Source organism: Crocodylus siamensis, chromosome 4 (assembly GCF_052110815.1).
Source record: "Crocodylus siamensis isolate JL-2025a chromosome 4, ASM5211081v1, whole genome shotgun sequence".
Lineage (NCBI taxonomy): Eukaryota > Metazoa > Chordata > Crocodylia > Crocodylidae > Crocodylus > Crocodylus siamensis.
In genome coordinates this window covers 62,859,674-63,003,852 of record NC_143398.1, presented here as the reverse complement: position 1 = coordinate 63,003,852, position 144,179 = coordinate 62,859,674, and the positions used below count along the sequence as shown (strand labels likewise).

The 144,179-nt window shown below is 40.7% G+C and overlaps 2 protein-coding genes across 6 annotated transcripts in view; both read right to left on the bottom strand.

The window, feature by feature from the left end:
- The window catches only part of LOC149865776 (protein MON2 homolog), a 39,499-nt gene extending 29,934 nt beyond the window's left edge, over positions 1-9,565 (bottom strand). Inside the window, exon 1 of the mRNA XM_090042427.1 lies at positions 9,323-9,565. Within this exon, the coding sequence (XP_089898553.1) occupies positions 9,323-9,433 (111 nt within the window). The 5' untranslated portion in view covers positions 9,434-9,565. The remainder of the gene's footprint in view (positions 1-9,322) is intronic.
- Positions 9,566-38,068: 28,503 nt separating this feature from the next.
- Positions 38,069-139,397, bottom strand: USP15 (ubiquitin specific peptidase 15). 5 transcript variants are annotated; one of them, XM_090042421.1, is made up of 22 exons: positions 139,234-139,397; positions 114,798-114,925; positions 112,384-112,514; positions 107,778-107,904; positions 97,733-97,878; positions 95,824-95,885; positions 80,254-80,334; positions 71,500-71,644; positions 57,174-57,347; positions 55,589-55,747; positions 54,657-54,881; positions 54,157-54,240; positions 53,969-54,063; positions 53,587-53,778; positions 52,632-52,747; positions 51,419-51,694; positions 50,956-51,026; positions 50,456-50,571; positions 46,583-46,732; positions 45,840-45,943; positions 44,833-44,921; positions 38,069-39,971 (listed from the first exon to the last, which is right to left on the bottom strand). In XM_090042421.1, exons 1-22 carry the CDS (start codon positions 139,320-139,322, stop codon positions 39,786-39,788), a joined length of 2,946 nt encoding a protein of 981 aa, XP_089898547.1. In that variant the 5' UTR covers positions 139,323-139,397; the 3' UTR covers positions 38,069-39,785. The 5 variants fall into 5 exon arrangements, with proteins under 5 accessions (XP_089898547.1, XP_089898548.1, XP_089898549.1 ...); XM_090042422.1 differs by lacking the exon at positions 80,254-80,334; XM_090042423.1 differs by lacking the exons at positions 112,384-112,514; positions 114,798-114,925; positions 139,234-139,397 and adding an exon at positions 110,248-110,370.
- Between the last annotated feature and the right edge of the window lie 4,782 nt (positions 139,398-144,179).

Below are 144,179 nucleotides of genomic sequence, written 5' to 3'. Positions count from 1 at the left end.
ACTCCTGGGGCTGGTCTGCATGGAAACCCTGGCCCAATGCTTTCACTGTGCCACTACTGCTGGGGTCTGCAGCAGCAACATGGCAAGGGCTGCTTGGGGACCAAACTCTAGCTTCCTGGGGGGCCAACCTTTAGAATCAGCAGACCCCTGATTCCCCCGCCCTCCGCAAGTGCAGCTCCAATCTCTTCCCCACCCTCAAATGCTACTCTGATCCCCTCCTTGAGTGCCATTCCAACAGCCAATGCAAGTACCTCTGTAACTTGGCACCAAGGGCTCATTTGTCAAATACACTGCCTGCCCATGTGACAGGTTGGCCACTGCCATCTTAGACAGTCCTAAAATTGTGGGGAAAGGAACAAAGAAAAGAGCAAGAAGCTGAACAAGATTTTCATTTAAAAATATTAAACATGCAACAACGCAATGAACAGAGATTCCCATACTACAAAATCATATTAAAAGTGTTATACTAACACTTTTTTCAGTTAGTTAAGTGGACAAATTTTATATAAAACTAATGAAAACAGAATATGCAACAGTTAAGAAACACAGGTGCAGTTGAGCAATTAAAATGTACTGTCAGCAGCACTAGGAACTGCTCGTTTCAAAACATCCATTACTGGTCAGAGTCTATGGGATAACTGCCAGTCATTCACAGAAGGCTCAAACCTAACTAAGTAGCATCTCTCTCACTGTAAGAATATAAACTTGTACATGTATAGCTCATATTTTGCAACTTGAAAGAAACTTCTAACCTAGCAGTTAAAAGTATATCAATAACATAGCACACATCCCCAGAAGAGGCATGGGGGGGAAACATGTGCCCCCCCAGATTTGTGCTTGGGACAGAGGCAGGCTGCCTGCTGCAGGCCTGGGACCAGGGGCTGTGCCAGCTTCTTCCTGGCAGGGAAGCTGGGCTGGGGTTGTGCTCTGAGCAGGTGGGAGTGGGGCACGAGGTATCAGCAGGGCCAAGGTGAATTTTGGGGTGGCTATAACCCCCCAAGTCTTCCCCTAGTGCTGCCCCTGCTTAGGGCTCTCCACTCTGCTGCCTTTCCCTTGGGAGCCCTAGTTGCAGGGTGGGCAAGAAGCACATGACTCCAGAGGGAAAGGCAGTAAAGCAGAGAGCCCTGAGCAGGGGCAGCACTTGGGGGGGGGGAGGGGGGGGGGGACATGACAGACTTGTGGGGCTATAACCACCCCAAAATTCCCCCTCCCAGCACCATCACCCAGTGACAAAAGCACCCCCTCCCAACACCGCCACCGCCTGCTCCACACAGCTGAGCACACTCCCACCCAGCCCCTATCAGTAGGAGGAAGCTGGTACAGCCCCTGGCCCCAAGCCCATAGCAGGCAACCACCCACAGCTGTCCCACACAGTGCCCCACGGTCCCATTCGCTGCCCTCGTCCAGCTCCCTCCCTCCCTCCCTAACCACAGGGACCTCGATCTGCCCTCCCACCTCCCACAGGCTTACCAGCACAACACTGCTCTCCAAGCTGGTGGGCTGCATTTCTGACCATGTGCATGCATGCAGCATTTATCAGTGACATTATCAGCTACACTGGCCAAAAAAAGCCAATAATATTAATTTTCCTTTTACCAGCGCCAATCCAATGTGCAACCAATATATATCAGTGCACCTCTACTTAAAAAAAGTGATCTGAAAAAGAGAAGTTACTAAAAATGTATGGTTTTTTTGACATGTATTAAGAATCCTGTGAGCATCCTTTGAAAACATTCCTACACAATTTAGTGAGTGGGAAGGATTTTGAATTGCTGCACTATTTCTGCCTAAAGAAATACTAGAAAATGGCAATAGGTAACTGCCTATCTGGCACACAGACTCATTCATGTAGGATCCTGAATGGGTCTTTTCTGTAAGTTATCACATTCAAATTGCACAGGAAGTATTTTTATTATTCCTGCAAACTTCCACCTGAATGGTACAGGTCCCATTTACATTTGTTAAAATTTCAGTAAAATTACTGCAACAAGCTTGGCATAGGGTTATCCTGGAAAACTACACAGAAGCCACACTTAAGGTAGAATATGATCACCTGTCATCACCACATCAGCTGCAGAAAGCTAATTTAGGTTTATTTAAACGTGCTTTCCATGCTTAGTGCATTGTGGCAGTATTTCCAGGTGTTAGCCCTGGTCTATCAAGCATGTTATACATCAGTAAAACATAAAGGATCTGGAAATCACTATATGTTCCATTTATAATCATGTCTGAATAATATTTGGAGTTCTCAAACCAACAAAGATCAGGAATCTTCTCAATAAGAGGTGGACGTTAAATTTAAGCATGCCAGCTAGGACAGGGTTGACAGGTGGAAGATGACATGGTTTAGAAGCATTAGCATTTGGAGTCAAAAGTCATGAATTCTAAAAGGTGGCTCAGCATGGCCTTGGCAAAGTCTACTTTTCTAACTGTTTCTCATCTGTATAATGGAGATTATGGCAACACAATACATTTAGAAGAGCTATTAAAAAGGGATGTTGTAAACCTATTCTGTATTCATACTTGTTTCAGAGTACTCTTAATTTCTTGTTGAGAACCACACAGAGACCACTCAAACAGCTCACCAAACTGTGCGACTTTGTACAGCAGAACCATATTCTTACTTCTAGAATAAAACTTAATATTGTTTTGCATTTCCTCTCTTGGCTCCATAGGTTCACTTCAGGCACTGATTCTTCAACCTGTGCTTAAAGTACTCAATAAGACTATTCATTTGTTTGTCAGGAGTGTCAAACTCTGGCATGCAGCATCCCCCGCCATTCCCTGGACCAACCTGTGGGGAGAGAGGGGTGCCACATGCAGCACAGATCCAAAACTAGCTGCAAGAGGTTCTGTATATGGCATGCATCCAGAACCTGTGCACAAAGCTGGTTCAGCACACTTTGTGCGGTGTGTGGCTCACCTCAGACCCAGGGACGGCACCAAAAGCCAGCTGATAGGGCTCTGTGGGCTGTGTCTTTGATGCCCCAATATATGTACATTAAAAGATTTATGTACATGGGAAAAAACGGCCCTAACCCTCTCTCAGACAGGTAGCAATTCACACAGCAACATGTGTTCCAAAGCCATATTTTAGCGTGTCAGACCCCTAAAAACCTCAAAGAAACTGCTGAATGAAAGCAAGGATGGCCATTTCTGCTCCATTCTAAAAAAAATAAAAAGAAGAGAGGAACAATTAAGGGATTAAACAAAAAATGTTTTTCAAGCTTCTCTAGAAGATATTTCAGTTGATTGTGAGCAGAAATTAATTCAAAGCTATCATCATTTAAAAAAAAAAAAAAAGATAGAAGCATGCAGAGGGCTAATTCATGAATGAAGATTTCTGGGCCTGTCATGACCTTTTTCCTGCTACCCTGCAGAATTTCCTTTCATAAAAATGTGCCTGTGCTCCTTCATAGTGGCTTTTTCTCCTTGGCAATAAAATGGATGTACTCCAAAACTTCTGTAGATAAATACAACTGCTGAATCAGCTAGGAAAGTGCTACTTTCCAGAATGCCAGTTTAGCTGGGGGACAGAAGTTGAACAAGAAAATGTGAACCGTAACTCATTCCCAGATGTTTGTTGTTCCAGTTACTTCAGCAGCAAACATTCCAAAACATGATGAAGATGCTAATAGCATTTATTTTAATTACTACTAGAGTGAGAGTAAAAGTGTTTTCTCACTAGAAACAAACTGTCTGCCCCCAGTCACAATGTCCATGCTCCTAGATCAAATCTCACTTTTTTGTAAACAGTAGGAGGCTAGAGTGAATCTGGAGTGTAAACTCAATATTTAAGCCAGTCATTCTTTAAAATCCCTGTTGATTTTAAATATCTGTCTATTACTCTAGGAAGGCAAAATTGATAAATCACATTTCTCACAGAACAGTATTTTCAATCGATATGTAAAAGACAAAAGTTATGCTAAATTAATAAAGCAGCTATTGATAACAATTTAACACTCCTAATTCCCTGTGCTTGCTAATACAAATAAGTAATTGTTGTTTAAGATTAACTCCAGAGTCATAGGAGCAAACCTACCAAATTATTTGCTGCTTAATCATTTGGGCTGAAGGTACAAGCTTAATTAAAAGCAGAGTCCTTAATTCATTTTGCACTAGCATCCAGCATTAGGATATTCAAATCACAGGCACTAGTGAATTAAAATACCTCATTGTGCTCTGTGTTATTAGTACCATACATATCAATCTAGATCTAGAAGTTAAGCACTTCCTGCTACTAAGAAATAAAAAAGACAAAGCCCAGTAGGTTAAAAACAAAATAATCAGTATGGCAAGTGATATAACTATAATCAGAAATACTTTCATCTCTTTAATGTGCTATGAACAGTAACAGAAATGGTCAAATACCATTCATTTCCTTAAAACCTCCCTAAAGTAGTTTAATCTTGTATCACATCACAGGTAGAGGACAATTTCTATTGCAAATAAATTAAATCCCAAATCATCTGGAGTATATTCTCCAGCAGTATCATTATTTGGAAATCAACCAATAACATCTGATCTAAAATTTCACAGATTCATGACCATCAAATCACACATTGGCCACGAGTGTATATTTCATTTTTAGTACACTTGGTGTTGAATAGTATGGGACTTATGTACCAATCATAAAACAGAAGCAGAAAAAGACTCCCCTTTCCCCAAACAAAACAAAACAAATCCACACACAATTAGATGTGCTGCAAATGTCAGCTCCTGTAACAAACAAACCTTTTCTCCAGTAAGTTACAACTAGCACAACACAACAGCTATGCCCAAAACACTGTCAGCAACGTACACTCAAAAACATAAAAGTCCCTTTTACAGCACCCATACCCAATGCCAAATGTATTTTAAGTGACACCACCTAGAATACCCTAGGCTGTTCCACCTCCATTGGTCTTCTACTATAATAAATACAATGCAGGCTGGTGTTTTGGGCTCCAAGAATAGGGACAGAGGTTATCAAGTCTGAGGCAACCATAAAGAAGCAAGTTTTAGGATTTCTCTCATCTTACAGCTAACTACTTCCCTCCTACCACAGCTTTTCTACTTCAAGGTTTTCAATATCACAGACTACCGGAAAAATCCAGTTACTTTGCTGTAAGCCTCCAGTAACTAGATTCTGGAGTGCATAAGTAGAAGGACTTAAAATGCACTGGCATAAGTGACCTAACTTAGGGACCACAAGTTGACCATTTTGATAATTAGACACAAGAAAATTCTGTAACAGGAACTAAGAATTTGAAAACATTTGAAAATTTTGTCCCTTAAGTGCCTAAGAGACTGAAGAGTCCAAAGGCAAGTTTACACCAACCCAATCACACACCAGGGAGCGCTGTAGTGGGACACATTATGGCTGCTTCTTACATATTACCTCCCAAATAAAACAGTATAGATAGGTGCACATCAATAAGATCTCCTGAGAGGAGAAGCTTGTTGGCACAGGCCTAACACCACACTAAGCCAGCTGCATTTTCCTGGTTCACAACACAGTTTATATTGAGTGCATCCAGTACAACTAACAGCAGGTTTTTCTAGTGCCATCATGGGATGGTGTACAAACCTGTCCCACTTTCAAATGGCTTCAATATGCTCAAATCTCAAAGTCCCATTGTCTTTCAGTGTCACTGTGGCAGGATGCAAGCTCCTGACCAAACAATGTCTAAGGAAGGTTCTGCATCTGGCCTACCGACCTGCTTGTGCAGATGATTCACCTCTATTGTTTCTTTCTGTCTGTGAAGGAATGCAATGCCAATTTTATATGTGGACACAAAAAAGAAAAACTCTAAAGAGCCTAAATTTATCTCACAGTCTATTCCTTTAACATTCTGATTTCCACTTTTATACTTTTAAGTCTCTGTACCTTTCATACTTCTTATTCAACTAAAAGAAAGAGGAACATCCTTCTATCACTGTGGTTAAATCATTCTGATTGTGAACTAATGTAGTGCCATTTCTGTACAAAGAACAAAAAAAGCAATGTTTTTGATGTACAAGCAGCTGGGCAGGTCATATACAGGACCCTACCAAGTAGTTGGTAGCCAAGGAAGTACAGGAATGGGCTCAGAAATTCTGTCACTACATCAATTCCTATGCTTAAGCTATAGGTGACAGGAAGCACTAAAGTCTCAGTTACTGCCAAAATTCAGGAGCTTTACAGCAAGCAAGACCTTCTATCTCCTGACTTAATACAAAAACCTATTTACTTAAGCTAAACAAAACCGTTTATTTGACTGTAAAAAGGTGCAATTATCACCAGTGGTTTCACTGGTGTTTTAGTTGTGGTTTATAATGCTATCGATTATGGCTTTTCATGCAAAACTACTATGGAAGACACTGGTGTGATAAGGCACCAAGGTGGTCTACAAGGGATACACCCTGAACTGGAAGTACTGTCACACATAGCATGCTGCAGTGTCACACAGTAGGGCTAATTACTGATTAGCTCACCTGCAGCACCACAAAAATCAGAGACTGTCATTCAGGAAGTGACAGTGTACTCAACATGTTTACTTACAAAACAAGAGTATATATTTTTGCCCTCGGTAATCAGGTGAAGAGCCAACAGAACTGAGGGCTCTATGACTTTCTTCATCAAAGAGCCAAGTTATCAGCTAAACTTAATACGGAACTTTCATTAGTGGTATCACTGTAAGAGCCCAAAACACCACAAGCTGAATTCGTAAAAAGAATGAATGTCAATAAATACCTTTTGATTTGTCAATATCCGCAACAAACTTACAAGCTCAGTGGTTCTACGCTAGCTAGCACTACATCCAAAAGGGACATGGGGGTCATAATTGACCATAAAATGAATATGAGCCACCAGTATGATGCAACAATATGCTGCCATGCATCAACCGATGCATCTCAAGCAAAACTAAACTAAGGAAGTTATTCTCCTGCTCTAGTCAGCATTGGTGAGGCCGTAGCTGGAGTACTGTATCCAGTGATGGGCACCCACACTTCAAAAAGGATGCAGAGAAGCTTGAGAGAGTCCAGAGAATAGCCACTTGCATGATTAGAGGCCTGAAGAGCAAGCCATATGAGGGAACGCTGACAGATATGGGACTGTTCAGCCTAGAAAAGAAGACTCTGTGTGGAATTTGGGGGCAGTTTCCAAATATATCAGGGGAGACCATCAGGGGCTAGGTGAACAAGTATTCAGAGCACCCCAGTAGAAAACCAGGAGCAATGGTCATAAACTCCTAGAAGGTTTCACACTGGATGCAAGGAAAAACTTCTTCACAGTTCATGTGACCAGACTCTGGAATAGACTCCCAGCTCCAGGGTAGGTGCCTGCACCACCCCAGATCTTCAAAAAGACTGGACACATACCTTGCTGGCATTATTTGACCCCAGCAGTCTTTCCTGCCCAGAGTAGGAGAGCTGGACCTGATGATCTCACAAGGTCCCTTCCAACCCTAAATGTCTGTGAATCTGTGTAAACTGAGCCAAACTGTCACATGAAAACTTTTCCGCATACAGAAGACAAAAGATTATGAGGACATAGAAGAGAAGAGAGAAGACAAATATCTGCTTTTAGCAGAGGGTAGCTAAAAGCCAGAGTTGTGAACATTTCAGATTTCTTCAGGAACTCTGAAGATTATTAGAATATCTGTGTTCAGTGCTATGTACTATAATAAGACTCAGAGCTATTAATTTTGAAATAAGTGATTTTATAGTCTGTCACAACATGTCCTAGTATCAGTTTGCATTGATTCCATCTGGATAAAAGCATAAAATTCTCCGGACACAACTGGTGGAAATGTGAACAGTTTAATTATACCATAAGCACACTGTAAAACTCAAGCAAGCAGCAAACATCTTTAAACAGATTGCCATGTTTAAATGAGGTTCATAAAGGTCAACATTTTGCTCTTACTCCAGATCCAGATTAGCAAGTGGAAAAGGCAGTTCCCCAAATCACATTATCCAAATTTATACTACTCAAATATCATTCTGTAGTAGCTTCTGCATGACAGAAGGATATGCAAGCAACCTGATGTAAAGTAAAAAAAGAGAGAGAGCCCCTGAACTCAGGAAATACCTATTTCCCCACAAGATCTTGTCTTGTGTTTAAAGTCATGCAGATTTCAGATGGAGATGAGACATCCACCCCCAGTTCAGGCAACTTCAACCAGGGATCTCACATTCAGTGCAGAAAACAAAATCCTCCTTTCTTCACACACATACATTTCCACCTGTTTATCACTGCAATGGGCCCATACCCACTGCATACAGCTTACCCAGACCAACAGACTCCAAATAACATCATTCAAAGTGTTTTATAAAGGTTGCCTAGGTGTCAAGAAGAAAAGATTTAAGCTTACAAACTGGAATCTGTAGATTTCAAAGAACTTTACAAAATAGGTAACCATTAGCCACACGGAAAAGTGGGTGCAGAGGAGCTCAGCAACTCTGTCACTCAGTAAGACACGGGAATATCCCGAAAAAGAATCCAGGCCTCTTGAACCTGTGCACCGTACACTGCCCAACCGATCCTAATGATTTCATTACACCTAACAGAAAATATAATTTTTTGTGCAGTGTAGATCCACACATGTGTACTCAACATGTTTACTTTTGGTTTGTCAAAAGTACACGTTTTATTATGCTGTATCCTGCAAGCAAATTCCCTTTTACAGAAAGGTGTGGCAATTTGTTCTACTTCGTTCACTAATTTTTACAGACATGTTTGAGATGTGATGTCCTGTCTAATGGCATAGCTATGTCGCATTTCCCGTGCAAAATGATGCAGGACTTCACAGGTCAATGTCAAATCTACTCAGTTAAAAAAAAGAAAATAAGAGGGCAAGTAAGCACAGTTTCAAGTGCTACAGGCACTTCCAGTGTCAGCCCCATGGCAATCGCTTTCAGGCTTTGAGGTGTTTTCCTCTTCTGAGAGGTTATGTTAACAAAACAAACAAACTGACACCAGGGTGGAAAAAGACAGGGAAGAAATATAAGAAGCAGAAAAGGGTGTATGCAAAACACCGAAGGCACAGAGGGAATCAACAGGAGCCAATCTATTGCCGTGACAGTCATCTTAGGCGTTACTTTTAAGAACAGAAAGATCCTTCAAAACGAGGACTGGGGCAGCAGCGACCCAAGCCCGAGCCGAGCCTCGGCCCTCACCCCCGGGGCCGAACCGCTCGCACCTGACACGCAAGGCCCCCCGCGCAGACCGTGCCCAAGACGAGCGGGAGCGGGAGCGCGGAGCCGCCGCGGTCCTCTGGCCGCAGCAGCCGCTTCGCCTCCACGTCTCCCAAGTCGGCCAAGTTCCTCGCGCGACGCTCCCCAGGCCCGGCCTCACCTCCTTGACGGGCGGGAATTTCTTGCGGCACTCGAGGCTGAGGCCGCGCAGGTCACCCTGCATGTTTTCCAGCAGCTTCTTCACCGCCTCAGGGCTGCTGGTGCCGGACATGGCGGCGGCAGCGCCGCCGACCCCAGCCGAGTAGGGGGCAGCGCCTGACTCCGCGGGCCCGGCCGTACACGTCTGCGCGGCGCCGCCAGAAACCTCCAGCCCCGCCTCGCCGGCCCGCCCCGCCTTCTCCCGTTCCCACAATGCCCCGCGCCGCCGCCGCCTCACGTCAGCCTCGCTTCCGCGCGCGCGGCCCAGGGGCGGGGCTCATGGTTGGCCGTCACGCGCCGCGTGTGAGGGCGGGGTCTGAAGGGGGGTGGGGAGCAGCAACCGTCGCTGCACAACGGGAGAGGAGAGGGGCGTAGCCGTAGCTGTAGCCGCGACGTACACGGTTTCCGGTATCACTTCGTGTCTTAAAGGCACTGCTGGTGCGGGGCAGGCGGACACCAGGCCAACAACGACTTCCCGCAATCCAGCTCCGTTGGCCTTCGGCGGTGTGTACTTGCATACTAAGTCGACTTAAAATAAGCCACATTTGAGAGTACATACGTGCAGCTTCGTGACAGTGACAGCCAATTTGGGAGCTGAGTTGACTTTAATAAACTGAAGATAAGACATCTGGGAGGTGTATTGTCTTGCACAGCATTTAAGTCGACTGTGCTCCTATGGTGTATGCTCTGGCAGTTAAGTCAACTTAAGAAAGTGAAGTTGGCTTAACCAGTTGAAAGTGAATACATGTGCCCACACTATGAGTGTCTTTTCTCCAGTCCTCAGAGAGGGACAAGCCCATAGCCCCACCATAAAGCACCTAGGAAAGCCCCTGGGTTCCCCTGCCTCAAACCCCTACAGGAGGGTGCAGAGAAGCTACAGCCACAGAGGCAGGACTAGGAGTCACAACACCCCCTGCAGCAAGGGGAAGTTGAGGCTGGAGGTCACAAGGACCTTTGTGACTGAGGGGGTCAGGCACTGGAGCAGGCTTCCTGGAGAAGCTGTGAGATATCTAGCCCTGGAAGCTTTCAAAAGCAGGTGGTAGATACTTAGGTTGGCGGGGATGTTAGTCAGGGATGAGCCTGCCTTGAGCAGTGGCCTGGGCTAGATGACTTGATCCCTTCAGCCCTACTTTCCTCTGACCCTGGGCCTCAGAATAGCAGCAGCTGATCAGACTTCATTTCTACTCGCGCAAAAAAATATGAAATTGATCACACTGAGGTAGAAAGCTGGGAGGAGTGCGCCAAATCCTGTCAGATCTGGAGGGAGCATCTGGCACTAGGTGCAGCACAGTGAAGCAGCTTTGATCCAGAGGAGGGAAGCAAAGTGAGAAAGAAGAAAGCAGCATGCTCTAAATTTGAACTCCAACTCACAAAACACATGGATCTGTGAAACTTGTCACAAGTTGTGTCGCTCTCATGTTCGGCTTGCCAGCCACAAATGGATTCATCAGGCATCTGACTAGACCTCTTATGTGTACATCATGATCCAGGCCTGATATATGTTTACCGAAACAACTGCTATACTCCCAACTCAGCCAAAGACAAACATGCAGGGGCCACAGGCAGCACTTCAAGGACACTCTCAAGGCAAACATTAAGAAGTGTGTGGGGCATTGACATCACAAATGGGAAAAAAACTAGCCCAGGACAGGGCTACAGGGCGATGCCTTGCAAGAGAAGGTACATCTTACCTTGAGGAAAGCCATCTCACCCTAGAAGCAGAAAAAACAACAGAAATGAAAGAAAAGGAAACAAGACCGAGAAATCCGATTCGACCCTCCCTTTAACCACTACCTATATTATCTGCCAGAGTCTGCAGCTCTAGGATGGCCTTCTTAGCCATCAACAGACTCATCTACAACCCTTTACTTGACCCCTGGGAGGGATCATCACCGCTGATGCCGCCATGATCCAGAGGATCAGCGGTTGTCTATTTTCTATTTACACCCCATGTGTGTAAATAACATGCCGCCTCTGGATGCAAGTCATATCACAGCCCCAATGGGGCCACCGTAAACTGGCTGCCTGTTTTATAGCTATGCATAAGAAAGTTTATGCATTAGTCCCATGGCACCCAGCCTTCAGTCCGTGGGATGAATCCAATCCACGAGGGGATATCAGCAGCTTGTGGGGCTCTCTACAGGTCTGGAAATTTGGCAGCTGGAGAGTAGTTGCAGCATTAATTGCCCCAATTTCCAGTGCCACCACCACCCCCCTGCTACCAAATTTCCTAACCTATGGGGAGCCCTGAGGACTGAATGACAGAGCTGGCATGCAAAGCAAAGCCATAGCACACAGGGCTGGGTTGGACCAGATTTGGTACACGGAGCTGGAGTTGTACTTGTAGCTGGATCTGGTGCGCAAGACTGGGCCAGCATGCAGGGTTGCAACCAGAGACCAACCCCACACCAGATCCAGCCTGCAGAATCTGGCTCATGAACCATCCCTGTGCCTTTCATCCACACCACAGGACTGGAAAGTTGAGTACCACTGCATTAGGCTTACAGTGCACCTCTCCCTCTACTTGAGGTCACATGCAAATAGCTAACTGGGCAACAATAAAAAGTAGAAGTGCTTTTTATACTAATTTGAGAAGATCCAAGATGAGGAACTTGAATGTTTCACAGTAAATAATGGTATTGACATCATAGGTATCTCAGAAATATGGTGGAAAGAGGAAAACCAATAGAATGCTGTAAAACCGGGATAGAAATTATACAGGAAAGACAGAATTGGTCTTACTAGTTGGGGAATGGCACTTTACTTCAAAAACTGCAATCAAATCAAATAGGGTAGATTTTTCAAGTACAAAGAGAGGTACCATAGAGTTTCTGTGGATAGAAACTGTGTTTCAGTAGAAAAAAAAGTACATCTAGAGATATACTATTGACCAGGACAGCAGCAGCAAACTACAAATGCTATGGGAGTTGGGAGAGGCTATGAAAGCAGAAAACACAGTAATAATGAGTAATTTCAACTATCCACAAGTAGACTGGCTCAATCTAACACTGGGCTAGGCTGCAGAGACCAAATTTCTTGACAGTATAAAATACGTTTTCTGGAGCAGTTAGCCCTGAAACCTAGAAGAGGAAAAGCCATTCTTGACATAGTCCTAAGTAATGCATAGGTTCTGGTGCAAAGGGTGTTTGCAATAAAAACACAGTTGCGCTGTAGTCAGACATCCATGTAGGAGGGGAGATAAGGAAAATATCTACCACAGTAGCCTTTAACTTAAAAAATGAAGACGCTACCACAATGAAGTTTGTTAGACAGAAGTTCCAGGGGGTTCCTTTAAGGAGATAAAGAACTTACAAACTTGTTTAAGAATACCATATTGAAGGTACAGAGCAAATGCATACTGCAAATCAAAAAAATGGAAAGTGGACCAAAAGAAAGCCAGCATGGTATAAAGGCAGAGTTGCAGAGGCAATAAACAGAAAAAAAGGCTTCGTTCAAAGGAGAAGTCAAATCCTAACGAGGAAAATAAAAAAGAGCATAAACTTGGGCAAATCAAATATAAAATGGTAATAAGACAAGCTAAAAAAGGATTTGAGGAGAAACTTGCTAGAGCCGCAGACGGTAACAATACATTTTTTAAAGTGCATTAGAAGCTGAAGGCCTGGCAGGGAGTCGGTTAAGGCTTCAGATAATCAGGATGTAAAAAGGGTGCTAATGGATGCCAGGGGCATTGCCAAGAAACTAAATGTTTTCTTTGTATCTGTCTTTACTGTGGAAGGTGTTAGGAAGATTCCCTCACCAGATTCATAGCTCCCTAAGGACAAGTCAATGGAGTGGACCCAAACTGAGGTTTCAATAGATGGGGTCATAGAGGAACTTGATAAACTAAACAGTAGCAAATTGCTAGGACCTGATGGCATTGACCCTGGGATCCTGAAGATGAGATGTGGGGTGGAAAATTCTCCAGTGCTTTATTTTTCCATGGGGAATTTTCCATTTCTAAAAATTAATTGTTTCATAAAATTCATGAGTAACAATGGATGGATGCCAATACAGTATTAGGCAAACTTGGCAGTTTCAAAATTGTAATTAATGTTTTTCAGGTGATTATCTCTAGAAAGTGTTTGAGAGAGTACAGATATGTTTTACTGATTTGTAAACAGAAGAGTAAACACACTCACATAATAATCCAAACCAAAATCAAGTTATGAAATCACCTAATTGGCTGTACCAGTCAAATCAAGACGAAAGCTAAAACTGTGATTAATTTTTGTTTCACTTCCAGTTCTTTTCTTGAGGTGGGGAAGTTGGGAGTGTTTGCATAAGATCTGTTAGTTTTTTAGTGCTTTTGGTTTCAGGTAGTCATAATAATACCTACTCAGAAAAAAAATGAGTGTGCGGCATCATTATAGCAAAGTTCAGTCACTGAAGAAAGGAAAGAAGTCAGTAGATGTAAATATTGCAGGCAGAACATGAATGAAGAAACATTTAATAACATGTAAGAACTATCCTGGAAGAGTATAAGCCATATACAGAAAGCCGATACAACAAAGTGGTGGAACAACATCATCTGAGAAGAGTCTACTTCAGGAATGCTATGTAGGTAAACAAATTAATATGTTAAACACCACAGTATAGACTAGCATTTGTATCATTTTAAAACATCATCATTTTAAGTTGTTAATGCAACTCTGGACCATTATTTATTTAAAGTATTTGTATCCTGCTTTTCTGCTTGCACTAAGCACCCCAAGTGGCTTTGACTTAACAATATATTTGTTTTAAATTACATAATAGATAAATAGTTAACTATTTCAGCCCAGCAGAGTGAGCTTAGTCCTCTGGCCAATGGCAGAGACCAGACTATACTTCCCCTTGGCTCTGCAGTCCCAGGGCAATTGAGCAGCAGGGTGTTCTTTCTGGCAGGGAGGGGGAAAGCAAGCTACTTGCCGCTTCTCCTTCTGATGGATGAGGCTAGACCAGAATAGGCTAAAATAAAAAAAAAATCCCCCCTTTTGTTGGAGGAACTTGGTAGCTCAAGTGAAATTGCAGATTTGTGAAAAATGGAAATTGAAAATGTTGAGCTGCCAGGTCTGGGGGAAGCAGCAGCAGGATCCTCACTTTCACCAGATCATTGTCACCAGATATGCAATCCACCATGAGTAGCTGTTCAAGACAGTCAAGCTTTTTATCAAATTTTGTGGACAAAAGTCAAAATAAGATCAAGAAAAACCAGAGTCATTAGCTCAAGTTATATATACAAGTGGTACACCTCTTTCCATAATTGAAAATCAATACTGGAAGGAACATTACAAACTAGTTTGCCCATCATATAAAAGTTACCATCATGTCATTGCTTATCACATTCTCTCTTAGATAGAGAGTATGACAGAGTTCAAACAATGGTTATTCAAAGGATTGGTCAAGCAGAATCACTGACTGATTTTAAATGGATGGACTGATATACAAGGAAATACTTTATTGAACATTATGTTAGGAATACCTGAACCAATAGCTACCAAATCTTCTAGTCATACAGGTGAATACATAGCCAAATTACTGAGTGAAGAGATTGAAAGTGCAGGTCCCTCCAGGGTACAAATCCTTGCAACTAATAATGCAAGTACCATTAATATTTGCCATGCAGCATTCAAGGCAAAGTATCCTCATTTAATAGTATTTGGTTGTCTTGCTCATAGGTTGAATCTTCTGGCAAAAGACATAGTACATGTGAATACAATGAAGACAATATTGGCAAACTGCAAAGCAATTGTGAAGGTATTCAACAATCATCATGTTGCTAATCAGATTTTGAAGAAATTACAGAAAGAGAAGCAGGGGAAGGAAAGTGCACTTTTATTGCCAGGAGAAACTAGATGGGGCTCAGCTACAAAGTGTTTATGTAGTTTGCTGTGCACAAAGAACTGTTTGCAGTGTGCTTCAATAGATGACACAGTATCCCAGATTATTCCCACAAACATCTGGAAGCAGATTCTTGACAAATGTGTGTTCTGGTTTGGACTTCAAGGAGCATTCACTTTGCTATTACCAGTTTCAGTGGCTATCAAGAAACTTGAAGGAGATACACACCAAGCTTTTGAAATATTCCAGAGATATTCAGACAACTGAATGAAAATCTAAATGAGCTTTTTCTCCTTCACCTCTATCCAAAAAAGAAGAAATACAGTAAAAGCTCTGCTATCCGGCGTCCCCCAGGAATGGGAGATGACAGATAACAAAATATGCTGGTTAATTGAGCAGCCCTGGTTGCCACTTCTCCCGCTGCATCAGGGGTGTCCCTCCGCCTCTCCCGCAGGCCCTGCAGGGCCCATGGGACAGGGAGGCAGGCCCTGCACAGCCCTATGCAACTTGTTATGCTCCTAGGCCATGGGGGCTCGGCAGCACAGGCTGCTTTGCCCTGGGCCACGGGGGCTCAGAGAAACCGGAAGTGCCACGGTGGGCACTTCCAGTTTCACTTTATCTTACAAGCCAGTATGCCAGTTAGTGGAGCATGCTGGCTTGTAGGATGCGGGATAGCGCAGCTTTTACTGTAGTAGTAAAACAAATGTTTACTAAGAGAACTGAGTTTTGTGCTCATCCAGTTCATCTCGCAGCAAACCTTTTAGATCCTCAACACATAGGACATTTATCAGAAGATAAATTATTTACTGTTCTCGATACAATTATGGAAGTAGCTAAGAATGTCCCCAACACTGATGAAATAACTGTGATGACAGACATTGTCAAGTACTGTGCAAAATAAACAAATTGGAGCAAAGACATCATTTGGCGGGCAGCAGAGAATATGTCTCCTCTCACATGGTGGAAGGGATACTGTAACACCCAACTGTTGTCCAGGATTGCTCTTAGGATCCCAAGCATTCCACCAACGGCAGCTTCTTGTGAACAGAACTGGGAGACTTTCAGCTCAATCAGGACAAAACAGAGGAATAGACCAACAAATGAACGCACTGCTAAGTTTGTTTCTATTTCTCAAAATCTCTTGTTTCTGGAGAATCAGTCAAAAGCACAATTAGTGAAGAAGATGCAGTTTGAGGATAAGCTGCCCGTACTCATTGACTCATTGGTGAAACCATTCCTTAGCAAAAAAGAACGTGGTTCAAATAGTTCCAAATCAGATTTGCCTCAATCTGATTCTGAAATGGAATTAGTAAGTAGTGCAAGTGATTCTATAGATAGTGACAGTGAAACTGGAGGTGCCGCAATGACCTCAGTGGAAAAGAATTAACTCTGCTGAAGTAGATGAGTGGGCAACCATGGCATATCATATACAGTTCTTTGGGTGTGCTAAAATTAGCGTCTCAATAGTTTTCAGTGCCTTTGTTTTTTTTCTTAAACTGAAATGAACAATGTAAGAGAAGTACATGCTATTGTGTATTGTCTTTACATTTTTACAAATATTCCAATACAAATAATTTCTTTCCACATAAAGCTTTGAATTTGTTTGAATATAACATTTAAACCACATTAAGTGTGCTAAATTTAATTTTTTTCTAATCAAATGTTTCAGTTCAAATACTTGTGGCTACTGGGACATAAAATTAACATGGGGGTATGTTTTTTAGTTTTGTTTACTAAAAATAAGAAAAACATGCTAAATCAGATCACACTCTATTTAGGGCATTGGAAAATTTTCCAGAAAATCCACATCTCTGTCCTGAAGGAGCGCAGATTGGAAATTGGTGAACTCCTAACTGTAGTATGCAACATATCACTAAAAACTAAGGCAGTTGTGTAGTCATTGTATTACAGGGAAAGTCCACTCATGGATTAGAAACTGGTTTAATGATAGAAAACAAGAAGTGAGTATACCTGGTCAGTTTTCAGGAAGGAAAGCAGTAAACAGCAGCCTTCCCCTCCCCCCCTCAAGGTCTGTTGGGACTAGTGTTGTTTAGTATATTCATAAATGATCTAAAAAGGGGGCTTAGTAAGGTGGCCAAAGTTGCACTATTGAGCAAATGGCAAGTGAAATTCAACTTGGACAAGTGTAAAGTGATTCACATGGGCAAAAATAACCCAAATTATGCCTACACTACAATGGGCTCTACATCAGCTGTTATCACACAGAAAAGAGATCTGGGAGGCACTGTGGACAGTTAACTGAAAACACTAACGCAAAGCTCAGCAGCCATCAAGAAGGGATAATTAAGAAATTTGTAAACAAAACAGAAAGTGTCATTACGCCCCTTTATAAATTCATGGTGCACTTAGACCTTGAACTGCCCGGTTGCAGTCCCTACAGCTCAAAAAGAATGTAGATGAACTAGGAAAGGGCAAATAGAGGTGCACCAGTACATCAGTCCATATTGTATCGGCACTGATAAAAGGAAAATTAACATTAAATCAGCAATCAGCTTTTTTTGGCTGATGTGGCTGATAATACTGCATGCATGCATGCAGCCACAGCATGCACGCACCCAGGAGTGCAGCCCAGCAGCGTAGAGAGCAGCATCTGGCTGGTAAATCTGTGGGGGAAAAGGGCATGGGGGGGGAGGGGAAGATCAAGGCAGCCACAGTTAGGGAGGGAGTGGGGCAGGGGGAGGTGGAGGCATTGGTCAGCCAGGGTGGTGCAGGGCACAAATGGAGCCATGAGTGGCTTGTGTAGGGGGTGGGGAGGCTCCCATTGTTGCATGCATCCCCCGGGAGGCAAGGGGGGCATATACCCCCTGGTGAGGGTGGGCTGCTACTGCATGCTAGGGGCTGGGAGTGGCCACAGGCTCTTCCTAGTGGGAGGCACCGAAGCAGGGCTGTGCTTGGGGCAGGTGGCAGCAATGCTGGGAGAAGGATTACGGGGAGGGGGCTACAGCAAACTTTGGGGTGGCCATAGCCCCCTGCCCTGAGCACAGCCCCAACCCAGGCCTCCCACCGGGAAGAGCCTGGTGCCACTCAGCCCCTGAGCAGGCAGCGCCAGCCTGCCACCACCCCATGCACAGATCTAGGGGGCATATGTGCCCCATAGTTTCATAGTTTGTAGGGTCGGAAGGGACCTGAGCAGTTCATCGAGTCTGACCCCCTGCCATGGCAGGAAAGAGTACTGGGGTCAAACGACCCCAGCAAGGTGTACATCGAGCCTCCTCTTAAAGACCCCCAGGGTAGGAGCCAGCACCACTTATCTTGGAAGTTGGTTCCAGATCCTAGCCGCCCTGACCATGAAGTAGCGCCTCCTAGTAACTAGCCTGAATCTACCCTCTGCCAGCTTGTGACCATTATTCCTAGTCACTCCTGGTAGTGCATGGGAACAGGGACTCCCCCAGTGCCTGCTGGTCCCCTCTGACTAGTTTGTAACAGGCCACTAGATCCCCCCTCAGCCTTCTCTTGTGGAGGCTGAACAGGTTCAGGTCCCATAGCCTCTCCTCATAGGGCCTGCCCTGCTGCCCCCCATCATGCGAGTGGCCCTCCTCTGGACCCTCTCCATGTTGTCCACATCCTTCTTGAAGTGCAGCACCCAGAACTGGATGCAGTACTCCAACTGCAGCCTGACCAGTGCTGCATAGAGGGGGAAGACTACCTCCATGCATCTGCTTGAGATGCATCTGTGGATGCATGACAAGGTATGGTTGGCCTTCCTAACTGCATACCCACACGGGCAGCCCATGTTCATCTTGGCATCAATGACAACTCCAAGGTCTTTTCTGCCTCTGTACTGACAAGAAGGGAGTTCCCCAGCCTGTAGGTATGGTGCTGGTTCTTCCTTCCCAGGTGCAGCACCTTGCACTTGTCAGTGTTCAATCCCATCCTATTCTCATCCGCCCACCCCTGTAACCTGTCTAGGTCTGATTGTAGCCTATTCCTCCCTTCTAGCATACCCACATCCCCCCATATCTTAGTGTCATCAGCAAATTTGAACAGGGTGCTTTTTACCCCCTTGTCCAAGTCACCAATGAAGATGTTGAACAGTGCGGGCCCAAGGACTGAGCCCTGCAAAACCTCACTGCCCACATCCCTCCAGGTCAAAAATGACCCATCCACTACCCAGTTGGTGACCCATTTGACTGTGTGGGTGTCACCACCACAGTCCCCCAGTTTCTTAATGAGCATGGGGTGAGAGACAGTGTCAAAGGCCTTCTGAAAGTCCAGAAAGACTATGTCCACTGCTACCCCTGCATCTAAGGATTTGGTGACCTGGTCATAGAAGGCCACCAGGTTGGTCTGACAGGACCTGCCTCTAATGAACCCGTGTTGCTTGCCCCTAAGCATAATCTCCCGTGCTGGCTCCTCGTGGACATGTGCCAGAATAATTCTCTCAAAAAGCTTACCCAGGATTGAGGTAAAACTAACTGGCCTATAGTTTCCTGGGCCCTCCTTCCTCCCCTTTTTGAAGATGGGAACCACAATGGCCCTTTTCCAGTTCTCTGGCACCACACCAGAGTACCACGAGTGCTCGTAAAGCTGTGCCAGGGGTCCCACAATGACCTCAGCCAATTCCCTCAGCACTCTGGGGTGGAGATCATCTGGACCAGGTGATTTGAATACATCCAGTCCCTCCTAGTTTCCTAACTAGTTCTTCACTAACCCTTGGCCTAAGTGCACCTCCCCTGAGGTCTAAGGGGGGCCCAGAGGGAGGGTGGCTGTTCCGGCCCCTGCTCAGGAAAATGGAGGCAAAGAAATCGTTAAATATGTTAGCTTTGTTGTCTGGTGTGACAACCAAATTTCCTAGCATGTCCTGCAGGGGCTTCACGTCACCCAGAACCTTCTTTTTGCCCCCCCTGTATTTAAAAAAGGACTTCTTGTTGTCCTTGATCTGGGAAGCTAGTCCCAGTTCCATCTCTTTCTTGGCTTTCCTGACTGCCCCCCTGCAGCCCCAAGCAACCACAGTATAGTCCCCCCTGGTGATGGCGCCTCCCTTCAATTGGGTGTACACCTCCCTTTTAGCTAGGAGATACTCCCAGATGCTTTTGGTGAGCCATGGGGGCTTTTGCACCCTTCTTTCCCCTTTGATCCATGTTGGGATTACCTCCCTTTGAGTTTGCAGGATCATCTCCTTAAGGAGCGACCACCTCTTCTTGGACAATGGCTCCCCCCCCCCGGGACCTCAGCGCTTCCCCGACTATTCTCCTTAGCTCATTGAAGTCTGCCCTGCTGAAATCCAGGGCTGCTGCCTTGCTGTAGGCCTTTGCCACCATGTCTCCCTTGAGGATGTGTGCAGCAGCAGGAGCCACCTCCCTCCTACACCCCCAGATGAGCCGCTCGCAGCTTCATCCCCTTCCCTCACTGTGGGGGCCTCAATCTGCCCCGCCCCATACCCCTTCTCTCCTACAGAGTTACCAGCCAGACACTGCTCACCAAGATGCCAGGCTGCATTTTGGCAATTGGATTGGTATTGGCTGATATGGCTTGTTAATAATTGGTATCAGCGCAAAAAATCTTTATCAGTGCACCCCTAGTAACAAGGGTGATTAGTGGTATGGAGGGGCTTCCATATAACAACATACTGAAGACGGTAGGCAAATTCAGTTTAGAAAAGAGATGCTTGAGGGTTTACAAGACACTAAATGGTGAAGAGAAAGTAAATAGGGATTTATTATTTACTCTCTTGCATTATACAAAAACTAGGGGTCATAAAAGAAAAAAAGCAAGGAGGTAGTTTAAAACTGACAAAAGGAAGTACTTTTTCAGACAGGGTTCCATTAGAAACTGTAGAGCTCATTCCCACCTGATATTGGAAGTTTAACTAGTTTCTAAAAAAAAGCATTAGAGAAATTCTTGAAGGGAAGGTGCATTAGTAGCTATTGAACATGGGAGCTAGGGGTCCAGCCTCTGAATCAGAACTTCGTAGACCTTAAATGCTGGATATTGCAAGTGAGAGAGGAACAGTGGAAAAAACCCTGGCTGTACCCAGTTCACTCTCCCTTTCAGCATCCACTTTCTGCCACTGTGTGACATGGGATACTGGACAAGACCTATGGTCTGACCTAGTAAATAGCAGTTCTCATGTTCTTGTGTACCCTGTCTTCTGCATGTTTCCCCACTGTAAAGTTCCCAGCTTCTTACTGAGCCAAGTCTCCAACACATTAATACCAAAGGGAAGAACCTATGAGAATGTCAGTACCAACTCTGCTTTGAATGTACCTTTTTGTGAAAATGGGGCATCTCTACACACGCTTAAGGTGATGCATCTACATGTGTGCCCAGGACCACAGCACGTTAAGCAGTCAGAGCAACCCTGGCTGGCAGGGGGCTAGCCCAGGGCTGCTCTGACCCAGCTAGACATGCAGCAGAGGAGCTGGCTGGGGCACAAGGGTGCTCTAGTGTAGGGCTAACCAGCAAGCAGCCCCCATACTGAAGCATCCTTGTGCCCCAGCCAGCCTTATTAGTATCTACACATGTGATGCTGCCAAATAGAAAACAAGTACTACCCTGCTGCACAGTTAATTAGTATTAGGAAATACAAGTACTACCCTGCTGCAGAGTTAGTTTCCTTCAGCCTAATAGGACCACACGTGTCTAGGTGAGATGTTTACTGTTGAGCTAATTAGTTTACTCTGCAGTAAACATCTTGTGTAGACGCACCCACAAAGTATTTGTGAAACTTCCTAGTCAGTTCAGTAGAGTTAGAGTGATATTATAGCCCCAATAGTCCTGCCCCGAAATAGATTTGAAAGGTGATAGCTTTTATTGAACCAGTTAATCTAACATCTTTCCCAAACATTCAGTAGGTACAATAAAAGACACCACTATAAAATGTTTTCCTCCAGGCAGTTTATTTTAGAAGTAACTGCTGCTCCTTCTTCAGCAGAACACAGACACCACAACACCAGACTTCATCTTCTCTACTGCATCACACTTTGGTTTTAGATGGAAGGTATCTTCCTGGGAGTATGTAACAATAGGCAGCATTTTAACAGTTAAAATGTTCTCCTGTGTGTTCAGCAGTCCCAATTTCATAAACCAAATGGTTCTTTTTCCTATGCAAACTGTGAAACATTTTCCTTCCTTTTGCAACTGAAAGTTCATGTCCTCTGCAAAATGTCATAAATTTTAGTAGTCTTCATTAGGTAACTATTGTACATGTGAAATCTGTCAAGTAACCCTTCTACCAGGCACTGGTCAGCAGCACAAAGGCTGGGTTCACATTTTCAGGTCTCTCATAAATTTATTCCTGTGGCTTGGGCCCCCACCCAGAAATCTGGGAACACTAAATTAATTACTAGGCTGTCCTACATAAACAATCCCCCCTCCCCCCTTGCAAGCAGTGTAACAAAAAAAACCAAACAAACCCAACAGATTTAATACAAAAATCAGGAAAAAGCACCAAATGCAATGTGAAACACTACTAACTACACAACATAGTCTATAGGTTGTGCTGTGCCAGTGGGAAGCTGCTTGAGAGCACCAGTCCTTCAGTGGTGTAAGGGGCCCCTCGGTGCTGTCAGAGGGATAGTGGCAAAAACTGCGGGAAAACTCAAACCCCACCCCCCCAGGTTGATTAATGCTTACAGCCAGTCCAAAACTGGCAGGATTAAAAACACCTAGGTTCCAACCCTGTTTAAGCTGCCAGGCCTAAATCCTGTCCAGATACCCCAAGGAACCAATACTCTTTCCTCAGTATTAATTCCTTAAAACCTCAAAAAAGAAAAAAAAGGGAAGAAAAGGTAGAGAGCAGTCCCTAAACACTGGAACAATTCCCTACCCCCTTCTCCTCTACCTGAGCTTCCCTTTTCACTATCTGCTGCTAGCTGCTTCTCCTCCCCCAAAACCAGTCTTCTTCTCTTTTTGACACTGATGAAGTGCCTCAGATCAGGGATGGGCAATTATTTGGGCCCATGGGCCACATAGGGAGTTTTGATGAGCTGTTGCATACTAGATCAGAACCATTCCCTTCTCTCCCCCACCCAACACTTCACCAAAACTCCCTAAGACCAGCAGCTGGGATGGGGCTGCAGATGGGCAGGGAGCTCCATCCAGGGGTGGGATGGGTGGGCAGGGCTGGAATCATAGGGCAGTGACAACACAAGACTGGGGCCCAGAGCAGAGCCATGATTTGCTACCTGCATGCTCCTGTGAATGAATTGTAGCTCTGCCCTGGGCCCCAGCCCCACTTAGTCACTGCCCAACAATCCTGGGGTCTCCATGGAGGTCAGCTGGGACCTGCATGAGCAGGGCGTGCAGCCAAGAGGACAGGATGCGGCCACAGACAGACAGGCAGCTGTGTCTGGGCCTGGTCCAAGATCTTGGGATGGTGACAGTCATCGCCATTACTTTGAATGGCGGGGCTGGGACATAGGGCAGGGCTGCGATCTGCTCCCAGTACGCTCCTGCCCATGGAACCTGCACCCATTGCTGTCACTGCCCTAAGATCCTGGCCTCATCTGCTCATCCCACTCCCAAAAATTGCTCCCCAACCACCCACCTGTGTAGCCCCATCCCATCTTCCCGGCCATGCATCCTGCAGACGGAAGCAGCCACCACCAGGAAGTGGATCTGACTGCGTGCACCCAGGGGCAATGGGACTGGGTGCCACCTCTGTGCCTGGGCTAGGCAGGACTGAGGGACCTGCCACAGACCAGACAAAATTCCTCAACAGGTCAGATTCGACCCTTGGGCCATATTTTGCACACCCCTGCCTCAGGCAGAGTACTGTGTCCAGTTTGGGGCACTGCACTTCAAGAAATAGGAGACAAGTTAGTAAGAATCCAGTGGTAAATGATAAATATGATCAGAAGTCCAGAAGAAAGGCTGAAATAATAAAGATTATTTAGTTTGGAGAAGACTGAGGGGAGATTTGATAATAGTTTTCAAATACCTGAAAGGTTGGATATATGAAGGATGGAGATAGACTGTTCTCTTTGGCTACAAGGGACAGGACAAGGAGCAATAGTCTTAAATTGCAACAAGAGAAATTTAAGAGGAATATTAGGAAGAACTTTTTCACTATGAGTGTCGTTAAGCACTGGAAAAGACTACCTAGTGAGGTTGTAGAAATGGACATTTCTAAGAGCAGGTTAGACAAATGCTTGACTGGGATGGTTTAGTCTGCCTTGATCAGAGAGTTGGACTAGACTTCCTGGGGTCATGGAGTCTATGATTCTATCAGGAATTTCATTCCATCCATTGATTTTCTATAATATTATGGCTCTAAGTTTTTTTCCTCTGTTCCCTCTAAATAGTATCATATACCAACAAGGATCTTGTGCAACCCCATGGTTTTTAGATTATATCTTTAATTACACCTGCGAGTCCTCATTGCTTTAAAATGGGGCTGGCAGAGGTGTAACATACTGAAATTTAATAAATAACTGGTTGCACAAGAAGGAATACAATCCAGCACATTCTTCCACAACTTAGCTGGTTCTGCAGTATGAACAGCAGTTTAAAAAAAAAAAGCATACTTTTTTCATAAGGGTTTGTAGATACAATTCTAAACATACAGCAAGAATGGAACTGTTGAATAAGGGCTTGTCTGCACATGCATTAGATTTAGATCTGAATTAACCTACATCAGGAAGAGATGCTTTTATTTTGGAATAATTGAGTCCATACTGGCATTTTTTCCAAAACACTTTTTCTCCTTTACATTCATACCTAACTTATTCCATAATAACCTTTCTGTGTAGACAGTCCTTAAAAAATGCTATTATTTGTAGAAAATATTACCTGCAGGAATTCTAAGACTGAACTTACTTTGTCTGAAGTGCTCTATAGATTAAAAAAAACTCCAAAGCACATAAATATTGCATAATAAAACAGTCCAAAGCAATAAACAAATGCATGATAGAGGGGATTAAAATCTAAATAGAAAAACACCCAAGGATTACTATTCTAATTTTACAGGATGATCTTCTGTAATTTTACAGATGATGAACTGAGCATGCCCAAAGTTACACAGAGAATGTGACAGATGGCAATTAAGTTCAGAATTCCTGAATCTTGGGCCTGTTCCTTAAATCACAAGATCAGCCTTCTCCTTTGTTTGACATAAGCTTTATATAAAAGAAGTTGTACCAGCTTAAGTTTAAATCTGTGTTGTCAGAAACAAGTTCCTATAAGATAGGTTGTGAATTTACAGAGTATTAGCTATTCTTTAGTAGCTATTTGTGTGTATGCTCTTATAAACATCTGACTTGGAACAAAAAATGTCCAGATAATCTGACCCAAGACTGGTTTGGTGCTTCCTCTGGCTTGCTTCTTAGCTTCACTCTCTGATCTCCTAGCTTCTTGACTTGCCTTATCCCTGGACTTTGCCCTCTGTTTGATCTCCTGACCTCTTAACTAGCCTTTCTTTCCCCAGGACTTTACTCCTGGATTCTCCTGACCTGATTTAACCTCAAATTTTGCTCATCTATCCAAGCCCTAGTCAGTGCTTGATTCCCCAAGTGACCCCACACCTGGCCACCCATATCCCTGGTGTGACAAGTATTTACACAAGCACAGTTATGTCAGGATACTCTTAAGTTATTTTAGGTCTTCACTGTGTCTTGGTTTTAGTTAATTGAAACCTATTCCTAAAGGTTTCAGATTAAGCTGAAATGAGCTTGGTTTAAAATGAAATTAGCATAGCCAACCCCACCTATTGACTTGGTTTCACTAAACCAGTTTAAAATAATATCTTAAATTAACAGAACATTCTTGTGTATGCAAGCCCCTGGTCACATTTTAAGAGTGAAATCACCCACTGGACTCATTTAGAAGATGCATGTAGCTTTGGGAATGTATTAGTTATTGTTATTATTGTTTGGCATATTATTACATTACAGACTGTTCTGTGTCAAATAGTAAATGATTGAAATCACTCGCTGTTGCTTCATGGCCCTTATTGTCAGCAAAACTGCTTGAGACCTGTTAAGATTTGATAAGTAGCCTCTGGGAACCATTATACTTGCATATTCCAAGCATAGATTCATAAAAAATTAGGGTTGGAGTCCATCTAGTTCAATCCCCTGCTCAAAGCAGGACCGTCCCCAACTATATCATCCCAGCCAAGGCTTTGTTCACTGGGTCTTGAAAACCTCCAAGGATGGAGATTCCACAATCTATCTGGGTAACCTCTTCAGCTTCCCCCTGAGCTCCCCCATAATTTGAACCCTGCCTATGACTTTCCCCTAGCTTGGTGTAATTTTGCAAATTGAGTGTACTCCATCCCATCTTCCAGACTGCTGATGAAGATCATTGAACAAAACCAGCCCCAGAACCAACCCCTGACGCGCTCTACTTGATACTGATTCCCAACTAGACATCAAGCCATTGATTACTACCCTTCTAAGCCTAATGATCCAGCCAGTTTTGTATTTACCTTATAGTCCACTCATCCAACTTAGACTTCCTTAGCTTGCTGGCAAGAATGTTGTGGGGGACTATCAAAAGCCTTGCTGAAGTCAAGGTATATCATATCCACTGCTGTCCCTGCATCCACAGCCAGTCACTTCCTCATAGAAGGCAATCAGGTTGGTCATTCATGACCTGCCCTTGGTGAATCCAAGCTGCCTGTTTCTAATTACCTTCTTTTCCTCCACATGCTTAGAAATAGATTCCTTGAGAACATGGCTCCATGATTTTGCTAGGGACTGAGTTGAGGCTGACCACTGTAGTTTCCTGGATCCTCCTTCTCTTTCTTAAACATGGGAACTATATTTGCCCTTCTCCGAAAATCTGGGACAAGATCGCCACAAGTTTTCAAAGATAATGACCAGCGGCTCTGCAATTACATTAGCCAACTCCCTCAGCACATTTGGGTGCATTGTGTTCAGCCCCCATGGATTTGTACACATCCAGCTTTTCTAAATAGTCCCTAACCTTTCCTAAATAGCTCTGTCACCACTGGCTGCTTACCTCCTCCCCAAACTGTGCTACCAGGCGTAGGAGTCTGGGAGCTGACCTTGCCTGTGAAGACTGAGGTACTGAAGGTATTGAGTATTTCAGCCTTTTATGCATCATGTCACAAGGTTCCCTGTAAGCCTGAGCAATACTCTTATACTCCTCTCTAGTCATATATCAACTCATATCAGTCCTTTTTTATTGCATTAAAGGTAGTATGGCAGTATTCATTCTAGTTTTCTGTTTCTACTTCTCAGCTCTCCTAATGAATATATGTTTAGCCCTGGCATTTGAAGACTCAGTCCTACTGTCACCAAAAGTAATGGCAAAACTATTAGTGGCAGTGACACCAAACCTTTATGCTGATTGATAATCCTAATTTACTTTCCATTAGCCATAGCATAGATACTCCTCCAACCCTTCCTTTCAAACATTTTACTAATATTTCAGTATATATGTTTTTTATATACATACATAGATACAGTACACATCACATTTGAGCAATATTTTATCCAAAATGTGTAGCATGGTAAATGATTTGTGGAAAGGTATCCACTTTAGAAGAATGTAAACTCACCAAGGAGAGGATTTTGTTCCATAACTTGTTGTACATAAAAGCAAGTACAGTACTAAGAGACAAAACTGAAAATGTATATTTAAACTAGAAAAGGACAGGGATGTATTAACAGTCATTTTGCAAAGTCTGTAAGTCTGTGTCACTGCTTTAATCTATGTAAGTACTTACAAGATCACTACGATATTGTGCTTCCCAATCAGTAATGGACTTTATCCTCAATACCCCTGAAAAGGAATTCATCACCATCTTCATATCTAAGGGCTATGTCAAATTTGACCCCTTTATTCATGTACCCATAAAAGGAATAGACTTTACTTCCTTGCTTCTCAAAGTTGAATTTCTTGATTCTCCCTTTAGACTAAGCCAGTGGGCTTGGTCCCATGACATTCATTTGGCCTACCTTTTAATCCTGTGGACTAGATAAATGTCATGGGGCTGGTCCAATGGGCCCCATGCCACCCCTGGCCCAGATGTGTAGGGTCACATTATCTGGTCTGTGGGGCTCCCCAAATGTCCAAACATTTGGCAGCAGGGGAATGGTGCTACTGCTCCCCATTGCCACATTTTCAGACCAAGGGGGAGCCCCTGGTGGCTGAATGACATGATGCCAGGGTCTGAATCTGGCCTGCAGGCTAGGGGTTGATCACCTCTGGACTGGGCCTCAAGTACAGCAATCAACTGGGTACTACTACCTCCAAGTCTTCCCTTGGTAGCCTTGGCCATAAGTGAACAAACAACAACTGTTAAAACAAAGTAGTGCTTAACCACAACAGGAGAACAAATCATAGCACAGTTCATAGACTTAGGGTGTTAAGTATTATCTTAAATATGTTTAAGGGCTCTTAAAACAGAAGTGTCCACACATTAGGGCAAGAAAACAAAAGGGCCTTTTGAGTGTCTCAGAGATAAACCTCTTCCAGCAAGGGTTCTCTCTAAGTGGTTTTGGACAACTCAGGTTGCACTCATAAGCAACTGCTCCACGACCAGTTCAGCATCTCCGATCCTGAAGTCTTTTTCAGAATCATAACTTCTTCTGATAGTCACCTACCCTGTGATTGGCTTATTTTCTTCGTTCCCAGATTTCTGACAAAATTTACGTATGCCAATAATGCATTTTTTACCTGCACCCAGCTTACCAAGCCACCTAGTGCACGATATATCAGTAACCTCAGTTATCTGTTATGCCCCATCTCAGCTACAAATTCTCTCAGCAGCAATTTTGTGTTCTTTCAGGTCGCTGACAAAACTGTAAGACCAAGAAGTGGCCCCTATGTCATCCTGTTAGACATCCAGTCACTCAGTGATTCCTCATTTACAGTTAAAGTTAAATTACCATAAAAATTTACAAACATCTCTCTCAACTAAAGGGTGGGGGAAACCCATCTTATTCCAGACCTTTTAACGTCAAGGGAAAGTCTGCTTCCAAGTAGTCCCTGTTTAGGGAGCATGTCTCTTTATAACTGATGAAATGCTTTACCATCTTCAGTGGCACTTGAACATCATCAAAATAGTTTGAAAACTTTCCAGGAGATCAGAGAGAGTTAAAAGCAGATTTTCTGCACAGTCCAGTTACTGATGCTTAAATAGATAATCTGGTTAATTTATTTCCCAAGGAAATACACTAACTCAGCTTGAACAAACCTCTTGCAATCCTACAGCAGACAATACAAAAATGAACAAACAGATGGAGATATAATATTTATGGAATATTATACACAGCTCTCATGTCCTTCACATTTACTTTACAAATAAGAATGAGTGGGGGAAAAGAGAAAAAAATACCCAGTGTTCACACTCCCCACTAGAAAAAAATATGCAACAAAAGGCAATTTTTCCATAAATCTCCAACAATACCATATTGGAGAGTGAAATACCAAGGTACAGGGTTAGAATCATAGTAAATACAACTAGCATCTTCCTTAATGCAATGTAAATCCAGTGTAGTAGCATTGTTAGCTGTCATACAGATGTTGGGCTTTACCCTGAAGGTGGTCCCATTTGCATTGTTGGTTCTCTGGTCCTTTTCTTTCACTTTGTATGGACACTGTGTGTAGGCCCTGAGCCATGTGGACACAGCCTCAGTGGCTACAGTGGGACTCCATGCAGTCATAAGGATCCTAATGGGTGGAGTAGAGCACAAGATGAGGGTCACCGTTTACAAACTATTCAGAAAGGTGTGGTGTAAAAGGCTTATGTTTAATTTTATGTTTACATTTAACGCACCCCAGGAAGCCAAGACCTATCAAGCCAGATGTGTGGCTCACAGAAGTTGCCATTTCATTTTTGAAAAGGATAAACGCTAAAATATGGAAATTTAAAAACTTGCAGCTCTATTGCTCAGCAACAATGGGAAAACTATATATAGTACCTGACATTCTCAAATCTGAATTTGGAGGTGTAGGGCTGGAAGTGTTTGGATATTGGAGAAACACTTGGATTAGCTATATGAGTAATGCGATTTACATTCACTGCATCTACAAACCTCCCATTTGCCCCATCTGTTTTCTATAAGAAAAAGTATCCACTAAACAACATACAGTTGGCTGGCATGAGATAAATTCTCTTAGTAAATACAGATCACAAATTATAATCCCAGGGGTACTTAAACATACCTGTCCAAGATGAGAAGACAATGCATGCAGACTGCAATACATTTTACAGAATAGGCAGTATATAAAAGGAAAAACCACTAACCCAAAGATGACAGTAACTCATCTGAATTTCCATCTTTCCCCTATACTTTTTCAATGGGTCCTTGGCCAATAATCCCTGCAGGAAAGGCTCACTTCTCAGGCTGCCCTGTTGTCATTTAGCATCAGTCATCTCCCCAGATTATCAACATTTACCATTTTGTGTATACCTCTGCTTATTACACTAAGCTGGTGATTTTAAACCAGGGTACCACAGCACCCTAGAATGCCTAAAGATCCTTTTAGGGGTGCCATGGGATTCCACACAATATTAGGTGTGCAAACATAATTCACAGGATTAACTTGATTTCAAATAAGAATCTAGTGCAAAAAAAAAATTGACCTGTTGTGATCTGAGTTCTTTGCAACAGCAAAATTGCTATATTATTTTTCCATAGTAAAATACATGAGTAAAAACTAAGAGCTGCTGTTTTCTGACACACTTTTTTTTGCCTAACAAGGAGTGTCTTGAGTCTAAAAAAGTTGGAGAACTGCACAGAATGCTTCCCAAGAACATGAGTAAAGTACTTTCAAATGGCAGTATCTAGAGAAACATATGTATTGGACTCATCACTGAGAACCAGAGTGCCTTTACCAAACTTTGGGAATGAAATGCTCAGAGATTTATAGATGCTACGGTTGGAAGGACCTCAATGGATCATCAAATCTGACCCCCTGCTGGCCCCCATGACAGGACAAAGTGCTAGGGTCATGTGACCCCAGCTCTGCTTGTTCAATCTCTTCTCGAAGGCTCCCAAGGTAGGGGGGAGCACTACCTCCCTTGGAAGCCTATTCCAGATTCTGGCAACCCTAACCCTGAAGTTCTTTCTGATGTCCAACCTAAATCTAGTTTGTCAGCTTGTGGCTGTTGTTCCTTGTTATTTCAAGGGGTGCCCTGGTAAACAGAGCATCCCCTAGTCCCTGCTGCTCCCCCCCAGTGAATTTGTATACTGCCACAAGATCCCCCTTCAGCCTTCTCTTGCAGAGGCTGAAAAGGTGCAGGTCCCTCAGCCTCTCCTCATAGGCCCTAAGCCTTCCCTGCAGGCCTCTAACCATATGAGTGGCCTTCCTCTGGACCAGGGGTGGGCAATTATTTTGGGTGGAGGGCCGCTTGCTGAGCTTGGCAAGCCATCGAGGGCTGCATGACAGGAAGCCGGGGCAGGTTAAAATAGATTAATTTTCCAAATTTTGTAGGGGCCCCATGGGCCAGATAGAATTGCCACCCCTGCTCTGGACCCTCTTAAGGTTGTCCACATCCCTCTTGAACTGCAGCACCCAGAATTGGATGCAGTACTCCAACTGTGGCCTGACCAGTGCCACATAGAGGGGAAGCATTATGTCCCTGGACCTGTTCGGGATGCACCTACTAATGCATGACAAAGTGAGGTTAGTTCTGGTAATTACTTTGTCACGTTGAAGACACATATTCATCTTGGAGTTAACAACGACTCCAAGATTTCTTTCCGCTGCTGTGCTGCTGAAGTTATCCCCCAGACTATAGGTGTGCTGGTGATTCTCTCTCCCTAGGTGCAGCACCTTGCACTTGTCCTTGTTGAACTGCATCCTGTTGTTCTCTGCCAACTTCTTCAACCTGTCCATGTCCACCTGGATTCAGTTTCTTCCCATCAGCATGTTTACTTCGCCCCATAGTTTTGTGTCATCTGCAAATTTGGACAGAGTGCTTTCCATGCCTTCATCCAGGTCACTGATGAAGATATTGAACAGTACTGGCCAAAGGACCAAGCCTTGGGGGACCCCGCTGTCCACATCTTTCCAGGTCAATACTGACCCGTCCACCACCAGTCTCTGGGCACAACCCTTAAGCCAATTTGCCACACGATTGTGTAACCATTTATGGCACAGCCATTCAATTAGTTTTTGAGACTAGGATGGGATACTGTGTCAAAGGCCTTCTCGAAGTCCAAGTAGATAACATCTACTTTGACTCCTGCATCTAAGCATCTAGTAACTTGGTCATAGAAAGAAACAAGGTTAGTCAGGCAGGATCTACCTGCTATGAACCTGTGCTGGCTGCCCTTCAGCATTATATTACCTGCTGGACTTGTATAAATGTGATCCTTGATAATTTTTTCAAGGTTTCTCCCCAAGGATAGAGGTGAGACTAACCAGTTTATACTTACGCAGATCCTCCTTCTTCCACTTCTTGAAAACAGGGACCACAGTGGCCCTTTTCCAGTCCTATGGGACCTCACCTGAGCACCCATGAGTGCTCAAACAGCCCTGCAGTGGCTCTGCTATGGCACTAGCTAATTCTTTCAGCACCCTTGGATGGAGCTCATCCAGTCCTGCCGACTTAAACATATCCAGTCCCAATAAGTGTCTGTTTACTAGATCAGCGCTGACAGTAGGTGGGTGGGTGTTCCTTCTGCTTCTATCTGTAATGCATTTGGGAGTCAGTGAAAGCTCTGCTAGAATCAGTAGAACTAGGATTTCAGTCCATACCTTCCCTAATGGGCAAAAATTGAAGCTCTTCCAGGTCACTCTTCATAGATCCAGGGCTCCAGAACTTTCTCTACTTCCCTCCTTTTCTTGGCCTTGGCTATGATGCAGCTACAGTAAAAGTACCACCATGGGCAACTGGTGCCACCTTAGTTGGAGGGGCTCATGGCCCTCCAGTGACCGGGGGGGGGGGTCCCCGCAGCCAATCTCACCAATGAAGTGGGGGTACCCCTGTGGCCAATTGTGAAGCAGCTGTGGTGCTCATGGTAGTGGCCATGGCTGCTTTCAGGAGCACCACGGGGATCCCACTCCCCAGCAAGCACTTGCAGGGGGGGCACTGGCACTCCCGCCTGCCCCCCCGCCCACTGCCTGAATGGTGAGCGCAGCTGGTCAGGGGGTGCACCAGCATTCTCAGGGGGTGCTCATGCACCCCCTACGTGTCGCCACTGAGTACTACTGCAGTCTACAAGAAAAACTGCACAAACCAGAAGTGTTTGAGTGACGCTTTAGCCATGATGGGCCAGGAAACATACAAGAAATAAGGATTTTTGTGGATGGTATCTTTACTGGACAAACTGCATCCAACTTAGCCCAGCATTTGAGAGATGACATTCAATTCTTCTAAATATAGGGGAGCCATGTTTGTTTCTTTTCATACCCTTGTATACAGCATGGACTCTCTGTAGCTTTGTATGAAATCAAGACAACTGCTAGCAAGAAAGGAAGCGTCACATCTTGATTAGTTAACTGAGAAGAGTTATTACGTTTAGATATTAAACTCACATATCTGAATTTAATATCACTATGCTATACTGCAGAAAATTTCATGTTATTTAAAAAGAGACAGAGAGAAAATGTTCATGGTCTCTTTCAGAGAAGCAAAAGGATTGATAGCAGAAATCTGAGCAGTAGCTGTAAAAGACTTCGGTAAGCAGTTTAAATTTCTTTCAGCCTAACTCCCAATATTAAAAAGGGCTTGCTTTTTTAGTAACAAAGTATTACTTGTTATATCCTATACCCAGAGAACACACACTTCATGCAGGATTTTGACTCTGCTTCACAAGTTTTGAAAGTGATCAGAACAAAATAAAACTAAGGAGGTAAAAAAAGTATAATTTACCAATTGATCTTAACATTTTACCTGAGCTGTTACTAGTGACAGTTTCATGGTTCACCACATACTTTTTCTTGCCATCAATTCCATTGATAGTTTTCATTTTCATTATCTTGGGAAAATGGTATTTATTCATGTTATGTTACTTGTAAGTATGTAACCCCTGCTTCTCCAATTAAAGATCAAAACTCAAATTATAGAGGTCCTTACTCTCTGAAGCCCAGATACAAAACAAGAACATACCTCATTGATTTATACACAAGATCCACCCAGAAGCATTTCTAAGTTAACCAAAATTACCATCAAGTCATATCTTATTGTTTTCCTAATTCTTAAGGAAGGACCTATTCTTTTCAATACACAGATCAATTTTACAACTTTTCATTACACATGAATAAAGCTCTGCATAGGTTAGCCTATGTGCACTTAGCATTACAAAGACAAACAGAATGAAAGGAGAGGAAGACATTTTACTTTGCTTATTTCCTGTTAGTTTGAGGAAATGATTGCAAATCCAAGAGGTCATTTAAAATGGATTGAAGTATGTGATTTCAGGGATATGCAGTGCAAAAAGTTAATAAACATTGTGCAGAAGGAAAATCATTTGCTTTTATAGCCTAAAAAAGGATAGCTTTTTAAAAATTCAAATTCTAACATGTGGCTTTTGACAGAATTAAAGCAATAAGTCTCTAAAATCAGTTAAATATATGCTTCCATGCTTTAAGTACATGTTTAAATCTCTTGACCTCACTGGGAAGTAATTATGTACTTGGGGTTTCTCTTTAGTAAAGCACTTAATGCACCTAGTAAATGGCATCACTTTGATCAAAATGTGGTTGTAGGCAAATCTGGCACAAAGGAACACTCCCCTCTCAAGCAAATGCAATATTTAGTCACAGATTTTTAATTTAGAAAGGAGCATCTAATCACTCTGGTGGTCCCAGACGATAACATTTTACATAGTCATTTCTGTATAGAGCCCAAGTATTTGTGTTTGGCTAAAACATCTTCTGGAAAGACATCACCCTAATTTGAAAACAGTAAGAACTGTAGAATTCTCAACAACCCAATGTTACTTGTTCCAATCACACCCTTTTTAATACTAAGGTTCTTATTTCTAGTATTTCTTATTTCTAATGTTAATTTGTATTGTTTCAACTTTTAGGTCTTATGTTTTTCTCCACTAGGAGGCAATCAGCACCCTGACTTTTCTTTCTGCAAAGGGTAATCAAGCCATTCGTCAGGCTTCTTGCTAAACCAGCTACACTGATCTAAGTTTCTTACTGGAATGCAGTTTCTCCAGTCTTGCAGCTTTGTTTCTGTACTCACTCTAATTTTCTTCATCACCTTTTTAAAACCATCAAAGCTCCAAACATGTTTGACAAGATCCATTATCCATGAAACCATGGATATATTACTATTCTTTAAATTTCTTCCTACAGCCTACATCAGCTTTTCCATTATTTTGGTTGGAACTGAAGTTAATTTAATAGGTCTCTAATAATCTACATCCTATCTGCCTAGAATAGTGGCACAACATAGGACTCTTCCTAGGACTTCTGGAATTTCCCCAGTACTCCAGGAATTATTACATATAAAATTACAATTACAGAAGTTAATTATTTAGTATTCACTCCAGCTTCCAATACATGCTTGTTTTCTTTAAACTATGAGTTAGACCTCATTTAAGAGAAGAATTCTCTGGTACTATGCGAAGGAAGATTGGTTGGTAATAACTGTGCCAGCATTAACACACTGCATAATAAGTAGCTTAAAACAGCCTAGTCTTTGCTTTGGAAAAGACTCAAGAAGATTCCCAATTGTATCCCCCACAGACAAAAGGCTGGAAGACTGTAACATCAACAAGGAATGTTGCATTAAAAATATATTTTCCTTGTTACATTGCAATTGTGGTTTAATGTAAGTTCACTGTATTTCAGTGGCATTTACTGATACTTTTTATTGTAGAAGTAGTTTTTTTGTAATCTCAGAGTGCAGGTTACCACTCTGCTATTAAATCTTAGCTCAACAGTAAGGTCTTCTCTCCACATGTAGGTAAAGGTGCGATTGGATCTAATGCATGATCCACACAATCATGCCATCTACCATGCCACAAGTGCATGGCAGGAGGTGCGACTGTGAAATCACACATTAGATCCAACAGAGTGTCCTCTTGTACTGGCAAAAAGCAGGATCCCATGGCTGGGAGCCCCCTTTGCTGAGGGGACTCCCAGCTGTGGAGGCCACGTGGAACCAGAAGTGAGGGATGGGTGACTACACCAGGCCTGCCTCTACCGGAGTGGAAGCTACTTTCTTTGAAGTGGAAGAGGTGGATTTGAACCCTCAGGTCAAGCACATTTTACTAAGCAAGTATTCCAACACTGAAGAATTTTCTAGAGGACAATACCATCACCTCAGGTATCTAAGTCCAGGAGAGGGTTTAGGGCCTTAAGCTCTAGATTCTAGAAGAAGCTGAGGTTTAAAATGTCCGCTTAACTAAAGCATTTTCTAATGGCTGGTTCAGGCATTCTCCTTACACTGCTCCAAACAGTGGCGGTTGTGTATCTACTCTAAGGTACCCAACTGTCTCCATGTTTTGCATGTGAAATTTAGCCTCTTAGACCCATTGTGTATCAAGGTTTAAGTATGAACAATAGTTATGGTGGCTCTCTTAATTTTACCTTGAAAGCAAAAGAGGCTGCCTTTAAAATGATGACAGCTATACTGCCTGAGGAACATGAAAAAAAATCACAAGAACACTGCTAACCAGTAGTCATGTTAGGACTATTACAAACTTAATATTTACAACAATGTTTACATTAGACATAGACACTGAAAATCCTCAGCTGGAGGTAGATAACTATGGTTTATTTCAATAACAAAATTTCAACTTAAAATTACCAACTCATGATATTGGTATGATTTTAAGTGTTTAAATCATTGAAGGATTGGTATTGATGGAAAATATGACCTGAATATTTACTGTGACCAGTGTCTTCTACTCAGACCTCAGGCCTTTTCTATGATCATGCCATGCCTACTTGCCAAAGTTGTGTTTAGCTCTTAAAAAGTCATTTTACATGCGATGCTTAAAACTCCAGGAGAGATCCTGAATTGCAGAGCGCTAAGTACTGATACAGGGGAAATAGCATTTCCTAATATACTTTCAAGATAAGGGAAAATGTAGTACCCCAGTCAGTCACGGCTTGAGAAATACAAGACCTAAAATCATGTCTGTTCACTACCACCTTTGAAAACATTCTGAATATTTTCAGTGCCAGTACACTAACATGTAGCCCAGATAAAGCTCTATAGCAAATGGCCACACAGACTAAAGAGCTATGGTGCACTGAATAACTACCAGGCATCATGTCAACCTATACTGTGAATAAATAAATATTTAAAACACTAGAACAGAAGTTTGTATTTAGAATTTTTATTTTATACCTGAAAGCCCCTTCCCTTGCTCAAGCTACTGATGTTATGAGGTAAAGTTGTGTGTGTGCATGTGTGTGTGTCTGTGGTTTTTTTGTTTTTAATTATCCTGGGTGATGTTCAGGAAAGTTGCAGAAAATACCTTTCTTCTTCAGAGGATGAAATTTGCCACAGGCTGAAAAAAATGGATGGAATAAGAGTAGGCCACACATTAAGTTCTTCTTATAAGCCTGAAGTACAGAAGTGAAGATTTTAAGTATCATTTATATGAAATACAACAGCCTTAGTTCCCAAACAGTACAATTTTGAAACAAGCCTCTCCTCTACGTTCAGAATCAGAGCCACGCATTCTAGTTCTCAAGCAGATGTCAACCTTAGTACATCTAATTTTTCTGTACTTAATATTCATAGTTACATCTGTAAGGATAACCTTTACAGTTAGATAATTCAATCTTGTCTTTTATGTTCTAAGACATTAACTTGATATTTATCTTACTGCTGCCTTTTCAATGCCTTGGATCCAAACTACTAAAAAAAAGTAATACAATTCACAAATTCTACCCATCTTCTTGAAACAACATACACCTTTTGAGTTTAGTCATTAAATTACCATTTGTAACCAGTGATAATATATGTTTGATGATCTACTAATTAAATAAAGGCTTTTGGGAAAATATTTTTGTAAGAAACTGAAAGACTAAATAAGGCCTTGAATAGCTTTATTGAAATCTGTATAAATAAACATGCGCATTTCAAATGTAAACCCAAGTGAACTCAAGTGCAGACAAAATTTTAACCTCTGTCATGCAGGAGGTTAGTTTACATTTAAAAAAAACTCAAAGCAGCTTTAAAATACCAGGATGAAACACCAGCTTTAATATCAAGGTATAAAGCAAAGCCATGTCCAACATACCTCATTTATATCCTGGTCAATGCAATTTTTTTAAACTTTTTAATGCTAACATAAATAAATAATTTACCAAAATGTGCACTCACAGAGTGAACTTTTATTTACAATACACAATTTATAACCTATTGTATTTGATTAGTTCAAGTGAAGAACATCATACTTTTTGCTTTTATAACAGTGGGACACAAAGCAATTCTTCAGGTAGTAGATATGTGAAGTGTGCCCCTGCACTTAAATGCTCCTATCAAAGGCAGTATTGTATACAAATCAACAATACATTCTTCCAACTAGATCAAAGGGAAAGCAGCAAATTAAAAATGTTTCAAACTGTCACACTTATTTTTGGCATCCTGGACCCTTGAACATGGTTAACTAAAGTCCAATTCAAGGTTTGTATGCTTTATATACTGTACAGGTTCTGACTTGAACATGCAAATGCCAATTTTCCTATAACGTTACCTTTTGAGATGAGCTGTAAGGCTATGGTGAATTCCATCAGGAACACACAAAGAAAATTAAACAGACCTACCTTTAAAATCAATTGTTCATTAACAATTTAAAGGCAAGGTACATGGGAAAAACCTCTCTCATTTAAGCCTGATGCACAGTCATTACTATGGATACAGAATACTATTAAATCTGACCCTATTACAAAGTAGTTTGAAAGCTGCCAAACTACCAAAAATGGGGGAAACTTACAGCACAATTTTAAATTTTGGACTGACACCAGATTAAAGTTATGCACATCTTAGAAGCAAGGTAACAGGACTTATAATGTCTACAGAGTAGATCCAACAAGCAACAAGGGATACTTACATTTAATTGAGAAACTTTTGTTAATGCAGCATGAAATCCAGAACCTGTTCCACAGCAGCAGTAAGATGAACATAATATTCTGGATGTGTAACTATACCACAAAAGGTTAAAACACCTTTCCAAGCTATTTTCTTTTATCATGATTGAATTTAAGGGAAATAATAAAAAAACCAAAACATTCAATGTTAATTTCCAGGGATAAACTTAAAATTTGGTATTCCAAGAAAACTACTGCTCCTATTTTTGCCACATTTACTACTAGTAGTATGTGTGAGTCTAATATACATGAATAGGAAACTATCCAAGAAACTAGACTCTGCAGTAGCATTCTTGTAATGCTAAGAAAATAAATGACCAAAATCCACAAATTTAACATTTTAGTTATTAACTCACATCCAAAAACCAAAAGAAAACATAATTCGTCAGAACAGCAGCAGAAAACTTAAAAGGGGTTTATTTGTGTTTTCCTATATATAGCTTGTGAATACAAGACTAAATGTATTAGAGACAATTTCTGTTAAAGTTTTATTGTTTCACTTCAAGTACTTCACATGTTAAAATGTAATAAATGATTTACATTCTGTTATCTGAAACTCCCCATCTCAGATTTTATTTTTAATTTGGTGGGCAATTTCACTTTTTCAATAGGTATCTCCAATAAGAAAGTCTCTTTTATGGCTTCTAGATCTTCCATTAGTTAGTATGCATACAATTTTCATTTTCTATATCATTGTCATTTTCATTGCTGTCTTCATCACTCTCTAATGGGATGCCTGTGGCAGCTGAAGCACCTTGTTTAGTTTCCCGGTCAAGAGGGAAAAAGCCAGTTCCACTGATAGTGTCCTGTCTCTGGTAGAAGAGCACATATGCTGCTTTGGACTGTCAAACAAGCAAAAAAAAACAAAACAAAAAAGCAAACTTAATATGTTATGATCATCCAAACTGAAAGCTTTCACCATGTGGTTTATCCATTTTTTCCCCTTCCTAATGTATTCCATAGAAATACACAGCACACAACCTTTCAATAGCTCTTTCTTGTGACATGCTCATGTCATGTTTGAGCTTAGACTTCTTCCGACTTACATGAAGCAAGGGGCAAGATTCAGTTTGTGGGAAAAGTGGTCAAAATCATGTGTACGGAAGGATTATAAATCAAGAGCTCAGTGCTGGTAAGGAAAGTAAAACAAAAAAACCTGAACAAAGAGTTCTTATGTTAAGCAATATGATTCAACCCATAGCAGAAGAAGCTGTTTAAATACAAAAGTGAAATGTAACAAGGCACTCTCACTGTGTAGTTAATATCTATAGCAATACAGAAAAGTTACAAAACATACACCAGGCAGAAGTATTATTTCAGGGATGACTTGTTGGGTTCTTACAGTATCACAATAAAAGCCTTACACTAAATACTAAATCAAAGCCTTGCACTAAATTCTGGTATTTCACAGTACTGTAGCACTTCCAAGCATTCGTCACAGTTCTCATTGTTGCTGCTGTTTGCCCATGAGAAGATGTTCCTGTATTCTCACCCACTGGACTCAAGCTCCCTGGGTGAGCCATTATCCTGAAGTAGAAGTTGTCCACTGCCCTGATCTATCCCTAGCATCTTAAAAATAACACGTCTGAAAGATACAGTAAACGCTCCAAAACTACTGCTTTTATCAGTCTCTGCAGGTATGATTTAGGGGCCCAGTAAGCATCAGGCACAATTGAACAGTGATGTTAGCTTGTATAAACCTTTCCTTGTTTATTATTTACATGTTGATGTTTCAGGAATAATATGCACTCATAGCCCAGGAAATCTGGAGTTCAGACGTAATATACACACCACTTCCCCATAAAGAACTGATTTTTGTCCGTATCATCAAATGCTCTGTACTACTGCAGTTGGTCATGATTCACTTCTGTTTGCTAATGACAGGCTGTATTCTCTCTAGGTGGGCAGCAGCAAACAAAGCATCTCTGCAAGATTAAATCTAACATGACAAATGAAGAATTACCAGGCTAGGCAGAAAGGAACAACATGCATTTAATTCATTAAACTATCCCCCCTCAGCATGCACAGCACAGATTCTCTCCCATTCTTCAGTGTCTTTACAACTTCCAATGAGCTTGGTATTTCCACAAGCAATTCTTAATTATTGTACCTCAAACAAGGACAAAAATTATTAAGAGACATTCAACTTTAGAAAAAACATTGGGGGAAAATAATCTCCAACTCGGATTTAATTCCTGGTACTTCAAAGTCAGCACTCACTGGTTTACATTGACAAAAACTTGAGAAGCCTTACAAACAAATATGGTTGCATGACTGTATTTGTAAATGTATTCCCTATTAATGAATATTTGCATACTTTTGTATGCGATTTATTTCTCGCAGTCAAATTTATCTTCTCACTTGGGTCCTGAAGAGAATAATAAAGGATCTGCCACAGAAGTCTACTTGATCAAAAAATGACTGGTCTCACAAATTCAACCCTTATAGTCACATTTGTAGGCCTAAACTGCATGAGGATGAGGTGTGCATGGAAGAATCTTAATCAACATAGTAACATAACACTGCTTGTTCAAATATGTTTAAGGTAAAGTTATTGACTATAGTGTATATTTAAATAAAATATAATAGTTTTTTCCCCAAGGTCTCTGTTTTTTCTTTAATCATTTTCTTAGCTGTTTGCCAACAAGAGCTAAGAATCTGCCTAGGATATATTGATTAAACAATTAAAAAAAATACAGGAAGTCAAAATGTGATGATCCGGGGTTACAGGAAAACATTTCCTGACATTTTATGACAAGCAAATTACTGCTTTTATGCTTAAAATATACTATATTTACTCAAATACAAGACAAATGTCACCATCAGAATGTGGGGGGGGGAAAGGCCACTTGTCTTATATTCACATACATGGAAATCTCATTAAATATAGTGTCTAAATTGTTGCCAAAACCAGCATTTGCTCAGTAATGGAATGCAACTATAAATCTGATTAAATGCAGCCAACACTGAGCATGACTATAAAATACACTGCCCATCTTGGAAAAAAAATATTGATGGGAAACTCCCTCCACTCTTTTTTTTTTTTTTTTTTTTTAGGGGCCAAAAAGGGTGGGTGTTTCCTCTGCAGGAAACAGGCATGGGGGCTGGGAGGTACTGCAACACTAGGCCAGCACTAGGAGGGCCAGAACCAGCCCCAATACCTTTCCTTGGTGACAAAAATGCTACATTTGAAATGGTGATGAGAACCTACCACAAGGCTAGGTTAGCACAGACCATATGAATATGATATATGGTACTACCCATTGTATGCAGTCCCCCTTAGTGCTGACTCTCTTTCAGGTCATGGTGAGTCACTACCCTGAATACATTTTGACTTCCTCTTCACTACCACAGTTGAGCTGTGCCTTTCTTTCCCATTTTCAATTATTCCTATTTCTTCACCAGTCTTACATTTCTGGCAAACATCACCAAATGAGTTCACCTGAATCTCTTGGTCACCCCCCTCCCTGAGTCTGTTGCATACGATTAGTGTGGCCCTGCATTCCATAAGGTAGAGGCCGACATGGCTGAGAAAAAAATAGCAGTGTAACAAATCATCCAGTAAAGGACATGTTTTAATAACTAGAGGAGGGGCCTTTTAATCATTGGCTATAGCAAAGTTCAAAATCAGAGTTCAAGATTTACCATCTTATTAACTAGATGCTCTTGTAGCATATAAACAACTTGCTGCTTTTGGGGAAAGAATATTACGTTCAATGCACTCTAAGTAAACTCTCTGAATATACATTTCTGGACAACCTCAAGACTCATGGAACCACTGGGTGTTTTTGTCAGTGATGAGTGGGGAGCTACTAACCACTTAAATCCTTTGGCGGGGGGTATCTGGAGCACACACACACATACACACACACACAGAGCAGTGCTGAGCTGTGGGGTCACCATGGCTTGAAATGCTGTTGACTCAGCTGGGGCCTAGCCCAGTGAACTATATGGTAAATCACACCCTTTTGGTTTGGGACTAATTTCACGCACAATTTATACAATATACAAGTAGGTGTCAAAGTGCTACTTAAAAGTGTGTTTATGGAGTTTTAGCACAGGTACATGGAGCCATTTCAGAAAAAGGTAACCCGCATCAATTCTGGATAAACTAAATCCACGGGTATCTCTAATATAAAGCTATGAAAAATATAGCTTATGGGCTGAAACCAACCCACTGAGGGATTTTGTTCAGCTCATGGCAGTTCCCTGGGCTCCGCCCAGTCCACAGGGCAGTCTGGGCCAGTCCCGCTGTCCCTGGGTGTATTGTGGGGCTGCGGTGGCATGGTGGCTGAACTCCATTTTCCAGGAGCCCCAGGTCCATCGGTTACTGCAGCCACTGGATCCAACCTCACTGGCTGGGCACCCTGACCCATATGAATTGCACCCACCACTGGCGGTGGGACCCATGCAGGCGGGGCACTAGGCCTAGGAACTGGGACGGGGCTGCAGGCCAGTGGGGAGCAATGTCCAAGACTGAGACAGGTAGGTGAGGCTAGGGAGACCCTGGGATCTCAGGGCAGTGACAATGTGGGGCTGGGGCCCAGGGCAAAGCCATGCTCAGCTGCCTGCATGCCCTTGTGAGAAGCATCATTGGTTCCACAGGCAGGTATGTGGGGGGAGTGGATTGCAGGTCTGCCCTGGCCCCAGTCCCAGGCTGTCACTGCCACAACAACCTGGCCCTAGTCCTGGCTGCAGCTCCCTGCCTGCCCTGATGAGCACTCTGTTTGTGCAGTTCTTGGTCAGTCTCCATGGAGACTCCAGGATCGCAAAGCAGTGACAGCACAGGGACAGGATGCATAGGCAGCAAACTATGGCTCTGCCCTGGCCCCATGCTGTCACCACCCCACGATCCCAGGGTCTCCATGAAGACTGGCCAGGAGCCATGTGGGCAGGGTGCATGGCTATGCAGACAAGCTGGAGCTGCTAGCAGGCAGGAAGCTGTGTCCAGGGCCAGGTCTGGGATCTTGGGGTGGTGACAGCATGAGGCTCCTGACTGTGGAATCTGCACCCATCGCAGGGGTGTGTGTAGATCATGCCTCTTGGGCCCCAACCCCATGCTGTCATCACAGCTCAGTAAACTTCCCTATGTGGCTTGTGGGCCCAAATAATTGCCCACTGCTCTAATAGTTTACCTATAGGCAAATTACTACACAAATGTTTATTTCAAGGTCAGTGACTTCAAATTTGCCCCTCGCTTCCATGTGCTCAGGAAGAGTAGGGTCTGACAGCAAGGAGGGAGCAAGGGGGTGGGGAGGGGAAGAGGGCAAGGTGGCTACCTGACCCTCCTCAGATTTATTTCTCTTGCTTTATCAATGGGAGGGGGACAAATTCAAGGCAAACCTGAAATTAGGTTTTACACCAGGAAATTTATAATAAATTTAGAAACCAATTATTGGGGATTCTCATATTCAGGATCATCTTATATTTGAGTAAATATGGTATCAACAATAATACACCTACAGTTTGCTGAATTTTCTTTTTGCAATGCAAAGCCTTCCAAGGGTGATATTTTTATTGGACTAACTATGTAGTTGAGATAAAGTTACACAAGCTTTTGAATGCAAAATATTCTTCCTCACTGTTCTGCATCCATACTATTCCTTAAAACATGGCAGATTACTAAAAAGTTACAAATTAACCATACATCAGGAAAACCTAAAAGTTATCTTAATATTTCTTATAAGGAAAAAAAATACTTGCCACTATTTGGTCCTCAGATGCAGTTGACACACTACTATCATCGAAGTAGTACCATTTTCCATCATCCTTATTTTTTGCAAAAGCAGTATCTACAATAAAGCAAGTCACCCAAGTCTTTAGTGATTGTGTTCTGACCCCAAAACTAAAGAAGTCATCAAAGCTGGTCTCAGGCAAACATTTGGTTTTTTTGAATATTATCGCTGGATCATAGTTCTAAGATCCATCCTTTCAACCAGCCTTTCCTTTGTAGCTTGGGGAACAAAATATTCCAGATTTAGGTTTTTATCATATTAACTGCAAGGGAACACCTGCCAAATTAACTTCCTCCTTCTCAAGGGTGTACAATCAAGAAAAGAACTATAGGTCAAAATAAAGGTCCAAAGGGGCTTTAAACCACATCTTTTTTTCCTGTCTCTTATGAGACACGAGACATACAAGTGCATAAATATGAAGATTAGGAAGGCAAGGCAAGTTGCTTAAAGCCCTGAGAGGACAACATACTTTTTGTCTGAATCTGTATCCTAGAAAAAGTTATGTGCAACATTATGTAAATTTTTTCTTGAAATCCCATTTTAAATCAGTACTGTTGCTAAGGGGGATGAGAACAGGCCTCTTCTACATGTTACAAATAAATTAATTACATTGTTCCTCCTCGGCCATTAAAAAACTCCCCTGAAGTTGATGAAGAGCTCATATCAGTGTGTGCATGAGTGTGCGCACACACACAGAGGACGCGTCTACATGAGATGCTAACGTCACAGTACAGTAATTCTGCTGTGCATTAGAGTGGCTGGCAAGAAGAGTGCTAATGTGCAGTAGAATTAAACCACTTTGCATTGGCATCACATAAAAACCGGCTGCGCTAATGCACAGTAGCTCTGATTACAGTGCATTAAGTTAGTGCCTGTCATTACCAGTACTAAGCATAATGCGTTGTAATTACAGCACATTAATGAATGTGTAAATGCACCCACAGCGCAACATGATGGTAGTCAAAATTAACTTACAATGCCCTCCTCCCATTCCTCCATAGTGGTTGGACACAGCAATCAAATTATAGCGGCAAGGCCCTGCATTTGGATTAATAAGGAATTCTGACATATCCAAGTCACTGTTTAAAAAAAAAATATATATATATCAGCATTATAATGTTTTTCCTTAGCTGCTGCTTAACATTTTAGTTCCTTTGGGCTCTTTGGACTTTATTTTAACACATATCAGAGCCAGTGGTACAAAGGTTCATATGGAGCAAAAACTGCACTTTCACAATTTGATACAATTTTGCTATGCATTTCCTCACAGTAAGAGCTGATATGGGAACACTCTGAACACGTGCACATATACAACCCTTTTTCTTCACATTTATATAAAAAGAATAATATAAAATATCCACCTGAACTGGATAGCTACAGAAGTCACACACTTTGCAAAACCGTTTGCCAATACAATAAGGGAATTTACTTTTCATACCTACATGTCAGCATCTTGCCTGTCATTTTTGTATACAAATAATTTGAACAATTACAGTAACTTTGCACCTGTGAAATAGAGTATGTATCAGCATCTCACTTATTACACACTACTTGGTCTCCCGCCCACAGTCTGCACTGAGCTGTTTCCTGGATCTATAAATGGAACCAACATATTTACAAATGAAGCAGAAACCCATTCTATATAACTATGAATTTAAATGCATATTTTAGACATGTTAGGAAAGCAAAAGCTAGAAGTGAAGTAATTATTTTCTTACTTTATAGGAAAATCAACCAACGTATCCAACTTGTCCCTCATGTATCTGCTGTAAGAAAAGCGCTTTAGATGCACTACCAGAACTGGAGGCAACGACCACAAATCTAACTTTTTGGTTGCTTGTTGATGTTCTTTACAATTTGGACAATACCTAAAAGACAGACATTCACTTTAAGACCTACACTCTTTATGCATGCTAATGTATACAAACACTCCAGTTTAGAAGTGAATATTTAAAGGTTTACCCATATAAAACCAAACATTTCTCTTTAAGTATATTCCCATGGCTGCCTTAACATTTAATTTTACCCCGACTGATCCTTCCCCAGGTCAAGCAGAGAGGGCTGCACTTAAAATATTTTAAAGGAAGAAAATGAGTCAAATTGTAAAGACTATATGTAATTTCTGTGCTATTGAACTCTTAATTCGAGAGAAGTTAAAGGTATATGGAAAATTTCAGTAAATTAGATTAACTGAAAGAGAAGATACTTGGGGCTTGTAGAGAGGCCAGAGCTCACCACCAAAATCTGGGGCACAGAGCCCTGTTGGCAGTGTGTGTCAACAGCCGGGTAGGGAAGCAACCGCCATGTTAATCCTCATGGCCACTGCAGGTGTGGTGTCTGGTTCTTGTTTGGGTGGGGAAGAAGGGGGTTAAGCTTGACACCCATGTTTTAGACAACACTGTTACAAGGAAGACAAGGCAGGCAGATGAAGTGCAAAATAAATTCTTCTTCAGCTGCACATGGCCTCTGGATATTTCTCGTGTGAAACTAGGAATACAAGTTTTTGGCAAGAAGGTCTAATACTAATTTAAAAAGTACTGCTGAACTCCTGTTCCCAAGAAAGTACCAGACAAGATGAATGGTCCCACTTAAACACAATTCTACCATAAAAGTGTTATTTAGTAACATTATTGCAGCAGGTCATTGATCTTTAATTCTTCCAATCAGTTCAAAGGTTTTCAGATACAGATACATACACACAGTGACAACAAAACTGAGTTCAAAAAGAGAGAGCTGGTGGCAATGCTCACCTCTCAGTTAACAAACAGTTAAGATCACATGTCCAGAAGGGGGAAAACCTGGCTTTTAGCCTTCTTATGCTTGAAGAGACTGAAACTCACATTTCCAAGAGAGTACCCTAGCTGTTAGACTATAGAGGTTAGCATGGATGGGAGCTCCTTCCACTCCTCCTGCTTAGCTGAACCACTAGCAGCCAAGAGTGGAAGAATCATGGGGCCAGAAAAAGATGCAAAAGGAATCCTGCCTCAGTAGCCCAGCAATGGTAGTACTGCCTAGGGAATAAGGTGACCTGGGCTCTGGGACTGTTTATCCATTTTGCATTAGACATTTATTGGCTGGAAAAAAAAACAGAAAAAAGTGAAATAACTACAGGAACAGTAACTATAACCCATATTTTCCTCCTTGACAGGTGAGTGTCCTCATCACACGAGTACAGAGTCAGATGCAGGTTATAATCTTCTCAAGATAACAAGAAATTATAACTTAAAGTTCCCCACTTCCTAGGCAAGGGTTTTAGCCTATTAGGAACAAAGTAGACATCACAACCATCACTCCCTACAGGTTTTTAGTGTACTCTGGTGGCATATCACAATGTATTCAGTGGCCACGTAGGATTTCTGGTTTTAAGACAGGCTTCAAGTACCTCCTGGCACTGACCTAAATCACAACATAGCTTAAGTGGCTGATCTGGACCAGTTTCAAGTGACTTAAGTGGCTAGAACCAATCAAAGTCTTCTTTAAGCCTCTATGAAAAAAAAAAGATCTGGATTTGGTGCCAAGTGCCTTTGATCTACATCTAACAAAAAACCCCAAGCACAACTTGCTCACCAAAAAGGGACAAGAGGAAAACTACATAGCTACAACACACGGGTCATTCAAGTAATGATGCTCAGCCTTTCACTGACTTCCAAAAGTACTGACTTTTTGGGGGGGCTCATCTATCCAATCAGAAAGCCTTCTTAATAGCTAGGGCTCACTACTGAAGTGAAAACGATTTATAAAGAAAGTGGTATATGAAATGGTCTGGTTTAGATGGAGATCATGAATTTTGCATACAAATAATTTGAACAATCACAAGTCAGTCACTCTACTTGAAGCTGTAATTTTGATTAAGGATATCGTCTTTAACCAGTTAAATGGATACAGATTTTCAGTGTACAATAGATGGGCAGATCCATCCAAAGATTGCAGATAGGTAACTTCAGATGCATGACAATAAGATATTTTAGATATAATAAATTGGGTTCTTTTTATAGATTAAATACAGACACAGTATGGAGATACGCTGTTATCTGGTACTAAAGAGAAAACTTTCTCTGTTTTTAGGTATAACATTTCAGTATGGACATTTTGCTGGAGTGCAGCAAGGTATTCTACACACTGGTCAAATATCCCATGATCTAAACCAGCAGTCTGCAAGTTTTTCCCAGCAGTGGGTAAGAATGACCTAACTTGGGTCTTAGGTGGGCCAGTGCTAGGACCTGAATGCCACTGTAACTTCTCCTTGCTGCCTGGTTGAGGCACAGCAGAAAGCTCCTGGTCACTTGGTTGCAGCTGCAGTGTGGGCAAAGCAGCTGAATGCTATTGAAGTCCTCTGGCACTTGGCTAGATCCGTCTTATGAGCTGTAGATTACCAGCCCCTGAGCTAAATAGAAAATTAAGAGATTTAAACTAGAATGGAGACCAAACTAGCTATCTCAGTTCATGTCCAAGAGAACCATGAACAGTACTGACCTAGACCTGTAGGGGCAGCACTGGCCAGTCTTTTCTGGGAGGAAAAAAAACCAAAACAACGCTAGATGATCAAATTAAAGCTATCCCAGCACTCACTAAGATGCATGGAGCCCGACTTCTAATTGTTGCAGGAATTCTGGAATGGAATCTAGTGTCCTTACAACTTGAAACTTAAACTAGATAAAGGCTTGTTCATGACTTCACAAAGGGCCATGACAGCTCTGAGTAAAAAGGTTAACTTGCATGGCCTAAATTATAAGAAAGTGGTAAATGCCTGTCCTGGGTCAGAGTTGAAAAAATCCTGGCACGTGAAGCAACAAACTAGTTGTAGCACGTTTTTCGTGTAAGAAATATATGTATAATATTAGTCTAGGGGGGTTTCTGGGCATGAAATACATTGTTTAAAAATAGGCTTTTGTACTAGTCTGCATTATTTGGACAGGACACCCTGAAACAGAGATTGCCTGAGGTTTCTACATTGTACAGTTTGAACTATCTGCACACCACAACACCACACAGGTGACAATATTCAGATGTTATCTTGTAGCAGAATTGGGGTTGAAATACACACAGCCTGTATGTAAATTGTAAATTCAATATACAGCCAGAACATTTAAGAGCTGCACAGATTTGAAAGATTCTATCCATTCTGGAGACAGCTTTTTAAGTGCACCTACTTTTCATATAGGAATGCATAAGCATGAATACAAATGAACCTGGCATTTGTGTACAAAGAAATTATTAAATGATGAGAGTTTTCTTATCAGCAGGAACACACTCATTTTAGCATTTTCAAAGTAAAAGAAGCAGTTTTCCAACTTGCTCTAAGGCTGAAATCAGATTCACAGGTAACAGCTTCTTTTGGAACAGATGCCTGCCTATTCCTGAATGCAGGGACCCTAAGCTCACCCCTCCCCATCCACAATCATAAAATTTCAGTAGCAATTACAGCAACTATTCATGTAGTAAGAAAACATTTAGGTATTTTTTCATGCAAGGTAGTAGGTGGAAAAACAGTAAGTGACCAATTAGCTGTCCGAGGTACTCCAGGGATTACAGTTTTGAAGTCACTGAACACAAAGCTAATTCATCATATCAATTTTCATTTTTGCCCTTACCATGGATCTTCAGCACCTAGTTTTTCCTTTGTTGTGAACAGTTCAATGCAATCTTTTAATTTCACATAGGGTTTTTTCGGAGGTTTATATTCCACACTTTCATGTTTTTCAAAGTCCTAAAGAGAAGTATTTCTTGAGTTAAGAGAACAAATGAAACAAAACTCATTTTAGTGATATCGTCTTACTATGAACAGTAACTACAAGCTCCTAAATATGGAAAGTTCTCAAACATGTTGAAGTGAAAATTAATTTTAGAACCTCCAGACTTATTTTACTAAATTAGGGAGCCTTAAGTATCCTTGCTAGATGCAAAAAGTTTCTCATGTGGAGACATATTTAGTCTGAACATACGATTTAATAAAAACCATGCTGTATCTTAATGTTTTCTTTAAATGTTTCTACAGAAGTACACTTCATACAGTAATTGGTTAATCCCAAATATGCCTGGCATGCTAAAAGCTTGGTAATGGTGAAAAGACTGAGGAACATAAATGGCTTACCTCAGCTGCATTATCATCAAAGTATCTTTTTTTCAATTCAGGATCCCAATCCAAAGCAAGGAAAGATCTTTCTAAGATGAAAAAACATATTTCCTGCTTAAAACTACAAATTATTTCTTCATCAGCATATGCTTAATTTAGATGAAATATTAATCAAAATGAGTTGAAGTAACTATTATCAAAATTTTAAAAAAGGGACAAAAAAAACTTAGCTTTAATTTAAATACTTGGAAGTTTTGTGTTTGAGATTAACAGCTTTCAACTGTCAAGATAAATATTCTTTGGCAGTAATTAGACATGATTTACGCTGTCTTCAAGAAAATATCCAAGCACATTGGTGTATATATCTGCACTGAGAGGGGAACACTTGTAACAGATGAAAAGAACAAAGTTGCTTACAGCAAGTGGCATCAGAAAAAGACAACACAATCAAATTTAGCCAGTGTACTCCCCACTTACTTACCATCAAGCCTAGATTGCCTGTCCTCAAATCTAATGTGCCTGGTATCATCTTTGATATAATTGATGTCAGTATTGCCTAAATTATTGAACTGGAATGTAAACAATCTTTTTTTGTGCCCCGTGAGTGGTTGTCCTTTGCAAGTGTCCTCAGTACATAATCCATTTTCAGAATCATTGTCGCCTCCAACTGAGTCTTCTGACTGGCTGTTTTCATTCTCTGAAGGAAGTTCCTGATCCTGGCTGGATTCATCATCTTGTTCATCTGTCTCCATTTCACCTGAGAAAAATACAACTGTCATGAAAAAACCTGACAACAACTCACCCATTTCCATACTATTTAAAATGCCTTATTTATTTACATGAATTTGAATCATCACAAATTAGAGTCAGTAAGACTTAATCTGAAAGTAATGTATTTGTTTGCCTCAACAGGACTTTCATGGCATTTCAGCTTCCTGTTAAGTTCTTCATACAATCTCTGGTTATACAGTTGTATACAATTACTCACAGACTGGAGAGGACTCCCTCCATATTTTTAGCTTTCATTTCCCTGCTCAGGAAATATTTTCTCAGCTCCCCAAACCCTGTGAAGACTTGAACTTTTAAAGAAAGTCAAGACAAAAGTAATATTTTCGTTTTTCAAACCCAGGCTTCCAAAAAACAACTAGATGTCCAATTGGCAAAAGGGAATCTAATGCCAAGATAAGTTTAATTCCAAGGAAACAGGTCAAACTCCTGTTCTATTTCTAGTAAGTTTCTTATAACAAATGTCAATTGACAAACTATTTTACTGTCAGAGTTAAAAGGAAAAAAAACCCCACTCCTGTTGAGTTTAGTATAATTATCTGCCTGAAGCCCTTACCCAATTGAAAAGAAAGTTCAACTGTCAAAGCTTTTTAAAAATAAAACAAACAAAAAAATCCACCTTAATACTTAAATTGGGGTCAGTTAAATAGCATGACATTTTACTGCCACCTTGGGAGACAAATTTAGCCGAGTAAAAACTAGAAGTACTTCAATGAGTGACCCTCATCAGTCTGTGGCTTGTACACTAGCTGGCAGTGATGCTGTCAGACCCTGGAGGGGGTGGGATATGTCAAGCCAGTCTGGGCTACAAAGAAGGCTGTCAAAGTAAGTTGCTTTTTAAATTGTGAATGTTTGAAACCAAATGCAAAATATTAAACCAGGGACACAGACACACGCACGCGCCTTACTTGGGGATCCTTCTTCATGTATCCCATTTGGGCCATTACCATTGATACCATGGTCCTTACAGCAGTGTAGGGATCCATCAGTGTCTTCACTTTCAGTACCTGTTTTTACGTATCGGCTAAAAACAAACAAAAATAAGTGCTCTTATCAATGGGGTTTTTGATTAACATTTGGATAGTTTAATTATAAACAGTGAAAATCAGCAGGCACTAGAAATATTACTACATACTGTACTCTGATAGCACTTCACTAACTATTCTAAAGTACATTCACTTTAGAATTTACTGCTGTAAGATTTAGAGAGATTCTTCAACTCATTTCTTTTGTTCTTTTCTGGCAAAATCATCTGATTATGTCTAGCTTGTTTTGCTCTATGCTGGTTTATGTTTAATGAGATAGCAAACACATTTTTATTGTGTCACCCATAAACATATACATGAAACTGAGCTGTTTTTCTAGGCTAGTCTATTATACTAATATCAGGGTATTGTATGAATTCAAACTTATGGTTATAACAGCATAATTACCAGTGTGGGCACTTTTTTTAGTCAAGTTATGCTGCTCAGAAGTGAATTAAATAATAACCAAAAGTGCTCTTACTTTTATTTTATAATTACAGTGTTTAACCATACTGGTAAAACTGGTGAAACTTTCCTATGTGGCTACACCATAATATACCATTAGTTTAATCAAAATGCCAACCTTCCTGCTCACCACACGCCCAAAACCTGGGACACTTTTTTGATAGTATTATGTCAACAAAAACTAACTGAATCACAAACTAGTTTAGATCAAGAGGTTACAACACGAGAAGTAAAATAACTATGCTTACTTTCTGTAAAATAACTGTTGAAAGTCTAATCAGTTCATTAGCAAAACATATTAATAACAGCCATACACAGAATCTGGTTGTTCATACTGATGACATTCAACTTTTTCTTTAAGCAATATTCTTACCACATTCTTAACAGCAGAAGGTTGTACAGTTTATCTTCAGTATTGTTTCTAGGCACTGCTATAAGAAAAGGTTGACCAAACAGTGAAGAACCACTATGGTGGCTATAACCAGTGTGTCTGTACTTTTCCCTTAAACAAACTGGAATTATTACTTGCTCAGTATCCTCTGTTCTGTTGATGGCAATTTCAAACCTAAAATAGTAGAAAAACAGAAATAAAGGGCATTTAGAAAATCACGACAAAACCAAGATCTCTCTATTACATGTTCCTACTGTGCCAGGAAGTGGCTTAGCTCAAACTAATGCCAACAGCACACAACTATATAGTTAATAGAAAGGTATTTCTTGACTAGTCACCACAAAAATATATTACTTGCACTTACACATAGATGTCATCGCGTTCCATAATACTACTCAGATTTTCATCCATGGCAAATATTCGGTGGAACCTATGATTGTATATGTCAGTAACTATCATCTATAAGAAAATAAAATTTAAATTACTATTAAATTTAACATTGAAAGTACTTATACACCGCCCAATATTAAGCAAAGAACTCCAAGGTCTTACCTTATCTGCAGCAACACCAGACAAAGCTGACAGGGCTGTGCAAAGGTCCGTTATATTTCCAATTTTTGGAACAACTACTTTGTACTAAAAATAAAATATAACAACTTATCATCTGTAAAGTATTGGAGATGTATGTATGAAATAACTTGTCATATATTCAGCTTCTACATAGATTCTCACTGTCTGCAGTATTTACAGCATTTAGTTCCATGTGAAAGTCAATAAGACTTAACATTAAAAATTACTAAAAACCTAGTCACAAAACATATCAATATCTTTGAAACTGACTAGCTTTAATGTAGAATGTTTAAGTAGAATTTTTTTAACAAAATTCCTTCATTAATCAGGTAACTATAGTTGAGTGCCAAAACCTATATAATTCAAACAATTAAAATTTGCCAAGATTGTTTTAGTATTGGAAAGAGCACATAAAGAATACAAACAATTCTTTTAACACCACAGAAATCAACAACGTAAAGAGAGAAAAATAAATCACGTACCTGCATAGGTTTAGCAAGTGGATCCATTCTAACTAAATAAACTTCCAAAGTGCGCTCTTTTTTCATGGGTAATGGAAGTGTCAGGTAACAAAAGGGATCAAAGGTTACTGAAATCTTAGCACATTCAGGACAAACTAGAGTGGATTTAAAAAGGCCATGAAATATATCTACAATGATGGAATCATTTCTTTTTAGATGGTTTTCCCAGGCTTCTTCAGCAACCACCTAAAAGTGAAGCAAAACCTAGGTTATAGTTGCATTACAAAAACTGCATTACAAGAGCCGAATCAGAAAAAAAAAAAGTCAAAACAACTGATAGCAGCAACTCACACTTGGACACACCTGAATGTTAAACACCAAAACACAAACACTAAAAACACAAACTCTGAGAATCCAGTTCCTGTATATGTAACTTATAATTTAACTTGTCCAAGATGCTTTGTATGGTTGAGTAAATGGATAAAAGGAGGTATAATATCTCAAACCACAGTGGAAATAGTATAGAGAACTACAATCTACATGCATGTAACTTATCTGGGGAAATTCTTCAGTCCTAAGTATATTGGGAGTAGCTGGACAAGTATAGTAAAAAACACAAACAAACCCCAAGTAGAAGATCAAGTGGGTCAGGAAGAGTTGCTTCCCCAGCTGATCAACCAAAGGTATCTCAAGCAGGTATGCTGAAAGTAGTATTATTTGCAAATAGTCCTCATGGAGTCCTGGACATGTTATCTCTTTTCACAGTAAATAGGAATTATGCAAGTTAAAGACAGACTAGAAAATATCCTGAATTTCTGTATCCCTAAGTTTTCTTCCACAGAATAAGTAATCCCCTAAGCAGCACTAAAAGGATGAATGCCTTAATAGTGTCTTACAACTTACCGTAGTAATAAACTAAAACTAAAAAACCTCCCAAACACCAAGTCTCTTACCTTGTCTGGCCTCCCATCTGCATCCTTTAATTGAATATAAGGCTTTTTCCTAATTCGATTCAAATCCTCATGTAAACCATCTAAGAGAAAAGCTAAGAGTTCTTGACAATCCTGTTGCTGATATCCAGAAAACTGAGGTGCAAATCGTCCTACTTGTGTCTAGAAAGAACAAATAATAATTCTGTTTTGGAAATTTAACACATTTGATTTCAAGTAAACTAACATATAGCATAGAAATTAATGCTCTAAATTTGTATGTTTCCTTTTATAGCTACTACTTGGATGCTGCAGCAGAAAAGCTACGAAGGTGAACACAGACAGAGAGAAACTTCTGCAGAGGGTATCTTTTAGTTAACCTGAGCATCTTGTTCTATTCTCAGTTCTTCCACAGAACTCCTGTAAAATTTTGGACTACTCACCTAACTTCTCTCACCTCTCTCTGGTTTCTCAGAAACAGACTTAAAGATCATTAAACTAGATGAAGAATGAGAAAGTAATAAGTGCAAGGTCTGTATAGATATTGTATTTCCAAAGTGTTGTTCTGAGGCTGGCAATCAGACCTCCATACTTCTGCTTGGGGCCGCAATTCCACCCAAGTGTAGGAAAAAACCGGGGTGCTGGCTAGGGATGGGAAGGCAGAGATAGTGTAAAACACATCCTACTCCACACCTGCTTCCCTCATCAGAAAGGACAATGATGGAGCTCTGGCAACAATTTAAAGTTTCTTTAATTTGTAAAAACATTTGTTACTTGTGAGGCTAGATCACTTCAAGACAGAAGTGCCCTACTGTTGTTCAGACTGATGGTGTCAGTGTCAGAACCAAGTAAGTCCAATAAAAAGAAACAATCCCCATACCTATAATCCAAAACATAAACGGACTATAAATGAGACACAAAACGCAAGAAAGAAAATGTTTTTAGAAGGAGTTGCAAAAAAACAAAAAACAAAAACAAAAAACAAACAACCCCCCCCAACACCCCATTAAAAACATAAAAGGGAATATAAGGTACAAAAGAATTAACCAAAAGGAAGTGGGGATTAACCCCCCCAGTATATTTACTAACAGTAACCAAAAAATAAAATACAGCACTAATTTTAAAGAAAGAAAAAAAAACCTTATAAAATGACTCCTTTGTACAGAGTTGTTCCTCATTTCAAGTACTATGAACAGTTTAGATTATTTTAAAGAGAACTACACATGCAGTAAACAGATCATTAAGCCCAAATAACAAATTCCTCAAACAAATTAAAGAAAAATGTTTAATTATGACAGGACAGAACTTAAAATTCTGATTTGATAAAATTTGTTTAGAGTATGTCAAACAAAACATCACAATGTCCCAATATGAAATTAGGCATCTGAACATTGGGGGGAAGGAGAAAAAATTTGAAGATGATCAAATTAAGGACATGAGAACAGCCATACTGGGTCCAGCATCTTGTCTTTTACTATGGCAAGCAGCAAATATGTTAGAGGAGTGGAATGCCTAAATTTCAAATTCCTATTATACTAAATTGTTGCATATTTCCTACACTTAAACTGTGAAAAACTGACTGGCGTTCAGATTATGCTTAAATACTAACCTTAAATGCCCTTGGTGTGACATAGCTGTATTTTCCTGACCACATTTGCTTGATGAGTTCTGCATAAGATTTTGCAATTTCACCTCTCATTCCTAAAGGATTGTCAAAGTTCAGTTCTTCCTGATACTTATCATTGAGGAAGTATTCTGTAAGTGGAGGGGTGTTGCTCAGACACTGTGAATGGAAACATTATATTACTTAAGATACAACCAAAGAGTTATTTTAACAAGTTATGTAAAAATGCTCAATCTTTAAAGCAACCATTTTTCTGTAAGTTAAATACAAATATTTTATTGTTGAATTTGACTGAATTGTAATATCTGCAGGAAATAGTACAGCATACTGTTAACATAACTACAATCCCTACACAGACAAATCATAGTTTAAAATCAATACCAGTTGCTCTAGTGGCAGTTGTCATCACAAATACTAAGAATGGGCTTTGAAAAGTTTCACATTTAGAATATAGGAAACAACCTGTATGTTCCAAGAACAAGCCTAACTAAAGCTTAAGTACTGCTGTCAACCAATCCCAGAAAAACATTGCAAAATGTTTATCTATAAGCTCATATTAAAAAAAAAATGAAAAGGCCAATACTAACTAGCTTATTTACACCAAAGAATTAAGGCTATTTTGACATGACCATTAATACAGGTAAGAATTTTGTCATTACTTCTCTAGGTTTTAGATGGGTATTTAGGCAAATTATATTTGGACTTGAATATAATTTGGCTCCAGGGGCCCAACATTATGGCCAATGGTTTTATTCAAAATGAAAAGAAAATCTGCCCAAATATCCACTGAAAAAACAGAGACATGGCTGCCCTCTGTACTTCTCATTGGATGTTTATTGTCCTTCCTTTAATCAGTTTGCTTCAACGTGCTAGCCTTTGATTTATATCCACTGTGCCATTTAAGCCCTGGTCATTAAATGTAAACATTTCTGGTGCTTTACAAAACCCAGTTTATTTCAATGGGGTTTGAATCAGATTTTAATTCTAACCTGGAATCCCCTGTAGATTACATAAACAGCTCACAAAATACTCAAAGACTTTATATGATGTCACATGTTCAGTGATCAAGTACGAATTAATTCCTCTACCACCAATTATAGAGATAGCAGAACATAATCGCTGAGACACCATTTATAAACTCCTTAGCATTCAGTTTTTTCCTTCAGCTGGCTCAGTACCATCTTTACACTCTGTTTTCATATATTTAATCTCCATACCACTTTAAGACTTCTGCCTTGTCAGCTCAAAGATGACCCACATATCACATCATTCCACTTCCCAGACCAAAAGAAAAGGAGTAATATTATCTCCTTTATTCTGTAACAGTTTTTCTGTATTCCCCTTATAAGCAACAAGAAAGGGTGCCATAAACAATCAAGGATGATGAGAAGGGCAGAAGGGGAGAAGTACACTATTACAGAAGAACACTAAAAAGGAAAGGTGGAGAAACAAATCCAGTCCAACAACTGTTCTCTCTCCTTTCATGCTTATTCTAATTTGAGACATACCAGAAAATTGTTGGAAGTTTCCTATGTGCATTCTTAGATTAACAAAGCATGCCATTTTTTTCTTTTCTCCACCTAATTTTGTAGCTACAAGTTTTGAATTAGCAAAAAGAGTTCCTATTAAAATTATTATGAAAAATATATATATTTAAATTATTCAATTTAACTAGCCAAAAGTTTCCTATTTAGCTTGGTCCTTAAGTAATTACAATTTCACAATAGGATTTGATAAACATATGCTTCTTAAAGTGATTAGAAACTGAAGTCTACCTAAACTTAATATTACCATGAAAAAAAAGATGGTTGTATACTGCAGCAAACTGAGAAGGAAGTCTACATTCTGCATTTGCTCCCTTATTAGTATGTTAACAGCAGAGCAGTACCTGGGTCTCCAATAAAAGCTAGAATGCATATTATAATATAATTATAATTAGGGCAAAATAAGAACAGAGGTAAATTCTATAAAAGCAGCAGATGTTAGCTGAAGTAGCTAAATAAAAATAGGCACCTAGTTACAAATAAAAGCTAAGAAAATAGTTTCATTAGACTTACAGATACTCCCATTCCTCCGCACCCCCGCCAAAAAAAAAAAAAGGCTCAGGGCAACTTACAATAAGAAAGAAAAACAATTGTAGGAACAGAATAAAATATTAAAATGAAAAAACAAAACACTTTTCCCTCCCACACTGGGGGGAGGTGAGGGAAGAAAAAGTAAACATATAAATAAGAAACAACCAACAAACCAAAAATAACAAACATAAAAGAAATCCAGCCCCCATCCAACTTCTGCCTCTGATCAAAGAAACCATATCTACTCCGCCGAACTCAAACTTGCTTCCCAAACCCTATTAAATACCTCCATAAAAGAAAACAAGAATTTCCCCATGTCTACCCACTTCCATGTAGGGTTATAACTACTAGTCTCCAGACCAAGGAAAAGAAACCATGTATACAATACTTAAAGAGCAGAGTCTGAAAATGATAAGGGGCTACCTACCTACCCACATATAAAATGATTAAATGACAAAGGCACAATGCGTAGTGAAATTTTTTTTCCTTATTAAAGACCTTATTTCTTGGAAGAGTTAGTTATAGATTATATGGGGGGGAAAAAGCTTAATTTAGTCTTAATTTACCACAGAACCTAATTCAGGAAGTGAATAGTGCCTTCCATTAAAGGTATGACGGGATCTGATCTCGGACCCCAATGATCACACTTCCTGCCATGCTACATGTGCATAGCAAGAGGTGGGATTGGGGATCAGATCCAAATTGTGCCTTCCTGCCAGTGCAGGTGCCTTCCTGCCAGCGTAGGAGCCCGGCAGGGAGCAAACTGGGCGGCCCAGCTTGAAGCGTCAGTCAGCACCTGGCCTGGCCACACATTCAATTTAAGGTGCAATAGGAACCAGCCACAAAGTTATCACAATATTTTAAGTTATAACTTCGTGGCTTTTCCCTATTTTATCACACCATTAATTGCATTGCTGGGTTACTACCAAAGATATGATTAAACGGTTAATCATGTTTTAAGTGTAATGTCTGCCAGAGGCCTAAAGTGAAGGATCAAGTATCAATTAGTGATACTAAGCTTTAGAAAAAGATATTTCAGTATAAAAGGTTAATTAAAAAGAACCTACAAGTTCAAAAGGAAACAGAAACCTTAGACAAAACAGATTAAATTTAAAGAATATGTAATGACAAAACAAGAAAAAAAATAGAAAGGCAAATATAAAACCAAAATGCTTAAATGGCATAACTTACAAGGTTATTCAAGCCAACCAGAAATCCCTCAAAATTTGCTAACAACAGAACAGAATAGCCAGATGATGGTAAGTGTGAGCTATAATGTAATTTAGAATTCCAAGAGGACCCTGAAAAAATTCTTGTACAGACACTGAGTAGTTAGGGAAGAGGCTAAATAGTATAATGAATCAAATACTGGCTACAGAGAAAGCAAGGAAACTGGATTAACTGGTCAATTCTCAAGGCAAAATGTTACCCATGGGGTGATTCAAGGTTTGGGATTAGGTTCCATGTGTTTCATTGTATTACTTAAAAAAGGGACAAGTACTGAGGTAGCAGAGTCTGCATACAATCATTATTTAGGTTAATCGGGACCAAAAATCATGAAGACCTTCTGAAAAAATGACAAGAAAGGTGAATGGGCAACATGTTGGCCAACAGTATTGCTGTCTCATTATACTAATGTATACTTGTTAAACTTATACATGTTTAAACTAATCACACACCTTAAATGATTCCAAGTTAAGGGTAACAACTCAAGAAAGTGATCTGGGCATTACCACAAGCAGCTCAATGAAGATCTCTATTCAATATGCAACTGCAGTCAAGGAAGCAGGCAAGACATTTATTTAGCTGCACAAGGGACTGAATGCTGAATACAGATAGTTATAATACCCTTCTATAAAAATCAGTGCTGCAGCCTTATCTGGAATAATTTGTCGAGTACCATCATAGCATTCTGAACATGAAAAGGGGGAAAATATGATCAAATGAATGGTATGGAGAAGGTAGTACAAGCACTAGTGATGTTGTAGCCATGCTACTCCAGAACTTGTGTGACAGCTAAGGATTTCTTAGAGTGATCTCTTTTATTGGACCAACTCTGTAGTTGGGAAAAAGTTAGACAACCTTTCAAATACAAGACATTCATAAGAATGGAGAAGATAGGGATTAGAGATTTTTCAAGGAGAACAACAAAAAAGAGGAAATACGGTTTTGTAAGTTTCTGTATGTAATTGATCCACATAACTTGGAAGTCAAGGTTTTGCAGTGGCATGCCAGATCAACCTGGCTTGGTTCTGTCTGAGGCAGGCTGGTGCTTCTTGACCTTTGATCCTGCTGCTACTTCCCCCTGACACCCAATTTTGCAAAGCCTGCTTCTCCTGCGGCTGCATGGTACAGGTGGCTGCAGGGAGGTTTCATCTTTGTCACACGGCTGGGCAGCAAGGGGAAGCAGTGGCAGGAAGCAGCCTGGCTGGAAGCTCTGTGGACCAGATCCAAGGCTTTCATAGGCTGTGTGGTACCAACTCCTGACCTTACTCCATGTCATAATGAACAGGACCAAGAAGTTGAGACTGAAAAAGGGGGTGAATAATTCTAATAGTATAAAAGCCTTAGTCTGTCTGTCTGCAACACTTTATTCCCACTCTAATCACAATGTTTACTGAAACAACCAATCAGAGTGCTCTTCACAGACAGAAGTGCCACCATGACAGTGGGGACTGAGGGGCTGGAGCAGGGGAGTGATGCTGTGCCCCCCCAGTCTCCGCTGTCATGGCAGTGCCATCCCCCAGCAACGGGGAAGTGGGGGGAGGCAAAACAGTGGTGCTGGCCTTGCCCTCCCCGCTGTCCCCCTCTGCCTCCAAAGACCAGGGTCACAGTTGGGGTGGGGGGGGGACAAGTCCAGCACCACTGGCCTCACCACCACTGTTCCAGCTGCTCAGTCCCCGCTGTCATGGCAGCGCTGTCCCCACCATTCCCCAGCAGGGCTGGAGCAGGCAGGTGAGGGCAGCAGCACTGGCCTCGTCCCCCTTCTGGGCCCTGCTCCTTGGGGACAGAATGGGATGAAGAGGAGGGGAATGGGGCTGGACGAGAAGCGGGGGGCAGGGGGGAGGAGGGGCCCACCAAGGGGCCAGATGCAGGGGTGGGGTAGGGGGGAGGCACGGGGCCAGAGGCAGAGTAGTGGCAGTGCAGGATGTTGGGTGCCCCAGCTCAACCCCCTGCTTCCCCCAGTTCTTCTTGATGGGCAATTGGCTAGTATAGGAATAAAGAATATCCAGAGCTGTCATTCTGAAGGGATGCTCAACTTCATGGTTCAGGGTTAAAGGAAATCTCTATTTATTACAGATCAAAAAGAGGCCTTAATTTCTCTGCATTTGCCTACTATAGTCTCTTAAGCATCTAGTGCTGGCTACAATCAGAAACAGGGGCTGCTTGCAGACATTAAAAAACCCTGTGCTTTACTAGAAGAAGCAGTGCGTTACTTTGACCCAGTTCTATAGCATCTGTATAGATTGGATACTTCAGCAAGGTGCAGCTTTTTGGCACTTATCTAAAACTAATTCAATCAGCCCGTTAGATAAAAGCACCGAAAAAGATCCACTAAAGCTCCTAATCGATGCACACACTGGGCAAGCTGGGTCCAACTAACACAATGCCTCTTTTGGGCATGTGCTGGGCTTGTTGTGGGAGCGCACAAAGTTTAAAGTAAAGGGCTTTTTTGTTTTTAAAACATCTGCATGCACCCAGAATGTAGCTAGACCTCAGGTTGCTAGACCTCAGGTTAGATACAGATACGGCAATTCCATTATTCCGATCTCAAATCGTGTGCTGCTTAAGCATTTGTTTTATAGTCACTGAAAACCTTAATGAACTTAAAAAAATCCCAAGGAGTGTGCAAAAGCAGTTACAAGTAGCTGTACAAGGGTCATTAATAGACCTGGTCAGGACTTGACAAAATTTGTCTTTTAGATTGCAAAGTCTACCTGGCAAACTTCAATTTTTTTTTCACAACACACTGACTGACTGATCCATTTCATTCAACTGACTCACGAATATTTGGTATTTTAACTTTTTGATTTGAGACCTCGATATTTTTTCTAAGTTTTCACAGAACCATTCCCTACGCAGCTGATGTCCTTCTACCAAAGGATTAGAGTAATACCCAGATAAGATCTATAGGTGGCAGCACAATGTTACTTAAGCCTGTACCAAACTCTGTAAATGATCAATTCCCTCTTTCTAATTTTACAGATGAAGGCTTACTTGATTTCACTGTGTGTACACAAGTGAATGGGACTGAAACATTTACTGTTAAATGCTCTCTTCATTTGCAATTCGTTTGTGTGATATTATTATACATTTTTTTCAAGTTTGCAAGTTACCCTGTATTAACCTCTCTCTATACTCAATTACAGAAGTGACATTTAGCTCTTTAAAGTAGATCTTACTCTGATAATTGCACAAATTGATGTCATTGCATAAAATAGCTCTTTCGAAAAAAAGTTGAAAAAATGTAAAAACAGGGAAGGAAGGGAGGATTATTAGCATTACAGCTTAAGAAACTGCTGGACTAAATAAAAGAATAACTAGAAAAGTAAAATGGTTTGGAAATGTATGAGTAGGTAACCACCTCAATCATGATGGAAGTGTGCTGCACAGTAGCATCTTGGTATTTTTCTTTTTTAATTCCCAACCCCACTCCACTGTTGTAATTGGTTGAGGATGGGCCATGACAGCTCTGCTGTTTGCTCCTGATCAGTCAGGAGGCAAAGCTGTAGTTTTAAATATGCTGCTGTTTTTGTCTCCTGAGCGATCAGCAGCAAGTGGCAGGGCCACCAGGACCCCTCAGCCAAGGGAGGCAACAACTGCAATATATTTAAACCCACAGTTTTTGTCTCCCACAGATCAGAAGCAAGCAGAGAGGCAGAGCTGTTGGGGCCTCTATGCAAATCAGCTGGGGGATGTGGGGAGAACGACACAACACGTGGCAAAAGGAGCAAGATTAAAGGAGCCAGTGTGCAGCGCACTTCCAGTACAATTTAGGTAGATCCCTATTTATGAGGAATCAGAAGCCAGGGTCTCTTGCTAAAGTCTCAACTCTCTCCTATTCTCATTGTTGTAATCCAAAGGATGAAGCCCTACTACAGACATTCTTTATATATGGAAGTGAAAGTCAAAACATTTTTAGCGAAGGAGCTATAAATGCACATGCAACAGTTACTTTCAGAAAAGGCCAGTATTATCATCCTTTATGTTTAATAAAGGTTACTGAATACAGAGGATGCTATTAATTCTGTCAGTCTATTTTAATACAGAAAGCCTGGAAGTCCTTACCAGGAATAACTCACTGCATGCAATAACTGATAATAGACTGATGATCATGTTAATGCCAGGACTACTTTTTCATGTTCCTTCTAAATAATGTGCCCTCAGGAAAATAAACAGATTTTTTCATTAGGATTTTTTTTAAAGGAGAAAAGAAAACAAGCTACATAAATGAGTACGGGGGCAGCAGGGGGCGGGGGGAGAGAGGAGGAGCTAGTGCTTGTATCAGTGTTTTGGAGACAATTATAGGGTGGGTGACCAGTGGCCAATGGTGTTTTGATTATTCTCTTTGCCCTTCTCTCCTAAACATGAGTTTAATAAATTTTATTAAATTGCAACTGACAGATGTTGGCAGTACACTTGCCTGACCTGAGGTGGTTGTGGGGTGGTAAAGACCCATGCTTTTGGCATGTTGGAAAGGAAAAAAACAAAACTGCTTTCACAGTTGCCACTGATAAAAACCCCTATCATTTATTGGGTCAAACCATACGTGCATCTTGCCTAATAACAAGTCACATACATAGTGGTAGAGAGCAGATGCGGAAAGGCAGACTGAAAAACTGGATATGACCAGAGGGTTTTCCACTGTTCCTCTCTAACTTGCAGCCTCCAGCATTCAGAAGTCTAGGGTGTTCCAGTTGAGAGGCTATATCCCTAACTCCCACGTTTAATTGCCACAGATGCTCCTTTCCTCCAAGAATCTGTCAAATCCCTTTTTGGAATCTAGTTAAACTGTCAGCTTCCACATCTATCTGGTGGCAACGAGTTCCACACTTTACTTACATGTTGTGTAAAAAAGCGTCTGTTAGTTTTAAACTTGCTACCTACTTGTTTTATTTATGACCCCTAGTTCATGTACTGTAAAGAGACAGTAAATCATAAACCCCTACTGACTTTCTCTTCACCATTTAGTATTTTGTAAACCTTTATCGTATCCCACCTCAAGCATCCTTTTTTCCAAAATGAATAGGCCTAGCCTTTTTAGTCTCTCCTCACACAGAAGCCCCTTCACACCACTAATCATCCTTATTACTCTTCTCAGTATTTTCTTTAGTTCTTTTATATCCTTTTTGAGCGGGGCCTAGAACTGGGCACAGTATTCAATGTGTGCCAGATCCTTCTATAGTTCCTCACAGTCTGCCTTGGTCTTTACCACTTTGAATAATTTTGGCATTGACAAATTTGGCCACCTCACTACTCACCAGCTTTTCCAGATCTTTTATGACTATGTTAAGCCGCGCTAGTCTTGACACAGATCCCTGGGAGACCCTGCTGTTTACTTATTTCCATCCTGAAATCTGACCATTTATACTCACCATTAGAAATAGGTGTAAACATAGAAAACAAATTTATGAGTGGACCTTCCCTGTAGTCCTTTCTTAAGACCCTCTGATGGGGAACCTTGTCAAAAGCTTTCTGGAAGTCTAGAAATACTAGGTCAACTAGATCACCCCGATCCACTTGCTTACTGACACCTTCAAAGAACTGTAATAGGTTGGTGAGGCATGATTTTCCTTTAACAAAACCATGTTGATTTCTCCCCAGCAAGTCATGCATGTCTATGTGCTGAACAATTTTTTTTTATTATTATTGTTTCTATCAGTTTTCCAGGAACAAAAGTTAGATTCACTGGCCTGTAGTTCTGTGTTCCCTCTACAGCCTTTTTTTAAAATATGAGTCACACTGGCAAGCCTCAAGTTCTCTGCTACCAAGGCTGTTTTTACTGATAGATTGCATACTAGTTAGTAGTCTTGCAATTTTTGATCTGAGCTCCTTTAGGACCTAGGGTGAATGCTCTCAAATCCTGGTGATTTGCTACTGCTTAATTTATCAATTTCCTCTATGAGTTCATCTTTTGAGACTTCAAATTAGGTCAACTCCACTGACTTGTCCCTAGAGAATAGTGAATCTGGTGAGGGAACCTTTCTAACATCTTTCATAGGGAAGACAGATGCAAAGAATGCATTTAGCTTCTTAGCAATGGGCCACTCATTTTTTAGCACCCCTTTTACATCCTGATCATTTGAAGGCCTGACTCACTCCCCTGGCAGGTCTTTGAATTTTTTATTATTATTTGAAGATAATAAAAAATTATCATCTTCTGTGTCTCTAGCAAGTTTCTCCTCTAAATGCTTTCCTAGCTTGTCTTATTACATATTCAAAGGACCTGGGAAAATTATCTGGGGTTTGTTCTCCTGGTAGAAAGCCTTAGCAGGAGGTGCCTAAACAGAGGTCTGATGTGCACTTGAATGATGAACCCTTGAAGAAGAGAGAGCTTCAGTACTGATGCTATACAGCCAGAGGGGCCCTGTGCACACTTCTTAGCATGCTCTACAGACTCCCTCAAGTCTGCATGGAAATAAGATAGCAGCAGTGAATAGCGTAGCCCTGATTGGCTGACAAACTGCTCAGTCAGCCTGTCACCCAGCAACATAATTTGGCAGTGTGAAGTGGGCGTGTTCTGTTCCCTGTTCAGCTTGGGCGGTAGAATCTGGCTCGAGCGACACACCGTCTTGGGGGAGGGGAAGGAAGGGCTGTCTAGCACACCCTGGGATGCTGGCGGATTATGCTCTGGCTTCTCTCAAAAGAGTAAGCTGTACTGGCGTTTGCTCTCCTAGGGGAAGCTCTCCCAAGATTGATCTAACCCTGGCTGTTTCCATGTTATTTTTCTCTTGGAAAAGCCATTTTTGTTCTGGAAAAAAAAAATCCTGAACATCTATAAACTCATGGCTTCTCCTGGGAGAGCAGCAACTCTCCCAGGAGAAAGTGAATGTCTATACTTGACTAATATAACTAGTAACAGAAGGCCTGTGTTTTTATATCTTTGACAGAACTTAAGTCCTGGACGTATTCTGCAGAATACATAGGACTTTGATTACAGACAGCATTTGTTAATCAGCTTCCATAAAGCTTAGCCTCCTTGGGTCCTGGGCATGAAGAACTTCAGCAAATACTGGATGAGGAAAGAACAAACGCATGGAACTGTGTTGAGACCTCAACAACACCGACTTCACAAGACCATGCAGAATCCTCCACAGATACAGAAATAACATTAAATCCCAAGTTTGCTCCCCATGTGAGCTTAATGCTGGTCCTTGTTTCAAGGTATTCTGGGGTCACCTCACATTAGGCAGAGTAGATCAGGATCACTGTTCAATATCACTTCTAGAATAGGTCCACTAGTATGGGCATTTATTGTAGCCACTGGGCCATTTTTCTTCTCTGATATAAAAATTTCTCCTAAAGGAAAAAATTCAGGTAGTGTGATGTAATGAACTAAATGGCACACTGCCACTAAATTAAAAAATCACCATGGCATATCACCGTGATGAAAAACAAATATGGCACAAAGCTTCAAAATTACAATTTGAATAGAGAAAAAACGCCACCAATCCAGTTAGTCAACAGTTTACTGATGTAGAAAGACAGCAAACAAAGGGAAGATGTGTTCTGAAATCAGTTAATAATGCTGCAAGTCTGAACAAACTACAAGAGTAGTCATCCACACAAAACCTCCATTAAACAAGTCAGAAAGGAAGCTTTCAGAATCCATTTATTTTTATTTCACTATGAAGCAGGATGCAAGATCCAATGAAAAATAAATGACTTAATACAATTTTTGTCCAATTTGGAAAGAATTCCTTTCCAGAAATGTTCTATTCTTCTCACTTTTACTGTTAGATTTTTATGTTTTAATTCAATATAAAAAATGTGCTTATCCTATTGGAATTAGGATGCTATTTTTAACAGTTCTCTTGCCTATTAATCTAAGAAATGGAAGCAATGCTTACTCACTTTTATAAACTGTTTTGAGACTGCAGCTACAAAAAGGTGGTGTAATGTTACGTATGTACTAACTAAAAAGCAAAAAGTTTAAAATTACACTATTCCAGCTACCTTTGAGCTTCATCTCCCAAATTTAAAATAGTGTTCCTATCAGTAGTGTTGGGGAAGAGGTGGGGTTGTACGCACGGAGGGGGCTGGGGGCAACCAGGGCAGCAGCAGTAGTCACCACCTTTGTGAGGGCAGGCAAAAAAATAGCCACTGCAATGCCTGGCATGGCAACAGTTGCTGTGACCCTGGCTTCCCTGGGAGAGAACTGCACTGCTATGCCTCTGGTTCTTATCTAATAGCTTTAGATATACACACTCTTACATAAATGTGTTAATGAAAACTGACCCAAATAAGACAAACTAAAACTATTTATCCCACACAATCAGCATACTTCACCCTACCCATCAGGAAAAACTAAACCTGGTAAAATTTGCCCCATCAATCTCTGACTATACCAGATGATATCTTCTCTTTTAAAATATTATTTTAGTGTGTGAGGACAGGGTTGTGTCTAGAAAGATATTAGGAAAAAAACCCAAAAAGTAAGAGCAAAGTCTGTATTTTCATTTAAAAAATAATAATAAATCAGGATTCCTTAAATTTCACCAGTTGTCTGAGAACGAATTTCTTCTGTCCAATACTGCTTTGAAGTGGTCAGAAGAACAATATTCACATAGAGTACTCTGGAATAATTTCACTGACAGCAACTAATAGCACAACTCCCTAGTGAAAAAAGTAACAGGTATGAGAAAATGTCTTCATAGGTTTACAGATATAGTAATATTTAGGTTTATTTTTACCACAATCAATGGCTAACTAAATTTGTAATTACTTTTCATAATGTAGGTTACTGCTGCTCAAGGTGAATAATATCTTCAAGGGTTCCTGACAAATTAACCTATCTACTTACATGGTACAGGATAGCCAGTTAAAAAGGAAGAAAAGGTAAAAAATCCATTGACTATCACTTCATTTTTGGCATCTAAAAATGTGTTCAGTCTTGTTCGAAAGAACAAAAAAATGAAGTGTTATACTAGACTATTAGGAGAAATTCACCAGATATTTCACACTGTATGTATACTGACTCTACATTACCTTTTATAGTGAAACTGTTCAACTCATGTCACAACTTTAACAGGCCAAAAATAAATGCTTTTGTGAGGCAACATAAAAATATTGTTGTTAAAGGGTCCCCAAGGGATAGAATGCACTGTATTGCTAGAAAGGATATCTGGGTTATATTTCCAGTAAATTGATCTCTGGCCCATCAGAAGGCGTATTCATCATGAAAGCAACATGCTCACCTCCTGGGAGTGGAGGGCTGTGGCTGACATTGCTTAATCACTTTTCACATCTGATTATAATGAAGCACTGACAGGCTATGCAGAGTTCCATCTAGTTCTCTTCAGGAAGGACGACTAAGAAGTAGGACTGAGGGAAAATCCTTTGGGTTCTTGTACAGGAACAAAGGTGTCCTCCACCCATCCCCCAAGAAAAGAAATAAAATGAAACAAGTACACTATAAAAATTAGAAGATAGATGTATTTTGCACTAACATATAAAACAGAGGTTCCCAAAGTTTTGTTTACGGAGAGCCATTTGAGTGGGACATTGTGATAGGGGCCATATAACATAATTAACCTGTAATAAAATACCTTTATGTCCAATAGGATGCAACACTGTTGGCCACCTTTAAAAAGGGTCCCTTCCTAGGCCATAAGACTTTGTTCATAGACTGCACTTTGGGAACCTCTGATATCAAGTATTATCTTATAATAAATGGAAATGGATATTATAAACTTTGATTTACAGATAAATTCATACCAGTCACCTGAAACACACAAATGAATTTTGGAACAAAAAAGCCACTCCAGATGCTCGCATTTTATATTGTTCTTGAAATACAGTTTATAAGGAAGGCTACTCTAATTCCACTTCCTAGTCTTCCATAAAAAGAGTAAAAAATTCAGGAAAATGGCAGTTAAGTGCAAGGTATTTTTGAGTAATAAGATCTCATCTTTGGTATGTATGTCAACATTTTAATTACTTCTGGTTTACTTAATTCCAAGATTAAGTCACGGCACTTCCTTCCCATCCAGGATTTCAGTGGCAAGTGGACTGCAAAAATGTACCCTGAAATATCTACATAGTTCTGCTTTATGTAGAAGTAGGGAAAAGTGATTAATTTGGTCTGGGCATTTCTAAATTTTTAAAGGGAAAGAAAGCATGCAGACCAGCTCTTCCCAGCTGTTTATTCAATAAAAATGTTATAATGGTTATCAGAATGAACAAATACATTCATTATGTTTATGAGAATAGCAGAACAGATTCTCAGCAGAAAACTGGCAATCAAATCACAAACATACTGATGACATCTTTGGACAAATAATTTAATCTATGCCTCAGTTTCTTCCACTGAAAAAGTCAGGTAAGACAATGCCTGCCTAACTCAGAAGCATGTTAAAGACTGTGCGCTGCACACCTCAGAAACTAAAGATGTGCTCCAAGAGTCATGCGTTTTGTTATAAATGTCATTATTATCATCTAGTCAGTGGACCTACAATATACAGCATGGTTATACTGATATAAACTTTTCTTTCATAACTGTTAGTGGGGAGTGTAGAAAAAGGAGAAATGATGTGGGTCACATCTTTTTCCTTCCCTTTCAGTTTATATGTCTTGCAGCATCTCTACATTTTTTGTTCTCCTCTTATGTGCAAAATCCTTATGAAGTCATGCTATGGTTGATGAGGTAAAAGAGTATAAACATGCATATGTGTTTGATAAAGGAATAATTTTCTCAAATTAGAATGGTTTCCTTTCATGTCTAACATTTTTCATAAAGTGCCAAATAGAGAAAAGATTAGAACCTTGTTCAAAGGATCACTTAGGTTCTTAGGCAAAAATTTCTTTTGCAAGTGGCTCCATGTATGGAGTGTAATTTTAGGGAAAGAGTGAAAGCAGATATGAAAAAGTCAATTTTTCCTAATATCCACAAGCAGACCTGTTATTTTCCAAGTTTCCATAGCGTCCTTCCGTAAACGTATCACAATGCAAATCAACCCCCCATTACTTATTTTTTTATGGAACAAGCCAAGTTGACTCTACTCTGAAGCACCTACCTGTATTGCAGAGTTCATGAAACATGTATTTCCCAAGTTACTTAGGCCACAAAGCCCAGGTTGCTCATTGTGTCTTCCTGGCTCTGAGTAATCATAGTTCTTATAAGCAGTGTATGAAGGGAGGCAATAATTGGAATTTTTCACACTAGAAGAAAAAAACAAATGTTTTTTACAATGTAGTCACACAATCTGTATACAAATTATATAGTACTGTATACAAATTATGAAGTGATTTAAAAGTTAGAAATTACTACTAACTAGATATATTCTGTATGTAGCTATAGCAATTCAGCTTCTCAGCAAACCCGCCCCCACAAACGCAAATCACTCTTCACCCTGCAAACTCAATACTTTAGTATACTGCAATGAGCAAAAACAGACTACTACTGTATCTTTCTACCCTTGTTCAATAGGAGCAGCTTCACAGCTCACTCCATTCTTCATTGCTCCATCAAATTTAACACACTCAGACTTTAGACACCACCAGCAGCAATAGATCATTTCATTTATGTCCCTTCTGCATCCTGCTACTGTAAGAGTGAGGACAGTAGAAATGGGAATGAAGAGTTGTGCTTCAGTTACAGGTGAGATCTGAGATTTCCAAGGCCACAGTGACATCACTGCCCTGGTGCATTGGAGGTTCTATTTATAGCTTCAATGCTAAGACAGCATAATCCGGCATGCAAATGCAGGGGAAAAGCCTGGAGTGATAAAGGAATGCACAAAATGCCTACCAGCTACTTCTTTATAAAGCTCTATTATGTACCTACTTGGTGAGACTGAAGAAAAAACAAACTGTAATAGGTAGTACTGGCTAAATGCAAAGTAATTTATTTTTCTGATAAAACACAAATACTAAACACGGAAAATAGTAAAATAAGCACTTCTGAAAGGACTAGGAGGGCAAAAGGATCCAGTAAGACGGAATGCTTTATCATCTTACATACAGTATAAAAAAAGGTTAAATTCTCTCTCAAATTGTTCCAGTTACCAATTATATGAAATATTCATGATAGCAGCTCTGGATAAGATTCAAGAGCATTTCTGCAATCTTTAAACATCATTTCACTTTAGAATAAACCTGAAAATGATTTTGAAGGTCACTTGCTCAGAGTTAAGTCTTACAAGGAAAGAATAAACAGTACCAATGAATTTATCTGGATAAACAAAAAATAAAACACACACCTGGGCCCTATAATCTTAAACGTACAAGTGGATGGGAGAGTGGCTTATGGGGACCCTCATCACACTGTTCCAGTCTTATACTCTATATACTCAACTGAAATAACAGGGAGATTCCACTTCAATTCCTTGCAAGTATTATCTATTTTAATATATTAACAACTGTTCTGCTGGGTTAATCTAAAGAATTGTCTTTAATACTGAAATGTCTCTTTTAAAAACAGGCTGCTTTTTTGAATATGACAAAACAAAACCCCCATTTTTCTTCTTTCCCAACAACAAACACATTCAAGAATCTAGCAAACTGCATAGTTCTGGAAAAGTGCTCTCAGTTCCTTGGAGAGGAACACTACAAGCCAGTGAATACACCTTGCACCTGAGACACACCACATACAAACTAAACATGCATTAAGTCTGGCTTGCCCTAAAATTCATACCATGAAGTGCATTTGTGCCTGAAAGCTTGCAATTAAAGAATTTTTTTTTGCAAAAGTCTTGTTGGTCTAATAAGAGATATCATCTCTACTACGAGTCCCTATTACTGTGTCCAGAAGAATTTAGGCAAGTATTTGCGCAGACTAAACATATAAATAATTTTCAAAGGATTATCATGATATTCTACAGTTTGTTTGTTTTTTTAATAAATCAAGTAATTGTCATCAGATTAAGATAAACCTGATTTTAACGTGTCAGATAAATCACGGAGGCGACAATCGTAGCCATTGATGTTCTATAATGCCTTCTATCAAAGTTATGTAGTAAATATAATATTCCTGCAGCAGTGGAAAATGAAAGGAAAGAAACACATGTCCACAAACATTCACGCAACTGGTGCAATGCTTGTGCTGCTTGACTTAAACATTCTAGTATGTGATTCTCAGCCAGGATGCCCAGGCACACTGAAGTGTTGTCAGATACTTTGGGGAGTGCTGCGAGCTGCGAGGAGATATGCAGATTTTAAGTAGATACGCCAGGCTCAGGCTTGTCCTTACTTAAATGATCCCTGACCCCTACTGCCCAGTCACTGTAAGCACTGTAATATATACATTAGTTTTTAAATTTGGCTGCTACTCAATTCACAAAACTTATGGAGAGATGCCTTGAGTCTAAAAGGGTTGAGAACCACTTCTCTCGTAACAGGTGTGAGGAACTATTACAAGCATTATTGTCACTAGGGAGCTGCAGCAGGCACCCTGCAGAATCGCACAACAGTGAATCCTGTCACTCCTTGAGCTAAATGCCCTGTGCACATGGGAATCATGAAGTTTTTTTGTGATATCTGCTTTGCCACATGAAATCTCAGCAGAGTACAATATACAGCATATTTACAGGGGTCTACTAGGCTGATGTAGGGTCTGTAGGTTTAAGGGTAAAGACTCACTGCCAGTAGAGCATAATCCAGTATGCAAATTGAAGGGAATAAGCTCGTTTCAGCCGTCAGCCTGCCATTAAGGGCAAAATGTCTGTGAAAAGTGTGTGCAAGTGCTGCCTACTCCCCAATTTACAAATTCCAGGTTATCTGGAGAGTGCCATTTGTCTTTTCACTCTTTCCTTTCACACAGTATCTTTACTGGGTTTTTGTATGCGCTACAGTCCCTTCCCACTAACAGAGGGGCAACTATAGGAATCTGATGAAGTAAGCTGCTGCTTATAAAAGCTTATGCATTTCTCATTTAGTTAATCCAGTTGTTTTCAACACACACCCTGGAAAATGCCAGTGCTTAGATTAACACTTGTTTTTAGACTACAGAAAAAATAAGCAATTTATCTGATGCAGACTCAGAAAGCTACAACTAATCAGAATATTTTTAACACTGTGGATTCTTATTTGAAATCTCTGGCCGCAACTAGATGAGTGGAGAAGTTTGGTTCCGTGGGGACAACTAGCAGTGGGACATTTTGTGCCACTGCTAATTGTCCCCGGGGAAACCCCATGCCATGCATCCTCTGGTGTGCGGCAGGTTACCTCAGGTGGGGTAGGGGAGGCTGGGCCAGCACAGTTGCCTTATTTGTGGTCTTGGGAGCTAGGGAACCTGAAGCTGCTTTGCTCTTGCAGCTTGGAGCCTGGCCAGCAGCTGGAGTGTGGCTCTGCTGGCCAGGCTCTGATTTTGGGCAGCACACACTGCCCCCACATGCACTGCGCTGCTTTTTTTCTGCGTTTTTTTTTTTTGGCCCTTGAATCTCTAGGGGTCAACCCCGCTCCCCTGCCCCGTGCCGCAAGTTAGCAGCACGGGAAACATCTATATGTGTGATGCCGCAGATGAGTCTGTGGGCCACATACCACATGACTGCACTCATTTGGATGTGGCCTTTGGGTTTATCTTGTGAACTGCATGTAGGTGTTTACATATCTAACATTACTAATGTTATATGGAACACTAAGAAGGATCTCGCAGCACCCTGGCTGCAAATAAAAATAGGTTAAAACAATGGGACACCTGGAGCCTCAGAAAACTAGTTATTCTAGTCTGGACTTCAAACGCTCCATAACCAAGCAATTAAATCACCCTACAAAGAACCAGAAGCTGCTGCTGGAACATCACTTGAGAGAAGGAGCTAGAACTCTTAGTAATAGACATGGTCTGCCTTAACAATGGCTGTCTTACCAATTGGAACAAAAAGGCAGGATTGTTGTAAGAGAATAAGTGTACTGAGTCCCTGAAAGTACAGACCAAAACCCAAAAGGAGCTCTTGGGCACTGGATAACAACCAAGAGAGAAATTAGCACACAATCTTGTGAGATTTTACACCTATACACCTCTTGAACTCTGCATTTTTAAACCAGCCATTCTGCTAAAGTCCATGATCCTCGCTTTAGCTGGTTTAATCTGAAGGATAAAAACAGTAATATTAATGTTCACAGCTTTGTTGGAACTCTTGTGGAGTGTGCAGTTCCTACTGATGTGGTTTGGAAGGGCCAGTACTAAGATATGGGACCTCAACCTTTACAGCAAAGAGTCTGGTATTTTAATAAGTGATGCTAAGTGTTCTGTATACCAAGAATATGTTCAGAAGCCCCTAATTTTGAGGCAGACTGGACTGTATTCAGACCCAGCCAACCTAGGAACATGAGAGACCTTAGGCTATTACCACATCCTGGGAAGATGCAAAACCAAAAGGGGGAACTCAGCAAAGTTTACATAAGAACATCTCTCCTTACTCATGTTTTAGCACCTAGATTGTAAGAGACCAGAATGTTTTAAAGAAATCTAAAGCTTGGTTGACAGCAAGAGAAATTGAAAATGTCCGTATACCTTCACAAAAGTTATTTTCTCTTCACTATAAGCACTGTACATGTGCCTCCAATCTAACCTGGCAGAACCATTTCTACAGGTGAAAAGTTAATTATTATATTCTGTCCTCCTTGGTGTTTCTACTGAAGCTATGCTACCAGTCTTCTGTAAAGATCTGACCAACAGAAAGTGATACAGGACTGACTGTTGTCAAATGAAGAAGACTTTTCAGTTTGGACCTGAAAGACTCTATGCAATTTTTTACTTGCAATCACTGATCCTCTATGGTATAAATTCTGGTTTTACTCCTGAAAAGTTTCAAAAACACCTTCTGCCAAAAAATGTATAGAACATATTCAATAGTTCATATTACAGCTTAATAGAAATGATAAAGAAAATACAACCTAAATAGGGCCTTTCTTCTTTTCTGCAATTACCACTAGAGTAAAATATACTACTACCCTGTTAATGATACCCTTTCAAACTTACTTGTTAACCAGAGAGTACATTTAATATAATATTGAGAACCTTAATATAATATTCTATTGCATTCATGACTGACTAAATTAATTATTAAATACACTAATTTGCAAACAAAGGCTTTGGTCCTTCAAACACTTATTAAATACTAACTACTAACATATAAAAATGTGTTTAAGTTTTTGCAAGACTTGAACCTTAGTCCAAGCCTCTCTCAGAACATTTACCAGGCTAGCCAAATCTTCTAGAGATGTGTGTCAAAACAAAGAACTATAAAATATTTTGTAGTTTTGGCCTTCTATTTTTAATCTTTTTCAGAACAAACCTTATGTTATATTCTCATACAAGGAAAAATATTTAATCATTACTACCCATCTCATCTGATCCAGATTTTGGGGTTAAAAGATATGGTTCTACTAGACAGAGTAAAACAGTCATAACATGATTGTGCTTGGGTGCCTGTATAGACCACGGGGTTTATCCTCATTACATTAAATAGGTTTATCAAATTTAAACTTGTTTATTTTGGAGCATCACACCAGTGTTTGCATGCACTTGGTTTTCAAAATAATTAAGCTCGGCCCCTGGCCAGAGCCAAAGGAAACCGAGATGGTCCAGTGCTGCCCCCCAACCCATGCTCTGCCACACAGCTGTGGGAATATGGAGCTAGCACACGCCACAAGGAAAAACACAAAGCAGGAACAATTTGAAAGTGGAAGCAATTCAAAGGGGTGAACTACAAAAAAATTCACAGGCTATCTGGTGGACAAAGAGGCTCATTACAGATCTTTGAGTGCCTTTGTTTTTGCATTCAATGAATCCATGGATGCAAAGCTTTAATTTGCAGCAAGCTAAACTAAACTATGTCTGAGAAGTTTTACTTTAAAGCACGAGAAAGACATTTAAAGTGTCCAGAAAACCCACTCACGCAAACAGTCATGCTAGTGCAGGGCAAGAAAGGGCAAAAAATGTGGCATGTACAAAGGCCCTTTTAGTCTATACTAATGGAGTCCTGTCTTTTTTTTTTTTACTTTATGATCTTTTTGTTACTAATCACCCACTGCTGTCATTACCACCATCCTTAAAACAAAAGATATCCTCAGAAGTGCAAAAGAACCCCATAATTCTTAAGTATACAATTCTAACAGTATTCCAAAGGTTCTGACTTCAGTACATGAGACCAGAAAGAGCATTTGCTTCAACTGAGAAGCCAGCTGCTACAAATATAGGCAGAAAAATTGAAACACACTAGATGGTACTAACGGAGACAGAACTGACACTGAACACATAACTGAGTAGAGAAGGCACTATTAGTATAAGAATATAAAGAAGGAAAGTTTCTTCAGACAGGATGATGTGGGGTAGGGAGAGGGGAAGAAAATGGGAGGGAATTGATTTAATCTCACTGATAAAATTTTAAACAATACAGAAAAATGCTAAGATTTGCACTTGAAGCTAAAAATTCTCAATGTACTGTTATAAGTGAATATTCAATGTTATGAATATCAAAATAGTAACAGATATAGTTTCTCCCTGTAATTAATGCTTCTTAAACATATATTTAACTTTTGTGAAAATAAAACATTAATTAAAATTTTAAACAATGAATTAAGCTACTTATTGCCTGATTTTAAAGAAAACCAGTGAATTGCACATAAATATCTACATGTACCTATACTATATGGTGCGCCATAAATGTACTTCTATTGCTTAGTAAATAAATGTGATTATATCCAAGCTTTAAAGTTTAAGCAGCAGCTTTTACTTCAGTAGACAGTACTACCAAAATAGATTACTCAAATGTATTTTTCAACTGTTTAACTCTTGAATCTCCAAGTCCAATTTTAAAAATAAATCTAGGATATTCTTCATGACTACTAAATTCCCAACATGTCTAAAATCTTAAGCTAAAGCATTACAGAGTTGCTTAAAACTTCTGTTTTCTGTGTGGAAGTCCTCAACCTCAAAAACTCATGTAGCTGATGGAATTGAACTTCAACTTCCAAAATTCTAATGTTTGGCTTTGCAAAAAATTAAAAAATATCCATCTACAAATGTATTTTTTGAAAACTGTAAACACTGCTAATTGGTTCTATAAGTACTTTCTAAAATATTACTATAGCGTCTCCATGGTGAAGTTACACATAATATTTTCAGTGTTTGTTTTAAAAAAGTATTTTCATAAGAAACAATGACTGCCTGTGTAGCTTTTGATGTTACAAATTACTTTAAACAACAGGAAAGGGATTATTAGCTTTCCACTACTAGAGGCTTAGCTCCAGTTATGTGGTCAACACATACCCATAAAATACAATTTTTTTCCCTATTACACATTCACATATCCAGTACGGTAGACTGCATTTAAATACATGGATTTGAACTGTTTAACAGTGAAAGTTGGGGCTACTCTCAACTGGTAGAAACACTAGTGACACTTCACCTCTTACAAAAAAATCACTTCTGATAAATGCAGTATTTAACTGGAAGATATTTATAAAATATTTAATATTTATATTTCCTCTTTAAGTAGTTAAAGTCAACATCTTTGAGTCATAGCGCACAAGTTTGGAATAGTATTTTAAATGAAGTCTGGATGGAAAGTTTAAAAAGCCTCTTCATTTCCCCCATTTTACCTTGAACACTGGTATGATCTGACTACAGGCATCTGAAAATTGGTTCACCACAGGTTAGGTTGCAGAAAAACTGAAACTATTTCAGCACTTACTGTTAGTTTTTTTCTATTACCTGTACATAATATGAAGTGAAGTGATCAGAGACTAAGGTGGCCACTTGACAGTTAAAGTTCTTCTTTTAGAGTCTTATCATATTAAATGTACCAGTTACCAAATAATTTGTCCAAGTTCAAATATGCAAAGTAAAAGAAAGGAAATAAGTTTTTACTTTCTTAAAGATTTGTCTGTCATTGAACCCTCTACTTGCTGCAATACATACCTAAACACAATATTCCATGTCAAACTGAGCTCACATTTCAGAGACTATGACAGATGCATTAGACCACATATATTAATTCAGTCTCATTTGGATAGTACAGCCTCATCTTTAAACGTATGGTATTGTATACTGTTGTGATACCTTAAAGCAGTGGTTTTCAATCTTTTTTAGTCTAAGTACCCCTGGCAGCTGGGAGGCAGGGACAGTGCATGGGCAGGCAGGGATAGAGTGGCGCTGCCTCCCCAGTGGCAGGACAGGGCCAGGGCAGTTCACCAGGATGCAGTGAAGCAGAGGCACCCCTTTATGGGGCGGGGAAGTTCACTGGGCTGGTGTGTGGTGATGGCGGCCACCATGTGCAAGCTTCCCTACCCTGAAGGGGGCGCCACTGCCCTCCCCCCTGCCCTGGCCCTACTCCTGGGAGGTGGCAGTGCTCTGTTCCTGCCCACCCATGTGTACTCCCGAGGACTGGCCCACGTGCCTCTAGTTGACAATCCCTGTCTTAAAATATTGAGGGACTAGAAAAGGATCTATCATCTTAATTTGGAAGTACTTACAGAGACAATTCAGTAAAATGGGACAGTATATAATATTGTTTACAGCATTTTTATATATTTAACATGATAAACTCTAAGCAAAGTCTTTAAAAAAACATTGAGCACTGTAAGAAAGTGTTCTAGTCTCTAATAAACTGAGTAGCACATACAGTCAAACACCTTTAACTAACTTTCGTTTCTGAATTTTGTCTTACTCGAACACAACAGGGTACTGCACTATGAAATACGGAATCTTTCAAAGAACTGCAATCCAAGTACCAAAACAAATCTAAAGCAACCTAAAAACTATAAAACAAGGTCATTTCTCATATTTGGGCGATTCAAATAAAGAGTTCTTAAGATACATTGCTTACTTTCTGTTGATGTTGTTATAATTATTTGATAGAGATGGAGGGATCTTTGGTAAAGTTGAAAAATTGGATGCACCTGGGGACCTTTAAAAATATGAAAATGTTAAATTAGATAAAAATGTTGAGATTAAAATTAATCATGAAAAAGAAAAGGCTAACAGATGAACAATGCATGTAAATAAGCATGAAAAAGTTCTTATGAGCAGAGCACCAAAAGTCCATGAAAAAGCTTTCTAGCCTCAAAATGTATTTTTTTTAAATTAAAATGGATTTCATAATTCAAACTTTCATATCACACTGGATATCAGCTATCACTTAAATCAGCTAAAAAAGCTGACAAAAAGAAAAAAAGTCAAAATATTTCTTTTGTCTGCACTGATAGTGTGGACACATTTCACTTCTCAAAGTTACAAAAAAACCTAGAGGCTTTCCTAATTTTTAATTAATCTTATGTAACTTTTGAAATGAGATATGAAAGTGTCAGCTGTGACTAAAGCATAATATTCCAAAGTGAGAGCGCACATTCAGCCATTTAAAAGCAGCATTTAAAACTAACTGTTTTTAACAAACGGACTTTTAACAGCTAACGAACATTAACATAACAAAATTTCTGGAGATGCGAAGGTTATCTTTAATATGTATTTAGCCAAATGTAAGTGTATTACTATATCCAGTTACTTAATTCTAAAAAGTTGGATATGTTGAACATTTTAAACACTAGATAATTCTTTGAATTGTAATGACTGAATGAAATACAGCATGATCTTGCAGTTTGCTGTTTTCCTTTACTTGCAATTGACTCAGCACACGGGCCTCACCCAGATCCACACAAATCCATGGAAAAAACACTGGAAGACTTAAATGGACTTTTGGAATTAGGCTCATTCAGATCATTAAAAAAATACAGCATGCAAGTCAGGCAGTAAGCATTATTACATATGATTTTACGTTTTCAAAAAAAAAAAAAAAAAAAAAAAAAAAAAAGGTGAGACATGCATCCTGTTTGAAGAATTTTCGAAGTCAGATTTGTACACTACTTGCATAAAATACTGCCACTGGGAAAACACTCGATTATGAAAATAATTTTGGTCTACTATTATTATGCCACTTTTCCATATTATAATCTAATAGCCGTCTCCTTCATGGACAATACTGTCAACAAAAACAGGAACATAAACAAATTCCAGCAGAGGAAAGTTATAAAGTATTATGAAATAATTTTCTAATTGACCATTTAAACTCAAGTTAAACTGAAACTGAAATTAAAGACCATGGACTCTTTAAATTAAAACACAAAGCAAGCTGAATATGTCATAATTGATAATAATGTTATGACCAAATTCAACTATTTTGTTATGAATAAAAATAGTAAGGTAGTCTACCAAGTACCATAACAATTTCAAAGTCAGATTTATTTAGACTTTTCCTCCAGTGAAAAAAATAAAAGCACCAGTTAATTTTGATTCCGACAAAGTTAAAACTCTTAGCTGGTGAAAGAGCTATTTTCGAAAATCTTTAAGTAAAAACAAAGCATTTCTTAAGAAATATAAACAGCTTAATAAGATGTTATAAGTCACTCTTGCCAAAAATATTCTTAGAACTGTTTGTAGGTACTAACACTGATAACAGATAACACTATCAAGAAAAAGGCAATCAATGCTGTGTGTCAAATGCAACTACTTTCTCATACATGGTAAAATCACATATGAAAGGTTTTTTTTTCCAAGCTTCTAAAAATATTTACATGAAGACATCCAAACAATGGACAATAAAAAAGTTTCAAAACACAAAAGCTGATAAGATTCAAAGGTTAGTCTTTATTTTTAATTTTTGTCTTCCTTTTTCCTTTTAAATGGTAGTACTCTAGCAATGGTTAACTAAGCAAGATACAGAGAAAATGTCAAATATTTTCTGTCAAAATATGAATGACAATTTCAATCCTCTGTCTTAATCACAGATGGTTCAAATACATGAATGCATCTTCCTGAAATGTAATATGAATGCATGCAATAGGAAATAATAGTTTTACTGTTACTAGTGGTGTTTTAAAAACATTAATTTGAAAAGTTGTGACCAAAGAATATACCAATCAGCCAAACACTGACAGATAAAAATTAGGAAGAGGACAAGACAATTTTTTTGTTTTAAAGCAGGATATCCTTAACTTACTACAGTAACACCCATATTTCCTGTGAATAATATAGCAATTCCCCTGAAGGGAAACTAAAACTAGTTAAATAAGTTTATCCTTAAAAAAAAAAAAAAAAAAAAAAATCTTTCTTTGCTTTAAACACAGTTGATGAACACTTTACTCTTTATTCAATATTGAAATGTTATGCCTATTATACTACGAAATATTTGCAAAATATATTAAAAGATGATGTAAACAAATATAAAATGGGTGGCATATCCCTCTACAGCTATATGCCACATGGCTAACTTAGTGTGATAAATGTAACATCTGCCAGGGCCTTTTGATGCCAATTGCAAAGAATAATCTACAGGATTTTACTGCTTAATCAGAATTATGTTCAATACATTACTGAGCCTTTAACTGACCAAATAATACTCAGTGTCATATGACTATTCATACTGTTAATTGGCATCCTTAAATTCTCAAGTCTTCCACTTCACTGAATTCATCACAAGTGATTTGACTCTCCCTTAAAAGAAAAGAATTTAATATTATACAAAGAATTTTTCCAAAACCTACAATTCCTATGTTAGATATCATTTTAAAAGATGATCCAAGTATCGATTTATAGCTTCCTGAGGGGGACCAGCAGGGAACAGGAGAGACCCTGTTCCTCCGAGCACTACCAGGAGTAACTAGGAATAACAGCCATAAGTTGACTGAAAGTAGGTTCAGGCTAGACACCAGGAAACACTACTTCACAGTCAGGGTGGCTAGAATCTGGAACCAACTTCCAAGGGAAGTGGTGCTTGTTCCTACCCTGGAGGTCTTCAAAAGGAGGCCAGATAATCACCTAGCCGGGGTTGTTTAACCCCAGCATTCTTTCCTGCCCATGGCAGGGGGTCCGACTTGATGACTGGCTCAGGTCCCTTCTGACCCTACCAACTATGAAACTATGTCAGGAACCAAGCAAAAAGTAAGATTGCAAGACTGGAGTAAGACCGCTCTTATGTGCATAACTGGATCTGGTCCTTTGCTTTCTTGCCTGACACCTGGTTTCACCACCAGTAGAAAGGTAGGAAGCTGAAAGCTAAGTGTAACAGGGCACACACGCAAAAAATTTGGAATACCCAGTCTTAGGGGCAGTCTGCCCTGTTACCTGTCAGCTCCATGGTCTTGGGGAACCCTGACACAGGATGCAGACTGTCTGACTCACAAAGAATTCCCCCCTCCTCTACCTAAACAGAAACTGATTAAGATGCAATGAGAGACGCACCTAAAACCCTCCAGATAAGGGTGACAAAAGTGAAACAACACTAGGTCTCATTTGCATCTGAGATGGGACCAGATGACCATTCATTTACATGAGAGATGGAGAACAGAAAACCTGAAGCAGAGATTGCAGTGAATTCTGGGATCAGCGAAGCAGGGGAGCACTGCATGATGGGGAATCTGTGTTCCAAATGCTAATCAACCTTCACACCCAGCTCAGCATTTATCAGACCAGTTCTAACCTGGATTTACCAAGGACTTCCCCCCGCCAACACACACACCTCTAAGCAGAAGTAAGTTTAACAGGTATCTCCGGCCGTACATGGGAGGCCTATTTAAAAACTTAATTGACTAAAACTCGGTTGCCGGGTTAGGGAATGCTGAGGCAACAGACTGAGTCAGAGGGGGTAGGGATAACATTTGAACAATGGTACAGGGTTCATCACAGCGTCCAGCCCGTTGGAGCCCTGTCCACAAGTGTTGTCATACTTTTCCCGAGACGATTGGTGGAAGTCCTCTCCACAACAGGTTATGAACACTCCAGTAAGTACCTTAAGTCTGTTAAAAGACTATAGTAAGATCTGGAAAAGTCATGCTAAGCTGAGGCTTGTTCACAGCAAGTAAAAATCCAAAACCCTGATGCTGCAATCTATTGTTTCTGAAGACACCAGGAGATATCCCATCAAGTATATCTGCTATCCATAGGAATGTCAAGCTGGCTCCTAGGTATGTGTTTCCTGAGTATCAATCAGGTTCCTGAGATGTTCCAATCAGATAACCCCTTGTCAATAGAAAAGATAATTTGATTTACACTACTGAGAATGCTTGAAAGACGCTGAGCTGAGGGTATAAAAATCTGTAGAAGCAGCAGCAGTGTGTGTGCTGACACCACCTGCTTTCTTCTGGAGAGACTGAAGGAGACAGATCATCTCCCTTCAAGGATTGTGCTGAGAACTTTAACCTGTCAGCTTTGCAACCCCAGTGCCTTGGACTGGTGAGATCCCAGCTCTCTCTCTTAGCACAGAGTTCTGAACCTGAACTGTATTAGTTAAGCTTGAGCTAAGTTTCCCCAAATACTTAGTGAAACCAGGGTAATACTGTAACTGTGTTTGTTTTTCCTTTGCATGTCTATTACTACTAGTGTCATTATATATTTCATCTACTTAGCAATAAATAACTTTTATAGTCGAACTGGTGGTAACTAGGTATATCTTTTCTTCTTTACTTCTCCTTCCCCACTTGCTCTGCAGCAACGCTTCTTTTACCTAAGCTAAAGATCCCTGTGAAGCCCAGAAATACTCTGGGGTTTGCTCATCAAGAGGCTAAAAGATTGAGATGGGCTGAGTTTGAAACACATAAGGGGATCAGCTTGTACAGGCTGATTGACCCAGTTTGGCTCAGACGTGCCCTAATGAACTGAATGCTGGCCCATGAGGGTGTCATCTGGACACCTGGCCAGATTCAGAGGTATTCTGTTCAACTGTGTGCTTGTGTCTGACTGTAGTTGCTGTTGCTCTGATGAACTGATTCTTGGCATATGAGGGTGTCAGCCTGCCCATGCTGATCAACCTGGCCGGGTCAGGCATGTCACGTTAACCTGTGTTTGTGTGCGACTGATTTGGACTCCAGCCCCACTGAACCGAGTCCTGCAAGATAGCTTCATTGGGGGTGAGGGCTTGCAGGGGGAGAGATACAGCTCTGTACAGAAACACCAGCACCACAAGCAGCACATTAATAGAATTACCAAGACCCTAGCCCTAATAAATGAGCACACCCCAAAGTAGTGGGCAAATCTGGTAACACCTGTACTCACCCACCATGCCGTTAACAGAAATATGTAGACTGCAGGAGGCTGCCCTGATCTTACTGTACCAACCACTCTCCTTATGATCGTGGCCTATGGGCCAATCGTACAGCTCCATACCTCCCCAACACCATGCCTCACAAATGGCATCCTAGTCTTCATGTCTAGCTGAGGCCCCCTCACTGGGCCACACTTTGCTCTCTGGCCCCTCCCTGGGCTGCCCTCTAGCTCAGACCCCTGGCCCCTCACTGGGCCTCTCCCTCTGCTCCAGCCTCTGGACCCCTGGTGGTCCACACAGTCTTCCTTGCCCACTGCTTTTCTGTCGGTGTATGCTCCCTTAACCTTCCCCCTTCAGAGGGCCACCCACAAGGCAATGTGGGCTGAGGCTTTTTGGTACCCCATCCTCACCTTTCCATGGAGCGGAGCAGGTATGGCATTTCATGCCCCCACACCAGTAGCCCCACCACACCAGCCACCTCCAGTAGGGTGCAGTTTTAGGTCTTACCCAGGACTGATCTTTAAGGCCTACCTGATCTTCCATTAATCTCTCTGGGCTACCCCTTGATGTTCTGCACCTCCCCAAAGCTGCTACCTACTAGGCCCTCTGGCCCAGACTCCCTCTCTACTCTTGCTCTCTCTCTCTTTGGCCCCTAGTTCACAGTTGGACTCCTAGCCCTAGATCCCTCCTTTTAGCTTAGCGCCAGCCATCATCATCCAAGCTGGATGCTCCTGGACCCCTCCCTCTCGGCTGTGGCCCCTCATGAACCGTTATGCCTCTCTGAAGCTCTGGCTCTGCCTCCAGACCAGTCAAGACCCCAGGCTGTCTGCAGCTATGGCCACCTCTTTCCCTTCAGCCCATCCTGGGCCCAGCACAGGCCAGTCAAGGGTCAGTCTGCCAGCTATCAGACCCTCACATCTCTATGGGTCTGCCCTCCTGGTCCCCCACCATGAATCACTCACTTGCTCTCTCTGCATGCTCGAAGCCCCACCTCAATTGTGCTACGTAACCCCTTTCTTCTCTAGGCCCCCTTGACCCCTCAATGGGCCCTACTACTCTGCTCCACTCACAGGATACACCCAGGCCTCCCTACCAGGTCTCTCTGCTGCTCAGGCCCTTATTCAGGGCTCACCTGGCCACTCAATAGGCCTGCTCCTCTCAGCCCCTCTCCCAGGACTGGCTTGGCCCCTCACGAGGCCCTAGTACACATGGCCCCTCCTCCTTTGGGCTGGCCTAACCTCTCATTGGGCCCTTGTATGCATAGCTGGTCTTCCTTTGGACTGGCCAGACTCCTCTCTAGGGCTAGGCCTTTGTACACACAGTTCCTCTTCCTCTCGGCTGGTTTGGCCTCTCTAGGTCCACATGCATGCAGCCTCTCACCCTCCGGACCTCTCCCTAGGCTCCTACGCACACGGCCACTCTCCAGCCTCATCTGGCCTTTCAACAGGCCCAGGCACTCAGCCCACTTCCCAGGGCTCTGGACCCCACAGTAGGTCCCCAGGAACCTCCTCCACCCTCATGGTTCCTACCCAAACCTGCACAGGGTCTCAGATGGCATATAGGACTGGCAGTATTCAGTTCACCCCTAAAACAGTGAACTGTAACAGCCTCTCAGACTTTTTTTTTGGGGGGGGGGGGGGGGGGGAGGAGGGGGGAGGCAATTAACAAAAAAAAAAACAAAAAAAAAAACGAACAGCAATTTAACTGGCAAAGCCTGCCAACAGAATTTAAGAACACACAAATGTAGTCCTAGTTTGAGCCCTGGTCTCCAACAGTGTGACTCTGGGATAATCTCAACCACTGGGGTGATATATATTTTGCCATTGTTTTCATTCAAATCCTAAATTAATAGAATCATAGAGAAGTACGCCTGGAAGGGACCTCCCAAAGTCATCTAGTCCAGCATTTTTCATAGATTTCATAGACATTAGGGCTGGAAGGGACCTCGGGAGATCATCGAGTTCAGCCCCTTGTCCAAAGGTTCTCAAACCATGGTTGCAAGAATATTTCAAAGGGTCACAAGCTGCAGCAGGGCAGACGGGCAGCACAAAGGCACCTGCCCCTTCCAGCAGGGTAAGGGGATGGGGGAGAGCTGCATAGCTGGGCTGGCAACACTGGGGCCAGTGCTCATTCTCCTGGGCGTGGCACAGCTGGGAGATGCTGTCTGGGAGGTGGAAGGGTCCATAACCAGGCTACCTGGTGGGGCGCAGCAGTAGGGTGCCACAGGCCTCTCCTCCGCCTCCCTCCAGCCTGTGCTGGTGCCGGACTCACTCTGCTGCCACCTGCATGAGCTGAAGACACTGCAGTCACCAGGCTCAAGCCCAAGTGGGGCAGGTGGTGAGGACTGAGGGACACCAGCATGGCCCAGGGGACAGGGGACTAGGCAGTGGCAGGGCCAGGTGTATGTGGGTTGGGACCGGCCATGGATCTTTGCAAATGGGTCACTGTAGGAAAAATGTTGAGAACCACTGATCTAATCCAAACCTCTTGCCTGAGACAAGATCAAAGTTTTATTAAAAGCTGCAACTGGAGATAAAAGACTAAGATAACATAAACCATACATATCCATTTCTCATCAAGTAAGTTCAACAAGGTACCTGCAAGGGCCACTGTCTGGGGCACTTCAGGACACTGAACGTAAGTTCTTAGCTCAGGCTCAAATCAGAAAGAACAGAAATAATGCTCAATGGAAAAAAAGTCTTTCTAACAAATACCAGAAATAGTAGGTAGGTGCCTCTTGTTAATGCAAACAACCACTTTATTACTGATGGTCTAATCCTAATTCACAAACCATTTGCTATGGCCGATTTTTTTTAAATACTCTGTGAGAAACCGTGTCATTTCTCATCATGTAAAGAGCTACACTGGTCCACCTACATAACCGTCAGACAAGACTTGAACACTTTTCCTTTAGGGCTGACTACAGAAACAACCAAGAAGATATAGCTGGTTTGATATGCAGTGTCCCCCCACTACTAAGCAGTACAGAGGTTTGGCATCTTTTCACCTACAATATTTAGCAATCAGAAAAGGTTAATAAAGTAAGCATGAATACATCTCACCAGTAACTCATTTGATTAAGTAAGACAAAAGCTTTAATTCCATTTGAAATGCAGTTGGATAAGAGTTCAAGTATTGGGGGGTCTCAGTGTGAACATGAAAAGGCATGGAATGTGACTAATTCAAACCAGCACAGGGCAAAAAGTAACTGCAGAACACAGGACCAAGAAAAGGCATAGCCAGCCTAATTTTCTTATTATTGGAACTGACAACCCACAGAATTTTCCACTGTCTCAGGTACTCGAGATGTCCTACAAATGTACCCCAGCAAGTCAGTAATAAAAGAATAGGGAGCATCCATGTTTAGTGACTTCCTATACATTTTGTGGGAAAACACTTGTGATGGGTATAAACAGCAAAACTGCAAGAACAATGTAACAAGGGTGCAGGGGGGTTTCTAACATTTGTCTAAGTTCTCAAACCAGGTGAAAACTCATTTTTGGCATATCATTGTTGGCAGATGCAGCTACTGTGGTGAATCAGGAACTTGACTGAACTGAAGCCTACCTCAATTTCTATTAGAATCTGTTACCAAGTTCTGGGTAAATTCTTGTTTTATTCCTCTATTTTGGTTTTACCCTACATCCCCCCCCCACTTATCCTTCAGAATGAGCTTACAGGTACACGCATATATTTGTAATTAACATCCTTCTTTTTAAAACATACACACACACACACACACACACTGAACATCCACTTCCTTAGGGGACACAAACAACTGATACTTTGTTGACAGACGAGCTGCCTGACAGATTCATATTTGATCCAGATCTGTTCTTCATGGAAGAAAGGAAATAAACAATAGCTGAGGTTAGCGACTGAATATCTACACTAGGATTAGGCCACTATAGCCATTATTTTATCCATTTTGCCAGGTGGTAAGCCACAAGAAGAGTTAATGCAATGGGAGACTCTTCTGCAAACAGATACGAGGCCTTTAGGGGAATAACTGACAGGAGTTCCTAGCATCAGAGCTCCACTGAAATCAAACTTTCATAGAATGATGGTCCTTCAATCTATGCACCTGTATCAGTTACATTTCAAGTGTACCAAATTGGTCTCAAGATATGAAGGCCGTAAAGCTGATCTTTGCTTATGTTCAGGTAAATATGTATAAGTATGCATAAGAAATTCAGGAAAAGAAATCATAGCACCCTCCAGCAAAGAAAGAAATTACATAAATCAGGGGTTTTCAACCTTTTTGGATCAGTGGTGTACCCCCAGCAACCGGACACGGAGCCCCGGTCAACAACCCCTGATATAAATAACAACAGCAATAATGGATATGAGCATTCATATTTCAACTACTATTTCTAATAGCTGCAATTGTTATAAATCCTTAATGCAATTAATCCTTTTCTAACGAAATTACCAAAATGCATTGAACAATTGCTTTAATTTTCTGGCACTGATACACGAACAGATGACTTGTTGCTTGTTTTTAAAAGGTCTGTAACTTTGAGTCAAATTCTTTATTGCCTCCCCCCACTTGTTTTTTGAGTTTCCTTTAAACTGAAGACAAAAAGCAAGAAATGCTCCATTACTGAAACTACATTAAAAGTTGTTTTAAATAGTTATTTCCACACTGAATTTTAAAAGGTATTTGGCAAAACCTCATTAAAACATTACATATTTTATGTTTTTCAATTTTTGTTAATTACAACATATTTAGTGATGTCACAGTTTAGTGCTTTTGACTTGGATCACTTTGGAATGCGGGGCTCTGGTGGTGGAAGCACTAAGGCACACAGTTGACAGCTCAGTCAAGACCATAGCAGAAGTACTTATGGCAGTGCCGTCACATTTAAATGCATCTGTAAATTCTGCTAAATGCCTTATCACAAGGACACAAAAAAAGAAAGGAAGTAGGCCACTCTATAGTGAGCAACTGTATGAACCAGACAGGAAACAAAAGTTGACAATGGTTCTTAAAGTTCAAAACCTTAACAAAAACTGCATTACAGAAAGCTTAAAAAGAAGTGAAATAAATGTCTCTTGAAGTCAAAGAATTCCAGGAAAACTGGAGAAATTCAAGAAAACTTAAATTTCTGCAACCCACCTCATGATGTGCGTTTATGCAATATATTTACAGGAAAAAAAGTATAAGAATAACAGGTTCGTATAGAACAGAGAAAAAAAAATATTGGGCTAACCTGAGGCAGAGTCAGAAGTTATGGTTTCACCATCTGAATTTGCATGCAAGTATTTTGCTAAACTGCAAATATGACAGAAAAAAAATGGGGAAGAACTCAAGGACAGTTAACTAAGGTACTGATAAATTAATGCATAAATGAAAGCTTGATGACACAATGGTTATTTTTCATTTGAAAAATATCACATCTGCTGAGCAGTGCTATACATTTTGTTTTGCATGCATTTAGTATGCAGCATATTGTATGTTGAATACATTTTAATGCATCAGAACCTCTCTCATGAATCATGAATTCTGAAAGACACCTACATCCAATAGCATTTAATTTCTATATTAAAAGTTGGCAAAACTTCTTCATGTTGGAACCACCATTAATCCACTTAAGGGAAAGTATTCCATTAGGGTCTTGTTTGGGGAGCCTGTTGTTGTTTCTTGTGGGTTGTTTAGTCTTTCATTGTAAGCTGCCCTGAGCCTTCTTGGGAAGGGTGGCATATAAATCTAATAAATAAATAAATAAATAAATAAAATTACCTCAAAACCAAGAGTATAAATCTGGAATATCTATAGAAGTTAAATATAAAATAAATCCAAACAGCAAATTAAGGAAACACAACCAAGGTGCTCAAATGCATAAAGCTATTAACCCCAGATTAAAGTTACTTTTATAGAGATTAGACTTTTTTTCCTCAAATTTTCTTCACTGTGTCACTTTCATTTTTATATTTAAACACAGACATGAAATACAGGACCTGTTGCTGGTGATTTTGTCTATTTTTTTTATTGTTGCGATTTTTAGTTTCTCTCATTTTATCCTTGCCACTCTCAGTGCTCCAGTTCCTCTTCCTACAGTGTTTCTATTACTTAACGGCTTTTGAGAGCTATCAAATAGACAAGAAAAATGTCAACTTGAGTAGGAGCATAGAAGTTTACCCTTTTTACTGGATTCCCAGCAGACTACTGTTGATCATACAATTCTACGTTAAACATTTATTTATCAAAAAAAGTTTGATCAAGAACAAGACACATTGTAGCTCTCATGACAGCTTCTAAATGCCTTCCAATGAATTGCCTGAAAAACGATTAAAGCCTCCATGCCATGGCCAAGAACCTCTTTCTGCATATATTATTCAATTTTTAATTTGTTTTCTGTATAAATAACACAGCAACAAAGGAAATGGAGCAAAAATGTTTTACACTTGTTCGCCACTTTCTTGCTTATATCAGGTTTACCCAGTACAAATTGGTTTTACCAAAGCCACATATGGTACACAGAGCTTAACCTAAATTTAAATCACCATGCACCTACTAGCGAGAGTCAATAAAGAGACATGACCATCAGTCTCCTCTAATATGGCTCAGGGAAAACACCTAGACAATGTATTTATTCATCTACAGCCCTTCCTGATGCATTCTGCACAAGGCTGATGCCTCTGGAGCCTATTCAGGATCTCCCTCTTTCATGTTTTACTTAGATTTCAGTAAGGCCTTTGATTCTGTCTCCCATGGAATTCTCTCAATTAAACTGGAGAGTACTGGCCTGGACCAGCCTATAGCGAGGTGGGTGGATAACTGGCTTAGAGACTGGTCCTAGAGAGTTGCAACTGATGGGACAGCCTCATCCCAGAGGCCTGTCTCCACTGGTGTCCCACAGGGATCGCTGCTTGGACCCCGTGCTTTTTAACGTATTTATTAATGATTTGGATGAAGGGGTGGAATGCTCTATGATTAAGTTTGCAGACGATACCAAGCTGTCTGGAAATGCAGGCAAACTAGAGGATAGGGTAAAGATCTAGGATGACCTTGACAGACTGGTTCTAAGAGCTGAACGGAATCAGATGAGGTTCAACAGGGAAAAGTGCCGGGTCCTTCATCTAGGTAGGAAGAAACTTCATCACAACTATAGGATAGGTGGTAGTCCACTGGCTAGCATGGCATCTGAGCAGGACCTCAGGGACACAATCAACCAGAAGATGAATATGAGCCAACAGTGCAAGGAAGCTGCCAGCAAGGCAAACAGAACTTTGGCATGCATTAGCTGATGTGTTGCCAAGAGATCCAGGGAGATGCTTCTACCTCTCTACTCAGAGTTAGCGTGGCCACAACTGGAGTCCTGTGCCCAGTTTTGGGCTACACACTTCAAGAAGGATGCGGATCAACTCGAGAGGATGCAGAGAAGGGCCACCCACATGATTACAGGCCTGGAGGATAGACCCCAGGAGGAGAGACTCCGGGAACTAGGCTTGTTCCAGTCTGGGTAAGGGGAGGCTATGAGGTGACTTGATAGCCACCTACAAGTACACTGGGGGGGGGGGAGGGGGAGGAAGGAACACCAAGATCTGGGGGAGCAATTCTTTAGGAAGGCATCCTTTGGGAGGACATGGACCAATGGCCACAAACTAATAGAGGGAAGATTTAGGCTGGCATAAGGAAGAACTTCTTCTCCGTAAGGGTAACTAGAACCTGGAACACACTTCTGGCAAAGATGGTGCAGTCGCCATCCTTGGAGGTGTTCAAGAGGAAGCTGAATAAGCACCTCATTGAGCTCATTAACCTCCTGCCTATGGCAGGGGACTGGACTTGATCCTACAGTCCCTTCTAGTCCATTGACTCTAGGACTATGTTTGTCAGCCTCGTTCTTAATTCGAAAATATTTTCCCCATTGCCTCCCGACTATTATGAGATGGCAACTTGGCCACTACTGGAGAGGTCTACAGTGGGGGACAGATTCTTCTACCGCATCGCTAACAAATGGCTACAAGGTTGTAGCAATTGGTCTTCCTTTTCCAACTCCCTTCTGAGAGGTATAATCTAGGGGTAGGCTCAACATCTGTATCCAGTCCAGCTACCACTGGAGGACAACATACCTTCACACTTTGAGTAGTGTAGATAACAAAAATTAAAACTGCTCATGTCTTCCCTGTATTAGAACTTCAGAGCTTCTCTTTAGTGGGAAAGTTCATGCACTCTATCCAAATTTCACTGTTTAAAGCAGCGATGTGGAACTAAACCAATGAAAATATCTCAATTTCACTCTGTAGCTTCCCTGCCACGTACCTGCCAGAGAAAGAATCTAATCCTTCATCTTATGTTCATTACCATGGTACAAATGGTTAGCTCTGTCTACCATTAAAAAGTAACTTTATTTTCAAAGAACTGCTGATATACAGTTGTTAAATTTAGCAAGGAAGACTTAATTGAGGCATCTTAACAAGAGGTTAGTTGCTTCTGGAACAGTATGGCTGAACAAGAGGCCAAAACTGGGAAGAATCTCAGTCTCCAAATTAAAAAGATAAATTAGTGATACTACTAAAAAAGAAGCACTTATAAGAAATGCTGTGTGCAAGACCGATAGGCAGTTATGTATGTGAATTAAGACTAAATGAACAAAGAAACTCAAATGAGCACCTTTCCTGAAAAACACTTAGAGAAATGTTAAAAAAAAGATTCCCTATTTGCAAGGAAATGGTGTTACTAATTCTAACCCAAAACACTTACACACCAGAGGAAAAGGCAAAAGATTGAATGGGAGCCCCCCTCAAAAAAGGGTAGATAGATCTGAAAGTGCACACAGTCCCTTTAGATTACTTTTCTTTTTAAAATGAATAAAATGGTTTTAAACTGTGGTGATGTACTGAACAAAAAGGACAGGAGCTGCTCAAACAATTGCGGGGGGAGGTGTTGTATAAATAGAATCTACTGGAAACTCAAGATTTTGTTCCACTGAAAATTGTTGTTGATTTCCATTTTAACGGTAAAGGGACTATGTTCAAGTTTTATTACATAAAGTATGATAGATGAAACAGTCCTTTGCCTTATCAGAAAAAACACTTCAATTATTTTATAGAAGAACCTTCAGTAAAACCAATGTATTCTTGCAAATATTTAATTTCTGATGAATAAGCATTTTTGGTTAAAAACAAAACAAACCTGGTCCACACCAGAACTTTAACCACTATAATGTATTTATGTTAATAAATGTTTAAAAGAAACACCTCTACATAATTAAAAAAGTGGGGGTTTTTGCATGCATGGTCAATATAAATTACTAAGACTTTATTTCAGGTAAATGAACTTAAAATGAAACCACAGTTCCAATACTGCAGTATCTTATCATGGATTGGAACTTGTGTAGCCATACACATCTTTAAGCCTCAGTTGACAATATCAGTATTTCTAAAGTCCAAATATTAGAAACAATATAATTAAGTCAGTATGACTCAAAATAACTGGCATACACAAATAACACTAAAAATCAAGTTTCCAACAGTTGTAAATTAATCATACTCTTCTGGGTCTATCTTGCAAAATGTATATGTTATAATTTTCCAGTCAATAGCTAACTCATCATTTAGAAAGCGATGGGGATAAAAAAAACCCTAAATCCTATCAAACCAATGTCTGTACACTCTCCCATGCAATATCCGGCTATGCAAAGTATTTTAGTATATTTTTTCCTCCACGTTACAAAGTGTTTTGTGAACAAGAGAATTTCTATCAATTAAAAAATAAAGCAAGAAACTGTGATAAACCCACATTTTTATTAATTCACCTTGTAGAATTCTTTAAATTAGAATGATACCATGTTTTAAAACTTGAATGCATATTAAAATAATTCAAGTTTAATAGCAGTTCTCTAAAAAAATTCTCAATTAAAAATGAATAGTCTAAAGAAAACAAAAAAGTGCAGTAGATAAGATGTACGGGCACCCCCCACTTAGCACTCTTAATAGGTTCCCGAGAAACTGAGCATTAAGCCAAACTGAGTGTTAAGCAAAACCAACTTTCACCTTTTCACTTTTTAAAGCCACCAAAATCATTCTTAGCACCCGTCTGTGAGCATTATAATGAAACTCACTGAACGCTAAGTGGAATTGGGTAACACTATAGTGAAATAGTGTTAAGTGAAACAGCGTTAAGTGGGGGTTGCCTGTACAAGAATATCAGTTTCATACCAAATTCTACAAGATGTAGAACACAGTAAGTGTGCACAACCATATATTCATTATATTAACAGATTTAACATAATAGGAAATAGATTTTTAAAAATCCATTTACCACTTTCAAAACTCCTATTTTAAATCAAGAGACTTCATAAAATAATCTTGGGTTAAAGTACAGTATTAAACAAGGATTAATTAATTTTGATTACTTACTTAGGAGTAGAAGGACCTCTTGGCCATGTTCCATCTTCATTTTTTTGTTCTATCACCAGTATCTATCAAAAAGAGAAAAATACTGTAACAAAAAACATCAGCAGAATACCATTTGCTCAGATGACTCAAAACAGCAACCACTTTTAATGGGCTTATGGACGGGTGACTTATAGGGGCAGAGAAGTATGGTTATTTTAGTTTTTCAGATATCCTACTCTATCCAAACAGTTCAGAGCAGAAATCTGAAGTGCTTACTCAAATTTAAGACTAACGTGAATAAGAACCCTCCACCCCCTATTAATTAGATCCTATACGAGGAAAATGCAAGAATTTATAATTTTCCATGTATTAATCTAATTATTGTAGGGCTGCCTTGAATTCACACTCTCCCCTCCCCCCTGCTACTACAGAGGGGCAAGCAGATGGCATGGGGAGGTCAAGCAACTTGCCCCCTACTTGTGCCTACCTCCTGCCACCTCTGCTCTCCAGCTTGCAGACTCGGGCCCATTCACCCAGCCTCTGCTTCCTCCTCCTCCTGCCCCTGCCCCACAGCCTCTGCTTCCCCCTTCTCCTGTCGCTATGGCCGTGACTCTAGGTAGGGGCTGGAGCCAGAGCTGCAGCAGCCACATGGCCCCCACTCCTTCCCACCAGCGATTCTAAGATGGAGTCCCCCACCACATATTAAACTAGAAAAAAAACAACATGTCTTAGAATCAAGTAAATACAGTAAAAAGACAAAAAGCTACATTCTACTATTATGAATTAGGTTAGGGCAGCATTCTGGGACTCAAGAATTTCAGGATTGGATTGGTTTCTTCTGATATGTGTTTGTCTGACACTGATTAAGGCTATGTACAAACAGTCCCAAGATGCTATCTACCATCATGAGGCTTAAGCTGCATGACTGTACATCAGATGCCAGCTGTACAGACATTCACTGGTGCCAGAAGCCTGACCCAAGTAAGGTGGGGTAGGGTGGAAGAGGTTGGGAAGGGTAGTGGGTTCTGCAGGGGTTGGTGGGGTCAATCAGGTGCTAACAGGTCCATGGGGACTAGTGAGGTTCAGGGGAGTTTGGCAAGACAGGAGTGGGTTAGCAGGTGTGCAGGGGGTGGGGGAGGGTTGGTGAGTTCAGGTGGGGGGGGGGGGGGGTGTCTGTCAGAGAATAAAGGGCTTGGAGGGCTAAAAGGTAGCATTGGCAAGGCAGAAGGAAAAGCACTGCCCCAGGGCTGAGGCGAGCAGCTTGGCTTTCCCAGCCTCAGAGCTGCACTGTGAATGCGTGCACATATTCATGAGACTCAGTCTGTAATCACATGGATTACTTTAAGCGGAATGGTCCTGTGTCATGTATGATACATACATTCACCCGTGCTGGAGGTAGGGCTGAGATCTTGATCTAAGGAAGTTAGAATGAGTTAGAGGGGGTTAGTGGGTCTGGAAGGTGTGGGGAAGATGACCTAGGTGAACTAGAGGTAGATTGTGCTAGCCATTTTTTGCTCACTCTAACCAGCCCAAGCATCTGTACTGGGTTGTACTGCTCAGCCCAGTTAGATCAATCTAAGTGTAAGATCCATATGTGAGTGAACTACATTAGATCTGGTGGCCATTTTTTGCCCCAGCCTCCCAAACTTGTTCAGCACTTAAGACTAACCCTAGTTAGACTGATCTAAATGTAACGTCTGTACATACTCTGAGTCTCTTAGGCTGTCTACACTGCTAGTTCCCACATTGGTACTGTAAACTCCTTCACTGACTTCCAGGATAGCCTAAGTCTAGACCCAACTTGAAGAAACGGAAAGACAAAGTAAACTATATTTAAATATAAAAGGATCTACTAGGTATAGGAAAATGTAAGCAATTCAAGTCATTTTTAAAGACTAATTTTAAGTAAACAAAATATATTGCATAATACCTGGCCCTGGTATAAGCCAGCATCCTGTATGGTACTATCTGGTTTATTCAATGGTTCAAATGTATTGCTCATGTATTTGTTCCACAATCTGGTCTCTTTTTCACTTGGAATATTGAAGATTTTTCTTATTTCTTTTTCAATTGTATCTGGATTGAAAGGAGACAGCATAAAAATTAAATATTCCATGACAAAAGTCCCATATCAATACCATTTAAATCATTCTCGAAATACTAATGATACAGTGATACTAGCTGTATAGATTGTGTCAGTTTGGGCCAACCTTTTTGGCAGGTGTGCCATAAGTTAAGCCTACTGCCCCTCTAATGCCTTTCCCATGCTCAGTCTGTTCCATCCCAGGATCCTGCCAAATGGAGCCACTACAGCCTTCCCAGACTTTTAGTACAGTACCACGGAGGAACCTGAAATGAGCTAAAAACAACGGAGACAGTGGCATCCACACAACCATCTACTCAGCACATTTAAGTATAAATGTTAAGTATAACTTCTTCAGAAGACAGTACAGTCAGCATAGAAAGACAACAGGAAGAGTGGCTGCAAAGTCAGAGGCAGGGAGGACTGAGTTATTCACCTCAACCTGAATCAAATCAATCCTTTTAAATTCTACTGGCCGATACATTTTAATAAATTTGCTATATTGTCCTATCATACCCCCCTTTCCCCACAAAATATACATACAAATGTGATCCAATAATGCACCTACGCTTAATACATTTTTATTAAATAATCATTTATTAATCCAATATTCATTCTGGTACCTAAAATAGTGACATTTCTGAGGTTAAGAAAATATAAATTATAAATATAAACTGCTATACATACTTTTAAATACAATCATAATTTCTGAACCCTTTGCTGACTGGCTTTTTTCCTCTAAAATAAAGTTAGGAACATAGCAACACCAGTTAAATTTATACGTATGTGTGTGCTTAAGTGATCCTGCCCTTCAGGCGGGGGGCTGAACTCGATCTTCTGAGGTCCCTTTCAGCCCTAATGTCTATGAAATCTACGAAGTGACATGATTATAAGGTTTCCCAACAGTACTATGTTCTAACCGCTAAGAGCTTATCATTAGAACAAAGAAAAATTAGATAAAAAAATCAGGGCACAGAAAATATAAGTTTAGCCATCACAGGAAGTACCGTAACAAAAAATCATTTGCCTCAGATATTGTTCCTGTTTGCTTCGTCTCTGCTCTTTAATATACATTTTAAAAACTTTTCCTCTTGTTTAGTTCTTTGTACCTCTTTCCCTAGCTCATTGTTCCTTCTTTCAATAACACTAAATCAGAAGATAGGAAAAAAGTAAAAGATGAAGGCTAACTGGATATTTATAAAGTCATGTAGCCTGTAAAACATACAGTCCAAAGAACCAACCAATATATTAACCATCCATATTGTACTAAATAATTTCAAATATATATAGTTAAGGCTAAGTTGTAAATGATTAAATATTTACAAGTCAGCTTATATATAGTTTAATTTAAAGAAAAAACTATAAAAGTCAAAACTGAATAAAATGTTTATAAGGTATGTCTATGTTTATAAGATATGTCTATAAAATGTTTATATGATATGCTTAGAAATGTCAATTGTAGATTGACAATATTTGATAATCACATTTAGACAATAAAGAGAACAGTTTTTCTTTAATATATTATGCTCTATTTCCTATGTTGCAGTACGCCTAGCTTACATTTCAATACTCAGCTGTTCAAACATTTCATTGAAACCACCCTTACATTGTACATTTTTGTAACTTATGCTTTCAATGTAAAAGTGACATCTACGTTCGATTATATATCTACAGTATGGATGGCCTAACTATAACAACTATTCATTGTTTATATTTATAAACACTGATTAGTCTCATTAAGCATCCTGTTATCATACTGTGTGGCCTATTTGTGTTATGTGAGAAAATACAGTAAGTGTGCTTCATTAATTACTCCATACACTGAATGGTTAGTCTTTGAATAGGAAAGTTCATAAAAAATAGCAATGACATGTTTAAAAAAATCCAAACTAAATTGGGTGCTAAGTTCAGGCTGATTTTTTAAAAAGTAATTTGATAATTAAATGGATCTACAGCATGTTAATTTATTTTAAGAGCAGAGTTCTTAAGTCTTAATTCTTTGCAATTATGGGTGCAAAGTGAGAGGGTAAACATCCAGAAAACAAAGTTGATAGACAATTTCACCAAAAGCATTTTCAGTAATTAATAAACTCCGTGCAATGGCTGGCATGACGAGCATTATAGCACTAATGCTTGTTGACAGTACTACGAGGTTCAAAAAATGAAGGGAGTTCCCAAACATCTCTCCTGAAGTAGACTTGGCAACTTTCATCCACTTTTCTGTCTCTGGTATATACTAGAGATATTTTGTAAGTTCCAACTGTCCTTCATAAAATGATAAAGTAATTAAACCAAAAATTGAATCCTTCGCTCACTAAGAGCAAAACAACATTCAAAAGACAAAGAGGCTCCCAAACTTAGGGGATAGACATACCTAGATTCCTTAAAGACCTTGTGTATGTTAGTTAATTAAATACAGTGCAATACTGGACATTAGAGAGATACAGTAGATATAGGTTTATAGAGTGGGTATAAAATCCAGACTACTTTTCTAACTACTGTGCAGTCAAGTACCGTCCAAATGGATGCTGATAAGGATAAGAGTTGGTGCCAAGATGCCCCAAAAGAAAACTACGTGTCAATGATGTGGACATTGGTGTCAGAAGTGGACTGGCCAAGTTCGCCGACGACACCAAACTCTGGGGTAAAGCATCCACACCTGAGGACAGGAGGGTGATCCAGGCAGATCTGGACAGACTCATGAAATGGGCAGACGAGAACCTGATGGTGTTCAACACTGAAAAACACATGGTTCTCCACCTTGGGAGGAAAAACCTAAACCATGCTTATAGGCTTGGTAGTGCTACACTGGTTAGCACTACAGATGAAAGGGACTTGGGGGGTCATGGTTGACCACAAGATGAACATGAGCCTTCAGCGTGATGCTGCGGCTAGTAAAGTGAGCAAAATGTTGGCTTGCATCCATAGATGCTTCTCAAGCAGATCCCAGGACATCGTTTTCACGCTGTACTCAGCCTTGGTGAGGCCACAGCTAGGGTACTGCATCCAGTTTTGGGCTCCACAATTCAAAAAGGATGTGGAGAAACTTGAGAGGGTGCAGAGGAGAGCCATGTGCATGATCAGAGGTCAGGAAAACAGACCTTATGATGAGAGGCTGAGAGCAATGGGACTCTTCAGCCTGGAAAAGTGCAGGCTTAGGGGTGATGTGGTGGCCACCTATAAGCTTATCGGGGTGCTCATTAGGATCTGGGGGAATGTCTGTTCACCAGAGCCCCCCAAGGGATGACAAGATCGAACGGTCACAAACTCCACTGTGACCAGTTCAGGCTGGACATAAGAAAGAACTTCTTCACTGTCCGAGCCCCCAAGGTTTGGAACAGACTGCCACCGGAGAGGTTCAAACACCCACTTTGAATGCCTTCAAAACACATTTGGATGCTTATCTTGCTGGGATCCTATGATCCCTGCTGACTTCCTGCCCCTGGGGCAGGGGGCTGGACTCAAAGATCCTCCAGGGTCCCTTCCAGCCCAAATATCTATGAAATCTATGAAACCTACTATATTTACTCAAATATAAATGAGATGTAAGATGATCTTGATTACAAGACACCCCCCCAATAATTAGATCCTGCGTATGGAAATTTTTAATTTTGTTCTAATTTTCCAGGTATAACACCTAATTATTGGAGGTTCGCCTTGATTTTGTCCCTCTCCCACTGCTACAGCAGGAAAAAAAAAAATATATATCGAGGAGGAGTGGGGTAAGGTAGTCCCTGTGCCTTCTGCCCCCAACTTCTTCCCCCTGAAGCCCCTTCCCCTCCACTCTACTGTCAGACCCTGCTCTCCCTAAATACATGAAAGTAAGGGGCAAATTTGAAAACACTGACAGAAGATGATTTACCATATAGTTCACTGGGTTGGGCCCCAGGAGAGTCAGCAGCATAAACTCAGCACTGCTCAGTATGTGTGTGAAGACTTCAGATATCCTCCTGCAAAGGCTTAATTTGCTAATTACGAGTGCTGTGCAAAATGGCACTATTCCATTTTGACTTGTTTCAAGAGTTCCATGGAACAGTGTTTTGTTTCAAATTTCATTTCTATTTGAAACAGTTGTTCTGTTTTGCTTTGTCAAAACAGCAAGGCTGTTTCGATGTTCTGCCCATTAGCTATAATGGCGAAGCTTGAAACAGCCTCTCTCATCTGGCAGGCAGATTGGGGCTGCAGGCCCCTGATCTGCCTGCCAGATGAGGGAGGGAAGCCAGTGCTGCCACCTGGGACTGGGGAAGGGAACTGAGCCCAACTGAAGTCAGGCCAGCTGGCCCGAGTTCCCATCCCCCAGGCTAGATCAGACGCGAAGTCAGCCCAGCTGGGCTGAGTTATCAACCCCAGCCCAACCATTACAGCAGGGAAATGAAATCAGCCCAGCTGGGCTGAGTTCCTTTCCCCAGCATGGTGGTGAGGTCAGCTCAGATTGTGGGGCTGGGAACTCAGCCCAGCTGAGCTGACTTCCCAACCTCAGGCCAGCTGTAGGTCTGGGATAGGGAAGTGAACTATCAGGCTCCGTTTCTTTCCCCAGCCCCATTGCAGTGCTTGGGAGGGGAACTGAGCCCAGGCTCAGTTCCCTTCCCCTGCGCTGTGATTGGCTTCCTGCACCTCAGTGGCAGAAGATGGGGAGAGCCAGGGCTGTGCTCCTGGCTGCTGCTGGGAGCACAGCCCTGGTTCTCCCCCATCTCCCACCACCTTGCTGCTGGATTCAAAACTCAAAACATTTTGACACTTTTGAAACATTTTGACTAGCCTTGTTCTGTTTCGAGGCTGTTTCAAAGCCCTTTGTTTTGATTTGATTTTTGCTGTTTTGAGCTCAAAATGAGTCGAAACAGTGTTGAATCAAAACAGCCAGTGAAATTTCGCACAACCCTAATTATCCGCCCCACTCATGACTGGAACCAGGTGTCCATAGCCCTGGGATCCTCCAAAAATTGATACAATGAGGTTCAGGGCAATCTAGTCCAGTTCCACTTCATGGAGAGTGGGGCACATTAATCATATGCAGTGAGCTAAGAAAGAGATGACAGAGGAATTATGGGTGAACTGCTTGGGACCCATTTGGTGATGTTTGCCAGACATTTAAGGCTGGTGAAGAAACAGGAATAATTAGAAATGGAAAATAAAGGCATAGCTCAGCTATGGAAGTGAAGAACAAGTCAAAATGTATTCAATGTAGTAACTTACTATGACTTGAAAAAGAGATGGCTCTGAGCGGAACTGAGCACAACGGGCACTACCATATTCAGATGTGCTGTATTAACCTAGCCCTGCAGTAGATTCCCATCAGTATGTTTGCCAATTGTGGACCGTGTGTTTTATAGTCATGCACAGCATTGGCTGCATTTAATCAGCTTCATAGTTGGTTTCCATTACTGAGCACATACTACTTTTGGCAGCAGTTTAATGACAGATAGTGAATTTAATGTGCTTTCTTTGTATGCAATTGTAAGACTAGGAACTTTTTACCCTCCAATAATGACTGGGGGCGGGAGGGGGGAACCTCACTTTATGTTGGTATAAATATGGTACTTCTACTTAATTTCAAGGACTTTTTGGGGGGTTTTTTTGGGAAAAGAACTGGTTAGCAAACATCCGTGCTGTAAGATTGAGAGTTTGGTCATAAAATACAGCTTTTGTTTTTCAAGACTATATGGAGCAAGTTGGGTATGGTGATATGGGTCTGTGTTGAGAAGCTCAGCAGATGCTAGCATTACAACTTCCTGACCTTGCCAAGACCTCATGGATCACTGATACAACTTCGTCTTAATTTCTTTAGGACCTTCAGTACCATTGGCATTTTGGGGGGAAAAGCATGCATCAACCATAGTATCCCTTAGGATAAAGGATACTGCTTAGCAGATCTGCAGGGTACACTCTCAGGACATTTGGCATTTCAGTTCACGGAGTGTAGATTTTTGGAGCAAAAGCATAAGTGTACTACTTGCCAAGCAATGGCTCTAAATTTTAGCATACTTGTGTGCATCCGAGTCTCCTAAAGGGATGACAAGTTTGAGGATTATCCATATAAGCTCCCTATATCTAAGTTCTGTCTTAAGGTAAGAAGTAAAGCTTTTTAACATTAGCTTAACAAAAGGAAACTTTTTCTGAGACTATGCCTATCATATCTATACAGTGTCTGTTGAATAGCTATAAGGATAGCTAAAACAAGATACGGAGCATAAATTAAATCTGACAACAGAACCATGCAGATTCATGAAGCTACATATCCTATGAGTGAGAGTACTGATTATGTTAATGAATGAGCCTGAAGTTTGTTAAGGAGTTACTACTGCCTACAAGAAAGTTTCCAAACAGTAGTAAGTTTTCACTGATCTGGAATTCAGGTTCTTATAAATTAGGTTTGGAGTTTAATAAATGCAGGATTTCCTTGGATGATTTTGAGAGCCAGATCAACAAAGTATTTAAGGATATCTGAAATTAGTTGACAACTGGCTCACTGACAAACTGGTGACAAAGGTATGGATAGATATGGAGCTCTGGTCTTAAATAAGCTGCCACATCTGCCATGCACTTGATAAAATACCATCAGTGCTATGGAAAGACCAAAGACCAGGACTCTGTGCTGACAATAAGATGTTCCTATGAGAATCTGCTGTATTTCCTGCAGGCCATACACACAGACATGAGAAAACAGTAATCCCACAGGTTAAAACAAGTAAACCAGACCTAAGAATATGACAGACGAATAATAGAGGCCAAAGTCCATCCTTTGAAAGTCCATCCACTTGAAAGCAAAACATTTGAGATTCTAAAAGTTTGAACTGAAATTTCAAATTCTACTTTCTTTGAGAGAAGAAAATAATTGGAATAAAAAAACCAGTACTTGAAATCTAAAAGGTAACTCATCCACTGTTCCAATAACATGCTCCAAGTTAAAGAAATCAGTCTACTTCTATTTGAAAATAAGAGTTCCTCAAAAGTGACTGGAATTAGGTACTCTTTGCTTATAATTTTCAGGATTGCTTAATCATTCCCAGATCTAAGGTAATCCAAGTCTACACTTCCCAAAAATGAAAGGTGGTTCCCAAAGGAGGAAGAAATCCTTGGTAGGTCCTCCTGGTACGTAATATGGTTTCTGGCCGAAGCCACAGAACTTGGCAACATAAGAAAAATAAGCCAAAAAAGATAACATAACGATTGCTGGTAGAAATCTTACTACTTCATTAGCAGCAGCTTTGATGTCCTCTAGGGCTGGTAATAATATTAGGCAAAAACACTGCTGAATAAGTTTTGCTGCCTTTACTTGCTTCTTTCTGGGTTCTGGAACAACCTGTCCCCTCCCTCCCAACCCTTGCCCAAGTCACCCCAGCCCACCTAAGAAAAGAGGGTTTAATCCGTTGTAGAATCAGAAGTGCTCGCTTGTAGAGTGGAAGTGAAGCAAGGAAGCTTGTCTTATTGCCAGTGCTGTAAGTCATATGCATCATTGTGTTACATGCATGCTATGCTTCCTGCAGCTGAGTACAGACAATGAGCTGTCCTTCAGTCATGACAGTTTCCTGTGGGGGCTTGTCCACAGACTGTTTGTCCCAGTGTAAAAGTTAGATAAGAAATGAAAATTACCACAAACATTTGGAAGCTATCTGATTACAGTATCTTACTCTCAAAGATGCTGAATTTTTTCAGGTCCTGCCCCATGGCTGTGAATTTGGAAGTCCCTCTTTTGATCTCTCCTGAATTGCTATTATAAACAATACCGGTGAAGGAGAGAAATAAAATACATATCCCTTAAGGGGTTCTGGCACCTTCTATACACTTGCCTAACTGGTATGTACCAGAAGTCTTTTAGATGTTCTAACTGTCCTTTATTTTATTGGCATGAAAGGCAAAGGGGCAAGATATGAAGTTTCTTACCACCTCTAGGGACAGAAGTGTCACCTTAAAATTTCCATACATTTAATGAGGTCCAGAAGTATCTTAAGATCATCCACAGAGCTACATAGAGAAAAGATTAGTCACTCATTAAGGGAGAATCAGAAGTGATTATTTGTTCTCCCTCCTTCTTCCTGGTCTTTTTAGAATATTAGGCTATACTAGTTGGTTTAGCTGGAATAGTCCAATTTACCTCTCCAGAGAGCAAGATTTAATTCTGAAAGGACAAGTGATGCAAACTTTTGAGAATACAGCTACATGAAAAGGTACTAGAAGAAACACTATTTTTTTTGCATACAACACAACTCCAACTAAGACATATATTTTGTTTTTGGGAAGACGACATGAAGAAAAAAGATTTTTTTTCCCTAGAGTGATGGCTGCATAGAGAAGGGAAAGAACCTAATCTTCAGCTGACTCACCTTCCCTTTCCTACTTAATGAAAAGAAGAAACCCAACCTGCCGCTGAAGACTGGTCTCCATGATGAATTTATGATTTTGGAAAGAGCTAAAGAATCTCCAAGGCTGTGATACAGGGAAAGAGACCAGAAGCAGCTAGCAGGGAGGAAAACTGCTCTAAGAAAGGTTAGCTTGATTAGTGATATCAAGATCATTAAAAGGGAAAGACTTCTATTAAAATCTTAGGAGTAAAGAGCAATGAGCCATGAAGTCAACTGACTCCTTCTTCTGCCTGAATAATAATACAACTTCTGCTACACTGTGAAGCAGGAATCAAAAGCAGGGTGTTACTATTCCACGCAGAAAAAAATCAACTAGGTACCAAGCACTAAAAGTGTGCCAAGGTGAGACAGGAACAGTGGGATCTAGAGCTTCATAACCCAAAGTAAGTGCCAAAGAATAAGTACAGAGTGAAATAAAATCCCCATGTTTAGCAGGGAATGCCAAGGCTCTTTTATTATTTACTACATGGACAAATGAAGGGCTCTTTTCAGGTTTTTGACCTTCATAAGGTTGAGACAACTGACCTGCTTCCTAGCTAATCTCTGGAGTAATTTTTCTTTCTGTCCTTGTCAGTGTTTGTCAGACAGAAGAGCTGCCGACGACTGGGCTTCTTAGCCAGTGCAGGCCAGGATATCAGAGTAGAAAATTCTCATGTCATTCAGACGCCCAGGAAAGACTGACTCTAGACAACAGTTCTTACTCCCCTTCCCTTTCAGGGGAAGCTGGAATCAAAGAATCAAGAAGAAAAACATATGGTACGCTGATCCTGGATGTGCACTTCTCTTAAGTAGAAGAGACACCAGAAATGCCGGTTCTTAACTTCTGCTAAAGCTCACTTATAGGGGAAGGTGTATGCACACACCTACAGAATCAGATTTAACTAAGGAAAAAATATATTCCTGTACATAAATGAATATGCACATACACACTTTTCCCTCAGATATTATGTAGCAGTACCCATATCCAAGAGGCAAAGATCTAAACAACTAAGTAATTAGACTATACTAATTCAGTATAGAAAGGAGCAGAATACCTCAGAGGTCATACCATCACGGACAGGAAAGGACAAAAATGCCTTTGGACACTCTGCCTTTCAGCTTTCAGAAGGGGTGAGAGGAAGAGAACAAGATAAAGGCACAACCAAAAAAAAAAATCCATGGTGACAACACAAAGAGCCATGCATCATTTTAAAGTGCAAGTGAAGACAGAAATAAGATTAAAGGTTTTAGTATCTTTGCAAAGTCAAAATACTAAGAATTAAATACGACTTAAAAAGTGACTGCTCTAAATAAGGAAAATGAAATTTTAAGAAGCTTTATGGGCAATAGTAATAATCAGCATTTGAAGAGCGATTATGTGCTACTTCAGACTCAAACAAGACAAAGTTTTTAAATTTTGCAAAAGGTGAAATTATATATTTACACACTGTTGCTCCATCCCTGGGGAAATATCTTTCAGAACTTAAACTACATTATTAAGTACCATTACATGCAGAAATTTACAGTTTTAAATTAAAAATAATTGTGCATACCTATTGTATCAGCTTTACTAAATCTTCGTATTACAACATTGTTCATATTTCCATTTTCACAAAGTTTTAATTCCGTGAGATACACTTCTACTTTGCAGTGCTTTACAAACATGCCCTGTTCAACCACCTGGGAAAAAAGAAACAGATCAGTGTTACTTACGAATCTAAATATATATTAGTACACAACTGTTTAAACTTCAGAGACCTCAAAAAGAGTCAACAAGATACATAAAAACTAGTTAATAAATGCCAAACCAGAAAAGATTCCTAACATAAATCATTTTTAGTAATTAAATTTTTAAATGACAGTTATATATCTCTTTGCTTGCTGTTATGTATGTTATTTGAATACTGACATTAATACTATACAGTTATGATTGAAGTAACATTAATATCACATTTACAACATTACAAGGGAATACATATTTTACCAATAGGCACATTAATCTAGAAATTTCAGTTTTAAAACCTTTAAGAATTAATTTTCTAGTTTAGCATATTATGACTATGACACAACAGTTAACAATCTCTTGTTTTGCACTACCAATAAACTTTGAACTACCACCACAGGACTATATTAACAAGCCTGACTATTACGCAACAAACTTTTAAACGGTTATTAGAGAAGAACTACCAACCAAACCTTTGCATTTATGCTCTGGATATATTCATTATCAGCTTTATCCACCCCCAAGTCTTTAAAAGAATACTGTTCCTAACAGATTTGCTTTGCAACATCTTCCACCAAACAGTAAAAGAGCGAGGAAAAAAGTGCACATAAATGAAAGAAAAATCCAGAAAAAAATATTCAGGGTCACCTCTTAAATCTATTTTCCTTGGATCCTCCAAAGTGTAACTGCAATACTTAGTCATGTAGACTGTTCTGAAAATAGCCTGATATGTGATACACCAGACAAGTATGGTAAAAAGGAGGCACCAAATAAGTGGCACGAGATAACTACTATACCAAGATAGCTTAAAAACATTCAGTACAGCAAAAAATACTCATTAATGAAGTATTCCATGTTTAATTGCTCGCTTTGTGTTGTAATGACTGTCAACTAGTGTGACATTTAACTAAAATGCATCTTAAGTTTAACAGTTTACTGACAACACTAGGGCTGCAGAGCTATACTAGTCCAGATCTCACACTGATTTACTGCATTACTGAAAAGAAAAAAAATAAGCAGAAAGTCTGCTATGGAGTCAGTTGGGTCACTGGATGATAAGGGTGTCACAGGATTAGAGGAAAGGTCCATTTGTAGATTTGAAATTGGCTTAAGGATAGAAAACAGTATGTTGGTATAAATAGTCAGTTTTCAGAATGGTAAAACGTAAGTAGTGGAGTTGCCTGGGGATCTTTGCTGTTTAATATATTCAAAATGACCTGGAAAGATAGATGATTGGGGGGCAGGGGGGAGTCAACAATGAGGCAGCTTGAAGAAGCAGCAAAATTATTTGAAGTAGTAAAGACTGTGAAGAACTACAGGACCTTGCTGAGCAAATGGGCAAAACTGCACTTATCAATATTGAATTTAATTTGCCAAGTGATGCAGATGGGATAACTCAAAATATACATATAGAATGATGGGCACTACATTAACTGCTACCACACAAGAAAGATCTTGAAGTCACTGGGCACAGTTCTCTAAAACATCAGCTCAGTGTTCAGCAGCAGGGAAAGTAGCAAATAAGGGTATTTGTATACATGCTCGTGCCACAATACCAGGTGCTTTTAAAAGTGCCCGACACTGTGGCACATGGCACATAAATGGAGAAATGCATGTCAGCGCTGAGAAACTGGTGGCGATGCACGTTTGAACTAACACACTGGATGTGTGTTAGTTCAAAAGTGCACCAACACCATTTTCTGCACACTGACACATTTCACCACTTATACAACTGCACACAAAGCAATGCAGCAGGTGTCAGCTTGTGTGCCGAGCAGACTTGATTAATCTAGTCTGCTCTGACCCGATGGATCTCCGGCGCATTATGAGAAAAAAAAGTTACATGTATAAATGCCCTAAAATGTTAGGGATGATCACGAATAAAATTATATACAAAAAAAAAAAGCAAACAGAAAATATCATTCTCCTCCCCTTTAAGTTTATTGTGCATCTAGACCTTGAATATTGTGTGCCCACACCTTGGTCCCCAGAACTCAAAAAGGTTACAAAGCTAGAAGAGGTGCAAAGGGCAACACGGAAATTTAGGGGCATGGAGTGGCTTTCATATGAGAAGAGGCTAAATAAGCTAGTACTTTTCACCATAGAAGAGAGACACTTGAAGGGGGACATGAGAAGTTTACAAAATATTAGATGATACAAAGAAAGTAAAAAGGGATTTATTATTTGCTGTCTCAATACTAGAACTAGAGGGATATAACATGAAACTATTTGGTAGTAGGTTAAAACTAACAGAAAGAAGTTATTTTTCATACAGTGAGTAATTAACTCAAGGAACTCACTGCCACAAGAAGTTGTAGAGGCTGGTAGCTTAACCCAGTTCTGGACTGGACCAGTTCTTGGAGGAAAGCTCCATCAGTATGTATTGAATATGGTAGAGAGGGGTGCAGCCTCTGAAAAATCACAACTTCTTATACCTCTGAAAACTGGAAGCTGCAATGGGAGAACAACAGGGAGTGAAAGAGTCTGGATATCATTGCTCATCTTCCCCCACCCACCCACCCACCTGCCCATCCATTCTCTGCCACTGAGAGACAGGACACTGGGCTTGATGGTCTGACCCAGTAAATGCCCATTTTTATTTCTAATTGTTTTAGTGTAGTGTAGTGTAATTTATTTTCAGGTGAAGGCAATATTAAGCAGAGTACAAGTGACAATACATCAGTGCTCTGACTACATGTTAATATCTATAAAGCACCCCAGAATTAAGAACTTCACCCAATGCTGGGCCAATGTAAATTTGGGCCTACATTTCAAAATATGACAACAACAAAGAATGTTAGTATGGAGAAGGGACAAAGGAAAAGTACACAGTGGAAAGGGGTATTTCTCTAATCTGACAGGGCTAAAGATGAGCACCTATCCACAAACCCTGACAAAGACTAACGATACACAAGAACAATGAAGAAGAAAAAGGAAAGAAATAAGCAAGAGGAAAAAATATTTATCTGCAGCAACTGTAATCCAAAGATAGGTCTCAGAAGATGAATACCAACAGATAGCTGTACCTGAGAGAATCTGGCAGAAATTCCCTTTAAGCAATTCTTAGCTAATGGTGTCTAAAGGGTATACTTAGATGTCAACTATTCTTAATATTTAACTGGTGAAGTCCTTTCACTATTTTTTCACCCAAAATTCCACCATAAGAACTAGTAAACAAAGATGAAATGTTAACAGCAGCTTTATTTAGTGGACAGGAAGGAAACTAACCATTTAAATGCTAAACCGTATGGCTATAGCAAACACCACTTAAGAGTAATATGTTGCTCTTCAAGAAAAAATAAAATTTTGTTGCACTCCTACTTCTAGAAACTAAAAAATTCCTGGGGTGCTTATTTAAAAAGGAAAGTGACACCATAAAAGGTAGCATGTAGCAATAAGGAACTGCTTCAATTAAGTATTATTATTTTCATTTCCTTAACTCTGGCTCTTGGCAAAACTGAATCTTCAAAGAGTTTGCCAACTTCTGCAACTTCTCTGGCATCTGCTCATGAAAGACAGATTATTACCAGAGTCAGTCACTGGTGCTGTACTAACAATTTTACCAGATCTAAGCTCTTCCTGCTGCAGATTTCATCACCAGATTCTCAGAAACAGAACTGGAATGACAGCACAGTGGCCTAAAAACTATTTTTCAGTCAATTTAGAAACAGCTGATGTAACAAAACTGTTATATCATCTCTAACTAGTCTGGATGAGGATGTGTTGAAATCGCTGTCCTGAAAATACAAGTGACATCTCCAGATTAAAAAGGAACACTTTTCTATAAAAAGGGGAAGGGTCATATCATCCCAGAAAGAGACTTGCCTTTCACACTCCCTACTAGAGAAAACCTTTGCCTTCCACACGGCATTAAAATCCAGTAGAACAACACTACTCAAGGACTTGTAAAAGTGAGTATACCCAAGGCAGTCTGTGCTTAAGACATGAGCTCTAAGTAGTCCTAAAGTCTATTATAATCTCACAGGAGATGTGCAGCTACTGACTAATGTGTCTAAGCCTTTTGTTGGATGGAGGGCTCCATTATTAGCATTAGTATGGCACTTATCTGCCAGAAGACTGACATACCATCATAACAATTTATTTACAGAAGGGTTTGTCTGCTGAACACATGAGAAACAACTAAGTGCTAAATTGGTGCCAACTTCATTAGAGCAGTAGAAACTTTCTTTTGATATAATAAATACAACTATTAGGGATTGAACAATCTCTAAAATAAGAATAAAAAGTATGCCCCCCACAAATAATTATATTAACTAAAAAAAAAAATTGATGTATTAATCTTGAGCCACACACAATGAGATTCCAATCAGCAGTACTCTAATTGACTTCAGTGCAACTGCTGTATATACTATGCATCATTTGTAGTCCTAAATTTAGAAATATTCTAGTTTTAGCAGTTAACTTGCTTAGCATACCTTGCGTGCTATTGGCTCCTGACCTTCCATCAATGTGTACCAGCTAACTAGTTTATTCCAGCCTTCAGTTGGCAAAAGGATGTAGTCCAGCTCATCAATGAGATGCTCCTTAAGAGACTGAGAGTCACCGTCTGTGAAAAAAAATTCATCAAAAAATGTGGTGAACATAATCATAACTATTAATCAAAAATATGTTAATAATGCTGAAAATACCAAATATGTAATCATTTACTGCTGCTAAGACATACACATTATTATTGCTTGAAAATTCAATAGCCAAATGTTGTTATGACTAATTTAAATATTTAAAAACTACTTTAGCAATGAATTATCCAATACAAGTGTGACTGGACTACTATAGTTAATTTCTTCTATTCATTCAAGCAGAAACTGAATTTAATTAAACTGCCTAGGCTTCCTGGGCATGTAGTCCACAGTGATCAAAGCAGTATCCATGCTATATAGCACCACAATAGAAGTCTAATGTTTCTGCTGTAAAAAAATCTCTCTCATAGGACCACAATACATGATGGAATACTCAGAAAAAAGCAGCACGCATGACAAAAAGATCCCAATGATATCCCTTTGTCCGTCTGGCTGAGGGAAGTGTCTGCACTTGGTCTGACCAACTGCAGACACTTCCCTCAGCCAGACAAAGGGTATTTGTTCCTCAAAGCTTACACAGAAGAATTTTTCCAACTATTTAGTTGGTCTAATAAAAGATATCGGATTTACCCAAAGAACCTTGTCTGTCTTATGTCCTTACACCAACACTGCTACAACCTATACCCCTGAAAAAATACTATTAGTGCTTTCACTTATTTTTAAAATTTTTAATGCAAACTGTCCTAAAATATCACAGATAATACTCATCATAACATGGTAGTGCAAGTCAGTGTTTTCTGTGTCCCAAGTCTGATCCACTGTGTGTTTAAATGCATAACAATCTGTACTGAATACCTGTGTTGTTCTCCCAGCATAACTTATGTTCAACTTTCCCACTGCCTGGTTTAATCCTTTATACAACAAGATGCTGATGTCATGCAACGGTTGGACCCACGCAAGATTTGAACTGAGGTGAGTCTCATACACACAGGACAAACTTCTACAGGAATTATGCTAACCACTGGCCAGCACAACTCCTCTGGATCAGATCACAGAAGACCATAGTTAAATTGTGGAGATTCACACTTTCAGTTCTGGCAATGTTGTTCATGTGTGTGAACATGGCTGTTTGGTACCCTAGGGACAACTAGTGGTGGTGCACCTTGTGCCACTGCTAGTTGTCCCCATAGAACACCCATGCCACAGGCGCTCCGTTACCCCAAGTTGAGTAGTGGAGGCTGGGACCAGCACTGTGCTGGCCCCATGAGCTTTACCTGGGATCCTAGGGGCCTCCCAGAGCTGTAACAGTGGCAATCCTGATGCACGGAGCCTTGCCAGCAGCCGGAGCATGGCTCCAGCCAGCACAGCTCCGATTTTTAGCAGTGCATACTGCCCCCACGTGTGCTGCTCTGCCTTTTTTTTTGCAGGTTTTTTTTGACCCCCTAGATATCCATTTTCAGTGTACAAACTATTTCCATTGTATGATCATGAGTTGCAGAAACAAGCAACTCAAATTTGATTAATTTCCCTCCCGTGTTGCTCCCTTTGAAGCTGCTTTTAAATAAGTTCTTGTTTCCTTATGAAGAATAAGGCCTATTTCTCCCCACAAAGACAAAAAGAGACTAAACACATAGTATAAATATTAAGACCTTTTAAATTCTCTTTATCATTTATTTTGATTATACTTCTATAATTATACTAACTAAACGACAATGACTTTTGTAAAAGATACTGATGTATCCAATGGCAAATGTTTAAAAAAATACTACTCTCTGAGTTAAACTGACTTTTCAAACTCAGAAGCCCTTAAATAATCTCTACTTATATCCTACAGTAGCAATTTTATTCATTACCATTTCAGCTTAAGTTGATTAAGTTAAAACAGTACAACTTATATCTACACATGACTGGTTTGTGAACATTCACACTCTTCATCAGATTTCATGGTGCTCACCAACCTGACTCAAAGTTATCATTAAGTTAATCAAAAAGAAAAGAAAATTGTGTACATTATTAAATAATTATATTACCATAAAAGTGCCCCTACAAATAAAATATAAACTGCAACCACTCATTATTTACACCATAGGGCTCCCTTATTTCAGTCTGAAAGCAGAAAAAGCTTACTTTAACAAAATGCCAATAAATATTAGCTGAGGGGGAGGAGGGAAGACAATCTTTTACAAAACATTTATATAAAAATCTTTAAAAGGGGGATAAAATATGAATTAAATTTAACAGACTAAAATTTTATCAATGAGAAATTCATACTAAAACTGTAAGTCTGCTATCCCTAAACACTAAATTACCTTTGAGGAGTCCAGAATTATCAATAGGGCCAGGGTACACATTCTGATCTCCCATCTGGTATTTGTCCCAGCTGTCAAACCCAACATATTTTTTCCACTGTTTGAACCAACGACTATCCACTAGATACCTTAAAAGGGAAGCAGAAAAAAAATATTAAATTAGCAGCAAAATACAAAATAAAAGTTCCAGTATTTGTTACTGTAGTCAAAGTAAGATAGTTTTGTATGGTAAGATACTCTGATTTAAGAGTCCTAGGTAACTTGATATTTACAATTTTTTTTAAAGTACATCAGGTACCTCAAATTTCCTTGCAAACCAGGTGTTAAATCCTCCAATCTAACCAGGTGTTAAATGTGATTTGCCATTCTTACAACCAAGAATTTTATTTTTAAAAAACTGTTTGCCTTACTTATACACAGTGCACAGAATTTTGCAAGGCTGCCAATATAGCATTAGAGAAGTTAAAAAAAAAAAAAGTTGCATTTCTTTATTCATGACAAGCCATAAACAACTTTTACTATGCACAGCCAGGTTTTTTTCCTCAAAAGATCTGTTTTTGAAAAGGTAAATTGCTAATCATCTCAGTCTGTAATAAAAACTAATTTTGTTGTGCTGTAATTTTAATTGTAGAACATTTTAAACTTGCAGCCCCCCTGCCTCCGGTCCCATGCACCAGATCTAGCATGCAAGGCCATGCTGGGCCTGCAGGGCTCCCTTTGGATCCAAAAATTCAGCTGAGCAGCAGCAATTAATACCACCACTTCTCCCCCACTGACAAATGTTCAGATATGGAGAGCCCTGGCTTTGTCTAGCCAAGCCCCTCTTGGTCTGCTATTTGGTACCACGTAAACCAGTACAGCCTGTTCCATGGTCAGGCTCTAAACAACTAAATAGATGTCCCCACTTGGGCTAGCTTGGGTGAGGAGGGTGTATGGACACCCAGCAGGACTAAAAACAAGACCTGTCAAAGGGCAGATGCGTTTGCTGCAAGCCAGTGGCCATCCATACCAGGAGAGGAGATGGATGCCATCATGTCACTCTGCCCAAAGTATCATCAGTGATGTAAAGCAACTCACTGAACCAATGAGGGTTGTTACAGCATCTCAGGGGCCCCAACAGTCACAGCAGCCCCTGGGCTGACTTGACCCGGGAAGCTCTGTAGACTGGATAAGGCTCTGTAGGCAGCATCTGGCCTGTGGGCTGGAGGTTGAGCATGTATGATCTAGCACTTATCCAAAACCTTAACCCTCCAGGCACTAAAAAAGCAAGAATACCACTGAGTCTGGCTTAGAGGATGAAATAAAATAATCAGTTCTGACACTACAGTTCAACTCTGATGCCATACACTGTACAATTAGCATAACTGTACACAAATACAATAAACACTGGTTAATTCGCCACTCCAAGGGAATGCAAATAACAGTTAATTATCCATAAGTGACCAAATATGAAGAGTTAAGAGCAGGGAAGGAAAGAGCAGGCAGGCAGCCCCTGAGGGGAAATCTGACCATCAAACTAAAACTATGGCGACAAATTATCCCGTAAGTGAATTAACTGACATTTAATGCATAATAAGAGTTCACATGAAAGAGATACAGGTGACAAGACAAGTCTTCAAGCCTCACAGTCCTACTTTCAGGCTAAAATGTAGCCTTTCAGTCTAGTCATCAGTCTAGCCAGTACCACAAATTATTTTAATTGTCTTTTTTCTCCTGTCCACCATATTCTACAATAAAGGGACCAAAATTGACCATCCCCAGCCCCTCCCCCACTGTTTGCCTAGAGGTGTGTGCGCAGGCTGGGACTCTGAAGCCTGGTGCAGATGTTTGCAGTCTCCTGGCTGTCAGCCACAGCTGACCCAAGCTCTGGGCAGCTGCAGCAGGGGTCCCAAGCCCCAGGAGCGGCTCCACAGCTGTGCGTGCCTCGAGCTGATGGTAGGGGAGGGGGCCAGGGTTATGCAGGGGCTCTGGACACTGGTGCAGCTATTTGTAGCCTCCTGGTTGCCTGCCCCAGCCACCCCAGGCTCTAGGCAGCTGCTTCCTGCTATGGAGCCCTGGCTGCCTGAAGCAAGGCTTGCAGCCTCCTGGGCTCCTGCCACGAGCAGCCCGGACTCTGTGGCTGGCAGCAGCTGCCCAGGCCAGCTCTGGTGTTCCAAGAAAAATGGCCTCACGTGCCATGGTGTGGCATGCATGCCAGGGGTTGCTGACCCTTGCTTTAAACAGTCATGCCACTGTTACTGCAAAAGTCTTCACTCCAGTTACTGCTTCATCACTTACATCTACATGAATCTTTTTCTCAAATGTTTATTAAACTCCAAATTTCTTTCCCTCAGCAACTGTTCATTGATTATATTAAATTCTGCAAATTATTAAGAGGAAAACACCACTGAAATAAAGTATTTTTAACTAGCCATAACTGTCCTCAACTGTTCTTTTTGGGCTAAAAAAAACTGTGTAAAGTATCAAGATTTTTTTAAATTAAAAGGGAGAAAGAGGATGTTTAAGGGAAAACAAATTAGCTCTTTTTAAAAGCTTAATAAAAGTCAATAAGGATGTTGCTGCAATAACCAACTAATTTTTACACTTGGGGCACAACAGATCCAATCAAATGAGATTTTATATAAGGGTGAGACAGAATAATTAATGCCCTAGTCTAAAACTTTGGAACATACATAACATGATTGTGATTATACTCTGTAGGGGAAACTAAATTATGTTACCATGGTTTTAAAAGTAGTCTTCTACAATATTGATATTTTCAGAATTGTAACAGGATTCCCTTAACGTGATTAGAGGGGACCAAATAATTCTATAATGAGATAAAACCAACCCATACAAAGTTATGTTAACTAAGCTATAGTAGAGATAATGCAAGTGAGAGGCCAACTCAGTCCGCAGCCTGGCTGGACGGACAGCAAATGGCAGGAAGAACACCTGTGCTGGATGTATGCTTTGTAAAAGAAGCAGACACTCTTATTAATGCTGAGCCAACATACAATATGTGTTCACATTTAAGTCTATACATTTCAGGCTTCAGGTGACATTTCTTTAAAGAAATTCATTGGGAAAACCAATTCTAGACAAGGTGGATTTGATTTAAATCGCTAGTCAGGAAGCCTTGATTTAATCATTGTTTTCTACAAAAAGTAAGTTCTTGTTTTTTGATATCCTTTATCCTTTTAACTTCTTTAAATTTTGCATTTTTAGAGAAAAATAAGGGCTTGACTGTGCATACACAAACTTGCAGAGACAAGAAAGCTGATGGGTAGGTAATCAGGTCTGTTATCTCTCACCTCTATATACTGCTGTTAACAAGGATGTTATCTCTGGAGACGACAAACTCTCCCTTTGCCTGAAGAAGGGTGTCTGTGCCCGAGAGCTTGCAGAGAACAATTTTTCCAACTATTTAGTTGGTCCAGTAAAAGATATCACATCTGCCTGCAAATGATCTCTGGAGACACAAATCCACAGTTTGAGAACTGAAACCGAGCAGCACAGAGATGCTTAATGGGATCTTCTAGACTGAGCACAGAGACCCATTGGGTAGAGTGTTTTTCTTTAATCTTTACTATTCTATAGAGGATCCTCTGGGAACCCCATATGATTGGGCCCCTAATATAGTTCATAGCCTGTTGTGACCTATTTATAAAACTTATAAGGTTACATGAATATATTGTCTCAAATAGTATATAATTTAGGGGTGAAACGATACAGATTTTTGGGGCCAATACTGATAGCCAATTTTTAAAGCGGTACATCGGCCAATACCAATCCATCTTCCAACGTGTAGCCCAGCAGCTTGAAGAGCAGTGTCCGCTGGTAAGTCTGTTGTGGTGGAAGGCAAGGGGGAAGAAAAGGGGTGTGGAGGGCAAATCAAGGCCCCTGTGTGAGGGAGGGAGTGGGGCTGGGGCAGGCACTGCCCAGCCAGGGTAGGGTACAGGAAGGAGCCACAGTACATTCAGGGGGTGCAGGCAGGGGGGTGGCTCTGTGCACCCTGGGAAGGCATAGTGGGGTATGTGTCCCTGGATCTGTGCGGGGTGAGGGCAGGCTGCCACTGCAGGTTGGGGCTGCACTGGGTTCTTCCCGGAGGGGGTTTGGGATGGGCAGTGGTGGCGATGAGAGGGGAGCTGTGGGGGGAAGGGAAGGGTGGCTGTAGCCACCTCAAAATTTGACGTAGCCACCTCAACCCCACCTTCCCAGCACCATTGCTGCCTGCCCCAAGCGCAGCCTGGCCCAGACCCCTTTGGGAACAGCCTGGCACAGCCCAGGCCCCAGCCCAAAGTAGTAGCCCACCCCGCACAGATCTAGGGGCATACAGCCTCCCATGCCCTCCCAGGGTGTGCGCAGCAGTGGGAGCCACCACCCACCCCACGCACCCTGGACAAGTCACAGCTCCATCCCGTGCCCCGCCCTGCCTCAGCTGAACAATGCCTGCCCCAGCCCCACTCCCTCACCATGGGGGTCTTGACTTGCGCCCCCCCACATGCTCCTTCCTTTTCCCCGTCCCCTTGCACCACAACAGACTTACCAGCTGGATGCAGCTCTCCAAGCTCCTGAGCTGTGCTCCTCACTGCCTATGTGCTGTGCTGTGGCTGCTTGCATGCACAGGGCATCTATTGGCCACATCAGGCAAAAAAAGTCAATTTCGAATACAGGCAATTTTCTTTATATCAGTGCCTATCTGATATTGGACTGATGTATCAGTGCATCTCTAATATAATTAGAAATTATAATCCCTTTCCATGATGATACCTTTGAGCTTTAACATATCTTAAACTATAGAGTATTTTTTTTTAAAAAGCACCTTAAAAATACAATTAAATAAAAACATAATTTAAATAAAAAATCCAATTTTTTAAAATTTTAAAAATCATTGATTTTTATCCACCCTGTTTCTAGAGCAGATCAGTGCCACTATTCTAGTGCGAACTAGCCTGTCATAAGAGCAACCATTTCCCTATTTTTAAAGTATCTGCAAGTGTTCTTAAAACTTCAGAACAAAATTTCCCATTGATCTTCAACATATTTCTGTTTTACATGATCAAAAATTCAGGTTAAGTTTTTAAAATTAATGGGTCAGCACCATCTCAGCATTTTATTCCACATACAAAGAAAAAAAACCCCTCATTTACTCTATTACATAGAGTCCCTTATCAAAGAACGAACATTTCAGCAGTAAATCCAAGAACTCAGATAAAAGTGTCTAAAGCCAATCCTATGCTGAAAGCCTGCTGGTATAGCTATTATGGCAAATAAATGTTTAGCAAGCAAAATAAATTACACCAGAAAAAGCACTTTTAATGCTGGCGTAACTGCCCCTACATTAGGGCTTTTGCCAATATACAGACTTTGCCAAAAATCTTGTCAGATCTCTAAGCAACACTGCTAGGTCAGAAAAAGTTTCTAATGTAGACCCAGTCCAAGACACCAAACAAAGAGATATTTACTTTTAAAATCCTGAACATGTGAGAGTTCATAAACTATTGATTTTTTAATCCCTTTGTATCGTGACCATTAGAAATATACTGTACCAAGAAGCAATATAGGCACTGTAACTGTCTTTACAGCTAGCAAAAAAAGATTAGAGCCAACCTTAAATGCAAATAGATACTATTTTCAACATAATGTTGAAATGAGCCTAATAAATTACACTCAAAAAGCATAGTAGTAGAAAGAAAGGTTTTCTTACTTTTAAAATTAATAGCCAAGTGAAAACTCTCTCTACTTTCCTAGAAGATAACTGCAGAGATTGGGCCCAAGACAGATCTCAGAACTACTTTGAAGAACATTTTTAAAGATGTCTGATTTGCATAAAGCAATGTTTTATGTACAGGTGTACTTTTTAGCAAAAAGTAAACCATTTGCATTCATGAAGGTCTTGTTTTCCTCCTGAATAAAAGGCCAAATTCCTGTTGACTTCATCAAGAAGACTGATCATCCTTTACCACAACTGCTCTGCAAAGGTGAAAGGTTTCAAACATTTGCAAATATATGGTAATGTTACAATCATCAGATTGGATTTTTTCTTGTTTAAAGTAATTCCTAAGGTTGATTATGGTACAGTTGTTGAAAGATAAATGACCATTGAGAAGGAACACTAAAGCAGAAAACCATACACCACAGCCACCTCATTCCAAAATATAACCTATTTCAGGACTACTTTTTTTTTTTTTTAATAGGAAATTTTCAACACTAATTTTAAATATACATGGTATTTTCAACTCTGTCAACAAGAAAAATATTCAGTATGAAAGGAAACAATGAGAGCAATGTTTCATTACTGAAAAATACTTTTCCATTTTGAACCATGCATATATACCTATACTTGGGGGAAAAAGAAAAATAATGTGTATTCAGCTATTAGAACACGCTGTTTTCAGATACTGCTCAGTTTTAATTCACACAAAGTGTATGCTTACTGTATTTTTCAAAACTAAGTTCTAATTATTACCCAATCGCAGAAACGATTTTTCTTTTTTTTAACATTTAAGTCCTTTGTCCTGAGAAAAATTCTCCCAGGTTAGTTGCGAAACAAATTAACAACTCCCTACGCTGTGGCTTTTTCATTTAGTGAACAGATCTTTTCAGGCTTATTTATGCAGTTATCAGTTATAAAGATTGTTTCTTATATTTTCATATTATGCCTAAAGAAACAAAGTTTCAAGAGTCAAAACTGATAAAATTCTAAACCAGAAGCTCCCACCATACATAAGCTGTTAAATTTTTATATGGTTGCATCACACAACTTTCTGCTTTCTCTTTATGAAGATTCATGTCTTTAAAAGGAAGAAAAGGTATATCTAATGGCAAAAATAAAACATGACACCATGCTCTGAAAAACTGATGCAAGACCTAAGTTACCAGATTACCTTTAAACTAGATATTGGCCCAATGGAGCCGATAATTTGGCCGATAAATGCCTGTGCATGCGCACAGCCACAGCGCAGCACTCAAGCAGTGAGGAGCAGAGCCAGCAGCGCGGGGAGCTGCCTCCAGGTGCCAAGTCCAGTGTGATGGAAAGGGAGGAGCGGGCAGCAGGGCTGAGTCGCGGCTTGTGGGGGAAGGCAGCTCCTGCCGCTGCTTGCACCCTGGGAGAGGTATGAGGGGGAGAGGGGTGTGTTCCCCAGATCTGTGTGGGGTAGGGCAGGCTGCAGCCGTGGCAGCAGGGGGCTCTTCTCGGCAGGGACTGGGCTCAGAGCGGGTGCTGGGTAGATGCTGCATCCACCCCAAGTTTTGCTGCTGCTCCACTCCCAATGCCGCCGCTGCTGCCAGCCACCTGGTGCAGCCCCAACTCAATACCCTACCTCGACCCACGCACTAGGAAGAGCTGGGGCTACACTAGGCAGCTGGCGGCAGTGGCACTGGGAGTGGAGCAGGAGCAAAATTTGGGGTGGATCCAGTATCCTCCCAGCACTGTTGGCACCTGCTCCGAGCCAAGCTCCCACTGAGAACAGCCCTGCATAACCTTGGCTGCAGCCCACCCCACCCCAGGCAGAACTTGCAGACACCCCCTCCGACCCGTGCCCTCCCAAGGTGCAAGCATCAGAGGGAGCTGCTTCCACCCTCCGGGAGCCATGGCTCCAATCCCCCACCCCCGTACCTGCCCCTCCTCCTGCCCCTCCCAACACATCAGACTTACCAGCTGGAGACAGCTGTATCGGAAATCGGATCGGTATTGGCCAATATGCCTCCTTAAATACTGGCTATTGGTATTGGCCCCAAATATCTCTATCAGTGCACCCTTATTTTAAATCTTAGTCAAATATCTGCCACTACACAATGTGCATCTTGAACAAGTTAAGCAAGTATGATTATAGGAGTTCTGTGCGCCTAACGCAAGTAAAATCTGCACCAGTTGCATAATAGTTTGGCTACTAAAAGCCTTCAGTAACATCTTTATTACACTTAAAAGTCTATATATAAATACAGCAACACAATTAAAACAATGAGGAAACACATAAGTTAAAGCTGATAGAGTAATTAATGTTTCAATTTTGTAGAAGTGTGCGTCAAAGGCCTCTTAATTTTCCTATAACAAGTAATCAAGATGCTTTGTACAGACTGGGTCAGTCATCTAGAGCATCATTTTCTCACGTAGAACTCATTCTTTTTTCCCAAAAAAACAGCCGAAGGAAATTGGAGTACATAAATATGGTGACAGCAGTTTCTGCAGCTTAAATTTTGGCTGGGCAAAAGTCTACATTGCTCTTTACCCACAGGAACCAGAACCATGAGCAGGCTCAGCTCCCCAGTTGTTGTCACTCAATTACTTACTACAAAGAAAGATTTTTTTCCTTCATTCTGCCCTTCAGAAATAAGGTGCATATCTTATTCCAGAGCATGCTGCAGGCAAGATAAATATGGGCCTTTGAGAGATATATGCTTAGTAACAGACATAAGAAGTGTGAGAGACAAGTTTCTCTCCCTCTGATTCCCTAGCAAATTCTGCATCCATGGTGCCCCACACTCAACGTGACCACTAAAATAGTAGTGGGGGGTTACCTATCCTATCTGGCCTGAGTTAGTGCTCACCAATTCTACCATCCATAAAAAGGGGTCTAACTCAAGTTGTGATTTCTGTGACACACGGGACTGTCCACAATCAACTTAAAAATGGAATAAAAATAAAATGCTGACTCCCCAGTGAGAGCCTGCAGTCCTGGCTGCCATGGTCCAGCCTCAAAGCCCACCGGGGGGTGAGGGGAGGGAATGAAGGCACCAGCTTGCAGGGCCACACAAAGGGCAGCAGACATCCCCCCCATCCCCCTCCCCCTCCCTGGGCCTCTGCCAATCAGCACTGAGGGCCACACAAAGGGGAGCCAGCAAACAAGAGAGGCCACACCCTCATCCCTCAACCAACCAGCACTGAGGGACAAGGCTGGCAGAGAACATCTGGGAAATACTGGTAAAATCTGCTCTTTGTGCCACAAATCAACTTGTGAAAACTATTTAGTCATGCCACACTAAGTAGATCCCTATCCATAAATGGAGTCTGAGTTAGCTCTCACCAATTCTAACATCCATATATGGATCACCATTTAAAGGGAACAAAAAATTATTTGAACAAAACACGAAGAATGCTAGCAGTAAAATAATAAACAATTTACACTAGCAGAGATAGTAAACTCTGTTTTCCTTTAGTGTATCATCACCTACCCACCATTCTTGCTACCAATCTTCAATTCTTTCCATTGGGTTCCCAGAGTTAGGTGGTATCCAATTCCTGCAATGCTTTTCCATACATTTTTTAAAATCCCACACTTTTGCTTAGTTCACTCACAGAAAGCAGGTCACCTTCTGTCTTAATTAATGTAAACTCTGCATCAGCTTCTTGGCACCCACTCAGTTTTCCCCTGCATGCGGAAAGCCATCTCTAAATCACAATTTGACGTCAATAGTCCTTTTCCCTGGTCTTCAGATCCTGTCATATCTGCCTTCATGCTGAAACTTATAGTTTTTTGCCAAAACTCCAAAATCCCAATATAACAAGACCTTGTTTTCATATAGCTACCCTTTCAATTTAGTAAATTTTAATTCAGTTCAGTAAAACCAAGATAACCAAGACAACTGTTTAATCACCACTCTGAAATAGATGTATCTGCTGTGATTAGCAAAGCATGAGCAATTTATGCATTCAAGAAAAACAATTTGGATCTTAACAATGCTAACCACACAAAACGAATTGCTCCCACTGTAGCCATACAGTTTTGAATTTCTAATGTCGGTTCATTAGAAGGCTAGTAATTCAACATACATTTATTTCAGCTCCTATAGTTCGTAAGGAGACTACTGAAGTCAACTCAATAAACTTTTGAATACTGACATTCAATTTGTTCTGTAACAATGGTGTGGCAGGGTTCCCCCTCCTGCTTCATACATACTTCTGGAATGAAAAATGAAATGCTACTTCTTCAGTAAGATTAAGAAAAATGGAGTATGTTCAAATGCCTTAACATTTGCCGTCTCTACCCAAGAAGGATTTACTAGAATAAAACAGAATTACATTTCTTCCCAATATAACCTTCAGTACTTATCAAATGAAACTGCATAGGCACGTAAAGTAGACAGCGAACTAGACTTCTTTGAGAAAACCTGATTTAACTTTCTTGCGTTCTAAAAACTTTCTTTGCCCTACTTCTGTAAACACAAACATCTGACAGGCTTCACTTAATTCAACAGAAATACTCATAAACCAGAAATTAAGCATGCAAACTCTGTGAAACATTCTTATCTTCATTTGTAAGAAGGATGCTATGTCATTCATACAAAGGCATAATGAAGTGAGTGGTAAGATACCAACTAAGCTTAAAATATATGGTCACTAGGATCAGTTAGGGTTAAGTCTACAATGGGAAGATGAAAGAAAATTAAGCTGGAAATGTTTGCTCAATTCTTAAATAATTAATCTTGCATGATGCTTAGAAAGAAACCTACATCAGAAAGTTGCAGATTAACACCCAATATGAAATGCTTTTCATTAACTATAATGTGCCTTAGGTACCTAAATATTGCATTTCATAGGGGTAGTTAATAGGCATTAATTTTTCTTATTAACAAACTTTCTACAATACTTAATCACTCCTGTTTCAGAAAGCTCTCCTGCGCTCTCTCTAAAAAGTTAGCAGTAATATTCGGCTTATCTGAACTTTGGAACCAATTCAAAAACCTTCCTCAAAGTCCCACAGAAAAGTTTACAAATATCCATCTCCTAATGCATTTTCATTAGGTTCTAATAAAAAACAGCTAATATATTGTTATAGTTTCAGACTGCAATACAGAACCTAGCAATACTGATCTATAACTGATTCTCACTGGAAAAGACTGTAGAACTGAAATCCCAGAAAAAGTTTCAGTTAATTATTTTAAGAGGACCTTTTCTGGGGGGGGTTCCTTACTTAGCATACTCTAACACAATAGATTTGTTTCATGTGGCATATAAAGATATAATTTAACTTAAGCATGATACAATGCAGTCAAGTGTTCATTATGGTATATAATTTCAAAAGTTTGACAATGGTGAAAGTGAAAACTACTCAATGGAGTAGATGGAGACATTATTAATATTAATGTTAAAATTAGTAGTTCTCTGAAATCTTCTGTTGTTCAATTACAAGTTTGGAAAACTTCCATCTTATGGTACATATTCTGGTTTTCAGCCATGCCCGTCATAAAACACTTCTCCAATTTCACTGCCATGTATCTAGTAAATTTTTAGTACACCAACAACTGAAACACCATTCACCAAAGTTGACAAACACAAGAAAATTTGCTGCATGCCTTTTTCAAAAAACTAGCAGCTGAAATTGCCATTTGCTTTTTGAGAGGAGCGAGGATTAAATATATTTCTTGTAAGGATTAAATATGAAGCTGTCTGGTGCTAAAGACAGGATGAAGTATTTCACTGAGTGTTAGAAGAGATGAGTGGCATTTATTAATACACTGTAGTAAAGGGGTAGGCAACCTTTTCATCACCGAAGCCCCATATCCAAAAACTGGATCAAATGGTTCCATGGGTCATATTCAGCTCAAAGGCTGTAAGTGGCCAACTCTTTTTGTAGCACATTAGTATCTCCTAGAAGTCCCAGCTGAGATTCAGGTATCATTATGCTATGCTATACCATTATGCTTCATAAACATGAAGTATGAGACAATCACACAGAACTTTCACATAAACAAGGCAAAGCATGGGAGAGGAAAGGGATGCACAGATATGAAGCTGCTTGCCTAAGATCATAACAAGAACATTAAAGTACTATGGGCTGACTTTCTGCAGGCCTTCTAAATTTGCTTGCAACTGAAATTCTAGTTTACTCATTGAAACATTTACCAAACCAAATATAAAATATTTATGAAATAAAGTTTCACACTATAACACAAATCTCTACAGAAACCTGATCCTAAAGGTTGATGACAGAAGCTGGGAAAAAACACAGAACTACTACAAAATCTGTTTCCAAATGGCAAAGTATGATTTAATACAGTGTTTCTCTACCAGGTTACTGTGGTACTCTGGCCTTAAAATCTTTGCAAGGATGTTGCGGCGCATTGTACAGAGTTAACATTTTTAGGTGGGCAAACATGATTCATAAGATGAACCTAGAGATTTCAAATAGGAACTCAGAGCGTTAAAAACATTCTGACTCTGTTGCATAGAACTCAGACCACAAGAATTGCTCCAGTATTTTTCTGTAGTCAAAAAAAACAAAGAAAAGGAAAAAAAAAGTTAAGAGCTGGCATTTTCCAAGGGCCGGCACTGAGTCTAAAAAGGTCAAGAACCACTGATTTAGTAGCTGTCTACTCAAGATACTGACTCTCAGTGGAAAACAGCTGTCAACAACAGGTACATCCGACCAGCACGTTTATTAGCACCATAACAGGAAACACAACTGAATGGCACTGAAACTGGTTTTGTGCCGTCTACACAACTAGTTACATTCTTTTAAACATTAGTTCAGGACTGCCTAGTTGCTGACAGCTGTCATCAACCATGACTCAGTTTCTATAGTGAACTGAGTGAAACTCTGGCTCCATCAGGGAACAGACACAAACGCTTGAAAAATCTGACAAGTTACTAACCTGGCAAGTGAGTTTACTGATTTTGAAATGCATGTAGAGAGACTGGTGCTGAGGGACAGTGGAAGCCTCTAAAATGTCAGAAGATATTTTTGAAGAGTAAAACTAACAAGCACAGACACTTCATAGATTTAAAAAAAAAGAAAAAGAATCAAATACTCAAACTCAGAACCAACAGCTTTAAGAGTGATTCATGAGCTGGAATAAATTCAGATGAACTATTTGTCGAAGTCATTAATTTGCACAGAAGAGTACAATTAAAAATGAAACTGAACTGAATTAATCATATGAAAAATTATAACTAGGATTATTTGCAAATTAATTAGAACTTTTAGATTTTAAAACAAAACCATGTAGATTACCTTTAACATTTTTTACTGAACTGCTCAATGTGTACATGTTTACTCAAGTCCTTTTAACACTGTATAAATTAAAATAAAGAAAATAGCTCTTGCTGAAGCAGATTTTATGAGTTTAAAAGAGCATTCATCTCAGAGACAACACTTCAAATCTGCCCTACTTCAGTAGCAACCAAAAGTCTTACTCTCACTACTATGACTATTCATTCCATCCAGAAAGAGCACACACTAACTGCAGATGCTTCCTCACCCTGACAAAGGGTTTTTACACCCAAAAGCTTCCAAAGAAGAGTATTTCCAACTATTTGAGTTGGTCTAATAAAAGATATTGGATTTACCCAAAGAACCTTGTCTGCCTATGTCCTTAAACCAATGTGGCTACAAACTATACGCCCCTTTACTCTTACTACCACATTTACTTACATGTACAACTGCTTTTCCCCAGTCTGCCGGGGGGGTGGAAGCCCCTCATTTTAGATTCACATACAAAGCCTAGGGCAAGAGGTGGGGAGGGAAGTGGCTGCTGCAGCTCTGATTCTGGTCCTTAGCCCAGGTCAAGATCAAAGCTAAAGCCAAAGCCAGTCCTCACAGCAGCCCACCCTCCCCGCCAAGCCTGCTTTGCTTGACCTCACCTCTGCAGCTTCTGCCCCCTCTCCCCAACAGAGCACCTGGTAACTGCTCAGCCAACTGGCAGCACCAACTCTGCTGTGTGGCCTGGAAGGGGCTGGACTTCTATGTGCTGTGCTCCATGACCTGGGAGTAGAGCCCAAGCAGCATCTGACAGTAAAGGAGGTGGGCAGAAGAGGCAGAGAATGTGGGGAGTGGGTAAGAGGAAGAGACAAGAAACTGTGGGCAGCTGAGGCTGGGGGCAGGAAGGCTGCAGGGGGAAGTGGCAGCGCAGGCAGCGTGCAAGAGGGTTGCCACCCCCACCCCATAGCAGTGTGGAAGGGGCAAATCTAAGATAACCCTCTGATAATTAGATTCTATACTTGGAAAATTGTAACAGATGTATAAATTTCCCATATAACCTAATTATTAGGGGGTCATCTTAAATTGAAGGTTGCCTTAGATTTGGGTAAATAAAATACATAGTACAGGGTCAATGCTCCATGTAAACAATGCTCAGGTGTACAGTACTAACAAGCAAAAATTTACACTTGAAAATTTCACTGGAGAGGCCAAAAGCTTTATGATCATGAAGTACCCCCATTTCCAGGTAACAAGGAGAAGTTTGTACATCTATAATCCACACTTGTGCAAGCCCTATAAGTAGGGGTGCACTGATAAAGATTTTCTTGGCCGATACTGACAGCTGATTATTAACCAACCATATCAGCCAATGCCGATCTGACAAACAATATATTTAGTAATAATGCAAGGCATTTTAAACTACTGACATAAATAACCCCCCCTTTTTTTTTGGGCATGCTCCAGCACCCTGAGTCTTGTGTACTAGTATCCCCATGATTAAAAGTGGCGGCAAGGGCACCTAAACTAAAGCTCGTTGAACAACCTTTAGTTCAAGTGCCCTTACCCACATTTTTAAGCATAGGGACGCTGATACACAAGACGCTATGGCACTTTAATTAAAGCGACTGCCAGAGCCATTAATTAAAGTGCCAACCCTCCCACCTCCAGAGCACACAAGTGCCCGTGACAGTTGCAGCAGGCAGGCCTAGCCTAGCAGTGCCTGCAACTGGCTGTGCACAGGCCTTCAGCCCCTGTTCTTCTGTATGATGCCCCTGAACCTCAGGCCAGGGTGGGCAGCTGCCTAAGCCAGTCCAGCAGAGCTGAGGGGGAAGGTGTGAGCCTTCCCAGCTGACCAGGGCTGAGTGGTCTCTGAGCCAAGCTCCCTGCCCTCCTCCTTCTGCCCAGGGTAGAGCCACGGCCTGGAGAAGCTGGACCACTCCTCCACCTCAGCTGAACCCCAGGTTCCAGCAGGGGGGAAGGGCCCCTTCCCCCCCCCTTGTGCTGCCACTGCCAGGGGCAGGGAAAGCTCTCATGCCTTATGGGGGAGTTCTGAATGAACCCAGCCTCAAGAAGAGCAGAACCCAGCTGGGCTAAGTGGTCGAGGGAGGACTAATTCACACAGTGCGGGGGAGCAGCTGTCTTGGCTTCTGCCAGGCTCTGCCCCTAGGGTGTGAAGCTGCAGGCACTGAAGGCTAAGGTACACAGAGCAAGGCAACTCCACTCACCCCTCCCCAGTCACAGTTCTGTGGCACTCACAGCCTTTTACAGCACCCGCCCCAGCCCCAGCCCACAGTCAGCACCAGCACCTGGGACGCTGCACCCACTGCTCCTGCCTAGCCCAGCCCGGCAGTGAGGGGACGGGGTGGGGATGGAAAATGGCTCAGACCCCTATATCCAGATTGGGCCCAACAAACATTATCAGCTACAATGGGCAAAAAAAAGTCGATAGCATCATTTCCCTTTTACTGGCCAATCCAAGAGGCAACCGATATACTGGTGCAGCTATACCTGTAAGTAAAGCAACTCAACCTCTGGCATTGCCTGGTATCTTTTACGAGCACTAAAACATCTTAAGAAGTCAGAGAAGTAAGTTTTACATGTTACCTCTTTCTTGAAAACACACATGGATCTACAGAAGTATAACGGTTTTCTTATCACAATGTTAAGCTGACAGTATACAGAAAGCAGATAAATCCATGCAAATAATATATGAACTGGTTATCATTTAACTGAAAACATCAGGTCATTCATGACACAGGTCAATTTTGGCAGGCATGCTTCACTGTTCTACAGACCTCCTCCCAAACAGATTACAATTAATATTGTAATTATTATGCTTTTATTAAAAGGCATGAAAAAACCTAGTACAACCTGCAACTGTGAAGCTTTCTCTAGATGACTTTATGTGGCCTAAACTACCAGTTTCTACTGACTTTCAGATTTTATGAAAACATTAATTTTTCAGGTCAGATGGCTATGATTATAACCTTGTAAATCAGGATGAAATACAAATCAAACATGCTTTCCTGAGGCTATGAATAGTACTAATGTGCCTGCTGTTGTTCATGAGCCAAGAAAAGACATTAACACAATTCTAGAGGCTACAATAACAGATGGAAGTCCCCAAACATACTGTATCTTGCTACATACAGCACACCTTTTTCCAAAAAAGAGAAGAAAACAAAAAAAAAATGCTACCAGAAACTATGAGAGAGATACAGTTGAGAGGGTTCACTTTTGCCTTTGCCAAGTAAGCAGCAGAAAATCTGCACACGATCAGCTCCCTAACTGCTGCTACTCAAGTTATTTACTACAATATGTTTTCTTCATTCTACCTTTCAAAAAAGAAAAGGTATGAATCTTATTCCAGGGCCAAAAATAAATAAATAAAAATGCGGTAAAGCCAAGCAACAAGTCTTCCTCAGCAACTGAAGACAAGAGTGAGAGGCTTTGCCCCAGTGCCCCTGGAATTCTACTGATGACACCTGTCATCCTCATCTTTACTTTCCCTACTGACTTTGGGGCAACTGGAGTTTTGTTATTCAAATAATTTATGTAAGCATTTTTCTCTGAAGTGTGCATACATGTTAATACTATTTTATTCAAAAGCAATGGAGGCTTAGATGTCTAGGACCTCCCATAGGAAAGCCACTATTACAATATGATCGTAACATGTAAAGCAAACTTGCCAAGGGATTCTTTGAAGAAACTGTTTCTTTAAACCCTGTCACCTTGACTATTATTCAATATGTTCAGTTTTTCAAATTATGCTTAAAGATATTAAGATTTATTCTGCATATTCTTTGTAGTGGAAGAATTTACATGTAAATGATTGGCTTCACAGAATAGTTTATTCTTCAAAGTTGTATTTGAACCAACATTACCTCCCTCCCTCAAAATAATCAATATTCATTACCAAATACTGTAACTCAACCTAAAGTAAAAAGCACATGATATAACAATTTATACTAATACTCCAAGTCTATTGCTGAATAAAATCTTTATAAACATGTAGGCAGTCTGTTTGCTGGTGTCCTTTTCTCTTATCAATTACTCGATTTCAAGCCTCTCTATCCTAATCTACATAGATATTAAAAGCACAAGAAGTATTTCTTTATACGTATGTATATTAAACAATGAGTGTCAAATTGTTTCTTAATTAGGAATAAAACCAAATGAAAGGATATTGATGAAATGTGTGAATTTGAGTCCAATTGCTAATAACTGTTTCGTATAAAAATATTCAAGCATAGTAGCACAAGCTAACAAAAACTATGACCAACTACGAATAGCAAAATTTGAACTCTTACCGGTATTCCTTTAATTTCAATGATTAAGAGAATGAGTTTGTTAAAACTTTAAGTATGTTCCATTTCTTAGACAATTTAAAATTCACCAAGCAAAAATATATTCATATTACCTTTAATACATAACTATTTTATAAATATGCACCCATATAGAATGTTACCAAATGAACAAAATAGGAGAACAGAGCTCCAAAAATATGATTCTACGTATACTCCTTTTTCTAAATTCTGGAATGGTCTGGCAGCCGTTTCAGATGATAAAAATACATATGTTATAAAACTATACATTGTGAATCAGACAAACCTTTTGGATAATCATTGTTACTGAACCAAAAAATGGTCTTAATTGCATTTCCTTTGTTTTAATACACAGTTGATACCAAGATATTTAAATAATATGGACATATGCCTTACCAATTATTGTTCCTGCTGTATATTTTTAAAATGTTAATTATTTGACTATACACTGCTAGAAGTAAGGCTACATAGCAAACTAATTTGCTAATTTAAATCATTAAGGCTCATAGTACCTCAAAATCAAAATAGAATACCAACTAGAAAAGTACTTCATACAAAAATCACTGATTCCATCAAAATGAGCCACTGAGATACAGCATCTTAGTTAAACCCTAGTTATTTCACTTTTCAAAGACAACACTGTGTAAACTGTCCACACAGCTGATTCTTTTTACTGTGTGCAACAACAAAGTAATATTTGGAAAATGAGGACAAAAATGGCACAACTGAACTACTAAAAGTAAAGTGGGACTCCTGTCTTAAGGATGACTTCCAATCTTTATTCTTGTGAGGTTTCATACCAGTGTTACTTAGCAAGAAATAACATGGTGCTACTATGGCCTACCTTCAGCCTGACTTCACAGTAACATAGCTGACTACTTCTCTCTACTCATGAATTAATACAGGGCTTTTCAAACTTTTTCAATAAGTGTACCCCCGGCAGCCAGATGGTTGACAACCCCTGAATTAACGTGCTTACCCTTGTTCATACACTTACCCTATGTGTCAATATATTTGGGACTAAGATTAAACATAATTACTGTATAGCTAGGAAAATCTATGGTTAACTGACCTCTCCATTTGTTTTCAAGTTCTTAAATGGTATGCTCTCTCATAAAACTTCAGAAATAATGAGCTGCATACACAGGAGAGACAAGAGTAACATATAGGTATTTAACTGAATCATGAACAGCTGAAACCAAAGTTCTATGACAAGAAAGAGTGACTGAAAATTAAGTTATGGGTCAAACAGACTCACAAAACACATCAGGACTCTTAACTACTTAGCCTTAAAAATCTCGTACTGAAAAATCTCAAGATCTACAGAAATTACCATTCAGTTATAGTCTATCTAAATTGCCAAACCAGTCTCTACTTATTATGGTGTTCTTTAGTTCCTATATTGCATGTGATCAACTACTAAACAGCTTCTGAGTATACCACTGAAGGATAATAATGTCTCTTCACACTACAGAGGACCTGGCGTGGTTTTTTGTTTTAAACATATAATACGCTTCAAAGTACAACACTTGATTCTGTGCACATGCTTTCAATTCAACAGGAAGCATTATATTTTCTCACATACAATACATCTCCAGATAGAACATGGACCTTGTTTTCAGAAGGGGGAAAATTTATATTTTCCCCCCAGAGCTAAAGTCTACCATGTGACTCACATTAAATCCTCCTGGAAACAGACTGTTCAGGAACTGTAGCATCACTAACTTCCTGGTGCAACAGGCTGTTTCCTGTAATGCCTCACTTCCTGGACACACTATGTTTCCAAGAGGACTTACTTACTGTTTGTCACACGTGGTTAGACCCCAACCATTTGCAAAACTCAATAGGAAGACTGTTACTTCTCTGCTCTAAGTAGTTCTTTATTTAAGTTCCTGTAAATGTTTCCACATCACAAACCTCATCAAAATATTACCAACAGGTCACTTGCTGCTTTGGGCACAAGCTACAGTGCTCAGCCAATGGCTACAGCTATGAAAGGGTTGATATAACTTTCTGTTCTTCAAACACACCAGTAGCAGTCATTTTGGCAATGCATGGCATGCCCAATGTCTTCAGCAATGCTCCTTTTCAGAAAAGAAAACAGCTTCCTCACTGAAAGTGTTATCACAATTTTGGGGAAGTTATTGGGGGGGGGGAAGATGGGATGTATGTGAGAAAATACGGTAGTCAGTGTAACAGAAGAAGATATGCATCTTCTAAATTAATTTTTCATATTTCCCCAGGAAAAAAAATGCAAAACAGATGGGCCTTTCACCATGCTTTTTAGTTTAACATATTCTGACACTTCTTGAACAGATGGAAGCAAATTTCAGAGTTAAGGACTTCCACAGGAAATACTCTACTATAAGAATTTCAAATGAGTTGTCTTGCAAAACACTGTAAGGTGATCCAAATTATTGTGTTGCATGTGCAATGAATCAGTCTGATATGGAGACGGAAGACCATTTTTTAAATCTTTAAAACATTAATTTATACAAAAGAAGCCAGAGTAATCCTCGGTAAATTGGTGCAGTGCTTCTTACTTTCAAAGACAGTAAGCAATCAAGATGGACAAAGATACTACTACTCTAAAAGGTATCCATGGGCAAACCCTGGCTCCACTCCTACCATGTAAAATGGAGTCTCTCCATTAATCTAAGTGACTTGGATCCACTGTATTCACATGATCTGACCCAACCAAACATGGGTAACACTGGTAAGATACTAATTTTAAAAAAAGTCCCAACTGCTAGAGAAAGCATTTTACAAACTTTTTATAAAGGGATAGTAGGCACCACTGAACTGCATATATCACATGCTTGGGCATGAGGATTATTTAAGAGTTCCCATAATAATGAAGAGTCTACTACTGATTATATGTTTCTAAATGATTCCTTTGGCGTAGACAGTTTGCAGCCACTGGTATTATGCTTTTATCTAATAGTCTAAAAAGTGCTCTCTCTGTAAGTGAAATTGCCTTCCCATTTAAGTACTTACAGACCACGAATGACTCTCCTTTTAACATCCTTCAGTCAGTTAAATAGATTGAGCTTCTTTAGTCTCTTATTGTAAAGGTAGGTAGCTCAGACCTCAAATAAGTTCCTACAGTTCTTTTCTGAACTCTTTTCCAAGGGTCAACATCCTTTAGGAACTGTGGTCACCAGAACTGGACAGCAGTAAATCTCACTAATGCTGTGAAATACAATATGTCTACTTCTATTCAACAGTCCCCTATTTATGCAGCCAAAGATTGTATGCACTCATTGACCAAAAGTGGATGTTCATACTTAATTCACTGCACACATAAACCCTCTCTAATTAATTTTCCAAATATAAAATACAACCTCTGTCCCCCAACAGCTCGCAATCTAAGATGATAAATATCTGAAAGCAGTGTTGTTTGGAAAACACTGGAGGAAAAGAGAAAACCTCAAGGAACCTAATTGATATACAGCCAGCCATTACTAGCAGCCAGTTTCTTAAAGGTATCATGCCCTAAGCAGGTCTAGGAGATGTAAGGTGAGAACTATGGTCTTGTAATCAATGGCATCCAGTATGAGAAATAACAAAAGAGAACATGAAGACATTTGCAGAAGTTGACCTATAGATACCTAAGGCTATACTGCTGGTTGACAAGAAGGCAACAAGAGAACAAGAGTGGAAAAGAAAAGAGAAACAGACCATTGAGGGACCTGCAGGGCAAGGACAAGAAACAAAGTTAATAAAGTAGAAAATGAATAAGAAATCAAAAGTTTGGGGCCGAGAACACAGTATCAGACAAGAAAGAGGATCAATTTTACAGCTAGGGTTGGAAAGAATGGAAGAAAGGTGATGTGGTTGTCAGGGAGACCAGCACTGGTCCAATGACTTCAACGTTTCCATTTCAACATTTCAGATCACTACATCTAGAAACAACGTGAGGCAGCTGAGATTCAGTCTTTTACTACTGTACACAGGGTTGGAAAAAGCATACTGGAGACCCAGTACATAGACACAGATACAAAAAATCCATAAGAACTAGGGTCACACAACAGGGAGGTCCACCAGCAAGACCGGTGAGAAACCTAGCTTCATGTGACACTCAACTAGAAAGACGGAGATTGCTAGGATTTGGGGATGTTATTGCTATGTTTATATCCAATTTGGGAACTCCCTATTTCACATCAGTCTCTAGCTAGGAGGCACCTTATAAAACTGAACAGTCAACCAGAATTCACTCAGATGAGAAGGGGCTTACTTCTACTACCCTATCACTTCTGTACCCTCTACCCTTTTCTTTTTTAATCCTCTCTCAACTCCACTGCCTGCTTCTACAGTTGCTCAGAGATTTCCAAACTAGCAGCAGAATAAACAGGTGTGATTCTTGTCCATTTCATTACTGCCCCAAAATATCTGAAGGACAACATTGAAAAGATTGGTCAGTTTTAATCTCACTATATTATTATCAGAAAACACACAAACATCAAAGGAACTCAATTTTCTGTAAGCAAATTCAGGAAGACAGCTCTGCCTTAATTTACAGTCAGTTCACATCTGCCTGTAGTCACAATACCTTAAACTTTTTCCCCTTTTAAATGAAAGCTTAAATCATGCCCAATTTGACAAAATTCCCTCACTCATCAAAAAGTTAGCAAAATTTTCAAGTACTGGTCAAAAAGTAAGGGATTATAAACTCAAGATATTTAAGTCACCATGTTGCATTTCTTTCCATCACTTCCAAAAAGGTTTTAGTCATATCAGTAATGAAACTGGAACCCTGTAGCTCCTTTGAAATATGAGAACCTGAATGGCCCATGACACTTCTGGATGACACTGTAAAAAGGAAATCACAGCAGAGGTAAGAGTATACCTTATTTAAGTTTTAGGGAACTTCTAAGTGATTTTATAATATTGACAAAAATAACATCAACTAACAAAAATTGGAAACAATATTTAAATCACTGGCAAACCAAAAAGGCTTTTCCACACATATACATGGAAATCAGAAACCTAGGATACGAAAAATCATCAAAACATTATCTAGTTAAGAGGCACCAACTTCCTAGGCCCCTGAGGTGGATCCAGACAACAAGGCTCCTCATGGGCCAGATCCAAACTCATCTCTGCAGAGGAGGGGTGAGGGGGGAAAGCAAGCAGAGCTATATAGGCTAAGGGAGCAACAAAGCTGTTAGTCACCTCCCTCTCCTGCCAAAATACATCCTCAATCTCCATACCCCAGATTTCAGTAAAGGCCCCTGCCCTGGCATCCCCAGGTCTCCACGGCTCTACCAGCCATATCTGATATCCCTGACTTAGTCCATCTCACAGCAGCACAGCAGGGTAAGTAGACACAGAAGATTCTTGACAGCTGTCTACCCTGTTTTTCTAAAACTCCAATGAAGCAGATTTTGCAACCTCCCCAAGCAGCCTGTTTCTGTATTTTACCACCCCTATAATTAATTTTTCCCCTACTAACCAACCTTAATCATCCTTGCTGCTTAAGCTCATTTTTCTTCTCCTGCCTCCAGTGAAGATGGAGAATAGATAACCACTATCCCATTTACTTCCTGGGAAGACTTATGGCCAACATCACCTGTTTTAGAACAAGTTCAATTTTTCACCCTTTCCTAATAGGTAGTTTCTCTAAACCTACTGGCATTTCTGTTGCTCTTCTTGGGACTCTCTCCAGTTTGAAAGGGAACATAGAAAAAGATTCACTATCAGCATGATATTTTTAATCATCCTGCTTATGGCACAATGCTCTAAAGCCCAAACAGAATAACTTAAAATGGAACATGTTATGACCCAGCACACATTTATTTTCAGAATCACTTAAATGCTGACTCAACATCACTGGTAATCCTATATCATGATATAAAAACTCAACAGGGCTTTGACTGTGTTCTCATTTGCAAAACACATTTCTTAAGAAGCTACTTTCTACTTTTTTCAGAATAAACAAAATATCTGTATGAAAACTTTCTGTTTTGGAAGAGATTTCTTTTAAATGAGTATAAACATTTTACCAATTCCATTTGGTAACTAACCAAAAAATATTATTTGGGGATGTGATAATAGGAAGAGACTCATACTCATTTTATAGTCACTTTCAGTTTCTAATACAGCCCACTTATTCTCCAGTTTATATCACCTCACTGTTACAAGTGTTCATATTTATGTAAATGATAATAATTTTTCCCCGGCAAGTTCAGATGAACTTTGCTAAACTTACTATGCCTGATCCACCCACACATTCTTTCATTCTTACTTCTACTAGTTTCACAGAAATTTCTTGTATCCAGAAACAGCAGTCCCACTAGAAGATAAAACCTCTGCGAACAGAAAGGGCTTTCTTAAAAAGGCAACTGCCTTTTCAACATTGGTATTTAAACCATTAAGCACCCATCTTCCCTTTTCTGAGGGGATTCTACTTTTCGCAGTTTCACAGCAACTTGCTCTTACGCCAAAAAACATACCACTGAGCAAAATGTTCTCGAACACTGCGTCAAAATACATGTCCAGCTCAGACACCCACGACTGTTAAACACAGTGGCTTATGTAACTAGAACGACAGCAAGGGCTGAGTCAGGATGAGATGGGCAAGTTCAAGTCCTGGAACTTCAGTTCCAGCGAGTTCGAACGCGGGCACTTGGCTGGCAGGTGGCAGTTTGCAGGGGTGGAGGGGAGGGAGTAACGTTTCATTAAAAAAGTCCTCAGAGAGTTTCCTTGGCTGCCTGGACAAGAGGGCCATCGTAGGGAGCCCAGGCTCTGACAAGTGCCAGAAACTGAAGGCCAAGAAGGTAGAGACAGATGTGGGCTGGCAGTGGTAGGACCTGTTGGAAGTGACTGTCTGGCAGGCCATGGAGAGGCGCCTCCCGCGGCCTCCACAGGGTTTTTGCCCCCGTGCAACAGGCAGACGGAGGCAGGAGCGGGCAGAGGGCAGTACCGCCGCGCCCCGCCCGGGGCCATTTCCTCGTTTCAATCTGTATGGCACAGAGCTCCCTCGGCCGCCCACGTGCCCGGCCCCGGCCCAGCCACCCGCGAGCTCCAGCGGCCCCCGGGAAGCGCGGCCTCGGCCGCCCCCTCCTGACGGGGCCCGAGCGGCAGCGCCGCGCCCCCGGAAGGCGGCGGCCGGGGGCAGGGCCTGGGCGGCGCCGGATCCCGGCAGAGGCCGGCGGGGGAGGAACGGGGCCTCCCTGCCTCCCGCGGCCCAGCCCGCGCGGCCCTCACCAGGTGTCGCCCTTGCGGAGGGCGGTTTTGAGCAGCGCAGCGATGTCCGCACGCTGCGTGTCCAGATCCGCCGCGCCTCCCTCCGCCATCTTCTCCCCCCGGCAGCGGCGGCGGCGGCAGGGGCAGGGGCAGGAGCGGGCCGCGCTGCATGCTGGGAGTGACGCCAACCGGGGAGACGCCCTCCCCGCCTCGCTCCCCCTCCCCCGGACACCCAGGGGGCGGGGACAGCGCGGCCGCCGGCGCCGGAGCCGCCGCTGCCCCCTGGTGGCCGGGAGGGCCATCTCTGCGCGCATGCGTGGGGCCGGCAACCCTCCACCGGCGCGCCAGAAGACTTCTCGCGGGGAGCAGGGATGAGCGCCGAGGGTTCGGCTCCTCCCCCGCCGTGACGTAGACGAACAGCTTCCTTCCCGCAAGCTCTCCCGGCAGAAGCAGTCCGTGACCGAGCGTGCGACCAGCCCCGAGGGTGGGCTGCTTAACGGTTCGTCTCCTTCACGTTCAAAAAACAAAACCACGCCTCTTTCAGCCTCTCCACGGTGCCCCCAGGGCTGGGCTGCGGGCGGCTGAATGAATGGGACCAAACCTGGCTGCAGGGGTTTTAAACGGCCCGTGGCAGAAAGGGGATGCTCCCAGGCCTGCCTACCGGGCAACACCACGGCTAGTTCGCAGAGCACGATGTCAAGTCTATTAAAAAAGGAGAGAGAGTTGTTAGCACTAAATATGTCCATTCTCAGGCTGTACTTCTACTGCATTTACTAGCTTGGTAACTGCTAGCAGTGTAACTACAGCAGCAGAACACACACCCTTGGCTGACCACCCACATTTCTACCCTATACATGCAGGTTTCTTAGCCTGGGAGGAGTTCTGTGGTGCTGGAGCTTCATCTTTGAAGCACCCAACTTAGGAGCGGCAATGCATAGGGGTTGCACGCACACACCCTGACTGTGATGTTGCACTCCCTGCGGGCAGTCACTGCTCGCCGTGCCCCGCCCCCCAACACTGCCAACGGCATCTGTGGGTGGTCAGCGATCGTTGCTGGCCACCCACAAACCATCCAGTCTCCTCTTGAAGATTGCAGCAATCCCCACCGGCTGCTGCCACTGCCAGCAGCATCTGCAGGTGGTCACTGACTCCTGGTTGGCACTTGCTATCCTCCCTGGCAGCACCGGTGGCATCTGTGGGAGCTCCCATTTACCACTGTTGCGCTCCCACCACTGCTGTGCCCCCTCAGCCTCTAGGGGCATGTGTCGTTCATGCAAGTTAGCATTAAACTTAACTTGATTCATAGATTGTAAGGGGCTGGAGGGGCCCTTGTAAGATCATCGGGTGCAGTCCCCCTGCCCTAGGCAGGGAAGACAACTGGGGTCAGGTGACCCCAGCAGGGTGACCATCCAGTCTCCTCTTGAAGATGTCTAGGGTAGGTGATTGCACCATCTCTGTACATTGCCCAGCACTGAACACATCTTGTCTGAGTTTTCCATCCTACTTTTAAGTATCATGTGGGGCATGTTTGGGAAGAAGACAGAAATGGTAGGCCAGGGAGTTGGGTGAACAGAGCTAAAGTCATCCCCCCAGCTCTGACTACATAAGCAAAGTGTCAAGGGAAAAGTTGAAATACTGATGGAGGTAGTGTGAGGAAGAAGAATTCTGACTTCACTTCCTCAAGCAGGGAAGAAGAAATGAGAATTAGAACACTTCCTCTCAGGTTGGTGGAGAAATGACAAGGAAAATTGTAAGCAAGGGACAACACGTATATTTTTCCTTTCCTCCTTACCAAGTGTGTCACAGGAGGGAATGTGCCCAGCTTCTGTGCCAGTTGAACAGAAAGCAATTGAGCTTTGAGAGCTGTAACCTGAGGGGTACGCCAAGAATTACCCTCTCTCCAACTAAAGAGATCAGAGTAGGTGTATAAGCACTGTGGGAGGTGTAGGGACCCTCATTCTCTATCGAGCAGAGCCAGATCACCAATGGGGACTTAAACATACACCTTTTAATGAGAGAAATTGTGGTGGGAACATAACATATATAAACGGGGTATGAGGGACACTACAATACCCCAAGAGGATGGAATTCAATAGAGGTTAGGCATTCACATTTGTAGACATATTCATCTAGTTAATAAGAGACAGGTTTAACAAAATATAAAACACAACACAATAAACAATACTGATTAACAAAATATAAAATGCACAAGATACAAAACACCAAATAACACGAAATATAGGGTGTAGGTACCTAGAGGAGGAAAAATATAATGACTCCTCTACTCCAACAAGAATTTCTCCCCTGTCATTTCATTCACCCCTATGTGACCCAGCCAGGACTTGAATCCAGATTTCCCACATAGTGGGTAGAAACTCTACCTTACAGCCACCACTGCTGGGCCTAGTTCAGGCTGCTGGGGCTTTTGACCTTCAGGAAGCCCCTGCCTCACATTGAGCTACCTTGCTTCTTGCTAGAGAAACTGGAAGCAGAGCTGGGAGCCTCTTGGGTCACTGCACAGCTTTCTGCTGAAGCCTGGTGAGGAGCCTCTCCTGTTGGATGCAGCCTCTTGCTGGGGATCCTGGAGCCCAGCAGGGAGCTTTTCCTGCCAGCCTTGCTGCACTGCCTATGGGCTCTGCTCCTTTAGGCTCTTCTGAGGCAGCAGCTCCCACCCTGCTGGTCCAGCTCTTTGAAACTCCTTCCTCATTGTCCCTCACAGGTCTCCCCAAAGTCAGCTGCGCTGCCCCTTTTATCCCTCTCCAGGTGACCCCAGGGGCCACTCAGGGGACATGAAGGGTGAGTTTCTGGGGCTTGATTGGTGAGGAAAGGGCATACCAAGCCCTTCAATCAGCTTTTACCCTTACAAAACCCCTGGGCCATATCACTACTAGCTAGCCTGTCACAGAGCAATTTGTGGAGCTGTGGAAAACCTGCTTTACTGAGAACCCAATTCTTTGTCACGTATTTATTCATTCAACTATATTTATGTTCCTATAAATATAGGATCGTTAGAATACATTATTAATTTGTCCCTGGCCCCTCATTAGTTGTGTGAAGGCATATAGCCCATGGGCTGAAGGTTAGCAAAGAGTCTCTCCCTTACTACAGTAACTCTGTATTCACCAGTTTCACCAAAACCAATACAGGTATCTGAAAGTATTACAAGATGCTCAGGAGCCCCCTTCCACAAATGCCCCAGTGACTCTTTTTGTAAAGGAAACAGGCGATAAGTATAATTTGTAATTACATTTACCCTAACTGCCTACTAGATAAGTTCACTTTTTGCCTCTGTTTAATTAATGATAATTTCTTTCCCAAGTAAACTCAAGGCCTGCACATAAGTTTTAGAGCATGTTTCTGTTAAATCAGAGGTGTATGGCAAAACTTCCAAAATGAGCTCCTGCAGTATTTAAATGGCATGTTTCCATAGTCATTAAAAGTCTGCTAAGTGCTGGGCTCAAACTTAGTATGTGGATGCAGTTTGTTTGTCGACCATAACATGCCACCTTACGATCTACCTTGAGCAGAGCCCTCGTTTTGCTGTTAAGACACGTTTATGTAGGAACATTAGTTTAGTAACCTGGAGGCATGACTACACAAGGCATTTAAAGTGCAGTAGACTATTTTTACTGCACATTAGCACAACATGGCAAAAGCCATGCTAATGCACAGTAGAATTAGTCTGCTGTGCATTAAACATCGCGAAAAAACCGTGCGCAGTAGCACTGGTTACTGTGCATGTAGTTAGTAATTTAGAGGTATTAAAATTAATGTGCAGTAACAACGGCACATTAATGCACGTGTAGATGTGCCCTGGGTGCGTGAGATGGATTCTCAGTGGCAGGCCTAAGACCACACAGTTTACTCCAGTTACAAGTGGTCTTATCATTTTCTCCTCCAGCAGCAAGATTTACTTACTCGTTTCCTGCCTGTAGCATAGCAGTGAGTGTTAGCATATGCACATTTTACTTACAGAACAACTCCTCCTTCACTTTTGCCATATTGTGTAAGAAACCGGAAGACACCAGCCAGTCATATTTACCAACCTAGTACTTTAGCATATTTAGAATGTGAACAGATGGTGATGAGGGTGGTAGAAAAATCAGTATAGGAGAGAGGAAATGGAAGGGCTAAACACAGCAGTGGGGAGAATCAGGATAAAGACAATAAGCTTGTGTGATAGATACATCTTGCGATTAACACAGTTTAGGGTTTTCTTGGGAGGAAGGCAGCTATTTGGGAGCAGGTAGTTTTCATACTGGAGTGGTCACAAACAGGCTAAAGAAAATAGAGTGGGTGAGAATGTTAGGTGAGAAATGTGAAAATGGGGGTATAGGGAAAACATGAAATAAGTGAAGAGTGAGATTAGGATAAAATATTAGAGTCAAGAAGGATGGAGAAGCTCAGAGTTAACAGAGAAAAGGAGAGAAAAGAAAGAGAGCCAGCATTAAAAAAAAGACAAGGCTACTTAGGTGAATAGAAAACCAAGAACACTCCCTTGTGGGAAAGTACTCAATTTCTGAAGAGATGCAAAAGATGATAGGGGATTAATTAAATAGCAGACAGATGGGGGAACAGGAAAGGGAGCACCAATCTACCTTGGGATTAAAGCCATGTCAGCAGGAAAGGCTTCTAATACTGTTCTTTCTAACACAGTTTAAGCCTGGCTTGCTTGGTTAAGATAGACTAGGGACCCCACATTAAAGCTATGTTTTAACAAGGTTCTGTATTCTCTAACATTACAGTATTTGATGCAGTGAGGCCAGAGTAGTGCCTTTGATTTTATATTTCCTTGTTTTGCTGATTTAAGTCAAACTACTACTATTTTAGGTAATTAATGTTACCAAACGGTCTGTCCAAATGAAAGAGTGGAAAGTTAAAACTTCCAGAGAGATGATTAGCATTCCACAAATTTTAGCTAGGATTCTAGCAGGCATGTTAATCGTATCATAAATGTATGACATGAC

Excerpts from the sequence above, each read along its gene's own strand:
- USP15 (XM_090042421.1), bottom strand. The coding sequence starts at position 139,322 with ATGGCGGAGGGAGGCGCGGCGGATCTGGACACGCAGCGTGCGGACATC. Across the intron at positions 95,886-97,732 it reads CTGGCTTATACCAGGGCCAG|ATACTGGTGATAGAACAAAA; the intron begins GTATTATGCAAT and ends TCTTTTTGATAG. Across the intron at positions 51,027-51,418 it reads CAGGCAATCTAGGCTTGATG|AAAGATCTTTCCTTGCTTTG; the intron begins GTAAGTAAGTGG and ends TTTTCATCTTAG.